Raw genomic sequence first — 109,448 nt, forward strand, 5'->3', positions numbered from 1 at the left:
AGGGAGTACCTTGCTGACCGTACCAACATCCTCCGTGATTCCTCTGTGCCTTATACAACCCCTGGCAAAAAATTATGGAATCACCGGGCTCGGAGGATGTTCATTCAGTTGTTTAATGTTGTTGAAAAAAAGCAGATCACAGACATGGCACAAAACTAAAGTCATTTCAAATGGCAACTTTAGGGCTTTAAGAAACACTAAAAGAAATCAAGATTAAAAATGTGGTACTCAGAAAGGGTAATTTTTTTTCAAGCACAGGGAAAAATGATGGAATCATGAAAAACAAACACACAAAAGAACACTCCAATACATCACTAGTATTTTGTTGCACCACCTCTGGCTTTAATAACAGCTTGCAGTCTCTGAGGCATGGTCTTAATGAGTGACAAACAGTACTCTTCATCAGTCTAGCTCCAACTTTCTCTGATTGCTGTTGCCAGATCAGCTTTGCAGGTTGGAGCCTTGTCATGGACCATTTTCTTCAACTTCCACCAAAGATTTTCAATTGGATTGAGATCCGGACTATTTGCAGGCCAAGACATTGATCTTATGTGTCTTCTTTCAAGGAATGTTTTCACAGTTTTTGCTCTATGGCAGGATGCATCATCTTGAAAAATGATGTCGTCGTCATCCCCGAACATCTTTTCAATTGATGGGTTAAGAAAACTGTCCAAAATATCAATGTAAACTTGGCCATTTATTGAAGATGTAATGACAGCCATCTCCCCAGTGCCTTTACCTGACATGCAGCCCCATATCATCAATGACTGTGGAAATTTGCATGTTCTCTTCATGCAGTCATCTTTATAAATCTCATTGGAACGGTACCAAACAAAAGTTCCAGCATCATCACCTTGCCCAATGCAGATTCGCGATTGATCACTGAATATGACATTCATCCAGTCATCCACAGTCCACGATTGCTTTTCCTTAGCCCATTGTAACCTTGTTTTTTTTTCTGTTTAGGTGTTAATGATGGCTTTTGTTTAGCTTTTCTGTATGTAAATCCCAATTCCTTTAGGCAGTTTCTTACAGTTCGGTCACAGACATTGACTCCAGTTTCCTCCCATTCGTTCCTCATTTGTTTTGTTGTGCATTTCCTGTTTTGGAGACATATTGCTTTAAGTTTCCGGTCTTGACGCTTTGAAGTCTTCCTTGGTCTACCAGTATGCCTTTAACAATCTTCCCATGTTGTTTGTATTTGGTCCAGATTTTAGACACAGCTGACTGTGAACAACCAACATCTTTTGCAACATTGCGTGATGATTTAAGAGTTTGATAATTATCTCCTTTGTTTCAATTGACATCTCTCGTGTTGGAGCCATGATTCATGTCAATCCACTTGGTGCAACAGCTCTTCAAGGTGTGATCACTACTTTTTAGATGCAGACTAATGAGCAGATCTAATTTGATGCAGGTGTTAGTTTTGGTAATGAAAATTTACAGGGTGATTCCAGAATTTTTTCCCTGCTTGGTCTGAAAAAATTTACCCTTACTGAGTACCACATTTTTAATCTTGATTTCTTTTAGTGTTTCTTAAAGCCCTAAAGTTGCCATTTTGAAATGACTTTAGTGTTGTGCCATGTCTGTGATCTGCTTTTTTTCAACAACATTAAACAACTGAATGAACATCCTCCAAGCCCGGTGATTCCATAATTTTTGCCAGGGGTTGTAATTATTGGGTATCCAAGCTGGATATGTGGCATGAACTGGCTCTCTACGCCTTGGAGGTCCTGGCCTGCCCTGCCCTAGCGTTTTGTCAGAGCAGGTTTTTAGTGACGTTGGTGGAATTATAACTGATAGGCGCATCCGCCTGTCAACTGAAAATGCTGACAGGCTGACTCTTATAAAAATGAACAAGGGCTGGATTGGGCCAGACTTCTCAACACCACCGAATGATAGCAGCGTAACATAAACTCAAATACAGTGTCTTTTCTTTGGAAGGTCTAACTCTATTCCCATGCACCTCTGTCTTCACACCCAGACATGGGTATACACTTCCTGATTTTGTCTATTTGCTCTTGTCCTCCTCCTTCTCCGCATCCTTCACCACCATATCACCACCATATGTACCATATCAACATATCTACGTCTCTTGCGAGGGGCATTGGAGTTCCTCCAAATTTTTGGCAGTCGTTGCTTCACTGCATAGGCAAACAGTATAGGAGACGCACTTCCTAATGATGGGAACATTGTTTTCAGGAGGCCCTGCGACCTCGACGTCTCTTGCAAGGGGCATTGGCGTTCCTCCAAATTTTTGGCAGCCGTTGCTTCACTGCATAGGGAAACAGTATGGGAGACCCTCTCCTTTCTAATGGGAATATGTCGTTACTGAGGCCCACCTCTATGTGTCTTTAAATTGTTAGTGGGGTTTTTCATAAATTTTGGCAGCCTTTGGACTCACTGCATACCCTATAACTGTATAACAGACCCTCTCCTTTCAAATGAGAACATGTCATATTCGTTACTGTGGACTAGCTGTATATGTCTTTTTAAATTGCTAGTGGATTTTTCCTAAATTTTGGCCGCCGTTGGACTCCCTGCATACCCTATAACTGCATAGCAGACCCTCTCCTTTATAATGGGAACATGTCGTTACTGTTGCCCAGCTCTGTGTCTTTAAATTGTTAGTGGGGTTTTTCCCAAATTTTGGCAGCCCTTGCAGTTACAGCATGGGTATTACCACTATAGGAGACCCGCTCCTTTATAATGGGAACATTTTTTTTTTAGTGAGACCCTCCTCTGTCTCTTCAAAGGGGTATTGGGTTGTGTCCAAATATTTGGCAGCCCTTGCAGTCACTGCATACGCAATAACAGTATAGGAGACCCACTCGTTAATAATGGGAACAACAAAGCATAGCTGACTGCTGGCCCTTTAAGAATAGTAAGGGCCGTCTGATGGCCCTATAAAAATAGTCTTTGTGACTTTCAGAGTCCCTCCATCATAAATGAAACAGGATGTGTCTGATGATGTGTCACACACCACATGGCCAGATAAGGTTGTAAAATGTTAAAATGACATTTCCTGGTGAATGCATTTGTCTTCGTTGAAAGCAATGCAAAAGTGCATCAAAATTGCTATGTGTGAACATAGCCCAAGGTGTGGAGGAGCATTTTTGATTATTTATTTTGTCTTATATATAAGTCATTACCCTGGAAACGATGTTCCTTAACATAATTCCCTGGAAAATCCATTTTGGTTTCGTTTTTGTATTGTTTTATTGTGAGTCCGTAAAAGTGGCGTAATACCTCTGACAACGTTGTTGACAACAGTGACCTGGGAGTCAGAAATGCTTCCAGGGGTCTTCCCGATGCTGTTCCCATGTCATTTGAGCACTGTTCCCATTGATTTGGGCAATTTTTAGGCCCTCTACAGACAGCCGGGGAAGCTGCCGGAAAAATACTCGAGTTTCCCATAGACTTACATTGGGCTCGTTACTGGGACCGAGCACTCGAGCATTCCAATTTGCTCCTCTCGAACAACGAGTACCCCGAGCATTTTAGTACTCGCTCATCACTACATTTCATCAGTTAGGAAAAAATGTTTTATATAACATTCCTTCCCCTAAAAATTCTAATTATATTTTAAGGCACTGTTAACACTGCCTCTGGGGTTCAGTTTGTATCCCTTAAAAATGTGATCCAGACGGAACCCCCGATAAATCATAGAATGCAATTAACAAACCAAGTTCAAAAGAAGTCCGTTGATGTTTTTTTTTTCTCTCCAGTTCTTCTGGCAATGTTCATCTTTTCAGACTAGCACAAAACGAAGTCTAACATTTATGCCCATCTACAGTGATGGACATTACCACAGTAAAATCACAAATTACGTTCATTTGAACATAGGCATAGACCGTAATGAACAATGTATAGGATTTCCATCTGTATCATGTTTTTGTGATGCATACTGAACAACCAGGAAGAGCTAGATATGAAAGGGCGATAGCTGTGGGCGAGCTGCTGCTTCTCCACACCCTGGCACCCCACAAATAAACAGTGTCCCAGTCCATATATAGTCTGCTATGAAGATTGCTTTGCACTGACTTGTAGGCCAGAGGCCTCCGCTGCATCCATTAGGTCCAGGATCAGCCACACACACATCAGGGGACACCCGGTTCGTTATCACAAGTTCAACTTTACTGGACAGTTCAGATACAACAGTCTTTAACACGCAGTTTCGGGTACAGCACCCTCCAGTTTCATTAACACAGTACATTTGAAGCCTCTGCTTACGTTCAGCTGTGACTATCCCTACACTTGATCCTCCTGTCGTCCCCAGGGATTTCCCAAGCGGCCCCACAGCACTCCCACAATCCGCTACATTTCCCTCATGCGATTCCCTATACAGCTTCCCAGTGACTAGTTCGGTCCGTAGGCCCTGGATGTTACAGGAATGTCAGCAGGAGATTCGGTACGACCTCATGTTGTCAGAATGCTACGTGCTCCACGTGCCTCCATCCCATTGCAAATTCAATCTGAACTTGACGCGAACCTGAAATACTAACAGTCTGACTAAAACCAGGAAGTAATTCCCTTTTTTACTAGCCCTAGACCCCTCATAGTTTGGGCTATACCAAATATTAACTTGTCTCTTTATTCGGTCTGCCCCAGCAGTGTGCTGGGCAACTTAACCTTTCACCTACTTTCCACCATCACTACTTAACTACAGTCACTCTCTTCTAACAGTATGCACCAAGCATATTACACTTACAATGCCTATCACACTCTATCATATGTCCTCATTAGTGATGAGTGAGCACTAAAATGCTCGTTGCTCGGGTTGAGTAAATTGTAATGATCGGGTGCTCGACCCAAGCAACGAGCCCAATGTAAGTCAATGGGAAACTCGAGCATTTTTCAAAAACCCCCTCGCCCCACCCGAGGTTTGGAGGGGGCCTAAAAATAAGGCCAATCGATGGAGACCATGCTCAAACGATATGGGAACAGCATGGGGAAGACGCCTGGAAGCATCTCTGACTCCCAAATCACTGCTGTGAACAATGTTGTCAGAGTATTACGCCACTTTTACGGACTCACAATAAAACCTACAAAAAACGATGCCAAAATGGATTTTTTTGGAAAAAATGTTAAGGAACATTCTTTCCAGGCTAATGACTTGTATATAAGGCAAAATAAATAACCAAAAACAAAAATGCTCCTCCACATCTTGGGCTATGCGACAACGGAGAAAAATACATTCACCAGTAAATTTAATTTTAACATTTTACTATCTTATCCGGCCATGTGGTGTGTGAGACATGATCAGACACATCCTATTTAATTTATGAAGGAGGAACTATGGAAGTCACAAAACCTATTTTTACAAGGCCATCAGATGGCCCTTACTAGTGTTAGAGGACCAGCAGTCATCCCTTACTATTGTTAGATGGCCATCAGCCGGCTATGCTTTGTTGTTCCTATTATTAAGGAGTCGGTCTCTTATACTGGTAATGCCCATGCACAAAGTGCATGGGCTGAAAAACATTTACCCCTGGGGGGGTATACATGAACATACTGTATAACATACAGAATGTTAGAGGTAGGCCTCGAAAAATATTTCCTACAGGCATCATAAGCACCCTTAAAAAAAAATTGTGGGTGTTGCATGATGGTCACCCTGTTGATATGATGGTGGTGGAGGAGAAGGAGGAGAAGGAGGAGGGTGACATAAAATAGACCAAATCAGGAAGCGTACACCCATGTCTGGGTGTGAAGAGGTGCATGGGAATAGGCCCCCACCCCAAAACCACCCACTGCATTTGACTTTATGTTCCACTGCTATCATCTGGTGGTGTTGGTGTTGCAAAAGCGCCTATCAGTTAGAATACCCCCAGCGGCACTAAAAACCCGCTCTGACAAAACACTAGCAGCAGGACAGGCCAGGATCTCCAAGGCGTAGAGAGCCAGATCATGCCACGTGTCCAGCTTGGATACCCAATAGTTATAAGGCACAGAGGAATCATGGAGGACGTTGGTACGGTCGGCATGGAGGCTGAAGAGGAGTAGGAGGTGCAGGAGCTGTAGAATGTGGGGGCAACCCTGATTGACCCAGGGCCCGCAATCCTCGCCATCTGGGGGTCGTGTTCCATCCCAGGGTCCGACTGGGTCCCGGCTTCCACTACATTAACCCAGTATGCCATCAGTGAGATGTACCGTCCCTGGCCACTAGCACTTGTCCACATGTCCAGCGCTGGACTGGGATGTCTGGGGCCTACCCACCCACCCTTCAGCTATTTGCAAATACCTGTTAGCCGTTATACCCATTATATTGGCGGCTCCTGCACATCACTGTGCGCTCACCAGAACTGCGATGTACAATTACTGTAGTTTGCATTAAAGGGTTTTTATTGGTGAAAACAAGTTATCAGCGATGCACAGGTTGGGAAGGTGATCACTTATTTATTGGTGGAATCCGCACTGTCAGAAGATTGTGGCACTTTGAGTATTTGGTGAGATTTTTACCTCAGTATTTGTAAGACAAAACCAGGAGTGGAGCAATCAGAGGTAACGTTTTATGCATTTCTCACCCACTCCTGGTTTTGTCTTATAAATACAGAGGTGAAAATCTCACCAAATGCCAACTTGCTTTCTCTGGTGAACCTCTGTAATTGCATCTCTGCTGCTGTGTAATAGTCACAGGACAGGGAGGGGTTAAACATCCAAGTATTTAATATCTATTGGAAATAAAGAGGTTTCCCCTTATTGATATCAGATAAAACAAATGACCAACCACAATCCACTCTACCAAGACCAATATTACCAGATAGAAGACAGAAATACCACCACACTGTGACCATATCACATATTACCACCACATAGTGCCCAAATAATGCCACATACAAGGGACAAATATCGTCATGTCATGACCAAAGCACATAATGCCACCACATAGTGACAAATAATACTAAAATAATAAAAATGTAAAAAAGCTCTGTATAATGGGTCAGTGTACAGGTTATACAGTGATCACCAGTGACATTATACACAGGAGCTCTGTATATAGTGTACAGGTTATACAGTCATCACCAGTGACATTATACACAGAAGCTCTATATATAGTGTCAGTGTACAGGTAATGCAATGATCACCATTGATATTATACACAGGAGCTCTGTATATAGTGTCAGTGTACAGGTAATGCAATGATCACCATTGATATTATACACAGGAGCTCTGTATATAGTGTCAGTGTGTGTGTGTGTATAGGTAATACACATACTCACAAGTTCTTTATCTGCCGCAGACCGATATATCCCATCTTCTATGCAGGACTTATCTCTGCGGAAAATAACATAGTTAGCTATAACTGATCACTTCCAGAGCACAATCTACACTTTTCCCAAGACTTCTACACTACATGAAATGACAAAAAAGCAACATAGTGCCACACTACACAGTAACAGTGCTCCAGTGTCATTCTGTACCTGCTCATCTGTCAGCAGACATATTTGTCTGATGGCAAAGATGTAGCAGAGCTGAAGACAGAAGACCCATGGATTACGTCGGAGCGATGATTTTTTTTTTTTTTATTAAAGATGGAGTCCCTTAGGATACGTTCCAACGCGGCGTAATAGCCGCATAGTCCTGCTTTTATGCGGTGCTTTAGAGCGCTCGCGTGAAAGCAGTGCCAAAGAAAGCTGGAAACACCTTCCAGCAAAAGCTATGGCTTTTGCTGAAGGGCGTTCAGACGCCGCGTTTTGCCACGTATTTTTGAACGGGCACTTTCATTGCAAACGCGGCCGCTCAAAAAGAATTGACATGCCAATTCTTGGCGTTTTTTTCGGCACGCTTTCTCAATAGGCTACATGTTAACATGGCCTCGGGAAAAGCGCGCTGAGTAAAGCGCAACGTCGGCATGCAGTAGCGATTTTTTTGCGCGCAAAAAAGCGCCACTGCCAAATACACGGCCAAAAGCGCCGCGTATGAACGTAGCCGAAATGTGTTTTGTGTTTTATTTTTAATTTAAAAAAAAATTCTGTGTTTTTTTTCTGTTTACTTGAAATTCATGGTGACAATGTCTAATTTGGTGTGACACCATGAATTTCGGGCTTAGTACCAGCTGATAATGCAAAGCTGGCCTAGTACTAACCCTATTATTACCCAGGGTGCCACTCACCACCAGGGCCGCTGGAATAGCCAGGTAAAGCACCTGGAAATGGTGCTAGGATGAATGCGCCATTTTCAGGGGTGGCTGCGATTTTCAGCGTGGGGGGCCAAGAACACTTGGGCCTTACCATGCTGAGAATCCCAGCCCCCAGCTGCCTTGTTTTATCTGGCTGGCAATCAACATATGGCAGAAGCACACGCCTTTTTCTAAAAAAAATAATAATATTTTAAATAAGTTTAAAACAAATATTAGGCTTCTCTGTCTTTTGATCGCCAGCCAAGGTAAAGCCAGGCAGCTGGAGGAGGCAGCCCGTAGCGGTCTGCTTTATCTGCGCTGAGAATCGAAAATTCTGCGGAGCGCTATGTCATTTTTTTTTATTTTTTATTTATTTTCACACTTATGTGTGACAGGCCCAACAGCCAATCACAGACGCTGACACAGAGAATGGGTGTCTGTGATTGGCTGCTTGAGTAGCCTGAAAGCAGCCCATACATTGTACCACACTAGAATGTACAGTCATGGCCAAAAGTATTGAGAATGAGACAAATAGTAATTTTTCCAAAGTTTACTGCTTCATTTTTTGTAATGGCAATTTGCATATACTCCTGAATGTCAAAGAGTGATCAGCTTAACAGCAATTACTGTACTTGCAAAGTCAATATTTGCCCAGAAAATGAACTTTAACCCCCAAAGCACATTTCAACATCATTGCAGTCCTGCCTTAAAAGGAGCAGCTAACATCGTTTTAGTGATTGATCCATTAACACAGGTGTGGGTGTTGATGAGGACAGGGCTGGCGATCAATCAGTCATGATTAAGTAAGAATGACATCACTGGACACTTTAAAAGGAGGCTGGTTCTTGGTATCATTGTTTCTCTTCAGTTAACCATGGTTATCTCTAAAGAAACACGTGCAGCAATCATTGCACTGCACAAAAATGGCCTAACAGGGAAGAGTATCGCAGCTACAAAGATTGCACCTCAGTCAACAATCTATCGCATCATCAAGAACTTCAAGGAGAGAGCTTCCATTGTTGTCAAAAAGGCTCCAGGGCGCCCAAGAAAGACCAGCAAGCGCCAAGACCGTATCTTAAAACTGTTTCAGCTGCGGGATCGGACTACCAGCAGTGCCGAGCTTGCTCAGGAATGGCAGCAGGCTGGTGTGAGTGCTTCTGCACACACTGTGAGGCGGAGACTCTTTGAGCAAGGGCTGGTTTCAAGGAGGGCAGCAAAGAAGCCACTTCTCTCCAGAAAAAACATCAGGGACCGACTGATATTCTTCAAAAGGCACAGGGAGTGGACTGCTGAGGACTGGGGCAAAGTCATTTTCTCTGATGAATCCCCTTTTCGATTGTTTGGGACATCTGGAAAACAGCTTATTCGGAGAAGAAGAGGTGAGCGCTACTACCAGTCTTGTCTCATGCCAACTGTAAAGCATCCTGAAACCATTTGTAATGCACACGCCCGGGCTGAGCGGCGTGTGCGTGTGCATGTAGTGATTCCACTGTGCCATGAACCGGAGAGTGCCTGGAGGGGCGTAACTAAGTATCTGCCCGATCCGACCAAGGTCGCACGACAGCATACGACGCCAGTGCACCAGGGAGGAACCGAGCAGAGGGACCAGGGTCTACTCCAGGTCAGACTCCGGACACGGCTGTTGACCCACACCGGGGAATACAGGAACAGGCAGACTAGAGCGCAGGCTGGGTAGGGTCCAGTACAGACTGGGAGACAAATTCGAAACCGCAGACGCGGTGGACAGGGCAGAGCAAAGCGAAACCGCAGACGCGGTGGACAGGGCAGAGCAAAGCGAAACCGCAGACGCGGTGGACAGGGCAGAGCAAAGCGAAACCGCAGACGCGGTGGACAGGGCAGAGCAAAGCGAAACCGCAGACGTGGAGGGGACAGGGCTCTGTTCACACAGAACAGACTGGAAGGGAAAGGCAGAACCAGATACACACAGGATACTTACAATGAAGTAAAGAGTGGACTCCAAACTCACAAACGGGAGTACAAAGACAACGAGTAGGAGATAGGTACGGGATCAGATTCTGCAAGTAAAGGGAAGGTACGGACATAGAGAAAAACAGATAACAGGCTAGAAGAGTATACAAACAAGAGCAGGCAAGATACAGGAACGGGTCTAGGTATGCGGCCCCTAGAAGGCGGAAAGAGCAGGCTAGGAGCGTGTTCACACTGGCCTGGAAATACAGCCTCCAGGATAGGCAGAAGACAACAGGCTAGAGAGCGTGTTCAGACTGCAGGTTAGAGTACACAGGTAGGACACAGTACAGACACGGGAACAGATACTGCAAGACAGGTAACATACACAGGACCTGGCATGTCAGAGACAAAAAGCCAACTGACAGAGCAAGATGCTCAGGCATTGGTTAATTGGAGCAGCTGATTTAAATACCAGGTGACAGACAGCAATAGGCTGAGGACGCACAAGGGGTGTGCCTGCAGCAGGTACAAAAAGCAGGAAGTGATCGGGCGCCGCCCTTAAGCAGCAGAAACAGAGACAAGCAAACAGCATGGAGGGAAGCCAGAGAGACATTCTGAATTGGAGATCAAGTGCGCTCTCTTGCACAGTGGGAGATGGACCACTATGCAAGGACGCCGCCAGGTATGTTACACCATTCATGTGTGGGGTTGCTTCTCAGCCAAGGGAATCGGCTCACTCACAGTCTTGCCTAAAAACACAGCCATGAATAAAGAATGGTACCAGAATGTCCTCCAAGAGCAACTTCTCCCAACCGTCCAAGAGCAGTTTGGCGCCCAACAATGCCTTTTCCAGCATGATGGAGCACCTTGCCATAAAGCAAAGGTGATAACTAAATGGCTCATGGAACAAAACATAGAGATTTTGGGTCCATGGCCTGGAAACTCCCCAGATCTTAATCCCATTGAGAACTTGTGGTCAATCATCAAGAGACGGGTGGACAAACAAAAACCAACAAATTCTGGCAAAATGCAAGCATTGATTATGCAAGAATGGACTGCTATCAGTCAGGATTTGGTCCAAAAGTTGATTGAGAGCATGCCAGGGAGAATTACAGAGGTCTTGAAGAAGGGGCAACACTGCAAATATTGACTTGCTGCATTAACTCATTCTAACTGTCAATATAACCTATTGGTACTCATAATATGATTGCAATTATATTTCTGTATGTGATATAAACATCAGACAAACACTAATAAAAACCAGAGGCAAGCAGATCATGTGAAAATATAATGTTGGTGTCATTCTCAAAACTTTTGGCCATGACTGTATGGGCTGATTGTAGATTACTCGAACAGCCAATCACAGACGCCCATCCTCTTTGACAGCATCTGTGATTGGCTGTTGGGTCTGTGACATATAGAAGTTTTTAAAAATGATTTATTTTCACACATGACGTAGCGCTCTGCAGAATTTTTGATTCTCAGCGCAGATAAAGCAGACAGCTACGGGCTGCCACCTCCAGCTGCCTGGCTTTATCTTGACTGGCGATCAAAGGTCAGGAAAGGCCAATGTTTTCTTTTTAATTATTTAAAAAAATAATAATAAAAAAAAATGCGTGGGCTCCCGCCATATTTTGATTGCCAGCCAGATGAAACCAGGCAGCTGGGGGCTGGGATTCTCAGCATGGTAAGGCCCAAGCATTCTGGGCCCCCCATGCTTAAAATGGCAGCCCACAGCCACCCCTGGAATTGGCGCATTCATCGTAGCGCTATTTCCAGGCGCTTTATCCGGTTCTTCCAGAGGCCCTGGTGGGGGTGGCACGCTGGGTAATAATGGGGTTAGTACCAGCTTTGTATTATCAGCTGCTACTAAGCCTGAAATTCATGGCGTCACGCCAAACTAGACATGGCCACCATGAATTTCTAGTAAACAGAAGAAAAAAAAAACAACACAGAAATTTTTTTTTAATAAAAATAAAACACAAAATACATTTAGGGACTCCATCTTTAATAAAAAAAAAATAAAAATCCCCGCTCCGACGTAATCCACAGGTCTTCTGTCTTCAGCTCTGCTACATCTTTGCCATCAGACAAATATGTCGGCCAGAAGTCTTCTAGTATTGCTTCATACTAAGGCCTATGATGCCCTGTGGGAGCTCCCTGAGGAGGTGAGATCCTCACTTGGCAGTAGTAGAAGCAGCATCTCCATAGTGTGGCATTCACATCACACTACATGCTGCACTACAAGACTCCCAGCCAGCAGCAGGACAGATGAGTGGAGCACTGTCACGTGACCCCCGGCGGCTGCCAGCTTTTTCTTCTGCTGCTTCGGAGTTCACTGCCTGTAACTCACCTTCGATCAGCTGTTCAGCAGCAACTGCAGCGGCCGCAGATTCCTATTGTTGGGGACTCTGTGGTTAGGCCGGTCCAGCTTGAGCCCAAAATTTCCCTCCCGGACAGGTTTTCAGGAGGTAGAGACAATTTTTTTTGTGTTTAAAGAAACTTGTAAATTTTACTTTAAGCTTTGACCCTACTCCTCTGGAGATGAGGAACAGCGAGTGGGGATTGTGATCTCACTGTTACAAGGGGATCCTCAATCCTGGGCTTTCTCTTTGCCACAGGGCTCTGCTTGCCTTCAATCGGTTGAAGGATTTTTCGGGGCTCTGGCCCTCCTCTATGATGGTCCTAACCGAATCTCCTTGGCTAAATCCAGGCTGTGTCGCCTTCCATCATATTTTTCCCATCAGTGTTCTTGTGCGCAGGTGCCGGGAAGTCACTGTGTCCCCGGCACCTGCGCACAAGGTCACTACTGTGAAAAATATAGCTGGAAGAAAAAAGTGCGCCTTGCGGTGTAGATGATTTGCGCATGCACAGGATCTGGAAGATGAGACTGCACATCACAGGGCACTGTGACATGCAGTGGAGGGGGGGACATTGAAATGAGCAAAGTAGGAGGGGATTTCTTCCCATCCCCAGCTGGCAAGAATGAGAAAACGGACTGAATAAAGACATTTCAAAGCAACCAGACCTCTAATATGGGGCATACAGGTATGTCTAGATTTACATTTCTATCACCTGTATGCCGATATTAGTAGGTCAGATAAGTGCCAGGGGGTGACAGATTCCCTTTAACGAGATTGTCTGGGCAAAAGATGTTAATGTGTCTAGATTTTGTACAAATAAGAAATTAAATCATATTCACCTTCTGCCAGCCTCCAGGATTCAGGACAGATTGATCTGTGGTCTGCGCCAGCATCAATGTTGTCATGGTTTTACCAGACACAAGACCACTGCAGCTTGTGATAGGTGGCAGCGGTGAGGTGACTTGAACTGTATGCATCACAAGCTGCAGCAGTTGTGTGTCTGGTAAAACGGTGGCATCATTGATGGTGGCGCATAGGGCGGCCTGCGATGGATCCAGGAGGGGGACAGCAGGTAAGCATAATTTATTTTGTAATTTTTACAGAATCTAGCCACCAGGTAATGAGCACCTTTTGTCCGGACGACCCTGTTAATAAAGTAGAAATACATCTCTAGTATGACATTTTCTAATGCTTCTGTTTAAAATGGCTGCAGATCACTGGCCTCAAGGTCTTTGAGCTGAATACCGCTGACAAGCTGCAAAAAATGCAAGGCCATTTGCAGCCCACGTGAATAGAAGCATCAGAGACCTGGCACTGGAGCTGCCGCCAGCTTCAAGGGAGAATATACTGTATATTGCTGCGTGTGTGCATCATTTTCATTATTTTGGACAACCCCGTTAATTTTTTTTTTCTGTACATTGTATTTTTAGGGTTATAAGACACAATTTTTAGCAAGAAAAAAATATTGTTTAAAAGTCTGGGTCTTATGGTTCCTGATCAAGGGGACCCAACATTGCCAACCCCCCTTGTTCATTTCCTTAATGATTGGGCAGAGCTCATGAAGTGTTCTGCCTGATCACTTAGAGTACTTTCCAAATGTTCATATTTGCATAATTCTCTTCTGCCTGGCACTGATCTGTATGATCAGTATAGGGCAGCAGGAGAAGCTGAACTCCATATGTACAACATACAGGGCCGGCTCCAGGTTTTTCTGGGCCCCGGGCGAAAGAGTCTCAGTGGGCCCCTTTAACACATACCACGATTCATGATGCAGAGATACAGCGGAGAAATATATATATATATATATATATATATATATATATATATATATATATATATATATATATATATATATATATATATATATATATATATATATAGTACAATGCAAAGATTTCACTTCTTACATTACATGAGTGATATCTATTGTAAATTCCACAATAGCTCAGAAACCGGTGAATCGCTCCATACAGGATACTGGTCCCCTTATAAAGCTCCATACAGGATACTGGCCCCCATATAACGCTCCATACAGGATACTGGTCCCCTTATAAAACTCCATACAGGATACTGGCCCCCATATAACGCTCCATACAGGATACCGGTCCCCTTATAACGCTCCATACAGGATACCGGTCCCCTTATAACTCTCCATACAGGATACTGGCCCCCATATAATGCTGCATGCAGGCTGTTACCCCCCACATAATGCCCCATACAGGCTGTCCCCCCCTTATAATGCTCCATGCAGGCTGTTACCCCCCACATAATGCCCCATACAGGCCCCCCCCCCTTTTAATGCTCCATGCAGGCTGTTACCCCCCACAGGCTGTTACCCCCCACATAATGCCCCATACAGGCCCCCCCCCTTTTAATGCTCCATGCAGGCTGTTACCCCCCACATAATGCCCCATACAGGCCCCCCCCTTTTAATGCTCCATGCAGGCTGTTACCCCCCACATAATGCCCCATACAGGCTGCCCCCCCTTATAATGCTCCATGCAGGCTGTTCCCCCCCCACATAATGCACTATGCAGGCTGCCCCCCCTTTATAATGCCCCATGCAGGATGTCGTCCCCCCCTTTATAATGCCCCATGCAGGATGCCCCCCCCTTCTCTTTATAATGCCCCATGCAGGCTGTTCCCCCCCCCCCTCCTCTATATAATGCCCCATGCAGGATGTCCCCCCCCTTTATAATGCCCCATGCAGGATGCCCCCCCCTTCTCTTTATAATGCCCCATGCAGGATGCCCCCCCCTCTATATAATGCCCCATGCAGGATGTCCCCCCCCCTCTATATAATGCCCCATGCAGGATGTCCCCCCCCTCTATATAATGCCCCATGCAGGCTGTCCCCCCCCCTCTATATAATGCCCCATGCAGGCTGTCCCCCCCCCTCTATATAATGCCCCATGCAGGCTGTCCCCCCCTCTATATAATGCCCCATGCAGGCTGCCCCCCCCTCTATATAATGCCCCATGCAGGATGCCCCCCCCCTCTATATAATGCCCCATGCAGGATGTCCCCCCCCCCCCCCCTCTTTATAATGCCCCATGCCTCCATACATTAAAAAAAAAAAAATCAAATACTCACCTCCCTTCTCCTCACCTGCTGCCGCTGCCCGCTGCTCAGCTCCGAACTCCAGCGTTGTCGGCGTCTTCCCGTTCAGCGCTCCCTGTGACGGCTCAGGGGAGGGCGCGGTGAAAAGACGTCACCGCGCCCTCTGACCTGAGACGTCACAGGGAGCGCAGAGCAGGAAGACAGCGGATCTGCGGAGGCACGGGGAGAGGTAAGTATCGGGCTGCCGGGGCCCTGAGCAAGCGGCGGAGAAGGGCGGGCGCTGACACCGCTCTCCTCCGCCCATAGCCCAGCGGGGTGCGCGACCGCCAGTGGGCCCCTCTGCCTGCTCAGGGCCCCGGCATTTGCCCGGGTGCGCCGGGTGCTGACACCGGCCCTGACAACATACCTACCTTTCCATCATGGAGGGTGCATATAGCCGCAAATGAATCTTCTATTTCCTTCCCCACAACGATCTGTATGAGCAGAAGTGGCAGCTTAAAGTGATGTGTACTTTGCGTTCCACTTCCAGGTCATTGTTATCTGGTATGGCTAAGTTGGAGTCTGAGAATCAATGTCACTTGTGGGTCCTATGTACCCCAGTCAGACAATGAATACAGTGGTGGATCAGAGCTGCCGGACCCTTTCTGAACCATCCAGCTTGTCCGTCTGAGTCTCCTGCTGTATGGAGCCTCAGTCCACAAGCTGCACAGAGCAGAGCAGCACAAGGGGGGCCATCATACTCTGGTTGGGACCATTGTGGGAGCGTTCATACTGTGTGTGTGTGGGGAGGAATTGTACTGGTGGGGCCATTATACTGTGAGAGGTGATATGGGGGTCTCATATTGTGTGGACGTATTTACTTGTGGGGACATCATACTGTTTTGGGGACACTGGGGTCATCATACTGTGTGTGTATGGAGGGGTATCATGCAATGTGTTACATGCATTTTTGGAAGCATCATACTCTGTGGAGCCATAAAAGGAATATTGTAGTGGGTGAGAATAGTAAGTGGCTTAAATAGGACCAAAATTACTCTATATGTGCCATAATACATGTCCCTTTCCGTTTTTTTTAATTTATGAGGCATGTCATTCTGTGACTCCTCCTATGCGCCGTGATCCCGCTTACACCACCAAGAGGGAAGGGGGGGCCCAATTAGGACTTTTGATATGGGGCACCATGGTTTCTATGTACGCTGCTGCCTGAAGGCATTACAGTGCTTTCTGGGCTTTAATAATTTTTGCTGGAAATGTATCCAAAATTATTCGTTAATTGTGAAACCCCTCACTGACATCACGAGAGGGGTCAGATTTCTCTAAATGGTTGAATTCTGCTCAGCAGGCTTTCTCCTCTTTAAAGAGATGTTTTGCCACAGCACCTATACTTAGTCAACCCGATGTTTCTCAACCTTTTATCGTAGAAGTTGATGCGTCAAAGGTGGGAGCTGGGGATGTGTTGACTCGGGGTCCGTCCCCTGGGAAATATGGCGTCCATGAGCTTTCTTTTCCAAAAGGTTGTCTTTGACCAAGAGAAATTATGACGTGGGTAATAGGGAGCTTTTGGCGATTAAATTGGCTTTCGAGGAATGGTGACATTGGAGGGGGCAGTCCATCCTTTTACTGTTATCACGGACCATAAGAACCTGTCGTATATTCAGTCTGCTAAACGTCTCAACCCTAGACAGGCTAGATGGTCTCTGTTTTTTACTAGGTTCAATTTTGTTGTCACTTTCCATCCAGGGGTTAAAAACATCAAGGCTGATGCTTTTATCAAAGAGCTTCCCTGGTGGTAGTGACCATGAGAACCCTGCCCCTATTTTGCAGAAGGGGGTAGTCATTTCGGCCTTGTGCCCTGACCTAGAGAGGGAGTTGTTGGAGGCTCAGGGGGACGCCCCTGCCTCCTGCCCTTCGGGAGGTTATTTGTACCATCTAATCTGCGGCGTAAAGTAATTAGGGAACATCACAACTCTGTGCTTGCTGGACATCCAGGTAGTAAGTCAACTGCTGACCTCCTTTCTTGTCGTTTTTGGTGGCCGGGGTTGCATCAGGATGTGGTTGAACATGTGACTGCAGTATTTGCACGCGTTCTAAAGTATCGCATACCCGTCTGTCTGGTTCTCTTCTGCCACTGCCTATTCCTAGCAGACCATGGACATACTTGTCCATGGATTTTATTACTGGCCTACCGGTATCTGCAGGCAAGACTGTGGTTCTGGTGGTTGTAGATAGGTTCAGTAAGATGGTACATTTCATTGCATTACCGGCACTTCCGAATGCCAAGACTTTTGCTCAGGTATTCATTAATGAGATTGTGAAGCTTCACTGGATTCCTTCCGATGTGGTGTCAGACCGGGGGACCCAGTTCATTTCTAAAATTCTGGAAAGCTTTCTGTACTCGACTGCGGGTGCAGTTGTCTTTTTCTTCTGCCTTCCATCCTCAGTCAAATTGACAGACAGAGCGCATAAATCAGAATTTGGAGACTTACCTCAGGTGTTTTGTCTCAGAGAACTAGGAGGATTGGGCATCTTACTTACCTACCGTTGGCCGAGTTTGCTATAAACAATCATCGTCAAGAGTCTATTGACAGGTCACCTTTCTTTGGTGCATACGGTTTTCATCCACAGTTTGGTGCCTTTAGTGGTGGAGGGGCTTCGGGAGTTTCTGAGGAGGAGCGTTTTGCTTCATCGCTCTCTTCTGTGTGGCGGGGGGTCAGAGTAATTTGAAAATCACGGGAGACAGATACAAACTTATGGCTGACAGGAAATGCTCGCCAGGTCTGGACTGAAGTGTGAATGATTTTGTGTGGTTGTCTACCAGGAATATCGTTGAAGGTTCCTTCCTGGAAGCTGGGACCTAGATTTATTGGTCCCTATAAAATAACCACCGTCATTAACCCAGCAGCATTTCGTCTGGAGTTACTTCAGGCTCTTAGGATCCACAATGTGTTTCACAGGTCTCTGCTCAAGAAGTATGTGGTACCTCTTGAATCTTCCCCCTTACTGCTGCCCCCAATCATGGTCGATGGAAATTTAGAGTTCCAAATTTCGAAGATTGTGGATTCTCGTCTTCAGCGTCGTTCCCTTCAGTACTTGGTGAACTGGAGGGGTTATGGTCCAGAGGAAAGGGTATGTGTTTCAGCATCGGAGGTGAATGCCACTAGGTTGGTTCGTTCATTCCATGCCTCTCATCCAGAGAAACCTGGTCCTGAGTGTTCAGAGACGACTCGTAGAAGGCGGGGTACTGTCACAGGTGTGTCAGATTTGACAGACAATCATACTGGGTCCGGCTGTAGAAAGTCGCTGCGTTTGGCCTTGCAAACATCTTCCTGATCCTTTCATGATCCCTCTCTCTTTAGGACCCAGCGGTAATCCTCGCCTCGCTTGGGGATTATACCTTTAGGACCCAGCGGTGATCCTCACCTTTAGCTGCTATTAGCACTTCCTTGCTGTATCCTTAATTACACTCAGTTTCTCCAGAGAGTTGCTGGTGATAGTGTTCTGATTCTATTCAGGCCTGAAATTCTAGTTGTCGGCTAAAATTTTCTTGGAGTTCCTTTGTGGATTGTTGCCGTTTTCTCTCTGGTGTCATCTTGAAGCTAAGTGTATTCCCTTGTTTATTTCCCTTGTGTGTACTTTAGTTTGCAGTGGTCCTGACTAGTGCTCACCCCTCCCCCTCTCTACCTAGGGCCTAGCTTTAGGGTCAGCTAGGGCCAGGATTCCTGCTCGGCAATAGGTGCAGAACCTATATAGGGTCCATATGGGAGTCAGGGTTTGTTGTTTGAGCTGTTTAGTGGTCTCCACTCCCCCTTTCCCTACTTGTAGGGCAACCTTCCCTTTTCCTGTCGTTATATGCTGGGTTATCCCCATACCCGCATGATAGTATCCTATACTTTCTCTATATCTTATACACTAATAGGCCCACCACTGCCTATCTGCCCTAATGTTCCTATCAATCACTAACTAAGCATTAAACTGTGTAATATACTGTCCCTATCCCTAAGCTGAGTCTACCAGGTTACCTTAGGCATTACCAATACAGTACCCATACAGGAACATTTCACATCATACAATATGCACCAAAACCCAAGTCAATATTCTCACTTGCCTTCAGGGGCAGGTATATGACAGTCCCTGTCACACCCTTACAGATACACTGGATAAATGCAGTTTGAACAGCCTATAAAATACAGGTAATGAAAAAACAAAGGGAAAGGGAAAACGTATGTCAGCTCACCATGTAATAGCCAGACTCATCCAGTCCCAACGAAGTCTTGCAGCGGAGACGCCCAGGTCATGGGCTACCAAGGTTCAAGTAATGAGAAAGCAAGCAAAGATGTCTCCAGCAGGACCAGGGTTGTATATATCTTGTTAAAACTTCACTTTTAATTTCAAATTGTAAAAGCCAAGGATGAGTTACAAAATGAGCAATATCGCGGCTCTTAGGTACAGCACATTCCAACGCGTTTCGGCTAGACATTATTCCATGAATAAGGTTTAGCCGAAACGCGTTGGAATGTGCTGTACCTAAGAGCCGCTATATTGCTCATTTTGTAACTCATCCTTGGCTTTTACAATTTGAAATTAAAAGTGAAGTTTTAACAAAGTATATACAACCCTGGTCCTGCTGGAGACATCTTTGCTTGCTTTCTCATAAAATACAGGTAGTGATGATGCAGGATTAAAAGGGAAAACAAACCTATATGTCTTCGAAGTGTGGAAAGAAACAGGAGTGCCTAGAAATTCAAAGAAAACACAGGGCGACCATACAAAGACCATGCAAATATTGTCCTTGGATAAATTTGAATTCAGGACCTCAAGTCTTCAAAAGACCACCATTTTGAGAGGACCACCATTCTTCCTACCTTCCTGTGGCAGATTTTACTTCCACCGTATATTGTGTATGTTGCCAACAGTCTGATGTTTCACTGTATATAACAACCCTAAGGCTACGGCCCCACTATCAGTATTTGGTCAGTATTTATTCTCAGAAGTGGATGCCAAACCCAGGTGAGGAACAATCAAAGAAAAGGTATAATAGAAACAAGTCACCAATTCTGCATTTATCACCCACTCCTGGTTTTGGCTTCCACTCCTGAGAAAAAATACTGACCGAATACTGATAGTGGGGCAGTGGCCTTAGTTGTATATATAGAACATGTCACGAAGTTGGTAATAATTTTCTGTCGCTTTCTAAACCCTGTCATGATGCAATGCAATTCTGACATTGTTTTTTGGGAATTGTTTTTATGGTGTACAGTCATGGCCAAAAGTATTGAGAATGAGACAAATAGTAATTTTTCCAAAGTTTACTGCTTCATTTTTTGTAATGGCAATTTGCATATACTCCTGAATGTCAAAGAGTGATCAGCTTAACAGCAATTACTGTACTTGCAAAGTCAATATTTGCCCAGAAAATGAACTTTAACCCCCAAAGCACATTTCAACATCATTGCAGTTGTAACATACCTGGCGGCGTCCTTGCATGGTGGTCCATCTCCCACTGTGCAAGAGCGCGCACTTGATCTCCAGTCCAGAATGTCTCTCTGGCTTCCCTCCATGCTGTCTGTTTGTGTCTGTTTCTGCTGCTTAAGGGCGGCGCCCGATCACTTCCTGCTTTTTGTACCTGCTGTGGGTCACACCCCTTGTGCGTCCTCAGCCTATTGCTGTCTGTCACCTGGTATATAGCTCAGCTGCTCCCATCTATCCCTGCCTGAGCATAGTGTTTCATTCAGTGTGTGCTTTCACTCTGAAGGTGCCAGGTCCCGTTCTTTGTCTCCTGCCTTGCGGTATCAGTTCCCGTGTCTGAACTGAGTCCTGTCTATGTCTCCTGCCTTGCGGTATCAGTTCCCGTGTCTGAACTGAGTCCTGTCTGTGTACTCTTGCCTGCTGCCTTTCCTGGAGGCTGTATTTCCAGGCCTGTCTGAACACGCTCCTAGCCTGTTCCTCCCGCCTTCTAGGGGCCGATTACCTAGATCCGTTCCTGTATCTTGTCTGTCCTGTCTGAACACGCTCCTTGCCTGTTCGTCCCGCCTCTCTGGGGGCCGTATTCCCAGACCCGCTCCTGTGTCCCGCTGCAGTGTCGGTCTCGTCCGTACACTTCCAGTCTGTACTCTCTCCTATCTTTCATCTGTCTTTTCTCTATGTCCGTTCCTTTCCTTTTTCTGCAGAGTCTGAACTCGTACCTAACTCCTGCCTGTTGTCTCTGTACTCCCGTTTGTGAGTTTGTGGTCCACTCGCTACTTCACTGCAAGTACCCTGTGGGTGTCTGGCTCTGCCTTTCCCTTCCTGTCTGTTCCGTGTGAACAGAGCCCTGTCCCCCCTACTCAGCCTTGCCTGCTCTGACTCCTTTGCTCACTGCTCCGGCGGTTCTAGCCTGCTCTGACTCCTTTGCTCACCGCTCCGGCGGTTCTAGCCTGCTCTGACTCCTTTGCTTACCGCTCCGGCGGTTCTAGTCTGCTCTGACTCCTTTGCTTACCGCTCCGGCGGTTCTAGTCTGCTCTGACTCCTTTGCTTACCGCTCCGGCGGTTCTAGTCTGCTCTGACTCCTTTGCTTACCGCTCCGGCGGTTCTAGTCTGCTCTGACTCCTTTGCTTACCGCTCCGGCGGTTCTAGTCTGCTCTGACTCCTTTGCTTACCGCTCCGGCGGTTCTAGTCTGCTCTGACTCCTTTGCTTACCGCTCCGGCGGTTCTAGCCTGCTCTGACTCCTTTGCTCGCTGCTCCGGCAGCCTTGCTCCGCTCTGACCCTTTTGCTCGCTGCTCCGGCAGTCTTGCTCCACTCTTGCTCACCGCTCCAGGCGGCCTCGTCCTGCTTTACTCTTGCTCACTGCTCCGGCAGTCTCGCTCAGCTCTGATCCTTTGTTCACCGCTCCTGGCGGCCTTGTCCTGCTCTACTCTTGCTCACCGCTCCAGGCGGCCTTGTCCTGCCCTGTTCTCGCTCACCTCTCTGGGCGGCCTCACTCTGCTGTGTTTGTCCGCCACATCTGTGGTTCTGTTCCTGAGTCCCAGTGTGTACTGGGTCCTATCCCGCCAGTGTCCCTACCTGCTAGTGCCTCCCTGTCTGCACTCTAGCTGTGCTTGCCTGTACCCCTCTGCCTGTATTGTTCCTGAGTCCCAGTGTGTACTGGGTCCTATCCCGCCTGTGTTCCTACCTGCTAGTGCCTCCCTGTCTGCACTCTAGCTGTGCTTGCCTGTACCCCCCTGCCTGCATACCCGCCTGCCTGCATACCAGTCGTGCCTGCCTATACCCACCAGTCTGTGTGCCAGCCGACCAGTCTGTTCCTGTATTCCCCTGTGTGGGTCAACCCCCGTGTCCGGAGTTTGACCTGGAGTAGCACCTGGTCCCTCTGCCCGGTTTCTCCCTGGTGCACTGGCGTCGTATGCCGTCGTGCCACCTTGGTCGGATCGGCCAGATACTTAGTCACGCCCCTCCAGGCACTCTTCGGTCCATGGTCCAGTGGAACCACAACACCCGCACACGCCAGTCAGCCCAGGCGTGTGCATTACAGCAGTCCTGCCTTAAAAGGAGCAGCTAACATCGTTTTAGTGATTGATCCATTAACACAGGTGTGGGTGTTGATGAGGACAGGGCTGGCGATCAATCAGTCATGATTAAGTAAGAATGACATCACTGGACACTTTAAAAGGAGGCTGGTTCTTGGTATCATTGTTTCTCTTTATCTCTAAAGAAACACGTGCAGCCATCATTGCACTGCACAAAAATGGCCTAACAGGGAAGAGTATCGCAGCTACAAAGATTGCACCTCAGTCAACAATCTATCGCATCATCAAGAACTTCAAGGAGAGAGCTTCCATTGTTGTCAAAAAGGCTCCAGGGCGCCCAAGAAAGACCAGCAAGCGCCAGGACCGTATCTTAAAACTGTTTCAGCTGCGGGATCGGACTACCAGCAGTGCCGAGCTTGCTCAGGAATGGCAGCAGGCTGGTGTGAGTGCTTCTGCACGCACTGTGAGGCGGAGACTCTTTGAGCAAGGGCTGGTTTCAAGGAGGGCAGCAAAGAAGCCACTTCTCTCCAGAAAAAAACATCAGGGACCGACTGATATTCTGCAAAAGGTACAGGGAGTGGACTGCTGAGCACTGGGGCAAAGTCATTTTCTCTGATGAATCCCCTTTTCGATTGTTTGGGACATCTGGAAAACAGCTTATTCGGAGAAGAAGAGGTGAGCGCTACCACCAGTCTTGTCTCATGCCAACTGTAAAGCATCCTGAAACCATTCATGTGTGGGGTTGCTTCTCAGCCAAGGGAATCGGCTCACTCACAGTCTTGCCTAAAAACACAGCCATGAATAAAGAATGGTACCAGAATGTCCTCCAAGAGCAACTTCTCCCAACCGTCCAAGAGCAGTTTGGCGCCCAACAATGCCTTTTCCAGCATGATGGAGCACCTTGCCATAAAGCAAAGGTGATAACTAAATGGCTCATGGAACAAAACATAGAGATTTTGGGTCCATGGCCTGGAAACTCCCCAGATCTTAATCCCATTGAGAACTTGTGGTCAATCATCAAGAGACGGGTGGACAAACAAAAACCAACAAATTCTGGCAAAATGCAAGCATTGATTATGCAAGAATGGACTGCTATCAGTCAGGATTTGGTCCAAAAGTTGATTGAGAGCATGCCAGGGAGAATTACAGAGGTCTTGAAGAAGAAGGGGCAACACTGCAAATATTGACTTGCTGCATTAACTCATTCTAACTGTCAATATAACCTATTGGTACTCATAATATGATTGCAATTATATTTCTGTATGTGATATAAACATCAGACAAACACTAATAAAAACCAGAGGCCAGCAGATCATGTGAAAATATAATTTTGGTGTCATTCTCAAAACTTTTGGCCATGACTGTACGTTTTGAGGTAAAAATGACCTCGCATATGATTCTGCCTATTCGTTCCATTACGGTGATACCGACTCGGACTTTTCTCAATGTGACGATACCACGTATGTGTATTTTTTTTTTTTTTAAGGGGGGGGGGGAAGGGTGATTTGATCTTTTGTTATTTATTATTTTTTTCATATTAAACGTTTGTTTTTTTTCTTTTACTTTTCACTGTACCTGTTAGTCCCCTTAGGGGACTTGAACATGCGATCATATGATTCCTAGTGCTATGTAGAGCAATACCACAGTATGCATTTAGTAAAATTCAGTCTCCTATTCCCTCAGCCTGTGGCTGAGCTTCAAAGAGGGATTAAAAAAAAATCTGGTGAATGACGGGGCTATAGCTCCTTGGTTCTGCTGATCCAAGTGGTTCCCGAAGTCAGATGCTACATAACAGTCAACCCTAAGCATATCCGTATATGTCTATTAGTGAAAGATGAAGAAATTATTACATCCAGCCAGAGTCCAATGTAAGTGTATGGATCCAGAACAGCACAGCGTCGCACACTGCATAGTGGCTACACCCAGATACTGCAGCTCAGATGCTGTTCGCTGGACTGAGTACCTTAGCTCAGCTACTATTCACAACATACAAAGACATTTTAGATGTGGCAACAATGTAGGAAAGGCCCTTCCCTACTCCAGCATCACTGTGCCCCTGTAGACAAAGGCTGAGCAATTAAAACATGGATTGATGTGTAGAAAATAATGTGTCCTGAAAGAGCCCTGTCCAACATCGGTGTCTGACGTTACAAATGCTATTGTGGATGAATTCCTACAGGCACTCCAAAATCTGGTGGAAAGTCACAATCAACAGGAGCTATAATGTGAAATATCTTCTGTTATGTTTGTTTCATCTACAAATGAGCTCATTCAGTGGCTTTCACCTGTCTTTATTGTTGGATTTGGATGTTTTGTGCGGCAAGTAGCCAATCTTGCTTTATGACGGTGCAGATGTCAGGTCGATCATTAGGGTTGTACTGCAGGATTTCTTTGATCAAACTTTTGCATTTTTCTTCCACTTCTACAGCTCTGGGAAACACAACTTCTGTCTGTTGAATTTTTGACAGTGTATTCAAGTTTGTCTGATTAAATGGCAGTATTCCTGTCACCATTACGTAGAGGATCACTCCCAGGCTCCAAATGTCAGACTTTCTTGGTTCATAGGGTACACCTTGCTGCACCTACAAAAAAAAAAAAAAAAAAAATACCCTTCTTTCTTTACTCCAACATGGAAATATTTACTCTATCTACTTGCATTCATCATCCTCACAGGGGATCACGACAATTTCTTGTCAGTGCAGTAATTAGCCAATAATTTTTACCATAAGAGTTTTAGTGGCTGCTAGTTTTGGAATACTAAACACAAGGATTATAATTTACTAATCTGATTCAAATGCTGCGGTCATTTAGAAAAACTAAACGTGCCACAGATTTTCATCAGTTGAAAGATATCCGAGGTGAAAGCAGCATTAGCTTAATTTGCTAATGCCGGACTAGCCTTTCAAGCCCCTTGCACATGATGTGCCCCCTTGGGCCGTGGGGTACTCGGTAGCCGGGCCGGTCCTTTTTGGGGTAGTCACGGTGGCAGTGACCTGGTCCGTGGCCCAGCGTGGTCAATAAAGAACAGTCAAATAACACAATAAAGAAAAGGGGATAATGTTCGTGGCACCACCCGTGGTATGCGGCTATAGGTGACCGCCGCTGCTGTTCAGATCCACTGGGGCTGTTGGTGACGCAGTAGAGATGGTTCGGCTCTCCACGGGTAGAGCTAGGCCCCAGGGCAGTTAAATAAATAATTTGAGAGGTTGGGGTTGTGCAAGGCAGGCGACGCAGCAATTAACTGAAGGACACAGTGGGGTGCAGTCTTCAAGTGTTTACTCAGTTATTAAGATGCTCCGGGTTGCAACTGCCAGATTATAACTGCCCACGTCGTCCTGTTTCCTCTGGGGAAGTGATCCAGCCAACTATCAGATAACTTGGGTGCACTTGAATGGGACCCCTTTTGTTTGGTGTACCTTCCCGGGTCATCTCTCTGTGCTTGCTCTCGCCCTCCTGCCCTACACCTCACACACAGTGTCCCGAGCCAGTGGCCGCGGGCCTTGTTGGGCGACGTCCTGCCTGTCCCCTTTGTCCTATAAGGCCACCTTTTCAGAGAATGTGTGTGGATTTTGGCTACGGCACATGAAGATACCGCAAACTCCAGTTTGCTAGCTGAGTCTTGCAATCCTCCACTAGTCTGGGGCTGGTCCCCTACTGCAGCCTGATCCCTTCACGGTCAGCGTGAACTCGGGCGCACGGGTGGACTCCGCACTTCCCGTGCCCCTAGGATCCTCTATCTCTCTGGAGCCCTCCTCACTGCTCTGGTCTTCTCTCCTCACTCTCCTACTGGGCCTCTCTGACTGGGCCCCTCTCCTCCACGGTCCTCACTCACTGAACTCCTGCTCCAAGGACTGGAACTAGGAATGGCCCCTTCTAGATGTTTCTACCCTTCTTTTATAGTCTTCCTTCAGTGCTCCCCTAAACTACTTCCTCCACCCACTTCCTCTACTTAGTTCCACCTTCCAAACAGGGACCGGGTCTGTGCTCTCCCTCAGGAGCTATCTGGACCCTCCCTAATGGAGTGGTGTAGTGTTGGATTTGAGTGTGTGGGTCTCATGTAGTGCTCCCTCCTTACCTGAGAGGGGGGTACCACACCTCTGGCTGAGATGCAGTACCTCTGTGGCAACTGGACCCGCAGGGGCGCCACATACACTCTTATTGTGACATAGTGTTACTTAATGTCAGTGTGCACATGTACGGAAAGCGATCAGGAACGGAGTCTGCTCAATACAGGGCAGATTACGGCTGTTACACAGCCAGCATCTGCCTACAAGTGTACCATCTGGAGCTAGCTTGTGTTGGGGTGCTTTCACACTGCATTTTGGCACCCGTTCGTTGGTCCCGTCGGGATTTACATCTGAACCCTCCCAAAACGGAATTTGATTGTATGTGCTGATGAGGCCATAGACTATAATGGTATCGACAGAGTGAAAATCGTGCATCATTTACGGCGGACACTCAGACAACCATTATAGTCTATGGCCCCCTTGGTGCATACACTTGAATCCCGTTTTGAGCGGGGGGCAGCGCTGATTGGGCACCGGGCTCACATGTCACAACAAACGCAAGAGAGCCCAAGGACCGCGTGTTCCAACAGCACTGTTTGCTAGGCTATCTTTGCATGTGTCACAGCTGTCAAACAGCCGTGACACTAGCAGGTGCGGTGACAATGAATGAAACCCCGAGCACGCCAAAATACTCAGAAAGCACCCGAGCGTGCTCACCGAAAGAGTTAATGAGGCATAGTCGCTCATCACTAATACCAGTGATCAGAGTAATAAAAGTTCCATGAAGGGACTAAGTAAAATAAGAAAAAAAAAAAGGTTTAAAAAAATTGTAAAAATATATATTTAAAAAAAAAAAATCACAAAGTCAAGAATAAAAAAAAAATATACCAATAAATATGTATATTTATATTAAAACAAAAAAAGTACACATTTGGTATCGCCACATCCAGAACGACCTGATCTATAAAACTGTCACACTAGTTAACCCTTTCAGTTAAAGTAAAAAAAAAACATGGCAAAAACATATGATCTTTCATCATAACCCCAAACAATAAGTGGAATGTAAATAAAAATGGTATAGCTGAAAACATCTTGTTTCGCAAAAACAAGCAGCCACACACCTCTGTCAGTGGAGAAATAAAAAAACTATATCTCTCAGAATATAGCAATGAAAAACTTTTTTTTTTTCTAAGAAAAAATTTATTGCGTAAAAGCGGCAAAAAAAAATTATATAAATGTATCGCTGTAATCATACTGACCCGAAGAACAATGCTGTCTTATCACTTTTACCACAGGGAGGATGGCATAGCCCCCCTATAAAAAACAATTCCTAAATTCATTGAGGGGTGTAGTTTGTAAAGTGGGGTCACTTATGGGGGGGTTCTGCCAATGTGACATGGCACCATCAAACCATTCAAGCAAAATCAGGTCTCCAATATGGTGCTCCTTCCCTTCTGAGTTTTGCACTGTATTCTTCTACCACATATGGGGTATTGGCATACTCAGGAGAAATTGCACAACAAATTGTACTGTTCATTTTCTCCTTTTGGAAATTAAAAACAACATTTTTAGTGGAAAAAATGTAATTTTCCATTGACTCATTATTATTATTTATTTATATTGCGCCATTGATTCCATGGTGCTGTACATAAGGAGTAGTTACATACCAAATACAGATATCACTTACAGTAAATGAACTAACAATGATAGACTGGTACAGAGGGAAGAGGACCCTGCCCTTGCGGGCTTACATTCTACAGTAATGGGGAAGGAGACAGTAAGTTGGGGGGTTGCAGTAGCTCCGGTGTTGTTGACGTGGCAGCAGGCAAGGTCATGGCAGACTGTAAGCTTGTTTGAAGAGATGGGTTTTCAGGTTCTGTCTGAAGGGTCCAAATGTGGCGGATAATCGGACGTGTTGAGGCACAGAATTCCATAGGATGGGGGATATTTGGGAGAAAGGCGACTGGGCGAGGAACGAATAAGTGTGGAGGAGAGAAGGAGCTCTTGGGAGGACCGGAGATTACGTAAGGGAATGTATCGGGAGATTAGTTCAGAGATGTATGTAGGAAAGAGGTTATGAATGGCTTTGTAGGTCAGTGTTAGTAGTTTGAACTGGATACGCTGGGCAATTGGGAGCCAGTGAAGGGATTTGCAAAGGGGGATAGCAGAGGAGTAGCGAGGAGAGATGAACTAGTCGCACAGCAGAGTTAAGGATTGACTGGAGGGGTGCGGGAGTGTTAGCAGGTAGGCCACAGAGGAGGATGTTGTAGTAGTCGAGGCGGGAGATGAGGACATGCACAAGCAGTTTAGTAGATTCAGGGCTGAGGAAAGCACGGATTCTGGAAATATTTTTGAGCAGGAGGCGACAGGAGGTGGCGAGAGCTTGGATGTAGGGTTTGAAGGACAGGGCAGAGTCAAGGGTTACTCCGAGGCAGCGGATTTCCGGTACAGGGGAAAGTGTGATGCCGTTTATTGTGATAGAAAGGTCAGGTGGGGAAAATATCGAGATGGGGGAAAGATGAGGAGTTCAGTTTTGTCCACATTGAGCTTGAGGAAGCGGGAGGAGAAGAAGGAGGATATGGCTGCCAGAGAGGTAGATCTGGGTGTCATCAGCGTACAGATGGTACTGGAAGCCGTGGGATTTTATGAGCTGTCCCAGGCCAAGGGTATAGATTGAGAAGAGTAGGGGTCCTAAGACAGAGCCTTGAGGGACTCTAACAGAGAGAGGGCGGGATGAGGAGGTAGTGTGGGAGTGGGAGATGCTAAATGTGCGGTTAGAAAGGTATGAGGAGATCCAGGATAGGGCAAGGTTTTTGACGCCAAAGGAAGAGAGGATCTATATTAGGAGGCAGGGGTCAACTGTGTCGAAAACAGAGGACAGGTCAAGAAAAAGGAGTACAGAGAATTCTCTGTTAGCTTTGGCTGTAAGTAAGTCATTGATGATTTTGGTAAGGGCAGGTTCAGTGGAATGGTGGGGGCGGAAGCCGGATTGTCGGTTGTCGAAAAGAGAGTTAGATGAGAGGTGAGAGGAAAGTTCAGCGTGAACGTGTTGCTCAAGGAGTTTGGAGGCAAATGGGAGCAGCGATATGGGGCGGTAGCTGGACAAGGCGGTTGGGTCGAGGGATGGCTTTTTGAGGATGGGCGTGATTGTAGCATGTTTGAAGGCAGCAGGGAAGGTACCAGAAGTTAGTGATAGGTTGAAGAGATGGGTTAGGGATGGGATGAGTGTGGGGGTGAGGTTGGGGAGGAGGTGGGATGAGGTCAAGTGCACAAGTGGTGAGGTGTGATTTGGAGAAGAGACAAGTAAGGTCTCCTTTCGTGATGTTGGGAAGGGAGGTTATGGGGAAAGGGCAATGGTCTGGAAAACAAAGGGGTTGTGATGGTTGGGCAGTAAAGACTTGGCTTGTTTGCCACACACTTCAAAAACAAGATTGACCAAACTCATCAGCAGAGATGATGGAGGACGGAGGGGGCAGTGGAGGGCGGAGGAGAAATTTAAAAGTGTTGAATAGCTGTTTGGGGTTGTAGGATAAGGAAGATATGAGGGTTGTGAAGTAGGCCTATTTAGCAGAGGTGAGGGCTGATTTGAATGCGAGTGTTTCTTGTTTCAATGTAGTGAAGTCATCTTGAGAATGTGTTTTCTTCCAACGCCACTCTGCAACATAAGAGGGGCGACTGAGTCAATAGCTGATGCAAGAGTAGCATTGTATAAAGCAGTGGCGCTGTCTGTGTCGTGGAGTGAAGATATGGATGTCAGTGGTAGAATAGAGTCAGAGAGTGTGGGAGTGTCTAGATGTGCAAGGTTTCTGCGGGGGTGTGCTAGTTGCTGGACATGGGTGACAGGTGAGGAGGACAGGGATGAGAACGTGAGTAGATGGTGGTCAGATAGGGGAAGGGGGGAGGTTGTGAGGTTAGATAGGGAGCAGAGTCGGGTGAAGATGAGGTCTAGTGAGTGTCCGTCTATGTGGGCGGCTGAGGAGGACCACTGAGTAAGTCCAAAGGATGAAGTAAGCGAAAGGAGTTTGGATGCTGCTGGCTGGTGAGTGTCAGTGGGGATGTTTAAATCACCCATGATGATTGTGGGAATGTCAGCGGAGAGAAAGTAAAGAAGCCAGGTGGAGAATTGGTCAATAAAGGCAGTGACCGGACCTGGAGGACAGTATATGACAGCCACTTGGAGGTTGGAGGGAGAGTAGATGCGGACAGAGTGGACTTCAAAAGAAGGGAGAATAAGGGAGGGGTAGAGGTGGGATAGGGCTAAAGGTGCAGTTGGTAGAAAGGAGAAGACCCACTCCTCCACCATGTCTGTTACCAGAGTCAGGAGTGTGGGTGAAGTGGAGGCCACCGTAACACAGCGCAGCAGGGGAGGCAGTGTCGGAGGGTGTCAGCCATGTCTCTGTGATGCCCAGGATGGAGAGATTGTGAGAGGTAAAGAGGTTGTGGACAAAATGGAGCTTGTTATAGACAGAGTGGGCATTCCAGAGTGCTCCAGAGAGAGGGAGCAGGGGGGTGGGCGTCAGGGGCTCAGGTTTTACGTAGGAGAGGTATAGTTATACAATTATGTGAATCGCCTGATGGTTAAAAATGCTCCCTACTCCTGTAGATGAATTCCTCAAGAGGTGTAGTTTCCAAAATGGGGTCACTTGTGAGGGGTTTCTGCTGTTTTGGCACATCAGGGGCTCTGAAAATATGACATGGCATCTGCAATCAACTGTATTCCAGCCAAAAATAGCACTCCAAAATTCAGATGGCGTTCCTTCCCTTCCAAGCCCTGCCGTGTGCCCAAACAGTAGTTTTGCACCACATATGGGTTATCTGTGTGCTCAGGAGAAATTGCACAACAAATTGTATGGTTCATTTTCTTCTGTTATCCTTGTGAAAATGAAAAATGTAGGGCAAAAGAAACATTTTTGTAGGAAAAATTAAAATGTTAATTTTTTCCTTGCACGTTGATTTAATTACTGTGAAGCACCCAAAGAGTTAATAAACTTCTTGAATGTGGTTTTGAGCATTTTGAGGGTGCAGTTTTTAAAATGGTGTCACTTTTGGGTATTTTCTATAATATAAACCTGTCAAAACCACTGTGATGTGGTGCCTAAAAAAAAAAAATTGGTTTTCTAAATTTTGTTGGAAAAATGGAAAATTGCTGATAAACTTTTAGCCCTTCGAACTTCCTAACAAAAAAAATATTTTTAAAAATTATGAAGATGTAAAGTAGACGTGGTAAATGTTACTATCTATTTTGTGTGGTATAAATATCTGGTTTAAGAGCATAAAAATTCAAAGTTTGAAAATTGTGCAATTTTCACATCTTTTGTCAAATTTTTAATATTTTCATAAATAAACATAAATCATATCAACCAAAATGTACCACTTTCATGAAGTACAAAATGTCATAAAAAACAATTTCAGAACCGCTGGGATACGTTGAAGCGTTCCAGAGTTATTGCCACATAAAGTGACATTGGTCAGAATTGTAAAATTTGGCCTGGTCAGGCTTGGAGGTGAATGACTTACAACCATGGACAGGTGTTCAGTGTACCCTTGGCGTGGGCAAACATTTAAGTGCATCTTCTCAAGTACTTGTTTTCCATCTATCTCTGCCTCTATAAAGCCAGAACCGTCAATCAAAGAAGAGGGTGGGGGTGGAGGTGGAGATAGAGGGAAAACATGCAGGTGGGAAAGTGCAATTAGATGTTTTGACATGCCAAGATGCACCGAGAGCCTGTACTTTGTTTGAACAGTCATTCTTTGCTGACATAGTCCCTTTAAAAATCTTCTCGCCTGATGAAGGAGCAAAATGCTTTGCTGTTTTAGACAAGCCAACAATCTTGCACTCCCATAGTCCTCCATTCAATATTATTGTCACAACAATTTAAAAAAAAAAAACCCACAATACTCACCTCTCCTCCTTATTCCCCGCTGCTCCGTTCTCTGCAGCGAGCGCTCCTCCTCCACTGTATGGAGGACTATGGAGAGTGCAGTATACTGCATGGAGGACTATGGAGAGTGCAGTATACTGTATGGAGGACTATGGGGTGTGCAGTGTACTGTATGGAGTACTATGGGGAGTGCAGTATACTGTGTGGAGGACTATGGGGAGGTCAGCATACAGTAGTCCTCCAAAATACAATACTCACCTCTTCTCCTTTTTACCCCTGTCTCTGCAGCGAGCGCTCTGAAGCGCCACATACCTCAGTGCAGCGGGCGCCATGTAGTGACGTCATCGGGCCCACTGCGCTGAGAAGTCAGAGGAAGAATGATGGAGAAGGAAGCATCAGCTGACGCTCCCTCCTCCATCATTACTTTCAACTGTATCGGCATCCAGGATGCCGATACAGTTGAACGTGCGATGACGGTTGGGTGGGAAGCCGGATGCTGCCACCGGGCCCCTGTGACTCATGGGCCCCATAACTCCTGCGTGGCTTGCCACCATTTTCGGTACCCCACTGTGGAGGACTATGGGTAATGAAGTATACTGTGTGGAGTACTATACTACACTGTGTTCCAAATTATTATGCAAATAATATTTTCTCAAATTTTCCCAAATTACCTATATGAATTGCAGTCATTGTAATTTTCCAGTCAAATAACTATGAGTACAATTGAAAGGTTTTTGTACAAACTGCCTATGATAACAGTATATTTTTTAAAAAATAAAAAACTCAAACTGCACTCAAAATGCATGTTCCAAATTATTATGCACAGCAGAGTTTTCAACCTTTTCATTTTAATAAAGAACAAAAAAATTGTCATTTTTGAAATTATAAGCATTAGCAGGTTATTACAAACTGAAATCAAACCGTTTTCACCTCAAAACTTTATTCTAGGTGATGTTACATTTGCACATAGGACCCCTTGTTCGAAAGGAGCTTCTGAACTCTCTCGTCCATTGAATTTGTCAGGTTTTGGATGGTTTCTGCTTCAATTGTTTTGCATGAGGACAGAATACCCTCCCAGAGCTGTTGCTTATATGTGAACTGCCTCCCGCCATCATAGACACTCCTTTTGATGATGCTCCAGAGGTTCTCAATGGGGTTGAGGTCAGGGGAGCATGGGTGCCACACCATAAGTTTGTCCCCTTTTATGCCCATAGCAGCCAGAGATGCAGATGTGTTATGTGCAGCATGAGACGGGGCATTATCTACTTGGTCAGGCCAAGTAGATACTTAGTCACGCCCCTCTGGCTCCTCCTTGCACCGCAGCACAGAGGTTCCACCACCCGGATCCGTAACAGTACTGTGAAAGAATTCATTGAGGAGGTATCCTATAGTGTTTGTGGGACACTTTTGTTGGCATCATATTTCATGGGTGCAATAAAAGAGGAATCTAGGGCTTCAATAGGTGGAAAATTACTTTGTAAAGGTTGCAAAGTTGTGAGATGTGCTCTTCTGTGACCCCGCTGAATATTATTACTTTTTTTGGGGGGGGGGCGGGCAATTAGAACTTCTGCTATGGGACCCCGTGATTTCTATGTTTTCCCCTGGATGACAGGCTATGATTTCACCCATAGACAGCAAAGCACAGCACAGACAAGGGAATGCCTGTTCTTCATTCACTTTTTTAGCTCATGTAGACAAGCGGCAGCAGCATAGAAGACATTATACAGCAGAGCTGAGCTGTCTTGATCTGACTCAAACTTTGAGGTGAGATAAAATGCTTGTTTGAGAGCTCTGCACAATGTTTTTCTGCCTGCCTGTCTGTTCTCTTCCCTGCTCCTAACTCCTCCCCACCCTTCCCCTCTCCACAGAGTGTAATTGGCTATGTCACATGCCACTTGTCTGTTTCCTCTAAGCAAGACGGACTTGAGCTGCTTTTTTCTCAGTGGATGACAAATTCAGAATGCATGAGAGAATGAAGAAGTGTCTGATGAATGGGGAAAGAAAATGATTTCTTTGATAACATACATTACTGCATTTCTGTAACTGTGCCTGTTTATTCAAAGTTTGTTGACAGTACAATTTGGTTTTAAATGCACATGTTTGTAGGCAGGTATGTTACACACAAGAAAAATGAAAGGTTTGAAATGTGTTTCTATGTCTGCATTGATATGTTTTTAATGCCTAAGAAATAACAGAAGTGTTACCAAAGTGTTGGATCATGTGGATTAATTCCTAAGAACACCGCCAGTTTCCTTTGCACTCGGATAAATGAGTGATTATCATGACCAGTAAGAAAGCATCTGTTAACAAGATATGCAACTTTTTGTATATTCTTAATATCCGTTGGCCCGCATACACATTACACTAATGTAGTTCAAACCTGCCGATAATCGACGGATTCAGCTGATACTGTTTATGTGGGTCGCCTCCAGATGACGTCAGGAGAAATAAGTACCGGCGTGTCTGATGATCCTTTAGAGATGTCTGGCAGCGAATTGCACAGGAGCACTTTGCAAACAAGTGTTCCTGTGTATGGGAGCGTATAGCTCGCTCCCAGCCAAAAGATCTGCTAAACCACCATTTGGCTGACAACTATCTAAAGTGTATTAGGGGAAGGGCTTAAAAGGAATCTGTTACCAGGTTTTGGTACCTTATCTGATAGCAGCATGATGTAAGGGCAGAGATCCTGATTTCACTTACTTTAATGTGTGCTGCAGTTTTGATAAAAATCAGTTTTATGTGCTGAAGCTCTTCCAGGTCTCTGAATGCTGAGCTCTGAATAACCTCACCCACACCACTGATTGGCAACTTTCTACCAATCAGTGGCAGGGTGTGGTTATACTACCTGGAAGCAGATTAACTTGTCCTCTAGTGATAAACTGCTGATAAAACAATGTTTTTCTCAAAACTACAGTAAGTGACACATTTCTGGAATAAGGGTCTCTGCCCCTACACCATGCTGCTCTCATATTAGATGGCAAAAACCTAATGACAGATTCCCTTTTAAGTTCTAGGTAGATAGAATAGAACCTTATCTATTGCTAAACATCAGGGCTTGGACAACATATCTATAAAAGATAAAACACTACTTGCATACTGACTCACCTCAGGAGAAGCATATGCTGGAGATCCACAGTAAGTGGTACACAAATTGGAGCTATTTGTGAACCTGGTTCCGAAGCTGAAGTCTGTGATCTTTGCATTGTGATCTGATGTGATAAGTACATTTTCACACTTCAGATCGCGGTGTGCCACATGATGCTTATGCAGATACTGGACGGCTTTGGTGATCTGCTTAAAAAGGCTTCTGGCCTTTTCAGCTGGTAGCCATCCTGTACTCTGCACTAACGCCAGGAGGTCTGTGAGACACAATTCCATTACTATAAACTGTAGGCCATTATTTATCTCAATAAACTCAAAAGAAGTTATGACATTAGGATGTCGAACCCTCCTCAAAATGTCCAACTCGCGGGGGAGATATTTCATGGTATACTCAGCTGGGGCTTTTGTCTTGTCGATCACTTTAATGGCCACTCTGCACTGGTGTTTCCTAGATGTGGCCATTTTCACCTTTGAAAAGGCTCCTTCACCAATGGTACATAATGTATTGTATCCCAGCTTCTCTAGCAGACGATCAGCAATGGACATGATGGCAGAAAGAGACCAGCCTTCAGACTTGATGGACACTGTGGGAACCTTTTTAGATTTTATTCCCCCCAAAGTGCAATGATAGAAATGGAAGCTTCCCCACTGATAGTGATTTCACGCTAGACGAGTCATAATGGGCCTATCTATGACCTGTATTTGGTTGCCATAGTTACAAGTATAACTGGCATTGGAATGTGCCCAGCTTTTAATGCCTAGACGTAGGACTGTTTCATAGTAAGGCCACGTTCACACATTCAGTATTTGGTCAGTTTTTTACCTCAGTATTTGTTCCACTCCTGGTTTTGACTTACAGTCAGAGGTAAAGTATAATAGAAACACGTCACCACTTCTGGATTTATCACCCACTCCTGGTTCTGGCTTACAAATACTGATGTAAAATACTGACCAGATACTGAGTGTGTGAACGTGGCCTAATAGTGACTGATGGCACAATACTTAAATAGAGACACAGTGCCTGGTTAAAGCATAAAAGGATAGCCGTACCTGTGATTGGTCTGACCTGCACATAGTAATGGCGCATGATAGTAAAAAAATACTAACAATTATTATCAGTGAAGAACCACTTTCAAGCGTCTGAGAGTAAGAGGGAAGACATATTGAGGAAGCCGCGCTCTAAATATTTTACAATAGACTGATCTAAAAATGTTCTTTCCTTGCCATCTGTCAGTGGCTGCTTTCTTGTCCTGAAGGAGTGATTACATGTTCGGGTATGTGCATACGACGTCTCAGGCGGGTCCGCTCCCAAACTCATCTGAAAAAGCTAGAACTGTAGAAAAGACATGGACTGCACATCCAAAAATCATACATTAATCTAATGCCGCCAGGGAAAAATGTACAGAACTGCCATAACATTCTGATCAGACCGTATGAAGCCCACTGCCCCGTCATGACGAACCTCTCAGTGGGTCCTAACTTTTTCTAACCTTGACAATGCTCCAGCATGGAGGGCGGCCTGGTCCCTCACAGCACCCATGCTACTAGACTGAGTCACCATGACTCCAGGCTACACCGCCCCATAGACACAAAACCACTGCAACAATGGCCTCCACACAGCACCAACACCAAGTGAAGGAGCGAAGACTCACCTTCCACAAGCTCTCAGGCCTCATTCACACGTCCGGGTTTCCAGTACGTATGGCATGTTTTTTTTCACAGATACCACACGTACCCATTATAACCTATGCTGCTATGCACCGGTTTGTGATTTTACATGGGCCAAGTGTCCATGCAAAACACGGAGACATGTCTGTTTTTTTTCCAGAAGGGCCAAGAAAAGTCTATGGCTCCACGCAAAACATATACAGCACAGGGATGGCATCAGTGTGCCGTACGTGTTTATCATTGTAACATATAGGAGAAGCTTTGTAATTTCTTTCCTTATCCATACCGGTAAAAACGGGCACACGGACCATACACTGATGGTAACGTTTTTCACATACGTTTAAACATGGAAGTGTGAAGGAGGCCTCAAACTGTGAGCTGAGAGCAAAAATAGGTGGAACCCCTCGTCCAGTCTCCAGCTAAGGCCACGTTCACACATTGAGTATTTGGTGAGTTTTTTACCTCAGTATTTGTAAGCCAAAACCAGGAGTGGGTGATAAATGCAGAATTGGTGACTTGTTTCTATTATACTTTTCCTCTGATTGTTCCTCACCTGGTTTCAACTTATAAATACTGATGTAAAATACTGACCAAATACTGAACGTGGCCTTGCTATAATATGCCAGTGGGAAGAGTGCTGGGACAAGTAAAAAAAAAAGAGGGGACAGAGCATGCAATATGCTGAACTGTAGAAAGATGTGGACCGGACATCCAAACATCATACGATCATCTAATGCGTAGGGAGAAATCCACATCACTGAACATGAGGTCACTCTGACTTCCCGACGCCTGCACACAAGGTCCCTGCTCTACAACGATACATAGACGGCAGGAAGAAGAGTGCCTTGCGGAAAAAAGTGAAGTGCGCAGGCGCGGGATCAGGGCACTGTGACATGCAGGGGAGCGGGGAAACATTATAATTAAAACAGTAGGCGGGATTTCTTGCGGGCCGCGGGACGGGAACACAGCATCACCCAGAAGGAATAAAAAGCAATTTCACACCAACAAGACCTCTAATATGAGGACATACAGGCAGGTATAGATTTACTTTTCTATCACCTGTATGGCCATATTAGAGGTCTGATATCTCCAAAGGGGTGACAGATTCCCTTTAACCATTTCCAGTTTGCAAAGAAGGCAACCTGTTAAAAGAAGTGAGCTGCCCTATGCTGCACTGAAGACACCCTATACTTGACAATGTAAGTCAACAGGCAGGCTCAGATGACATCCAGACATCTTTTTGAGTGCTTTTTCACTGTTTTTCCTTGTGGAATGGAGTAAAATTTTTTAAAACAACAAGAAACACCAGTAAAAGAAAATGCAAAAAAAAAAAAAAAAAAACTGCACTGTCAAAAATGTGGAGTAAAAACACCTGGGAAATGTAAAGAAAAAATTCTGAAGAAAAGACCCTTCAGTAAAAAATAACGCCGGGCTATCCTGAACCTTCTTTCTCTTGGAAAAACTCGGCAGGTTCGCCAGTCTGGAAAAGACAACGTGTGCACATACAATTAAAGGGCCTGTCCAAGACCTAAAACTTGATATGGCAAGAGGTGGCAGGTTTATAAAAACTGAAATAAAATGGTCTTCATTGTCCATAGCAACCAATCACTGTGCAGCTTACATTTTCCAGGAGCACAGTCCACAATGAAAGCTGTGGTGGGATTGGTTGCACTTGCTATAAGTAAAGGCAGTTTTACTTTCTCGCCACTTGATGACTCTGTGACTTTGCATGGCACTGACGGTCCCTATATTTTAGCACCAGCAGACGAGGCAGAAGTTTCTCAGTTAAAACCTCCACATGTGCGCCACCTTTCTGAGTGCACGAATTGATAAGAGTGCTGCGCCCTCTGGTGGTCACGTGTGGAACACACGTCTGTTTCTAGGACGCTTAGCACTGTGCCACACAAAAGATGGCGGTTACGTACGGACGCTCTTTCCTTATGTACGTAATCGTCAGCGTAAGGTTTCCTACCCAGGCTTCGGTCCGCGGTTGGGGAAGATGGCGGCGTCCAAGGTGAAGCAGGACATGCCCCCTCCCGGGGGTTACGGTCCGGTGGATTATAAGAGGAACCTTCCCCGTCGTGGTTTCAGCGGTGGGTGTCTGGGGATAGAGAGCGGGGTTATGCTGCCATGCTGGAGCGCGGGCGACAGAAATGCTTTCGCCATGGAAAGTATCTGCTAGTGAGTAATATGTCATTCCCGTCCATGACAGTGAGCACAAAGGGGACCCCCTAGTCCTGCTGGAATGAGAGAGGAGGGCTCTATAAGACCCCATAGTCCTGCTGGAATGAGAGAGGAGGGCTCTATAAGACCCCGTAGTCCTGCTGGAATGAGAGAGGGGGGCTCTATAAGACCCCATAGTCCTGCTGGAATGAGAGGGGGGCTCTATAAGACCCCATAGTCCTGCTGGAATGAGAGAGGAGGGCTCTATAAGACCCCGTAGTCCTGCTGGAATGAGAGAGGGGGGCTCTATAAGACCCCATAGTCCTGCTGGAATGAGAGGGGGGCTCTATAAGACCCCATAGTCCTGCTGGAATGAGAGGGGGGCTCTATAAGACCCCATAGTCCTGCTGGAATGAGAGGGGGGCTCTATAAGACCCCGTAGTCCTGCTGGAATGAGAGAGGGGGGCTCTATAAGACCCCGTAGTCCTGCTGGAATGAGAGAGGGGGGCTCTATAAGACCCCATAGTCCTGCTGGAATGAGAGGGGGGCCCTATAAGACCCCATAGTCCTGCTGGAATGAGAGGGGGGCCCTATAAACCCCATAGTCCTGCTGGAATGAGAGGGGGGCTCTATAAGACCCCATAGTCCTGCTGGAATGAGAGGGGGGCTCTATAAGACCCCATAGTCCTGCTGGAATGAGAGGGGGGCTCTATAAGACCCCATAGTCCTGCTGGAATGAGAGGGGGGCTCTATAAGACCCCATAGTCCTGCTGGAATGAGAGGGGGGCTCTATAAGACCCCATAGTCCTGCTGGAATGAGAGGGGGGCTCTATAAGACCCCATAGTCCTGCTGGAATGAGAGGGGGGCTCTATAAGACCCCATAGTCCTGCTGGAATGAGAGGGGGGCTCTATAAGACCCCATAGTCCTGCTGGAATGAGAGGGGGGCTCTATAAGACCCCATAGTCCTGCTGGAATGAGAGAGGGGGCTCTATAAGACCCCATAGTCCTGCTGGAATGAGAGGGGGGCTCTATAAGACCCCATAGTCCTGCTGGAATGAGAGGGGGGCTCTATAAGACCCCATAGTCCTGCTGGAATGAGAGAGGGGGGCTCTATAAGACCCCGTAGTCCTGCTGGAATGAGAGAGGGGGGCTCTATAAGACCCCATAGTCCTGCTGGAATGAGAGGGGGGCCCTATAAGACCCCATAGTCCTGCTGGAATGAGAGGGGGGCCCTATAAACCCCATAGTCCTGCTGGAATGAGAGGGGGGCTCTATAAGACCCCATAGTCCTGCTGGAATGAGAGGGGGGCTCTATAAGACCCCATAGTCCTGCTGGAATGAGAGGGGGGCTCTATAAGACCCCATAGTCCTGCTGGAATGAGAGGGGGGCTCTATAAGACCCCATAGTCCTGCTGGAATGAGAGGGGGGCTCTATAAGACCCCGTAGTCCTGCTGGAATGAGAGGGGGGTGGGCTCTATAAGACCCCGTAGTCCTGCTGGAATGAGAGGGGGGGGGGGGCTCTATAAGACCCTGTAGTCCTGCTGGAATGAGAGGGGGGGGGGCTCTATAAGACCCTGTAGTCCTGCTGGAATGAGAGGGGGGGGGCTCTATAAGACCCCATAGTCCTGCTGGAATGAGAGGGGGGGGGCTCTATAAGACCCCATAGTCCTGCTGGAATGAGAGGGGGGCTCTATAAGACCCCATAGTCCTGCTGGAATGAGAGGGGGGCTCTATAAGACCCCATAGTCCTGCTGGAATGAGAGGGGGGCTCTATAAGACCCCATAGTCCTGCTGGAATGAGAGGGGGGCTCTATAAGACCCCATAGTCCTGCTGGAATGAGAGGGGGGGGGGGCGGCTCTATAAGACCCCATAGTCCTGCTGGAATGAGAGGGGGGGGGGGCGGCTCTATAAGACCCCATAGTCCTGCTGGAATGAGAGGGGGGAGGGCGGCTCTATAAGACCCCATAGTCCTGCTGGAATGAGAGGGGGGAGGGCTCTATAAGACCCCATAGTCCTGCTGGAATGAGAGGGGGGCTCTATAAGACCCCATAGTCCTGCTGGAATGAGAGGGGGGCTCTATAAGACCCCATAGTCCTGCTGGAATGAGAGGGGGGGGGGGCGGCTCTATAAGACCCCATAGTCCTGCTGGAATGAGAGGGGGGGGGGGCGGCTCTATAAGACCCCATAGTCCTGCTGGAATGAGAGGGGGGAGGGCTCTATAAGACCCCATAGTCCTGCTGGAATGAGAGGGGGGTGGGCTCTATAAGACCCCGTAGTCCTGCTGGAATGAGAGGGGGGGGGGGCTCTATAAGACCCCATAGTCCTGCTGGAATGAGAGGGGGGTGGGCTCTATAAGACCCCCATAGTCCTGCCGGAATGAGAGGGGGGTGGGCTCTATAAGACCCCCATAGTCCTGCCGGAATGAGAGGGGGGTGGGCTCTATAAGACCCCCATAGTCCTGCTGGAATGAGAGGGGGGGCTCTATGGGAGTCTGAGTGCTGTTGTAGTTTAGGGTGGTTCTACAGAGTCCAAGTGTCACTGTAATTGGGATTTAGGGGACAATTACAGTGGAGCTCGGACTCCCTCCAATTACATTAGCGACATTTGGACACCCGTAGAGCGTCCCTTCCCAATTACAGCGGCACTCGATGGTGATAGGCTTTATGAGAGTCCAAATGCTGGTGTAATAGGAGTGGGGGTAAGGGGCTCTATAGACTGTATGTGTGTAAAATATATGTGCAAAAGTTCTAGGCAGTTGTAAGAATACTTTCAAGAATTGAAGTGTTACAAATTTATTTTTATCAACTACAAAAATGCAAACTAAGTGATATATTTGGTGTGACCACACTTTGCCTTCAAAACAGCATCAATTCTTCTAGGTACACTTGCACATAGTTTTTGAGGGAATTCGGCAGGGAGGTTATTCTAAATATCTTGGAAAACTAACCACAGATCTGTAGATGTACAGTAGGCTTGTACAAATCCTTCTGTCTTGTCATGTAATCTCACACATACTCGATGATGAGATCAGAGCTCTGTAGGGACCATATCATCACTTATATGACTCCATGCTTGTTCTTTACAGTGAAGATAATTCCTAATGATGATATGTTTGGGATCATTGTCCTATTACTGAAAATCTGGAGCTACTTAGATGCCTCCCTAATATTACATTATAGATAAATATCTGCATGTATTTCTCAGCATTGAGGACACCATTAATCCTGATCAAATCCTCAACTCCATTTACTAAAATGCAGCCCCAAACCTTGCAAGGAACCTCCACCATGCTTTACTGATGCCTGCAGACACTCATTATTGTACCACTCTCCAGTCCTTCAGTGAACAAACTGCCTTTTGCCCTTTTCCAAATCTGTCCCAGTTCTTATGTTTTCGTGCATGGTTGAGTCACTTGGCCTTGTTACTGTGTGTAAGGTATGGTTTTTGGACAAACTTCTTTCATGGAGACTATTTCTGGCCAGACTTTTTCAAACAGTAGATGATTGTAGATGGGTCCCACTTGTTGCTGCCAGTTTTGAGCTGATGGCACTGCTGGACATCTTCCAATTTTGAAGGGAAGTAAGCATGGTGTCTTTCATCTGCTGCACTATTTCCTTGGCCGACTACTGCATTTACTGTTCTCAATGTTGCCCATTTCTTGTTGTTTCTTCAATAGAGCTTGAACAGCACATCTTGAAACCCCACTCTGCTCATTCTTGCTATGGTGTATGACCTGTGCCATATAACTGACTTTCCCAACCTCACCTTTATGGCAGAGTTTCTGTTCCTCACCCAGTTTTACGCCTCCTACACAGCTGTTTCAGTTAATGACTGTGTTACAGCCTGCATATGAAAATAGTGATCATTATCCCCTGTTAGATGTATGAGTAACCAATTATACCAGACTATATTCCTACAAAATCCCTGACTATGAACAAGTGTACCTAGAAGAATTGAAGCTTTTATGAAGGCTAATGGTGGTCACACCAAATAGTGATTTGATATTTCTATTTTGTTCATTCACTTTGCATTAGCTTAACTAATAAAATTAAACTATTAACATTTCTGTTTTTAAAGCATTCTTACTTTGCAGCACTTTTACAAACTTGCCTAAAACTTTCTCACAGCATTGTGTTCGTGTGTGATTATTTATATATACGGTACATACACACACATATACTTCTGACCAGCTTCCTCTGTGTATAACTATATGGAGAAGCTGAAGAGATTGGTGTATAGACTTACATGGTATACATTTCTTTGCACGAGTTCTCTGTATTTGAAAGGGCTGTGGAGTCGGAATAAAATGGACCGACTCTGACTACTGAAATATATAATAAATTGGGTATAGTAATTCAATGCAGTTTGTGGGGAATATTTTTCCATAAGAATTTGGGAAAGTTATGAAATGTCCTATAAATGTCTGTCCTATTCCTGATCTGAGGGTCTAGACTTTTAGCTGAGATGAATCTGTGCTACAGTAAATTTATCACTTACACATGAGCCATGTATGAGGGAGTCGGAGCCATGTATGAGGGAGTCGGAGTCATGGAAATTGAGGAGTCGGAGGTTTGGCTTACCGACCCCACAGCCCTGTTTGAAAGCACAGACTGCTGCACGTTCCTATACATTTTAACAATCCATATACCTGCACATGCCTTCCAGACGGAGGCCAAAAGAAAGAACACGCTTTTGTCCCCAGTTTGGAGAATGGGGGGCCTATGGTGACATTGCTGTGTACTTTGAGAAGAGTTCCCAACATACATTGTAGGCTAAGTGTGCACCAAGCCTAACTTGTATTTTCTTCACTGACATCCCAGCTTGTTCTGAGTAGAAGTCAAGTGGTGATCCTAATCGGTGATTGACAGCTATCTGCGTCCACATTTATGCTGTTACCGGTCAGTCACTGATTTGGGCCACTCAATTGACTTCTAAGCCCAAAATGAGCAGGGATGTTGATGAATGAAATACCAGTTGGCATTATTTTTTTTTCCCATGAATGCATATAGCAATGTGCTTAGCTTATCCTACTCTATAAAACGGTACCCATAGATTGCACAGCATTTCCAAAGTGACTGGTTCCCAATAATAAGAAACTGTGGTAATGAAAGTGACTTTTCTTTTCCTTTGTTACAGGCTACACCATGTTTGCTGTAGGGATCGGTGCGATGCTGTTTGGTTACTGGAGAATTGGCATGTGGAACAGAGAGAGAAGGTGTCATGATGTTGTGAAGGAAAAAAACCATTGCCACGTTTCTAAAATTCTGATCTATTTAAAATATGGAATTCATTAACCTGATCAGTGAGCACCGTTAGAGAAAAAAATCAAAATGCCATAATTGTATTGTTTTGGTCCTCATCTCATTAAAAAAATAAACGCAACCAAAGCATCATATGTACGTGAAATTGGCATCAATAAAAATGTCAGCTTGCTGCACAGAAAGCAAGCCCTCATTCAACACTATCAACAGAACAATTAAAATGTCACAGCTCTCAGAAAATGGGCTGACGCAAAGAAAAAACTTTTTATTTTTTTTCATCCATGCATATTTATTACTGTAATTGGATGGCTGTGGTGGACAATCATATTTCTAGGTCATTTTTACATCACAATGAACTTTTTAAAATCAAACCCCTCCCTCCCTAAAACAGCAAAAATATTTTTTTTGCCATTTCATCCCAGTTGGAATTTAGTTTCCATTTTTCAGTCTATTATATGGAAAAATGGATTGTGACATTCAAAACTACAACTTGTTTCACGGAAAAACCTAATACATATGTCATATATACATCTGTTGATGGAGAAATAAAAATTGTATATCTCTTGGAAGAGGGGGACCAAAAAATCGAGTGTACATTTAATACGAACAACACTATTTGTTTGCCTGTAGCTCTATAATGTTGAATGTTTGAGAATTTCCAGTGTGTTTACTTACATTTCACATCTTCAAAGAATAGTGGTGGCACATACTAAATATAATGTTTTCATGGTCCCCATTGTTTTACAGACGGCTACTTATTGAAGACTTAGAGACCCGTTTGGCATTGCTACCACTCCTCCAGGCAGAGTCAGATCGAAGGTAACAAGATTATATTTCCTTCAATTTCTTATACAATTCTGCCAGTCCACCTGTGTGATCTGGTTGTTCTGGAGTTTGCTAAAACATGTTCAGTTTGTGCTTCCTGTTTATTATGTGTAAAATACACACTTTCAACTGATGCAGAGACTAAAGTAGTTTGCTGATGGAATACACAAAGCAGCTGCCTATAGAGATTTGTCACAGTGACACTGCGGATGAGACCCATTCTGAACTTTTAAATAAAGGAGTACGATTTATGGTGCTTTTGCGCTCTGGTATCTCCAACTACAGTTGCCCTAATACCGGTCTGTGTAATATTGGTATACAGGCTAATGTATCGTTCTGAACAAAAGTTTTGAGACTGACCTGAGTTTTGGTTTTCACAAAGATTGCTGCTTCAGTATTTTTAGATCTTTTAGTTAGATGTTTCTAAGATACAGTACTGCGACAGGTGTGGAATGAAAGCTGGAAAGTAAGAGCGCGTTCAAAAATAGAAGTGTTAATAGTCTGTTTTTATCAATTAAAATGTAAAGTGGATGGACTAAAGAGAAATCTAAATCAAATCAATATCTGGTGTGACCACCCTTTTGCATTCATAACCGCATCAGTTCTAGGTATACATATTTTATGAAGGAATTTTGCAGGGAAACATCATAGACAATCAATAATGTTTGCGATAAGGGCTCTCTGGTGGCCATATCGTAATTTCCAGGACTCATTGTTCTTTTACGTTGAAGATAACTCTTAATGGCATTGGCTGTAATTTTGTGGTCATTATTTTGCTGCAGAATAAATTCGGAGTCAGACACCTCCCTGATGGTATTGCATGAGGTATAAGTATTTTCCCCTCACCCATGACAGCACACCTTGAGAGACAGGGATCTGCCCCACCAAGGACAGGAAACCGTCTGAAATAAAAGGGAGGTACCTCTCCCTCGCTTCAGTTGGTTTCCTGTCCTTGATGGGAACCTGTCTGAAGAAAGGTGTCCATACTTACCTGGGCCTGTTCTGGTGTGGAAGAGCGGGCACCAGCCTGTGCACCGGGTTCCAGAAGCGCCGTCCACGGTTCCCTGCAGCCGTGTCCGAGCATGCGCAGGCGGTTAGGAGGGCTCCGGCTCCCCGCAGACCGCTGCGCTGTCCTCTCCCTGCTGCAGGCTCCTGGCTGGTCGCACGCCGGGAGCAGCGTCTTCCGGGTGTGACGCGCCTGACGGCGCGGTGCATGCTGGGAGAGGCGTGCCCGATGACGTCGGAGGGCGGCACCCGGATCCAAGATGGCGGCGCCCTGCAAGCGCTTGCCGGCCGGCTTTTTTCAAACATCGGCCGGTGGGTGCCAGGAGGGGGGAGGACACAAGAACCGGAGGAGATTCCGATGTGCCCTATTTAAGGTGGGGGGGGGGGTTGTCCTGGTCAAACGCTGCCTATACTCTTGTGGTGTAGCAGCTATGGCAGACCAGGACAGCCAGGAGCAGCAGCAGCTGACCCCTCCATCTCATCAACGCCAGCGGAAGAAGCAGTCGGACACCTCACACGGACGGCCGCTCCATCAACCGCAGCGGCAGCAGGAGAAGTAAGGTGTCAGACGCTTCAGGGCCATCCAGAAGGGATTCATCTTATGTCCCGCCACAGCCTCCAAATCGGGTACCCTTTTGTGACTTCAGGGGTGAGTGATCTTCGGGAATGTCACTTAATAGTAATGGAAAGTTATGTGCTTCATTCCTTAGGAACCTAAGAAGAGTAGCGCCAAACCGAAGCACAGGGTTTGCGCCTTATGCCAAGTCCCCCTTTCCATAGATTGGCAGAAACAGCTTTGTGCTAGCTGTATTAACCAAACCATAGCGGAGAGCACCCCGGATTTTGCTTCTAATTTGAGGTCCGTAATCCGTTCAGAGGCTCAGGATTCCCTGAAATGCTTACTAAAGGGGAAAAAGAGAACCCATAAAGATATCTCCTCCGACTATGATTTATCCTCCCAGTCAGAGGATCTTTGCCTCAGTGATTCCGCATCCTCCTCTTCATCAGACAGTGGTAGGCCCTGTTTCACTATTGAGGATACTGACAAGTTGATCAGAGCGGTCAGATCTACCATGGGGTTGAGGGAGGAAAAGGCAGCCAGGTCCCTGGAAGACATTATGTTCGCAGGCCTGGAGGAAAAAAAGAGACGCTCCTTTCCAGTGAATCCTGAAATTCAGACCCTTATAGACCGGGAATGGAGAAAGCCGGAGAAATCAGGAGTGTTGCCCTCATCCTCTAAAAGGAGGTACCCCTTCGAGGATAGTGTCTCTGGGTCCTGGGACAAAATTCCTAAAGTTGACGGGTCTGTCGCCCGATCATCCAAAAGATCGTCCCTACCCCTGGAAGATTCGGGCAGTCTAAAGGATCCTTCCTGCGTCACACCTGGGAAGCAGCGGCAGGGGGCCTGAAGCCAGCGGTAGCAGGCACTTGTGTCGCTATGTCACTTATGGTGTGGCTTCAGCAATTAGGAGACCAGCTCAAGGATAAAAAGATATCCAGAGATGAAATCCTCTCCAATCTGCCTTTGCTACAAGCAGCATCTGCTTTTCTGTGTAGCGCCGGCGTCCCTGCCCTCTGCTAGGCAGGGACGCTGTTCCCCTCACCTCTCTGCTCCGTGCCCGGTGTCCTCCTCCCGCTTTGCTGGCAGCGCGCGCTCCTTCCCGGCTACTGTGCTTAGGGCGCTCTCCCTCCCTCTTAAAGGGGCCGCGCGCGCCGTCCTAAGGAGTCCCCGGCCAATGGCCGGAGGACTTCACCATATATAAGGCACCTCCTCCAAAATGGAGGTGCCCGAGCAATGTTGTTGCACTGTTCACTACTCTGCTTCAGCCCTCAGGTCCCGTTGCCAGTTACCTGCCAGATTCCTGCCAGCTTGCTGTCTTATTCCTGCCTGATATTCTGCTACCTGCCTGCTAGCCTGAGGTCCGACGGTCTGTCTTACAACTCCTGTCAGTCTGTCTAAGGACCAGCTTGCCCGCTCACCTGGGAGCGCACATCAGCTACCTGCCTGCTTGCCTGAGGTCCGACGGTCTGCCTTCCAACTCCTGTCAGTCTGTCTATGGACCAGCTTGCCCGCTCACCTGGGAGCGCACATCTGCTACCTGCCTGCTAGCCTACCTGGAGGCTCCGCCGTCACGTACTGTGACCACCTGCCTGTCCAGTGACTCCTGCCCGCTCACCTGGGAGCGCTCATCTGCTGCCTGTCTGCTAGCCTACCTGGAGGCTCTGCCGTCACGTGCTGTGACCACCCGCCTGTCCAGAGACTTCTGCCCGCTCACCTGGGAGCGCTCATCTGCCGCCTGTCTGTTGGTCTTCCTGGAGGCTCCGCCGTCACATGCTGTGACCACCCGTTTATCCAGAGACTCTCGCCTGCTCACCTGGGAGCTCACGTCTACCATCAGCCGCCACAGGTTGTACCAACCCTTTACCCAGAGACTGCCCCGGTCACTTGCCGTGACCATCTGCCCGTTCATCCAGAGACTGCCCCGGTCACTTGCCGTGACCATCTGCCCGTTCATCCAGAGACTGCCCCGGTCACTTGCCGTGACCATCTGCCCGTTCATCCAGAGACTGCCCCGGTCACTTGCCGTGACCATCTGCCCGTTCATCCAGAGACTGCCCCGGTCACTTGCCGTGACCATCTGCCCGTTCATCCAGAGACTGCCCCGGTCACTTGCCGTGACCATCTGCCCGTTCATCCAGAGACTGCCCCGGTCACTTGCCGTGACCATCTGCCCGTTCATCCAGAGACTGCCCCGGTCACTTGCCGTGACCATCTGCCCGTTCATCCAGAGACTGCCCCGGTCACTTGCCGTGACCATCTGCCCGTTCATCCAGAGACTGCCCCGGTCACTTGCCGTGACCATCTGCCCGTTCATCCAGAGACTGCCCCGGTCACTTGCCGTGACCATCTGCCCGTTCATCCAGAGACTGCCCCGGTCACTTGCCGTGACCATCTGCCCGTTCATCCAGAGACTGCCCCGGTCACTTGCCGTGACCATCTGCCCGTTCATCCAGAGACTGCCCCGGTCACTTGCCGTGACCATCTGCCCGTTCATCCAGAGACTGCCCCGGTCACTTGCCGTGACCATCTGCCCGTTCATCCAGAGACTGCCCCGGTCACTTGCCGTGACCATCTGCCCGTTCATCCAGAGACTGCCCCGGTCACTTGCCGTGACCATCTGCCCGTTCATCCAGAGACTGCCCCGGTCACTTGCCGTGACCATCTGCCCGTTCATCCAGAGACTGCCCCGGTCACTTGCCGTGACCATCTGCCCGTTCATCCAGAGACTGCCCCGGTCACTTGCCGTGACCATCTGCCCGTTCATCCAGAGACTGCCCCGGTCACTTGCCGTGACCATCTGCCCGTTCATCCAGAGACTGCCCCGGTCACTTGCCGTGACCATCTGCCCGTTCATCCAGAGACTGCCCCGGTCACTTGCCGTGACCATCTGCCCGTTCATCCAGAGACTGCCCCGGTCACTTGCCGTGACCATCTGCCCGTTCATCCAGAGACTGCCCCGGTCACTTGCCGTGACCATCTGCCCGTTCATCCAGAGACTGCCCCGGTCACTTGCCGTGACCATCTGCCCGTTCATCCAGAGACTGCCCCGGTCACTTGCCGTGACCATCTGCCCGTTCATCCAGAGACTGCCCCGGTCACTTGCCGTGACCATCTGCCCGTTCATCCAGAGACTGCCCCGGTCACTTGCCGTGACCATCTGCCCGTTCATCCAGAGACTGCCCCGGTCACTTGCCGTGACCATCTGCCCGTTCATCCAGAGACTGCCCCGGTCACTTGCCGTGACCATCTGCCCGTTCATCCAGAGACTGCCCCGGTCACTTGCCGTGACCATCTGCCCGTTCATCCAGAGACTGCCCCGGTCACTTGCCGTGACCATCTGCCCGTTCATCCAGAGACTGCCCCGGTCACTTGCCGTGACCATCTGCCCGTTCATCCAGAGACTGCCCCGGTCACTTGCCGTGACCATCTGCCCGTTCATCCAGAGACTGCCCCGGTCACTTGCCGTGACCATCTGCCCGTTCATCCAGAGACTGCCCCGGTCACTTGCCGTGACCATCTGCCCGTTCATCCAGAGACTGCCCCGGTCACTTGCCGTGACCATCTGCCCGTTCATCCAGAGACTGCCCCGGTCACTTGCCGTGACCATCTGCCCGTTCATCCAGAGACTGCCCCGGTCACTTGCCGTGACCATCTGCCCGTTCATCCAGAGACTGCCCCGGTCACTTGCCGTGACCATCTGCCCGTTCATCCAGAGACTGCCCCGGTCACTTGCCGTGACCATCTGCCCGTTCATCCAGAGACTGCCCCGGTCACTTGCCGTGACCATCTGCCCGTTCATCCAGAGACTGCCCCGGTCACTTGCCGTGACCATCTGCCCGTTCATCCAGAGACTGCCCCGGTCACTTGCCGTGACCATCTGCCCGTTCATCCAGAGACTGCCCCGGTCACTTGCCGTGACCATCTGCCCGTTCATCCAGAGACTGCCCCGGTCACTTGCCGTGACCATCTGCCCGTTCATCCAGAGACTGCCCCGGTCACTTGCCGTGACCATCTGCCCGTTCATCCAGAGACTGCCCCGGTCACTTGCCGTGACCATCTGCCCGTTCATCCAGAGACTGCCCCGGTCACTTGCCGTGACCATCTGCCCGTTCATCCAGAGACTGCCCCGGTCACCTGCTGTGACTGCCTGCCTGGTCGCCACCCGCTCCCTTACAAGGACCGCCCCCTTGTATAGTAGCTCAGAGGTTCCGCTTCCCAGACCCGTTACATTCTGGCTGACTCCTCAGCGCGGATTCAGTTAAACTTGCTGCCAAGTCTGCAAATTTGTCTAATGCTGCCAGACGAGCCCTGTGGCTCAAGGGTTGCCGAGGAGACCTACAATCTAAACATAAGATATGTTCCCTTCCTTGTGATGGTAAACTCTTGTTTGGCCAAAAACTGGACGACCTTTTGGAGAAGGCTGGCGACAGAAAGAGAGGTTTCTCAGGGTTCACGGGGGGGACACAAAAAGGTCCTATTTTCAGAGGAAGAGATTTAACCGGGGTCGCCCTCCGGGAGAAAGGAAAATATGGGAGCCCAGATCTAAAAAGGACTCTGGTTACATGTTTGGAGGACCATCCTCCAGTACCAAAAAATCTCCCCAATGATGCGAGGCTAGAGGTCGGGGAAAGGCTTTCCCATTTTATCCCAGCTTGGGAAGCCATCACTTCAAATCCCTGGGTGTTGAATATCATAAAGAACGGCCTAAAGATACGCTTCAGTCAGGTCCCTCACCAAACCTTCATGATCCCCTCCAGGAGGAAGTCCAGGGAGGAGCAGATGGCCCTAGAATCGGAAGTGTTAGACTTAGTCAACAAGCAGGTCCTTCACGAAGTTCCAGATTCACAATGGGGATGGGGATTTTATTCCCCCTTGTTCGTGATAAAAAAAACCAAATGGGTCCTTAAGGACCATTATCAACCTCAAAAGTCTAAATCAGCTGCTAAACAACCAGACTTTCAAGATGGAATCAGTGAACTCTGCAGTAAAACTCCTACACCACAATTGTTTCATGGCAGTTATCGACCTAAAAGATCCCTACTATCACGTCCCAATCCATCCAGAATACCGGAAGTACCTAAGGGTAGCCCTGTTCATCCAAGGGGAATTGAGACATTTCCAATTTACTGCACTACCTTTTGGACTCTCGATAGCACCGAGAGTGTTTACAAAGGTTATAGCGGAGGTGACCGCTTTTCTCCGAATCAAAAACGTGGTGATTGTTCCCTATCTGGACGACTTTCTGATAATAGGGAAATCAGAGGACCACTGTTCCTCTCAACTTTTAGAGGTCAGGACAGCTTTACATCAGCTAGGGTGGTTGATAAATATTCAAAAATCAAAACTATCCCCCTCAAGGACTCAGATCTTTCTGGGCTCGACCCTAGATTCCCAACTCCAATCCTGTTTCCTCCCGGAAGACAAGGTTTGCAAAATCAGCCTGGTCTCAAGGGCCATAAAGTCTCCCGTGATGTCCTTGAGAGAAGCAATGTCCCTACTAGGCTCCATGACTTCCTGTCTGCCGGCAGTCAAATGGGCCCAGAGTCATATGAGGCTTCTTCAGTGGGAGGTCCTGTCAGCACAAAAATCCTTCAACAGACATTTAGAAAAAAGACTATCTTTCTTTGGAGACAGTAAACTCCCTCTCCTGGTGGACAAACAGGGAGAATCTGACCTCAGGCTTACAGTGGTCCAGACCAGTCGAACATACAATTACAACTGATGCAAGTGGCTCTGGCTGGAGGGGTCATCTAGCAGATCTCTCAGTTCAGGGGCTCTGGCTACGTCATGAAATAGAAGCGTCATCGAACCTAAAGGAGCTTTTGGCAGTGGAGAAATCCCTGCTAGGCTTCCTTCCCCCACATACAGGGTCGCCATGTCCAGATCAGGTCTGACAATCGGACGATAGTGGCTTATATAAATCACCAGGGAGGAACAAGATCTCTCTCCCTTATGGTAGTGGCAAACAGAATCCTGTATCTAGCAGAACAGCATCTCCCATCCCTCAGTGCTCTTTACATCCGGGGTGTAGAAAATTCAAGGGAAGATTTCCTCAGTCTCCACACTTTAAGACAAGGAGAGTGGGCTCTAAACCCGATAGTCTTCCAACAAATTATCCAGCTATGGGGGTCATCGGACATAGATTTGTTCGCCACCAGGGCGAACAGGAAGGTGGAGAGATTCTGTTAACTAAATCCAACAGAGAATCCCTATTCTGTGGACACTCTCCAGATACCCTGGAAGTTCGGGAAGGCCTACGCGTTTCCACCGATAGTAATGATCCCGGCAGTTGTGAGGAAAATTCAGGAGGAGGGGGCGAGGAAAATTCTAATAGCCCCATTTGGCCAAAAAGACCCTGGTTCTCCCTGCTTCGCCTAATGTCGATCTCGGATCCCTGGGTCCTGCCAGACAGGCCAGACCTTCTCATCCAGGGGCCAATATTCCATGCACAAGCCAAAGGTTTCCATCTGGTGGCTTGGAATTTGAGAGGTTGTTACTGAGCAATAGGGGGTTTTCACCAGGCCTAGTTTCTATCCTATTGGGTAGTAGGAAGCCCATAACAACTAAGATTTATTCCAGGATCTGGGGAAAATTCCTGGATTTTATAGACTCCCCATTGTCGGATAAACCTCCAGTTAAAGAAGTCCTAGAATTTTTACAAAAGGGACGTGACCTGGGATTAGCTACGGGAACACTTAAAGTTCAGGTGTCCGCCCTAGGGGCGCTCTATAATTGTAACCTGGTGGGGAATAGATGGGTCTCTAGATTCATTTAAATCCTGTTCCAGAGCTAAGCCAGTTCGGGCTCTCAGAGTTCCTCCCTGGGACCTGAATTTGGTTTTAAACGCACTCTCTGGTGACCCATTTGAACCCCTGCACGTTATCTCTCCAAAGTTCCTCACCCTCAAAACCATTCTCTTAGTGGCCCTAACGTCGGCCCGTAGGGTGAGTGACCTGCAGGCCCTTTCTGTTGATCCCCCCCCATACACCCAAATTCATGAGGACCGGGTCGTCCTGTGTACAGATCCGGCATACCTTCCGAAAGTAGTATCCAGATTCCACTGTAATCAGGAGATTGTACTTCCCTCTTTCTGCAGTAACCCTAAAAAACCCCGGGGGGGGGGGGGCGCGCATTACTACAGTACATAGACATCTCTTCGTCTTCCCCTTCCCCTTTTTCTTCTTCGTTTTTCTTCTTTTGTTTTTCTTCTTTTGTTTTTCTTCTTTTGTTTTTCTTCTTTTGTTTTTCTTCTTTTGTTTTTCTTCTTTTGTTTTTCTTCTTCGCCTTATTGGGGGACAGGAACACAGAGGTTAAAAGCCCCTTCCCACCGTCAATCCCCAGTGTTTTCCTGTCCCCATTGGGGCTTGGAGAGGTCCTGCAGTGCTGTTGGGGCGGCAGGGCAGCATTGTGTTAAATATACTTGCCGGGCAGCGGTCTGTCGGGGTGCTCCCTCCTCCCTCCATGCTGCTCCCGTTGGAACCGTCCTTGCTTCCTTCGCCCCATAGAGGGTAAAGCTAGTCGGGTAATTCATGCCGGAGGCCTGTTCCAGCTCTCCGGCATCTCCATCTTCCTGGGTGGTCTAGGCGCGCGCATCGGAAGTGACGTCATCACAGGTCCTTGTCACTTCCGGACTATGCGTTCCACGCTGGAACGCATGACGTTTGAGTGCATCCCAGAGCCGGCAAAGGCTAATATCGATCCGGATTGGCCCTCAAGTGACCGGAATGGGGAGAGGACTGAGGTTCCTTGCTGGGGGCATGTTTTTTTTCACATAAAAACCCGCCTGAAAACACCAAAGGTAAGGCTATCTCCACCATGGAAGGTGACAGATCCAGTATCCCTGCAGAGCCCAGCACGCCCCTGGCTACAGTGAGTAGTACCAGGTTGGGTCACTAAAGGGGTTATCTCAGCCTCTCTTTTAGATGACACTAGGTTTCCTCTCCTTCTAGTTACATGGCTATCCCTTCTCTTCCCCTCTCTTAGGAAGACAAGGCCCCCGCTTCTAAGAAGGATAAAGACCAGCCCCGTAGATGTGGCATCTGTGCTAAAAAATTTTCCTCATCCTATAAGAAGTTGTGCTGACCCTGTACGGATAAAATAATTAAAGAAGAAAACCCCTCGCTAATCGAGGAGCTTAGATCACTTGTTAAACAAGAGGTCCAGGTAGTTAGACAGAAGGTCCAAGCAACTATTGCTGCCCTACCTGTTTATGCCTCATCTAGGCCCTCTCCACCTAAGAGGAAGATTCAAGAGTTAGATTCGGATGTGGTCTCTTGATGCTAGTAGCTCTGCCTCTGATGATTTTGATGAAATGGCATCCTTAGGGCCTGCCAAAAAGGTAGAAACTGGAAGATATTAGAGGAATTACTGAACTCCGTTAGAGGCACTATGGGGCTGGAGAAAGTTGAGGTCCCCTGTTCCGTTCAGGATGAGATGTTTAGGGGCCTTAGATCAAAAAAGCAGACTGGTTTTCCAGTTCATGAGGTTATTTAGAGATCTCATCCGACAGGAATGGGAAACCCCGGAAAACCGTCTCACCACCCCTTCGGAATTAAAGCATAGATTTCCGCTGGAAGGTGAAGAATTTGAGTGGGACATTCCTAAGGTGGACATCCAGGTGGCAAGGGTAGTGAGGAAAACCTCACTTGCCTTTTGAGGACTCATCCCAATTGAAGGACCCATGGGACCGGAAAATGGAAAGCGTCCTTAAAAAATCATGGGAAACCTCTTCTGCCTCCCTTAAGGTCAACATCTCATCAACTTGTGTGGCCAGATCCCTCTTCAAGTAGCTGGCCCAATTGGAGGAACATCTGTCTCAGGGCACGTCCAGGGCAGACATCCATTCCCCTCCTTCAAAAAGCTACGGGCTTCTTGGCAGACCCCTCAGCTGAGTCAGTCCGGATCGTGGCCAGAGCAACTGTTTTATCCAATACTGCTTGCCGTGTGCTGTGGCTCAAAACATGGGGTGGGGATGTCACCTCTAAGGTTAAACTCTGCTCCATTCCCTTTCAAGGGAAATATGTATTCGGGCCAGCCCTGGATGATATCCTGGAAAAGTCCTCGGACAGGAAGATAACACTTCCTGAATAGAGACAAACTAAGAAACGTTCCTTTCGACCTTCCCAGAATCACCCCTCACAGTATAAGAAAAAGGGAAAATCTGGGCGCTGGAGCTATCCTAAAGGTGGCAAGGACCGTAACATCCTTGTACCCCAACAACAACAACAGCAGCAGGACAAGCAATGACTTGGTCCGTGTAGGGGGACATCTCTCGGATTTCTTTCCCCAGTGGCAGGCAATATCTTTCTGACAGTGGATCCTCAATACCATCGAAGAGGGTCTTCTATTGGAGTTCGAGACTCGTCCTCCTCAGGTTCTGAGGGTCATGTCCCTTCCTTCTCAGGGAGCTCGGGAACTGTTATCAGTCTGTTTATAAGACCTTCGGAATTCCGGAGTAGTATCTCCAGTCCCCCCTAGCTGGGAAGGGATGGATCACTACTCAAAAATATTCCTAATACGGAAACCGTCGGGGACCCCACGCATCATAATCAACCTAAAGTCCCTGAACCATCACATCAAATACAGACGGTTCAAGATAGAGTCTATAAGATCAATTATTCCCTTAATAGGGAAAGACTACGTCATGGCAACCATAGACTTAAAAGATGCATACTACCATGTGCCAATTCATCCGTCCCACAGGAAGTTCCTGCGCTTTGCAATCTCCGGGGACAACATAACAAAACACTACCAGTACAATGTACTACCATTCGGCATCTCTTCAGCATCCCGGGTGTTTACGAAGATTATGGCAGAAGTCATTTCACTCATCAAAAAACAAGGTGTCTGCATAATTCCATACCTGGACGACATGTTGATTGTTGCCCCTTCGGTGGTGACCCTCAATCTTCATGTTTCCATAACCTTAGAAACTCTTCGCTCATTAGGCTGGATTCCGAACCGCAAAAAATCGGAACTCCTTCCTTCGTCAAGGAGGAAATTCCATGGTGTCCTGCTGGACTCCAACAAACAAACGTCCTTTCTTCTGTTGGATCATCAAACAGCTCTCAGAACCAAGGTCTCAATTTTCAGACACCAGGAGAACCCAACATTGAGCTCGGCAATGTCTGTATTGGGGTCAATGACTGCTTGTATCCAGTCGGTATCATGGGCCCAGGCGCACTCAAGGCTTCTCCAGGATCATATCCTAAGATCTTGGCACAGACAGCGAGACTCACTGAACAAACAGACCTGGACCCCCGGCCGGATAAAAACTTCTCCTCTTTCTTGGTGGCTAAGCTCCCGAAATCTTCAGAGGGGGGATTTCTTGGACCCAGGACCCTCTAATCACGGTGACTACCGATACCAGTATATGAGGCTGGGGAGCCATGGTGACCCAGACTCCTTTTCCAGGCAGATGGGGTCCCGAGATAAGTGCCAGGTCCTCCAACTTCAGGGAGCTAAAGGCAGTAGAAAAACCGCTCAGAGCGGCAAAAGACCTAATCCGACGTACTCACATCAAGGTACTCTCGGTCAATGTGACTACAGTTGCCTTCCTTCGTCATCAAGGTGGTACGAAGGTAGACAGCCTGAAACAGATCGCAGTTCGAATATTTTTATGGGCAGAACAACATCTATCGCTTTCAGCAATTCACCTGAAGGGCTCAAACATTCAAGCAGACTTTCTAAGCAGGAAAGACATCTAGCCAGGAGGATGAAACCTGAATCCTCAAATATTCCAGTCGCTAGTAGCAAAATGGAGTCTCCCTGACGTAGATCTTTGCCAGTCGCCTAAACGCAAAAGTGAAGCCTACATCAACCAACAGATGGAACCACCGATTACATTGTTACCTTGAAGGCACATTCTACGAGAATCTACATCAACTTCCTGGGCCGAAAGAGCGGGCGCATCTTCAGAGCAGATCTGCAGGGCAGCTACATGGTCTTCCCTTCACACATTTTCCAAGCATTATAGATTAGACTTATCATCCAGTAGGGATTTAGCATTTGGTAGGAAAGTCCTACAAGCTATTGTCCCTCCCTAATAAAATATAGTTGGTATTCCTCCAATGCTGTCGTGGAAGGCGTATTGAAAAATAGAAGTAGTCCTTAACGGTAATTCGGTTTCTAGAAGCCTTCCACAACAGCACGAATTTCTCTCCCTATGGATTCCATACAACTGTCAGGTAACCATTTTTCCAGGTGATCTTGTTAAACACTGGGGATTGACGGTGGGAAGGGGCTTTTAACCTCTGTGTTCCTGTCCCCCAATAGGGCGAGGACAACATCCTCCAATGCTGTCGTGGAAGGCTTCTAGAAACCAAATTACCGGTAAGGACTAATTCTATTTTTTTTTTTTCACTTTTGCTAGGATGTTACTGAAGCAGCAAACTTTGTGAAACGTTTTGTTTTGTTTGTCAGATTCCAAACTTTTGGCCACAACTGTACTGATGTATTAATAAATATAACATGATAGAATATATTGTGAAATTTTGCTCTAGGGAGCTCTTCCCTAATATAGCTGGTTCCAACAATCAGGTTGACAAGAATCTACTAACCTGAAAGTTGTGCTACATATAACACAACTGTATATAGTGAGTGGGCTTGGCAATTTAGGATATCCTGTTAACAATACCAATATCCTTGGACTGGGCCTTTTTTACAGGAATAGCTGCTGCCACGTACGATAACTTATCCGTGTAAAACTGCATCTCTGAGAAACAATAAAATGAAAATGCCTTGAAACCTGGGCCTGATGAATGTAGTTCCAGAGAAACTCCCTCCCAGTGTTCTTTGATAGGAAAGAAAAAAAAACGCAATCTGTTAGTGTGTTTCAATCCCAATCTGGGATCTTTGTCACGCATGGCTGGCATGCAAAATTCATCCTGTATAAGATTAAATCGAAAGGAAAGAAGGCAAATATTGAAAATTATTATTATTTTTGCTTCTTAAATATTTAACAATCTTTAGTATTCACGACTTCACAACCTTGGATGTATATTTGTATCCCTGCCTTTGATGTGGGCTCTGGATTTAACACGCCGGCCGGAAGTGCGTCATTCATCCCTCCCATAGGCGCTCCTGTCATGCGATCGTGGGATGCCAATGTCATGACCCCTGGAGGTTTGCTGATAACCCCCGTGCTTGGCATTGCAATCCTCCTATGAACGACAGTCAATGGCCGGCCTTCATATGAGATCATGATTTCTGCTATGATCGCAGCTTCAAGTCTCCTAAGAGGACTGTGAAAAGTAAAAAAAAAAACAAAAAAAACCCCCACAGGTTCAAATCTCGCTCTTTTGCCACATTAAAAATAAATTTAAAAAATAAACATTTCGTATTGCTGTGTTCATAAAAGTCTGATCTAGGTAAACTGTGTAACGATAAAAAAAAATCCACACACCAGAATTACATTTTTTTTTTTTGGCTGCTGCAACATTTCAATTAAATTCAATAAGTGGCAATCGTATCACTAAAAACTTTGGTTCAGGGCGCAAAAATAATCCCTCACACATTCTGATATCCTGAAAAATGAAAACGCAACGGGTCTTGGAAAATATTGATATAACCGAAATGTATTTTTTCTTACAAATTTCTGTTTTTATTTTTCACCGCATAAATAAATAAATAATAATAAAAAAAAAAAAACTTTACTTGTACTGACCTGGGTAATCCTATTGCCTGGTCAGATTTACCATGTAATGAACATGGTAAATTAAAAACCCAAAAAACAATTGTGCAATTGCAATTTTTTTATGCAATTTCAACTCACTTGAAATTATTTTTCCTGCTTTCCAGTGCATCACATGATAAAACCAATAGTCTAATTCAAAAGTACAACTCGTCCTGCAAAAAACAAGTCCTCGTACTGTTATGGGGACGGAAAAGTAAAAAAGTTATGGGATGAGGTGGGGGGAAACGATAGTGCAAAAAAACGGAAAATCGCAAGGGCATGAAGGTGCTAAGATACTATTCAACTAACTGGGCACAAAAAGGGGCAAAGCCTCATTAGATATAAACCCCTCTCTAACAGGCCAAGAAAACACAACCTTTAATCTAATTTCACGATAAACATTTACACATTTATTTTAATGCGGTAATAGATGAAAAAGTCCCCATGTCTGCAAGTGTTACTTTATATTCTATTTAATTTTTATTTACAAACTGCTTAAACCTGTATATTAGGAGATAGGACTTTGGGGTTCCCTCAGTACATGATTGATACCCATAGTTTGTGTATGTAAAAGGTATGAGACACACAGCATATGTTTCACCAATTCATCTGCGTCGACATGAGATTGGACATTGCACGCGGCAGATACTGGTTATATTACATAGCCAGCATCTGACACATCTACGATTATATTATAGATCTGATGTACTGAGTCTGCTCCACGGTGAACCTTGGTATAGTGGGCTATTAGATTTGTACTTGGGTTGCTGATTTTCCACGACTGACCGACAACTAGCTTATAGTATAGGTTTATTATAGTCTTATATCACTGAACTACACAGCACAACATACAGCAAATACAAAATAAATAACAATACTATGGCAATAGTCCCTCACAAAGATCATACTAACAGCTCGATGATGTATCTAGGATTGCGCATGTGATTCCAACATGAAAACACCACCAGCCCTGGTTTATTAAAGCCTTGTAACTAATGCTGCTTTTATGTAGCGGCCTGAGACAAGTATGATTAAAATGAACCAGTGTTTTGTGATTGCCTTCTCCCCAGATTAAAATTGCCATCCTGTCTGTAAAGCTTATAATAACCAATCTATACAGCATAGTTTTATTTACCTGTTTAATCTTTTAAAAGGACATTACGTGTTTTGCGAGAGAACCTGGAGCAAGAGGCCATTATTATGAAGGATGTCCCAGACTGGAAGGTAAGAACATCCCATATTTCCTTAAATGTTTGTGTGATTAAAATAAAGTCAAAGAATTAGATCAGTGTTTTCATAATCCAATCTGCAATGAACCTGAACTTATCATGTATTGAGTTCCCCTGATATTATACTGGTTAGTTTTGCTAAATCAGGAGACAGCATGTGTTACCCTTTGTCAGGTGCCCGACTGTAACATATGCCTATGGGGCTGCAATCTTGGGTCGAGAGACGTGCAGTCAGTCCATGCATTAAGGACCGTATGAAGACCATAAAATATAGCGTATGACCTGTATAAGGTTAAAGGGAATCTGTCTGCAGGTTTTTGCTATGTAATCTAAGGATAGCAGGAGAGATCGGCTGAAACACAGAATTCGGGGACATGTCACTTGTCAAGGTACCTTCTGTTGTTTACCAACTGTGAAAGATTTATCACTAAGAGATTAACATTGCCAGACGTCTAGCAACGCCCCCTCCTGTGATAAGCTGCTCACTGTCTATAAACTTTGTATATACAGAACCTGGAGTGGGCGGGGGCAGCTTTCTCAGCTCTGCTTCATTGTAAATCTTAAAACTGATTGTCAGAACGGCTGCACCCAGTAATCTAAGTGACACGTTGATGGATTCCACTTCTCTTTGCCTGCGTTACGGTGCTCTCAGATGAGGTAGCAAAAACCTGCTGACAGATTCCCTTCAGAATAGCATTGAGTTCAGTGTCACTGGCTTCGTGTTCGCGTCCACACAGCGTGCCTGCTATTGACATGCAATAGTCTGGTCTGTAGATCGGACCAAACTAGAGCATGCTATGATTTATTTATTTTTCCCACGCTAACCTGAGGTTGTGTGTATATGTATGTATATAAATAATATATGTGTGTTATGAATTTCTGTTCTTTATGCACAGCTAAATAACTTTACCAATCTGCATCAAATTTGGCACATGGGTAAATCTGACACTTCAGCAGGGTTTACAGAGTTTCAGCACTCTAGGACCTTCTGTTCTTGACATAGTTGTAAAGAAAAATTGAAATTGTTTTGGGAGGCGTGAAACTTCTGTGCGTAACAGCTCATATACACTGCTCAAAAAAATAAAGGGAACACTCAAATAACACATCCTAGATCTGAATGAATGAAATATTCTCATTGAATACGTTGTTCTGTACAAAGTTGAATGTGCTGACAACAAAATCACACAAAAATCATCAATGGAAATCAAATTTATTAACCAATGGAGGCCTGGATTTGGAGTCACCCCCAAGATTAAAGTGGAAAAACACACATTGTGTGTGGCCTCCACATGGCTGTATGACCTCCCTACAATGCCTGGGCATGCTCCTGATGAGGTTGCGGATGGTCTCCTGTGGGATCTCCTCCCAGACCTGTGCTAAAGCATCCGCCAACTCCTGGACAGTCTGTGGTGCAACGTGACGTTGGTGGATGGAGCGAGACATGATATCCCAGATGTGCTCAATCGGATTCAGGTCTGGGGAACGGGCAGGCCAGTCCATAGCTTCAATTCCTTCATCTTCCAGGAACTGCTGACACACTCCAGCCACATGAGGTCTTGCATTGTCCTGCATTAGGAGGAACCCAGGGCCAACCGCACCAGCAATATGGTCTCACAAGGGGTCTGAGGATCTCATCTCGGTACCTAATGGCAGTCAGGCAACTCTGGTGAGCACATGGAAGGCTGTGCGGCTCTCCAAAGAAATGCCACGCACACCATTACTGACCCACTGCCAAACCGGTCATGCTGAAGGATGTTGCAGGCAGCAGATCGCTCTCCACGGCGTCTCCAGACTCTGTCACGTCTGTCACATGTGCTTAGTGTCAACCTGCTTTCATCTGTGAAGAGTACAGGGCGCCAGTGGCGACTTTGCCAATCCTGGTGTTCTGTGGAAAAAGCCAAGCGTCCTGCACGGTGTTGGGCTGTGAGCACAACCCCCATCCGTGGACGTCGGGCCCTCATACCACCCTCATGGAGTCGGTTTCTAACCGTTTGTGCAGACACATGCACATTTGTGGCCTGCTGGAGGTCATTTTGCAGGGCTCTGGCAGTACTCCTCCTGTTCCTCCTTGCACAAAGGCGGAGATATCGGTCATGCTGCTGGGTTGTTGCCCTCCTACGGCCCCCTCCACGTCTCCTGGTGTACTGGCCTGTCTCCTGGTAGCGCCTTCAGCCTCTGGACACTACGCTGACAGACACCGCAAACCACCTTGCCACAGCTCGCATTGATGTGCCATCCTGGATGAGCTGCACTACCTGAACAACTTCTGTGGGTTGTAGAGTCCATCTCATGCTACCATGAGTGTGAAAGCACAACCAACATTCAAAAGTGACCAAAACATCAGCCAGAAAGCATTGGTACTGAGATGTGGTCTGTGGTCCCCACCTGCAGAACCACTCCTTTATTGAGGGTGTCTTGATAATTGCCATTAATTTCCATCTATTGTGTATTCCATTTGCACAACAGCATGTGAAATTGATTGTCAATCAGTGTTGCTTCATAACTGGACAGTTTGATTTCACAGAAGTTTGATTTACTTGGAGTTATATTCTGTTGTTTAAGTGTTCCCTTTATTTTTTTGAGCAGTGTACTTTTGCTTCATATCAGTAGCAAACAAACACAGTTTTTAGCCACACACAGACATTTAAAGCATACCTGTCAGCAGGATTGTGCTTGGTAAACCATATATGCTGTCAGGTGGGCGCCGTTACACTGAGTAAAATGATACCTTTAATGATGAAATCCATCCTGTGATTCTTTTATAATCTTTGTAATTTCTGACATATTGAGATGCTTGTACTTCGGGGTGGCCTTTGGGGAGGGGCTTTATCTGGTGCTCTCCTTATGTATTCCTTTCTCTGCCTTCTGACAGATCACTGTGCTTTCAGTGACCTGGCTACTATTTTAAATGCTGCCATTGTAATTGCCGAGAGATGCTACTGCGCATGCGCGGCACGTGGTGCCATATTGCTGGAAGGAAAAGAAATTTGCCTGCAGCAATATGGCGCTACTGCGCATGCACGAGGGCCATTTTGCTGCATGTAAATTTCAGGTTTGGAACTCAATTACACAGGCAGTATTTAAAATAGTAGGCAGGTCACTGAAAGCACAGTGACCTGTCAGAAGCTATACATATGAATACATAAGCAGAGCACCAGATAAATCCCCTCCCCAAAGGCCGCCCCAAAACACGAGCATATCTTAAAGATTATAAAGGAACCACAGGACTGATTTCATCAACAAAGGTATCATTTTACTCAGTGTAACTGCGCCCACCTGAGAGTGTATGTGGTTTACTAAGCACAAACTTGCTGACAGGTGCGCCTTAAAGGGTTTCTCCAAGAAATGTAATAAAATAAATTAAATACACACAAATATTAAACATTTTTCTTAATACCATTTTATATAGCAAAAAAAGGTATGCTTTATGTAGTGCACTGTCAAGATTTTAAAGGGAACCCGTCATGTCATATCTACTATCTACACTGCCCCTATTGCGTTGTTTGTGATGCAATGTTCATCACTAACCAGCTTTTTTTCATTAAAATTAGTGGTGTTATAATGAACCTATAACATTTTATGTACTTATATCCTGCCTGCTCGTTTTCAGTCATAGGGGTGATCCTCGTATTCAGTCATGGGCGGGCGCAGCATTCAGTGCTGGCGCCGCCCACGTATTTGAATTTTGCTCCGAGCGAGTGCTGATATTAGTGGCGCTCATGCGCAGTTTTTCAAGGCCAGCCTTGGGTCCCTGCGCGTGCGCAGTGAGGCTGTGTCGTTCGCAGCTTCACTGCACATGCACTATGACTTGCTGCTCCCTTCACGTGCGCGGTGAGGCTGTCTAGTTCGCAGCTTCACTGCACATACACTGTGACGAGCGGCTCCCAGTGAAGTTCCCAGCTTCACTGTGTGTGGCTGGAGCCACTCGTCACAGCGCATGTACAATGAAGCTGGGAACTACACAGCCTCACTGCGTGGGGAGCGGCGGGTCATAGTGCATGTGCACTATGGTCTGCCATTCAGTTGCTCAGGGCATTGTTGTATTTCACACCTCCCTGGGCCACAGGTATTGTTCAATCTCACATGTAGCTCAGCCAATGTTTACACCATGCACATCACTAATTTCATTAACCACTTCGCGCCACAGCCTGTTTTTGCTTTCGTGACCGGGCCAATTTTTACAATTCTGACCACCGGCACTTTATGAGGTAATTACTCTGGAACGCTTCAACGGATTCCCCTGATTCTGAGATTTTTTTTCGTGACATATTGTACTTCATGATTTTGGTAAAATTTCTTCGATATCACTTGCGTTTATTTGTGAAAAAATTTGGCGAAAATTTAGAAAATTTTGCAATTTTCAAACTTTGAATTTTCATGCCCTTAAATCAGAGAGATATGTCACACAAGAGAGTTAATAAATAACATTTCCCACATGTCTACTTTATATCAGCACAATTTTGGAACCAAAATGTTTTTTTGTTAGGAAGCTATAAGGGTTAAAAGTTGACAAGCAATTTCTAATTTTTCCAACAAAATTTACAAAACCATTTTTTTAGGGACCACATCATATTTGAAGTCACTTTGATGACTGAAAATACCCAAAAGTGACACCATTCTAAATACTGCACCCCTCAAGGTGCTCAAAACCACATTCAAGAAGTTTATTAACCCTTCAGATGTTTCACGGGAATTTTTGGAATGTGGAAGAAAACAATGAACATTTAACTTTTTTTCTCTAAAATGTTAAAAAAAATTTATTTTCACAAGGGTAACAGGAAAAAATGGACTACACAATTTGTAGTGCAATTTCTCATGAGCGTGCTGATACCCCTTATGTAGGGAAAAACCACTGTTTGGGCGCACGGCAGGGTTTGGAAGGGAAGGAACGCCATTTGACTTTTTGAATGTAAAATTTGTTTGAATAATTAGTGGACGCCATGTTGCATTTGGGGAGCCCCTAATGTGCCTAAACAGTGGAAACCCCCCACAAGTGACACCATTTTGGAAACTAGACCCCTTAGGGAACTTATCTAGATGTGTGGTGAGCAACTTGCACCCCCAGGTGCCTCACAGAAGTTTATAATATTGAGCCGTAAAAATAAAATTTTCACATATTTCCCACAAAAAAATGTTTTTCATTCCCTAATTTTGCATTATCATAAGGATATCAGGAGAAATTGCACCATGAAATTTGTTGTGCAATTTCTCCTGAGTACGCCGATACCCCATATGTGGGGGAAAACCACTGCTTTGGTGTACGGCAGGGTTTGGAAGAGAATGGAGCGCTATGTTGGCTGGGATAGGTGGCAGACACCATGTCACATTTGAAAAGTCGCTGACATGCTGAAACAGCAGAAACCCCCACAAGTGACCCCATTTTGTAAATTACACCGCTCAAGGAATTTCATCTAGGGAAGTAGTGAGTATTTTTTTAATTTATACCATTGGGCAGTGAAAAAAGCATAATTATATTTTTACCACAAAAAAATGTTTTACCCTCAGATTTTACATTTTCACACAGGGCAATGGGTAAAAATGGTGCCGAAATGTGTCACACAATTTCTTCTAAAAGTGGCAATACCCCATATGTGGCTGTATCGTACCGCTCAGCCATACAGCGAGATCTGGGGGGACGGAGCGCTATTTGACAATTGGAGAACAAATTATTGTAGAATAGGCATTTGGATTTGGGAGCACAAAATTTTCTGAATTTCTTTTGGGGGGCAAGGGCCATTTCGCTTTTCCAGAGCCTTTCTGCTACCAGTAACTTGGAAGTCCCTTATATTCTTAACAAATGACGGACCTGAGTGGGGACTAGCTTTTTTTGAGGACTGAGTTGAAGCTTTTATTGGGAACATTTTACGTAACATTTATCCGGCGCTCTATGCTGAGCACTTACATCGGGGTTTCCATCTAAATTTCCAAGTGATGTAATTCAGATGAAAACCCTGCGGGATCCATTCACTGTAATGAGGCAGCAGAGTTACTCTGGACTCCGTCTGGCCTCTGTTTAGCGGTGTCCTTTTTAGAAAAATAAAAATTAATGTCCCATATAGGGACTAAGTAAAAATGTAAAAAAAAAAGTCTAAAAAATGTTTTCAAACTTAAAAAAAAATCACAAAATAAATAAAATATTAAACCAATAAATCCGTATATTTATACAAAAAAAGTAGAAAACCTGCCAGTCTTTTGACATAATAGATAGTATGAACTTTAGCAATACAGACAATAATGAATCCACGAAACACAACTAAGGTATTTGCATATGTAGTCAGTCATAGAAATCAGACCGTATGTAAATCTAAACAATAAAGTGCTAAAAGTGTAAGGTGCTAATATATGCAAAATGGAAAGAGATCTATCAGATCCCTAACATGAGAGCCCCAAAGTAGAAATATCAAATGGTATGCCCTGCAAATACAGACTAAGATACCAAAAATATCACATGTAAATAAGGGACCACATGCTGTGCTCCATTAATGTGAATAGCTGACAATGGCGCACATAATTAAACAGCTAACTGAAACCTACAGGGCCCCGTATGAAAAAGTGATTACCCCCCCCCCCCTTCCTTAAAACACAAATTAACTGTGGTTTCACATCTTTGGGAAGCTGAGTTCAATTTCCCTAACCACACACAGGCCTGATTACTGCCACACCTGTTCTCAATCAAGAAATCACTTAAATAGGACCTGCCTGACAAAGTCAAGTAGACTAAAAGATCCACAAAAAGCTAGACATCATGTTGCGAACCAAAGAAATTCAGGAAGAAATGAGAAACAAAGTAATTGAGATCTATCAGTCTGGAAAAGGTTATAAAGCCATTTCTAAAGCTTTGGGACTCCAGCGAACCACAGTGAGAGCCATCATCCACAAATGGCGAAAACATGGAACCGTGCTGAACCTTCCCAGGAGTGGCCGACCAAAATTACCCCAAGAACGCTACGACGAGTCATCCAAGAGGTCACAAAAGACTCCACAACAACATCCAAAGAACTGCAGGCATCAGTTAAGGTCGGTGTTCATGAATCCACCATAAGAAAGAGACTGGGCAAAAATGGCATGCATAGCAAAGTTACACGACACAAACAACTGCTGAGCAAAAAAGAACATAAAGGCTCGTCTGTTTTGTCAGAAAACATCTTGATGATCGCCAAGACTTTTGGGCGAACACTCTGTGGACTGACGAGGCAAAAGTTGAATTTTTTGGAAGGGGTATGTTCCATTACTTCTGGTGTAGAAGGAACACAGCATTTCAGAAAAGGAGCAACATACCAACAGTAAAATGTGGTGGTAGTGTGATGGTCTGGGGCTGTTTTGCTGCTTCAGGACCTGGAAGACTTGCTGTGGTAAATGGAACTATGAATTCTGCTGTCTACCAAAAAATCCTGAAGGAAAATGTCCTGCCATCTGTTCGTGACTTCAAGCTGAAGCGCACTTGTGTTTTGGATCATTGTCCTGCTGCATAACCCACCAGCAAGTCCACCTCTGAATGGCTTAAGAAAAACAAAATTAAGACTTTGGAGTGGCCTAGTCAAAGTCCTGACCTTAATTTAATTTGAGATGCTGCAGCATGACCTTAAAAAGGCGGTTCATGCTCGGAAACCCTCCAATGTGGCTGAATTACAACAATTTTGCATAGAGGAGTGGGCAAAAATTCCTCCAGAGCGTTGGAAAAGACTCATTGCCAGTTATCGCAACCTCTTGACTGCTGTTGTTGCTGCTAAGGGTGGCCCAACCAGTTATTAGGTTTAGGGGGCAATCACTTTTTCACACACAGCCCTGTGTAGGTTTGGATTTCTTTTTCTCTTAATAAAGACCTTCATTTTAAAACTGCATTTTGTGTTATATTTGTCTAATATTTACATTTTGTTTTGTGATCTGAAACATTTGACAAACATTCAAAAGAATACTCCCCACTCTATATCACTTACATCTATGTATCTGTATATAAGATTGTTTTATTAGTTAGAAAACCAGCTTGAAATGACATTGTGATGAACCTGTAGCCGCCATCTTGGTAATGATAAATCATATCCAGGGATGGCCACACTTCAGCAGCCCCCACCCTTGGGACCTTCTGTTAAAACGTCAACTAGATAGTTTCCCCCCATCCAGGCTCCTGTAAGATAAGAAGCCTACTTAACACTTGAATGCTAGGAGCTTCAAAGACTTCGAGAGGAAACACAGCCAGCAGGGGGGGGTGCTTCGTCTATCTGTACCTGACCATTTGTCCCATAGGACTAGTTTCTTTGTCTGTCACAAGCATGGAGGCATAAGATATAGAAACATGAATAGTACACGCATGTTGCGTGGGATGGGCCAATAAAAAAATATCACGGCGTCCCGGAGCCATTGCGCACACAAGCCTCCGCGGTAGACGTTTGTACGTGCTCTGGAAGCCAAGATATAGCGCGGAGCCATTCCTGAGGACCGTATGGTATCATAATTGATATCAAAAGGTCGGTTACGGCGGCCCGAATCCATGGGAACCCCTGGGGGTATCATGAGACCATCCCAGAAGAAGTTATTGGGTTCCATAGAATTTGGGCTTCTGATCGAAGTTAGACCTGAGGGTGGAGACTGAGCCAGCTGACCTCACCAGCAGTGGGCGGGACGGGGCAGGTAAGATAGCAGGACAGACAAGAGACAAGTCAGTTTTTGACCCAAGAGTGGTGTGCTGAACATCTGAGCACCAGCTGAGGCCACCAAGGGGAGGAGCAGTTTGACCATGCGGTGGTAGGCCTCAGCCTGTAACAAAGAACCGTGCCTGCGACCGCAGAATCCTCTCCCTGCGTCACAAGAAAATCAAGAAACCGGTAACTGATATGCTGTGGTGATTCTGTGTGTTGTATTCCATTGTTGTATAGTTTAGCCTGACCTTATACCTGTGTATATTTAGTTGTATATCGTGTATCTAGTGTATTATTATAATCAATTACCTCAAGTAATTGTGGGCCTGCCTTTTATTCTGCATAACGAACGCACGTCCGTGTGAGCTCGGCTCAAGCCAAAAACGCTACCCAGGGTTGGTTCCTGACCCGATATAGGCCCATTCACGGACTGGGCGTATATCTAAAATAGGGACTGGTGGCAGCATACCAACTGGGGATTGGGGAAGGCTGGTAGTGACGGTCGGAGGTTCAGATATATATATTCCTGGCGCGGCCAAGGAAGATATATATACCGCCCTCACTACAGAGGGCCCCGATACCCAGTAGGTTACAGGACAGTCTCCCTGGCGACCGCTTATCCTAGGTGCAGTTCCTTGACTGACCTGAGGCTAAGAGGGCGCTAGCGAGTTGTGCTGTATAGTGACGTTACGGTTTAGTGACGTTGAAGGGATAACACACTACCGTGTTCCCTGCGCTGGTTGCAGCTTCCTGGCACTACTTTCTCTAGGTGCAGTACCTTGACTGACCTGAGAGGTAAGGGGGCGCCAGAGAGCTGCACCCACCGGCCGGCTTTCATCACATTGGTGGCAGAGCGGTGGGATTGCAGAATAATAGTGTTGTGGGACCCCTACTCCCAGGCACTAAAGACTGCCAGTGGTAACTTCCACTGCTGGAGTCTTAAGGTCAGCCCAACATTAGACGGTCAGGCTAAAAGTATAACAAGGTGTGTGCAAACTCAGGGTTGCAGCGGTGTCGGTTACCAAGATGGCAGACGGCACCAGGAGCAAGACCCTGCAGGAGGCTAATGCTACGGTCCGTGTGGCAGGAGGGGAGGACATTGTTACTCATGGCGAGGAGGAGTCCAGCCCGGGCACCTCAGGGAGCCAGTCCCCAGTATACGGTCCCGCAGTGGGCTGCCCACCACCTACCCAGCCCAGCCTGTCCAGATCACAAGCCCTTTTACAAGCGGCTATGGCAAGTCTCCAGTCTCATGGCGATGCCGTCTACAAAACCCTCCTGGCAGCATCAGAGAAGGCAGCGGAGGAGGAGCGCGAAGCTGCGGAGCGCCGGGAGGCTGCGGAGCGTGAAGCTGCAGAGCGTGCAGAGCGAGCTGCGGAGCGCCAGCACCAACTGGACCTGGCCCAGCGGGGGCTTCCGCTAGAGCAACCAACCCATCAGGAGACCAAGTCGTCCAAAGTCCGAGCTGAGGACTTCCCTCTACTGGAGAAGGATGGGGACCTGGACTCCTTTCTGGTGGCATTTGAACGGACCTGTCTTCAGCACCATCTGGCCCGGGATCAGTGGGCCAGATACCTGACCCCCCGTTTGAGGGGTAAGTCCCTGGATGCCTTGGGGGACTTACCTGCCGGGGAGGTACAGAACTACGACTGCATCAAGCGGGCCCTGATCCGGCAGTACAACCTCACTCCCGAGTCGTACCGCCAGAAGTTCCGGAGCCTGCTGCGTGGCCCCAAGGACACCTGGACCGATCATATGCGGGCGCTGTTGAGAGCCGCAGAGCACTGGACCTCGGGTCTAGCGCTTACTACCCGCCAGGAGGTCCAGGAACTGTTCGTCACGGAGCAGTTCTTGTGGAACTGCCCAGAGGACCTCCGACAGTTCCTCCGTGACCGAAAACCAACAGGGGCTTCTGCTACAGCCGCCCTGGCAGACGAGTATGCCAATAACAGGGCGCCTGAGCTGAAGAAGTCTGCCAGCAGCACCTGGAGAGGGGGTAAGCCCAGTCATGCCCCTGTTTCCCCGGCCCCTAGAACACAAGGGGTGTATCCCCCTGTTGCCCTCTCCAGGCAAGGACCAGACGTAAGACGTTGTCATCTATGCAACAAACCAGGACACTTTAGGGCTGAGTGTCCCCAGCGCCAAAAGACCCCATCCCAGTCCCAGAGAGCGCCCAATGTTTTGTGTGTGGGAGGGGGTGGTGGTAGGTCCCTGGACAACATCCAACCCGTCACCATAGGCCGTTCTGCGGTCATGGGACTGCGGGACACGGGCGCTGAACGAACACTGGTACGGCCTGAGGTGGTGTCCCCCCAGGACTTGGTACCAGGAAAGACTCTTTCCGTCTCCGGGGTTGGAGGCGTGGAGCCGGCACTTCCCGTTGCCATGGTGTATTTGGACTGGGGTGCCGGAAGGGGGATGCGGGAGGTGGGAGTAACGCCAAATATTCCCGCAAATGTTTTATTAGGGACCGACTTGGGGCGTCTAGTATCGCAGTATGTACCCTCTGAACCCCCAAGTTCGGCCCCCCAAGAGTGTATTGATTTGTCTGCTGCTAATGCCAACCATGTTGTATGTAGTGTGTGTCCTGCTGAGGAGGAGGGAGTGAAACCTGAGGGTAACACCTGCACAGACACAACACAAACAGGGTTAGTGAAAGCAGGTGGGGAGTGTGGGGATGCCCGCAGAGGTGCTCAGCCGGCGTGCCGTGACCTCTTGTCCTCCGGTGAGGGAGGGGGCGGGCAGGATTCTGTAGAGGGAAGCTCAGGGATGGAGAGGGGGGCAGCTACCGGCAGTGTAGGGCTCCCAGGGGTATCCAGGCTGCTGAGTATAGGCCCACTGCAGGGGGAGGAACAGGCCATGGGAGGTGGGGGTGTCCCAAGAGAGGAGCCGCCAGGTAAGACCCCAGGGCAGGAGTTCCCCACATCCGAGATGTCCAAAGGCCTAGGAAGCCTGCCTGATCGGGCGGCTTGGTCAGAAACAGAGGGGAAGCAGGCACTACCCACGGTCACAGCGGTCATAGCCGCTGTCACCAGGAGTGGGAGCGCCGGAGCCCAAGGAGCCTTGCAGAGGTCCGACGGCTTCCCCACTTCTGACCAAGTGTCTGCCGGGTCAGACAGCGGCCAGGTGACATGCCCGGAGGGGCTGACAGAGGATGTGGCAGTTTCGTCGATTCTGGCCACATCAAGTCAGGAATTTCAGGCTGCGTTGGAAGCAGACGACAGCCTGAAAGCTCTCAAGGAACAGGCGGCACAGCCTCCCATGGAGTCAGACTGCGAGCGGGTGGTCTGGGACCAGGGACGGCTGTACCGGGTAACGGTCCAGCAGGGTTCACCGGAGGCGTGGCCCAGGGACCGACAGTTAGTGGTACCCTATCCGTTCAGGGCGGAATTGTTGCGGATCGCACACGAGATTCCGATGGCCGGACACCTAGGGATCGCTAAAACCAAGGCCAGGATAGCTCAGCATTTCTACTGGCCTGGGATGGGAGCCGCGGTGGGTGCCTACTGCCGTTCGTGTGACACCTGTCAGAGGGTGGGGAAGGCGGGGCCGCGCCCCAAAGCCCCACTGGTAACTCTGCCAATCATCGAAGAGCCTTTCTCGAGGGTTGCTGTGGATCTTATTGGACCTCTGTCCACTCCCAGCCACTCCGGGAAATGCTTCATACTCACGGTAGTGGACTATGCCACCCGGTACCCGGAAGCGGTAGCTTTGTCGTCCATTCGGGCCGACAAGGTGGCTACCGCCTTACTGGAGATCTTCTCCAGAGTGGGTTTCCCCCAAGAAATGCTCACCGACCGAGGGACCCAGTTCATGTCGCGGCTGATGGAGTCCCTCTGTAAGCAAATGCAGGTGCAACATCTGGTGGCCAGCCCGTATCACCCACAGACTAATGGCCTGTGTGAGCGGTTCAATGGCACCTTAAAGCAGATGCTTAAGATGTTGGTCGACTCCCACGGGAGAGACTGGGAGCGGTACCTCCCACACCTCCTATTTGCTTACCGGGAGGTTCCGCAGGCCTCAACGGGGTTCTCCCCCTTTGAGCTCCTGTACGGGCGACGGGTACGGGGCCCCCTGGCTCTGGTGAAGGAAGCATGGGAAGGGGATTTGGCCACCCCCGAGGTGTCGGTCATCGAGTATGTCGTGCGCCACCGGGACAGGATGATGGCCTTGGCAAAGCTGGTGCAGGACAATATGGCCCAGGCCCAGGCCGACCAGAAGCGGTGGTACGACCAGAATGCTTGTGAGAGGACCTACCAGGTGGGTCAAAAGGTGTGGGTACTGGTCCCCGTACCACAGAACAAGCTTCAGGCAGCCTGGGAAGGTCCCTACTTCGTGCACCAGAAACTCAATGCCGTCACCTATCTGGTCACCCTGGATCACGCCCGTGGAAGGAGGAAGGCCTTCCACGTGAACATGATGAAGGCTCATCATGAGCGGGAAGCGACTGCCCACCCAGTGTGCAACCTTCCCGAGGAAGGAGAGGTAGAAACCCTCCTGGATCTGCTCACCCAAGCCAAGGCGGGTGGGTCCATCGAGGATGTGGGGGTTGGCCACCAGCTCACGGAGGACCAACGGTCCCAGCTGGGGACCACCCTGCACCCCTTCCGGGGGCTGTTCAGCAGCCTGCCCGGAAGGACTGAGATGGCTGTCCACGACGTGGACACTGGCGATCACCCGCCGATCCGGCGTTCAGCATATCGGGTCTCTTTCGAGGTGCAGGGAAACATGCGCCAAGAGATAGACGAGATGCTGAAGCTGGGGGTGATCCAGGCATCCAGCAGCGCGTGGGCCTCGCCTGTAGTCCTCGTACCAAAGAAGGACCGAACTACACGGTTCTGCGTGGACTACCGGGGGCTCAACGCTGTAACGGCCACCGATGCGTTCCCCATACCACGCATCGATGACCTGCTCGATCGGATGGCCGGGGCTAAGTACCTGACCATCATGGATCTGAGCCGGGGGTACTGGCAGATTCCTCTGACCCCCGCGGCAAGGGAACGCTCTGCCTTTATCACCCCTTTTGGACTGTACGAGTCCACAGTGATGCCATTCGGCATGAAGAATGCCCCTGCCACTTTTCAGCGGATGGTCAATACGCTGCTTGAGGGACTTGAAGGGTACGCGGCTGCGTACTTGGACGATATTGCAGTCTTCAGTCCCACTTGGGAGGATCACCTAGAGCACCTGCGGCAGGTGCTCGGTCGGATCCACCGGGCAGGCTTGACCATCAAGCCAGAAAAGTGCCAGCTGGGCATGAGTGAGGTCCTCTACCTGGGTCACCGGGTAGGCGGGGGGGTTCTGAAGCCAGAACCGGGGAAAGTGGATGCCATCGCATCCTGGCCCACTCCTAGGACCAAAAAGCAGGTGATGTCCTTCTTGGGGACCGCCGGGTACTATAGGAGGTTCGTCCCACACTATAGCACCCTGGCCAAGCCCCTGACGGACCTCACCAAGAAGAAGCTGCCCGTCGCAGTCGACTGGACAGTCGCCTGCGAGACAGCTTTCGGGGCACTCAAGGCCGCCCTAAGTAGCTCCCCTGTACTGCAAGCTGCCGACTTCGACCGGCCGTTTGTGGTACAGACCGACGCCAGTGACTTTGGCCTCGGTGCTGTGCTAAGTCAGGTCAACACGACAGGCCAGGAACATCCTGTCTTGTACCTGAGCAGGAAGCTACTGCCCCGGGAGGTGGCTTACTCCACGGTGGAAAAAGAATGCCTGGCAATTGTATGGGCCCTGCAGCGTCTGCAGCCCTACTTGTACGGGAGCCATTTCACCGTGGAGACGGACCACAACCCCCTCAGCTGGTTACACACGGTCTCTGGGTCGAATGGCAGGTTGCTACGCTGGAGCCTCGCTCTCCAGCAGTACCACTTCTCCATTCGCCACAGAAGAGGCCGTGACCACGGTAACGCTGACGGGTTATCCCGGCAAGGGGAGGGTGCAGAAGGACGCACGGGGGAACACAGGAATGTGCTACCCCCTCGCGCCCTCGTATAGGGGGAGGTGTGATGAACCTGTAGCCGCCATCTTGGTAATGATAAATCATATCCAGGGATGGCCACACTTCAGCAGCCCCCACCCTTGGGACCTTCTGTTAAAACGTCAACTAGATAGTTTCCCCCCATCCAGGCTCCTGTAAGATAAGAAGCCTACTTAACACTTGAATGCTAGGAGCTTCAAAGACTTCGAGAGGAAACACAGCCAGCAGGGGGGGGTGCTTCGTCTATCTGTACCTGACCATTTGTCCCATAGGACTAGTTTCTTTGTCTGTCACAAGCATGGAGGCATAAGATATAGAAACATGAATAGTACACGCATGTTGCGTGGGATGGGCCAATAAAAAAATATCACGGCGTCCCGGAGCCATTGCGCACACAAGCCTCCGCGGTAGACGTTTGTACGTGCTCTGGAAGCCAAGATATAGCGCGGAGCCATTCCTGAGGACCGTATGGTATCATAATTGATATCAAAAGGTCGGTTACGGCGGCCCGAATCCATGGGAACCCCTGGGGGTATCATGAGACCATCCCAGAAGAAGTTATTGGGTTCCATAGAATTTGGGCTTCTGATCGAAGTTAGACCTGAGGGTGGAGACTGAGCCAGCTGACCTCACCAGCAGTGGGCGGGACGGGGCAGGTAAGATAGCAGGACAGACAAGAGACAAGTCAGTTTTTGACCCAAGAGTGGTGTGCTGAACATCTGAGCACCAGCTGAGGCCACCAAGGGGAGGAGCAGTTTGACCATGCGGTGGTAGGCCTCAGCCTGTAACAAAGAACCGTGCCTGCGACCGCAGAATCCTCTCCCTGCGTCACAAGAAAATCAAGAAACCGGTAACTGATATGCTGTGGTGATTCTGTGTGTTGTATTCCATTGTTGTATAGTTTAGCCTGACCTTATACCTGTGTATATTTAGTTGTATATCGTGTATCTAGTGTATTATTATAATCAATTACCTCAAGTAATTGTGGGCCTGCCTTTTATTCTGCATAACGAACGCACGTCCGTGTGAGCTCGGCTCAAGCCAAAAACGCTACCCAGGGTTGGTTCCTGACCCGATATAGGCCCATTCACGGACTGGGCGTATATCTAAAATAGGGACTGGTGGCAGCATACCAACTGGGGATTGGGGAAGGCTGGTAGTGACGGTCGGAGGTTCAGATATATATATTCCTGGCGCGGCCAAGGAAGATATATATACCGCCCTCACTACAGAGGGCCCCGATACCCAGTAGGTTACAGGACAGTCTCCCTGGCGACCGCTTATCCTAGGTGCAGTTCCTTGACTGACCTGAGGCTAAGAGGGCGCTAGCGAGTTGTGCTGTATAGTGACGTTACGGTTTAGTGACGTTGAAGGGATAACACACTACCGTGTTCCCTGCGCTGGTTGCAGCTTCCTGGCACTACTTTCTCTAGGTGCAGTACCTTGACTGACCTGAGAGGTAAGGGGGCGCCAGAGAGCTGCACCCACCGGCCGGCTTTCATCACAGACATACAGTAATTATCTATGTAAAAGATATTAAGCTGGGAGGTGGCTTTTAATCTTACTCTAGACACTCAGGCTAAGTGCCCACGATGCAGAAATGCTGCATATTTTTTCCGCATCTCCCTGGCAGGAAAAAACGCATGCAGATTGTACATGCGTTTTTCCTGCCAGGTAGAAGCGTTTGTGAAGCGTCTTTGCATGCATTTCTGCATGCGGATTATCAAGCGCTTGTCCAAGCGATTTTAGCGTCACTTGGAAAAGTGCTTGACAACTTGGTCACACTATATAAATCCATGCAACCGGCATGGATTTATATAGTGTGACCAAGTAATAGTTAAAAAAAAAAAAGAATAAAAAATGGCAAAAAATTAAAGATTATACTTGCCTTCCGATGGCCCCCGGTGTTTTCTCTGCTCTGTCCGGTCTGTTGTATGGGTCGCGGTGGTGTGAAAGGACAACAGACTGGACGGAGCAGAGAAAACACCGGGGGCCATCGGAATGTAAGTATAATCTTTATTTTAAATTCTTTTTTTAACAGGTTCTATGGTTACCAGAGTCTGGAGAAGTCTGACATAGAATCGCCTAATATCCGTATGTGCAAATGTGCCCACGCGGATATTATGCGTTTCAATGCAAGTCAATGGCGGCAATTACGCTGCGTGTCCGCAAAATTAATGAACATTCTGCGTATTTTTCCGCAATGATAACCCGCAGCGGAAATTTCCACAGCATGTGCACAGCACATGCGGATTATCATTGGGGACCATGGGGCACGCATTACCAAGCGTTTTTTAAGCGTTTTCGCTGCAGAAATTCCACGGCAAAAATACTTGAAAAGCGCATAGTGGCCACGCAGCCTCAGACTCATCATGTAGGTCCTCTGTTTCTCTCCCCGCACTATGCAAAATAGAGGGACTTGCTATCTCTCAGGTTGGTGGACCTGTGGAGGGTGGTCTACTAAAGAGTCAGGGATTATAGTTATCACTCAGTGGCACATAATAGCTATTCTAGACTAGATAATTTATTTACTTCACATGACTTGCTGGATAATATCCCTGGTTTCTCACTTGATAGTAGCCCTGGTTGTTTGACTAGGGAGATCTTAGAGCCGTTCAGAACCTACTATGCCAGTTTATATAATTTACTCCCTTCAAACTGTCAAAGTACATCCACATTCCAACACAACATTAAGATAAGATAAGATAAGATATACTTTATTTATCCCGGAGGAAATTGCGGTATCACAGCAGCAGAACACAGATCTCGTACATGACACATATGATAACATAACATTTGGAATACTTTAGACATTGCTTTTCAGACATTTGTTAAACACCCCCATAGCTGTTGGAACAAACGATCTCCTGTATTTTTCCTTTTTACACCTTAGTTGTATTAGGCGATTGCTGAATGTGGTCTTCTGTTTCGCAAACAGTTCATAAAGCGGGTGTGTGTTGTTGCCCATTATAGCTCTGCACTTCTTCTTAATCCTATCCTCTACCACCTCTTCAAAAGTCCCAAGCTGTAGGCCCACCGTCACCATTATAGAGTATCTAAATGAATATTTCCCTGACTCAATCTCGAAAGAGGTGGCGTCGTCCATAGAACAACATTTTTCAGAACTATATTTGAAGGAGGCTATTTAGAACCTAAGAGTTGGTAAACTCCCGGGCCCAGATGGGTTTACCCCTAGATTCTGTAAAACATGCGCTCACCTTTGCTCCTCTTTGATGTTAAAATCCTTTAATTCCTTTTTTAATTCATGCCATTTTCCAACCATGGCTATGCCGGCCCATATTACTGTGCTTCCAAAGGCTTGGAAGGACCCTTCAATGTGTCCCAATTTCCGTCCCATATCCTTAACAAATGTGGATATCAAATTATATACTAAAATTATAGTCTTGAGGCTTCATCCTAACATGCCTAACCTAAATCATAGGGAACAGGCAGGCTTTCTCCCTGGCTGGGAGGCTCGGGAAAATACCATCAAAACCACATCTTTGGTGCAGGGCTGTGGAGTCGGTATAAAATGGACAGACTCCGACTCCTAAAATATATAATAAATTGGGTAAAGTAGTTCAATGCAGTTTGTGGCGAATATTTTTGCATAAGAATTTGGGAGTGTTATGAAATGTCCTATTCCTGATCTAAGGGTCTAGAGCAGGGGTCCTCAAACTACGGCCCGCGGGCCACATGCGGCCCGCGGAGGACTTTTATCCGGCCCGCCGGGCTATGGGTGGAGGAGAGGAGAGTGGTGTCAGCGCCCGCCCTTCTCCCCCGCTTGCTCAGGGCCCCGGCAGGCCAATACTTACCTCTCCCCGTGCCTCCGCAGATCCGCTGTCTTCCTGCTCTGCGCTTCCTGTGACGTCTCAGGTCAGAGGACGCGGTGACGTCTTTACACCGCGCTCTCCCGAGTGCCGTCACAGGCAGCTTAGAGCGGGACGACGACGCCGCCGCGACGCTGGAGTCCAGACCAGAGTAGAGCAGCGGCAGCAAGTGAGAAGTGAGGTGAGTATTGGATTTTTTTTTTTTTTTTAATGTATGGAGGCATAGGTCATTATATGGGGGGGGTGACATCCTGCATGGGGCATGATATGGGGGGTGACATGCTGCATGGGGCATTATATGGGGGGGTGACATGCTGCATGGGGCATTATATGGGGGGGTGACATGCTGCATGGGGCATTATATGGGGGGGTGACATGCTGCATGGGGTATTATATGGGGGGTGGCATCCAGCATGGGGCATTATAAGGGGGGGGGGGGGGACAGCCTGCATGGGGTATTATATGGGGGGTGGCATCCAGCATGGGGCATTATAAGGGGGGAACAGCCTGCATGGGGCATTATAAGGGGGAAACAGCCTGCCTATTGGGAACATTTACCTGCCCATTGAGGACCTATGCTGCCTATTGGGGACATTTACCTGCCTATTGGGGACATTTACCTACCTATTGAAATACCGGTTGATTTAACTTTACTTGTTTTTCATTTTAAATATTGTATTTGTTCCTGTATTGTTTTTTTTACTACAAAATAATATATGTGCAGTGTGCATAGGAATTTGTTCATAGTTTTTTTTAAAAACTATATTCCGGCCCTCCAATGGTCTGAGGGACCGTGAACTGGCCCCCTGTTTAAAAAGTTTGAGGACCCCTGGTCTAGACTTTTAGCTGAGATGAATCTGTGCTACAGTAAATTTATCACGTAAACATGAGCCATGTATGAGGGAGTCGGTGGCATGGAAATTTGAGGAGTCTGAGTCGGAGGTTTGGCTTGCCGACTCCTCAGCCCTGCTTTGGTGTATAGGACTCGGTTGAGCAAGATTCCATTGTTCCTGTTGTCAGTAGATGCCGGAAAGACCTTCGACGGGGTACATTGCGGCTTTTTAGAGGCTGCACTAAAGTCTATTGACCTAAAACAGCAGATGAGAAACTGGATTATGGCTCCATATCATAATCCATTGGCACGGGTGGGGACAAATGGGCAATTGTCTGTTCCCTTCCATATAAAAAATGGGACCAGGCAAGGATGTCCATTGACTCCTTAATTAAATATACTAGTGATGGGGTCGCTGGAAAAATCCGTCGGTCAGGGGGATTCAAATAAGTAAAAAGGAACATAAGCTTGGCTTCTTTGCGGATGACCATTTAATGTATGTGATCTCACCCAAAATCAGGCTCCCTTCTATACTGAAAGAGTTTAATACATTCGGTAGACTAAGTAACTTCAAAGTGTGTCTCCAAAAATCAGAGATGCTAAAGATTACACTACCCACAAGCAAGGTGAGCTCACTTAAATCCGCCTTCCCCTTTTACGTGGGCAAACAATATATTAAATACTTAGGAATCCACTCCCTTGCTGACCCACAGCAAATTTTTGATCTGAACTACCCCTCACTCAGACAATCTATAGAAAAAGACCCGAAGTCTTGGAATAATCTCCTACTGTCCTAGTTTGGGAGAATTGGCGTGCTCAAAATGGATATCCTGCCCAAGATATACTTATTTCAGACCATCCCCTGGAGCATTGATGGGCTCTTCTTTGCTAAATTACATAAAATAAGAAATTTTGTATGGCACAATGGAAGATCTCGCTTGAGTTATATATGGTATACTATACGCAAGGAAGCTGGGGGCACAGGACTACCTAATCTGAGGGCTTACCTTGCAGCAACCATTGGAAACTGCATGCTAGATTTATTTAATAAAAGATAGTCTAAACTATGGGTAGAAATTGAACATAAGCTCTTCGCAATGCTCTATCAAGGGAACTTTGGGTTACCTCTAAATGTTAACCTAGGGAAGATTAATGTCCCCCTATGCTGCTCAAAATAGCTAGTGCTTGGAGGGTGTTTGCCAGGCACATTCGTATGGCCAATATACCAGGACTGCTTAGTCCCTTGGCAAATAATCCCCAGTTTCCCGTTTACTCGCAGGATCTCACTCATGGGGTGCTTCCCTTATCGCAGGGGGCTATACAACTGGTTAGAGATGTAATTGATCAATCGGGAATTTAAAACCCTCTAGGCCATATTAGGAGATGGGAGGAGGGCACCAGGACACTGACTGCAATATTTTCAACTTCATAGCTATGTTAGCTCCCTGACTCCTGGGTCTGAACTGGCCCCATTTTCTTACCTCCTTTGAACTATTTTGTTTCATGGGAGAGGCACCAACCCATTCTATTTCTCTGATATATAATATAGTAGTGCCGGGAGAGACTGGGGACAAGACTTTGAACTTTATTGACCAATGGCATAAGGAGCTGGGAGCATTATTCCAATTGAGAGATGGACAAACTCCTTCGTACTCACTCATAAACTGTGTCTTGTAGATTACGGGAACTGAATTATAAGATCTTGGCCCGGTGGTACAGAACACCTGTTAAATTACATTGGATTTAGTCCGAGGAGTCGGATGTCTGTTGGAGGTGTTCCTGTGCTCCCAAGTCATTGTTGCGTATCTGGTGGAGCTGTCAGTGAATCAAACCACTCTGGAGTGACGTATTCTCCCTCTACAATCGCCTACACAATTCCCAAATTGAGATTGCTCTGTTATCTATGTCTATTTCTAAAAATAAGAAGGACCTTTTTGCCATACTTTGTATTGGCCGCTCGACAAATTAAACCACGGCCGTGGAGATCTTCTCTCTCGCCAAAAAGAATAAACTGGGTGGAGGCAGTAAATGCGCTCCAGTGAGTGGAAGAGCTCGGGGCTTTTGATAAAAGGTCGGATTTAATGTAGTTTGCTATATGGTACCCTTGGAGTCAGTTCAAAGAATCTAACAACCTTCAGACATGGTTGATACAAGGCGATTTGATTCAATAGTTTCATAATAAAGGTTTATTTAGACTATTGAAATGTGAAAATCTGTGACATATTAACCGTTTTCCACTTCTTTTCCCCTTCTCTTCTTTCGTTCTTGTCAAGAAGTATTAAATGATTCGTGACGGCTCTGTCATTTTTGCTGTTTAAATGCTGTTTTTTCCCTTTGGGCATTCTGGGGTTAATGTCAGTCTTCGGGGCCTAGCTTGATATGTTGATTGTTCAGCTGATGTGGGTGGGACCTCTTGCTCCACCTTATAAAAAGTCTCATGCCCCTTCAGCTGATGTTGGTGTTCAGTTCATTCTGCCTAACCTGGAGTGAGTAGAAGGAGTCTGTTGTCTGGAGTAGTTGGAGGTTTATCTTGGGATTGCTGCTTGCTGTTTGGCTGAGTGTTTTCCTACTCTCTATCCCATTTAGTTTTCCTATCTACTCTTTCCCTGTGTTTTCCTTTGTGGCTGAGAGTGCATTTTTTGGTGATCTTGCTATTTCTGTTTACCCTGTCTAGTCGCAGTATCATTCTATTTGTACTGCCTCCACCCTGGGGTAGAGGGGGTCACTGGCAGGGCCTGCGCAGGAGATAGGGAGATGCTGGAGGCTCAGGCCTCTTCACCATCAGAGGTACCCCTAAAATAAGGTACAGTCAGGGCCCCCCTAGTGTGGCAGGGACAGGTCCGGGTCCCAATTCTCAGCCATTTCCCGTTTTCGCCACTTACTGCATGACAGATCTCCTTAATACACTTGTGTTGGAAAAACAAGGTCATTGACATATATATCATAATAGGTTAATATGTTACTGTGTAAATCTATCACTATTTTGAACGTGCGTCGAAATCTTCCCAGCCCTATATTCATGTTAAGACTTTGTTTAATTGTAGTTTTAATTGTTATGTTTATATTTGTTAATAAAAATATATTGAACCTTAAAGGATGACGTTAAAAATGCATTGCATACACATGTCATACAGATGATAGGTGAGAAAAAAAAACGCATGACATTCGCCAACTTTTCTGGCTGAGAATCTGAGGTTTTTATATATGCAGATGTGAGCAAACCCTTACTGACACATCTGCAGGTTCCTCTCCGCTTCAACATCCATCTCACAGGCAGACAGGGTTGCAATATTGTTGTAATACAGCAGAACTCAAGAGAGCTTGCAAACACATTTTTTTCAGATGACAGAGTTCAGTGCTCTTGTTCTGTGTTAGTTACTTGTCTCACACTGGTATCTCCCTCTTCATGTAAAATAAGCTCTGGAGGCAGTCATCTTCCAGGCAACATCCACCCCAGAGCCTGGAAGATGTCATTTACATAGAAGAGAAATGTAAATTTCTCTGGAATAAGACTTCAGATACTTTCATATTTTATTCAGCTTCCTATGACCTACATGCCCATATAGATGGCTTGGGAGGGTTGAACCTCCTGACAGATTCCCTTTAAGGAGTAAAGTGTTCATATTCCTTTTAAAATAATAAAAAAAAAAAGTTCATAAGAATTTTTTCCCCTATATTATGCTAATTTTGTTTTTAATATTGTTGCAGTGTTTGTCATCCTCGTCATACTTGTAGATTTAACGTAATGTGTGTTTTTTTTTTATTTCCAGGTTGGAGAATCTACATTTCACACAGACCGCTGGGTGACTCCTACACTAAATGAACTTTACAACCTCCGTCCTCAGAAGGAGTTGAATAAGGCAGCGTATGATTTTCACTGGCATGTTTGAGCCGTATCTGGAATATGTATTTAAAAATAAAACCTTTAAACTGTCTTTGTCTTGCGATTTAAATGAAAAAAATCTCTTTCCAAATATATAATCAGTTTAACCTGTTCCCGACAGATGACTGTAAATGGCATTTGCTGGGCATTGTGCAGCGTCAACGTTTCTCTACGGTCAGCAATCTTGCAGAGCTCAGGACCCCCAGTGTCCTGCAAGTACTGGGATTCTGGTGCAGAACAATAGCTCTGACCGACGACATTATCGGGACCAGATTGTCTCAGATCCCGATGTTATCACTGTCTTATCTTTTAGATGCCACGGTTATTGATGAGCGCAAGTGCTCGTTACTCGAGCACCCGTGATACTTAGTGCATACCTGAGCACCCTAAGCAAACTCAAGTGACATGTTTGTATCTGCGTGTGTTGCAGCTTTTAGACAGCCACAAAATCTGCACGGATTGCCTGACAGACACAGGCAATTTCCACATGTTTTGTGGCTCTCTAACCACTGCGAAACATGTGGCCGTGGGGATGCGGACTTGTCACTCGAGCACCAGCGGTACTCAGTGCATACCTAAGTAAACTCTAGTAACGAGCCCTTGCACGCCTCACTAGCCTCGATCAATAGCTAGAAGATTGTGAGAGGGAGTGGACTTCCAAATTCTGGCACCCCGCAACATTATCATGGGGAAGCCAAGGGTTGTCATGGCAGACTAGGCCAGAAGCAGGGTCTAACAGATGATCTGTCAGTGTAAAGCTGACATGTCTCCGGCATTGCAGTACATGTGTATTGCAATGCATGAGACCAGTGATCAGAGAAATAAAAGTTGAAGTCCCATAGAGGGATTAAGTAACAAAAAAGTTTAAAAATCTGAAAAAAATAAATAAATCAAAGCACAAATTAAAAAATCATAGAATCGTCGAATGTTAGAGTTGCAAGGGACCTCAAGGGTCATCGTGTCCAACCCCCTGCTCAAAGCAGGATTCATTAAACCATCTCAGACGGATATCTGTCCAGCCTCTGTTGGAAGACTTCCATTGAAGGAGAGCTCCCCACCTCTTGTAGCAGCCTGTTCCACTCGTTGATAACACTCCCTGTCAAAACCTTTTTTTCTAATATCTAATCTGTATCTTCTCCCTTTTCAGTTTCATTCGATTGCTTATCGTGTTTACATGTGCAAATGAGGATAAGGCTGATCCCTCTACACTGTGACAGCCCCATATTTGTAGACAGCAATTAAGTCTCCTCTTAGCCTTTTTTGCAAGCTAAACATTCCCAGATCCTTCAACTGTTCCTTGTAGAACATACAGGTGCATCTCACTAAATAGAATATCAAAAAATTTATTTATTTCAGTTCTTCACTACAAAAAGTGTAACTCATATATTATATAGAGTCATTACAAACAGAGTGATCTATTTCAAGTGTTTGTCTGTTAATGTTGATGATTATGACTTGCAGCCAATGAAAACACAAGTCATATTATCTCATAAATTAGAATACTTTATAACAACAGCTTGATGATTTTAAAATCCGAAATGTTGGCCTACTGAAATGTATGTTCAGTAAATGCCCTCAATACTTGGTCGGGGCTCCTTTTACATCAATTACTGCATCAATACAGCGTGGCATGGAGGCGATCAGCCTGTGGCACTGCTCAGGTGTTATAGAAGCCCAGGTTGCTTTGATAGCAGCCTTCAGCTCGTCTGCGTTGTTGGGTCTGGTGTCTCTCATCTTCCTCTTGACATTACCCCATAGATTCTCTATGGGGTTAAGGTCAGGCGAGTTTGCTGACCAATCAAGCACAGTGATACTGTTTGTAAACCAGGTATTGGTACTTTTGGCAGTGTGGACAGGTGCCAAGTCCTGCTGGAGAATGAAATTTCCATCTCCAAAAAGCTTGTCGGCAGAGGGAAGCATAAAGTGCTCTAAAATTTCCTGGTAGACTGCTGCGCTGACTTTGGTCTAGATAAAACACAGTGGACCTACACCAGCAGATGACATGGCTCCCCAAACCATCACTGATTGTGGAAACTTCGCACTAGACCTCAAGCAGCTTGGATTGTGACCTCTCCACTCTTCCTCCAGACTCTGGGACCTTGTGGAGTGTGTCAGTGACTGCTTTCTGGACATCTGTCAAGTCAGCAGTCTTCCCCATGATTGTGGAGCCTACTGAAACAGACTAAGGGACATTTTTAAACTCTTAGGAAGCCTTTGCATGTGTTTTTTTGTTAATAATTTTAATTTACTGAGATTTACTCACTTTTATATAGCGCCATTGATTCCACAATGCTTTACAGACATTATCGGCACTGTCCTCATAATCTAAATTCCCTATCAGTATGTGAGATAATGTTAATGATTATGGCTTACAGCCAATGAAAACACAAAATACATTAACAGAAATAAACACTTGAAATAGATCACTCTGTTTGTAGTGACTCTATATAATGAGTTTCACTACTTTTTTTTATTTTTTTTTTATTGAAGAGCTGAAATTAACTTTTTGATGATATTCTAATTTAGTGACATGCACCTGTAGTTTGCAGTCTGCTCACCATGCTGGTAGCTCTTCTCTGAACTTACTCCAGTTTTTCAATGTCTTCTTTTAATTTTGGTGCCCAGAACTAGACACAGTATTCCAAATGAGGTCTGACCAAGTAGGAGTAGAGGGTATTTATTATACCAATAAATACGTATATATGTAAAAACAAAAAAAAAAAATGCAAATTTTATATCGCTGTGTCCAAAATGATCTGATCTATAAAACTGTCATGCCAGAGGCGTATCTAGAGTTTTGGTTCAGAGGGGGAAAAATTTCTGCGTGGGCCCCTAACCAGGTAACCCTGACTACAACTATGGTGGCGCACCCAGATAGTGGATGTAGGAGAACCTCAGCAGATGACCGGATGTTACTAAAAAAAAAATCTCTATACAAAGACCAACACTGATATAACTGCTATATGGTCACCATATAGTGGTAGATACCTGTCCTGTAGAACACTAAAGAGATTACAGTACAGTTATATATAGTAACTTACAGGTGATGTTCTTTCTGATGAAATCATTCACTTTTCCTGTATTTTCCATCTGGCCCAGACCAACACGACAACTTCTCCATCCAGGACTTGTCTACAGAGATTACCACACAGACACATTTGACTCCTTGCATTTCAGGCACCATCCCCATCTATTCCCAACCTTCACTAACTCCTCATCCTACTGATACCCCAGTACGGAACTGCTGCTGCTGTGTCCCTATTACTGCACCTGCTGTGTGGTACTGTGTGCCCTCTAATTGGTAAAACAGACCTATAGACTATAGAAATGCCCTAGAAAACAAAGCCCACATTTTGCCCCCTAGAAAGTAATAATGCCCTCTGTTTGCCCCTTTGACAGTCACAATAACCTGAGTTTCCCTATAACGATAAGTGCCCACTTAACATTTAATAATGTCCTGAGTCTCCCCCTATGTACAGCTCCCCTCTACACAGTATGATTCTCTCCTATACATAGTATAATGCCCCCTCACTGTATAGTACCCCCCACACAGTATACTGACATCTTAGTAGCCTCCAGACTGATGGCTCCCACACTATACAAAGACCCTACAATGTGTCTGCGTCAGGGGACTGATGGGAGAGGGAGCGTCGAGCTCCCTCTCTCATCATTGAACTTGCGGTGACGGGCGGGGGGGCCCGATGCTGGCACCTGGGGCCCCCCTCCTGCTCAAGGGCCCCATAGCGGCCGCCTGGCAGTGCAGGGACATCGAGTCTCCCTGCTCTGCTCCAGTGTGTAACTGTATCAGAGTGCTGCGCATGCCCACACAGTTGCACTAGCGTAGATCCAGGTGGGCCCCTGAGAGTGTGGGGCCTGGGGCCACAGCCCCCTCTGCACCCCCGGTAGTCACGCTACTGTGTCACGCTAGTTAACCTCTTCAGTGAACACCATAAAAAAATAAACGTGGCAAAAATAATGCGCTTTTTCATACCGACAAAAAAAGTGGAACAAAACGCAATCAAAAAGTCGAATGTAAATAAAAATGGTATCTCTGAAAACGTCATCTTGTCCTGCTAAAAAGCAAGCTGCCATAGAGCTCCTTAAGCTCTCCGTATATAGCAATACAAAAACAATTATTTTCTATAAAAACTTTTTATGTAAAAGCAGTACGGACCCGAAGAATAAAGTGGTCTTCTCACTTATTCCTGAATTGCTGTTTTTTGTTCAATCTGCCTACCAAAAATCGGAATAGGAAAAAATGTTAGGTGCCTGAAAATGGTACTAATAAAAAACATTAAGCCCTCACATAACTGTCAGCAGTAATATACAAAAAAAAATATAGCTCTCAAAATATGGCAATGCAAAACTTTTTTTTTTTATTTGTATAAAAAGCATTTCTTTAGTGTGATAGCCACCCAACCTAAAAAAAAAAAAAACTATACAAGTCTGGTATTGCTGTAATTGCAGCACCCCAAAGAATAAAGCAGTCTAATTGTTTATACCACACGAGGAACAGCGTAAAAAAATAAAACCAATTCTTGACCTGCTGATAATTTGTTCATTCTGCCTCCCAAAGGCTCACCTTTAACCTGCGCTCTACACTCAGTACTTATACCAGGGTTACCGCACGGCACAGCCCAGCATCGCACGGGCTTGCGGCGCTCTGTTAATGAAAGCAGTGCAGGAGAAAGCGCTCGATTCTGGGCTGTGATGTGTGATGAATCTCCACCCACAGCCCAATCACTTAGGAGTCCAGAAGTTGACCTGACCTCACCGGACATCAGAGGCAGCTGCAGCCGGGGGACACAAGATGGGGATGAGCGGACAATGATAGCGCCGCTCACAGGCACATTTGGAAACGCAAAGTATTTGAAAAAAAGCATTATTTCTAAGGTTTAAATCGATCTGTCCACTACACATTGAGGTGGACAACCTCTTTAAAAAAAGGGGAAAAACCACCCCCTCCCAAAAGATGATGTGGGCGTCCCTCCCTATTCTTAACCCCTTCACGACCTTGGACGTATCCAGATCGGTAAGTACACACCAACCTTGGACATATGGATACGTCCAGGTGATTTTGCGCGCACAGGAGCTGTGCGCATGCGATCGCAACCAGGTGTTCAGCATTTCTCACAGCTGATACCCGGGTCAGTGCCCACACCGCTCACTGCACCTTAACCCCCTAAATGCTGCAATCAGTAGCCTCTTCTGCCCTACGGCGCCCCCACAACATCATCGCGAAGGCCCTATCGTTGCCATGGTGACCCGATGTCATGACATCCGGGTCACCAGGCACTAGCAAGTTAGTTAGATTATGCGCAGTGCATGATCTAACTAACTTGTGTCTGCAGCTCTGACAGTTTATGCTCTTGTATTGCTATGCTTTATAACTGCAATCAGACCGTAAAAGTGAAAGTCCCATAGTGGAACAAAGTAAAAAAAAAAAAAAAAAGTTGTAAACATATTTTTAAAAATCCAAAATAATAATAAGGTCTGGATTTGGAAAGATGCTCAAAACCAAAGTGGAAAATCAAATTACAGGCTGATCAATCTTCAGTGGAAATTCCTCAAGACAAGGAAATGATGCTCAGTAGTGTGTATGGCCTCCATGTGCCTGTATGACCTCCCTACAACGACTGGGCATGCTCCTGATTAGGCGGCGGATATTCTCCTGAGGTATCTCCTCCCAGACCTAGATTAAACCATCAGTCAACTCCTGGACAATCTGTAGTGCAACGTGGCGTTGGTGGATGGAACGAGATATGATGTCCCAGATGTTCTCGATTGGATTCAGGTCTTGGTAACGGCCAGGCCTGTACAAAGCCTCAATGCCTTCATCATGCAGGAACTGCTGACGCTTCAGCCACATGTGGCCTAGCATTGTCATGCAACATAAGGAACCCAGGGCCCACTGCACCTGCATATGGTCTCACAATGGGTCTGAGGATCTCAACCCGGTACCTAACGGCAGTCAGGGTACCTCTGGCTAGCACATGGAGGGCTGTATGGCCCTCCAAAGAAATGCCACCCCACACCATTACTGCCCCAGTGCCAATCCGGTCATGCTAGAGGATGTTGCAGGCAGCAAAATGATCTCCACGGCATCTCCAGACTGTCTCATGTGCTCGTTGTGAACCTGCTCTCATCCGTGAAGAGCAAAGGGGGCCAATGTTGAATCTACCAATCTTGGTGTTCTCTGACAAATGCCAATCACTGTGCACGGTATTGGGCTGTAAGCACAACAACCACTTGTGGACATCGGGCCCTCATACCACCCTCATGGAGTTTATTTCTGACAGTTTGAGCAGACACATGGATGTTAGTGGTCTGCTGGAGGTTATTTTGCAGGGCTCTGGCACTGCTCCTCCTTGCACAAATGAGGTAGCGGTCCTGCTGCTGAGGTGTTGCCCTCCTAAGGCCCCCTCCGCGTTTCCTAGTGTACTGGCCTGTCTCCTGGTATCTGCTCCATGCTCTGGACAATGTGCTGACAGGCACAGCTACCCTTCTTGCCACAGCTCGCAGTGATGTGCCATCCTGGATGAGCTGCACTACCTGTGCAACTTCTGTGGGTTGTACTGTAGACATCGCTTCATGCTACTGTACCTCTAGGGGTGAGAGCAATGGCAAAATGCAAAAGTCACCATAACAAGAGCCAAAAAGGATGAGACAAGAGAAATGGTCTGTGGTCACCACCCGCAGAACCGCTTCTTTATAGGGGTTGTCTTGCTAATTGCCTATAATCTCTACCGGTTGTCTGTTCCATTTGCACAACAGCAGGAGAAATTGATTCACAATCAGTGTTGCTTCATAACTGGACAGGTAGATTTCACAGAAGTGTGATTGACGTTGAGTTACATTATGCTGTTTAACCCCTTCATGACTGGAGCATTTTCCGTTTTTGCGTTTTCATTTTTTGCTCCCCTTGTTCCCAGAGCCATAACTTTTTTATTTTTCTGTCAATATGGCCATGTGAGGGCTTATTTTTTGCTGGACGAGTTGAAGCATGAAGCACCAGCTGGGCACTACAATGTACTGAGCACTACAATGGCAGTTTGCAATTTTCACTCACTAACATCTACTGCTGCTTGTTTCTGGAAAACACCCATAGAGTCAAAATCATCAGTATACCTGTAGATAAAGTCCCAAAGGGGTATAATTTCCAAAATGTGGTCACTTGATGGGGGATTCAGCTCTTCTAGCACTTAGGGGCTTTGTATATGGAGTCCACAAACTATTCTAGGAAAATCTGTGTTCCAGGAGGCAAATAGCGCTCTGTCCCTACCGAGTCTCACCGTATGGCTAAGCAGTACTGTACAACCACATATGGGATATTTCTACATTCAGCAGAAATTGTAGGACAAATTTTGGTGCCATTTTTACCAATTTCCCTGTGTGAAAATGTGAAATCTGTGGCTAAAACAAAATTTTTGTGGTAATAATTTAATTAGTTTTTTCTTCAATGACCGAATGATATAAGGTTTTGTGACACACATGTGGTGTCAATATGATCACTGCACCCATAGATGAATTCATTGGGAGGTGTAGTTTGTAAAATGGGGTCACTTATGGGGGGAGGGGTTTCTGCTGTTCTGGCACCTTAGGGGCTCTCCTAGTGGGTCTTGGCACCAGCAAACCATAATAGTAAAATCTGCACTATAATATGGCGCTCCTTCCCTTCTGAGCTTTGCACTATGCCTGAAAAGTATTTCCCGATTCATGTACGGTATTGGCGCACTCAGGACAATTTTTTACAACAAACTGAGGTCCATTTTTTCCTACTAGCCCTTAGAAAAACTAAAAACCTGGGTCTAGAACAATATTTTAGTGGTAAAAATGTTATTCTTTTTTCACTGCCCAATGGTATAAAATCCTGTGATGCATATGTGGTGTCAATGTGCTCACTGCACCCCTACATGAATTAATTGAGGTGGGGGTGTAGTTTGTAAAATGAGGTCACTTATGGGGGGTTTCTGCTGTCCTGGCACCTTCAGGGGCTCTGCCAATGTGACATGGCACCCTCAAACCAGTCCATCAAAATCTAAATCCCAATAAGGCGCTTCATCCCTTCTGAGCTTTGCACTGTGCCTCAAAAGTAGTTTTTGACCATATATGGGGTATCGGTGTACTCAGGAGAAATTGCACAGCAAGTATGGGGGTCCATTTTCTCCTGCAATCCTTGTGAAAATTGGGAAATTTGAGGCTAAAACAACATTTTTGTGGAAAAAGTGTAATTCTGTATTTTCATGGCTCAACGTTATAAATTTCTGTGAAGCACCTGGGGGTTCAAGGTGCTCACCGCACATCTAGACAAGTTCCTTGAGGGGTCTTGTTTCCAAAATGGGGTCACTTGTCGGGTGTTTCCACTGTTTAGGTACCACAAGGGTTCTCCAAATGCAATATGACGTCCGCTAATGATTCCAGCCAAATTTGGGTTCAGAAAGTCAAGCGGTGCTCCTTCCCTTCTGAGCCCTGCCGTGTGCCCAAACAGGAGTGTTACCTCACATATGGGGTATTGGCGCACTCAAGAGAAATTGCACAACAAATTTTAGGGTCCAGTTTTTCCTGTTACCCTTGTGAAAATATAAAAATTTGGGTCTAAAGTAAAATTTTTGTGAAAAAAAGTTAAATGTTCCAATTTTATACGCAAATGTGTGTGAACCTAAGGCTTCCATACACAGAAGCACTAGTTTTGTCCTTTTTTCAAGTCAAGTGTTATTTTTTTTTTCTGTGTAATTATGCCATAAAAAAAATATATATATGTTTTGTAATGGTCAGCACAGACTTCAGTTGTAGCCTAGGTGAATACAGGAGAGGTCATTAGGTATGTTTGGGCATAGCATAGCTTTGTGTCTGTAAACTCAGAATAGATTATCTTAAAAAAAAATCTGTTTCCTTTCTACGGCCCCTAAAATAATTTTGGTGACCATGAACATTCACTGAGTGCACAGTGTACAAGTTTACAAAAAAAGAAACTTTCTAAATATTAAATAGATTTACAATGTACACTGCTCAAAAAAATAAAGGGGACACTGAAATAACACATCCTAGATCTGAATGAATGAAATATTCTCTTTGAATACGTTGTTCTGTACAAAGTTGAGTGTGCTGACAACAAAAATCACCCAAAAATCATCAATAGAAATCAAATTTATTAACCAATGGAGGCCTGGATTTGGAGTCACCCCCAAGATTAAAGTGGAAAAACACACTACAGGCTGATCCAACTTTGGTATAATGTCCTTAAAACAAGTCAAAATGAGGCTCAGTATTGTGTGTGGCCTCCACGTGCCTGTATGACCTCCCTACAATGCCTGGGCATGCTCGTGATGAGGTTGCGGATGGTCTCCTGTGGGATCTCCTCCCAGACCTGGACTAAAGCATCCGCCAACTCCTGGACAGTCTGTGGTGCAACGTGACGGTGGAAGGAGCGAGACATGATGTCCCAGATGTGCTCAATCGGATTCAGGTCTGGGGCACGGGCAGGCCAGTCCATAGCTTCAATGCCTTCATCTTGCAGGAACTGCTGACACACTCCAGCCATATGAGGTCTGGCATTGTCCTGCATTAGGAGGAACCCAGGGCCAACCGCACCAGCATATGGTCTCACAAGGGGTCTGAGGATCTCATCTCGGTACCTAATGGCAGTCAGGCTACCTCTGGCGAGCACATAGAGGGCTGTGCGGCCCTCCAAAGAAATGCCACCCCACACCATTACTGACCCACTGCCAAACCGGTCATGCTGAAGGATGTTGCAGGCAGCAGATCGCTCTCCACGGCATCTCCAGACTCTGTCACGTCTGTCACATGTGCTCAGTGTGAACCTGCTTTCATCTGTGAAGAGCACAGGACGCCAGTGGCGACTTTGCCAATCCTGGTGTTCTGTGGCAAATGCCAAGCATCCTACGGCCCCCTCTACGTCTCCTGGTTTACTGGCCTGTCTCCTGGTAGCGCCTCCAGCCTCTGGACACTACGCTGACAGACACAGCAAACCTTCTTGCCACAGCTCGCATTGATGTGCCATCCTGGATGAGCTGCACTACCTGAGCAACTTCTGTGGGTTGTAGAGTCCGTCTCATGCTACCACGAGTGTGAAAGCACAACCAACATTCAAAAGTGACCAAAACATCAGCCAGAAAGCATTGGTACTGAGATGTGGTCTGTGGTCCCCACCTGCAGAACCACTCCTTTATTGAGTGTGTCTTGATAATTGCCAATAATTTCCATCTATTGTCTATTCCATTTGCACAACAGCATGTGAAATTGATTGTCAATCAGAGTTGCTTCCTAAGTGAACAGTTTCATTTCACAGAAGTTTGATTTACTTGGGAGTTTAAGTGTTCCCTTTATTTTTTTGAGCAGTGTATATCACAGTGCGGAGTTCACTGGACAATCACAAACATGGCTCCAGAACAGAATTTAGTAAATAGTTAAATTATCCAGTCTGGGCAAACCCTGTTATTTAAGACTCATTGGGAGAGATGTGTCAAAACTGATGTAAAGGCAGTTGTGTATTGAAAACAATTTTCCAGCATTTATTTTTAACCCCTTCCCGATATTTTTTAATCTGACAGCAGGGCACCGTGACTCTTAGAACCGGCTGCAACTATGTAGGTACCGCCCCCTGCAACTACGATCGCTGTAATTGGCTGTTCAATTCTGAACAGCCAATCACAGCGATTTCAGTGTTTCAGGCAGTGAAATTGTCTGAAACACTGATGTCCAGCCTATGTTCGGTGCTGTAACAGCACCGATCATAGGCTGGAGCCTAGCAAAGCTGGCATCACCAGGGCCAGCTCTGAGTGCACAGATGTGATCTGACCTCAGTATGACTGCACTGCACTCCCTCATTCTAGCTTCAGATGTGTGCGGTCATACTGCTCTTCTGCCCCGCTGTGCTGGGCCTTGTGATGCCAGAGACTTTTTGAAGCCTGTGTCATCATCGCTGATGTTGCTGCTGCTGTAGAAGAAAGAAGACGTTCCTGATCCTTCCCTGATCCGTTCCTGATCCCTGATCTTTCCTAATCCACCCCAATTCCCCTTTTCCCCCTTTTTTGACCCTCTTTCCCTAACCCCCACCATTCTTCTGCTGCCGAGCGTTGATCAGTACTTGATTGCTGATCAGTACTCGATTGCTCGATTTTTGGCAGTTTTTTTCTTTTTCGGGCATCCTGCATCCACTGAGCGCTGATCAGTTATGCAAATCATTGACCCACACTCGTGCTTGCTGTTTTCCGGGACTTTTTTTGGTCCTTATCCCCTCCTTCCTTTGCACCACCTCCGTGCGTGTATACCGCAGCCGGCGATATCCCTGTCTATTCCCACCTAATCACCCCCCCATTTGCACCCCCTCTGTGCGTGTGTCCTACATCCGCTGATGATCAGACGCGCATCACTGATTGGTACCTGTGAAGGGAAGGAAACTCTGATTCAACCCCCTGAATGCCCACTGTCCTGGGAGCGAGTGGGAAAATTGTGTGGGAATTAGTGCATCCACTGCTGGATCAAGGTTATCACCTCTACATAGATAACTTTCAGCAGCAGAAGGGAAGGAAGGGAGACACAGATTCTCTACTTCGTGGGTAGGCGGTGCCCCATAGGATAGTCACCTCAGATTGGAAAAAGACGACCGGCCCCTCCAGTATATAGGCTCCTCCTACTCCCATGTTCATCAGTCTTTTTATCTGAGGTCTCAGAGGATAGTCGCTGCTTCGGCAGCTCCTCAGAAGAGTTGTTATTTTATATCCAGCGAGTCCTGGACCCCCCGTGGTCTAGAGGTCTCTGGGGGTCTCGGCGCTGCTGAGACCCCTGACCCTCCCCTGGCAGCTCTGTGTACCCCTTGAGGAGGTTCCCACTTATGCCTGTCGGCCCCGGGGGATACAGGGCGCTCCCCGGCGGAGGCGCACACCACACATCTGAGAGGGTCCCTGCGTGCTCCGCCATAGGGGGGAGCAAAGGGCCATGGCGCCACACATCCCTGAGGATCCCTGTGGCGTTCAGCCAGGTAAGTGCTCTTTGGTCTAAAGAGTATCTTTGACGGCTACGGCAAGTGTACTGCCTGTGTGTTTCTTGTCTATTTCAGACGCTGCCTTGTCTGGGGAGCAGAGACGGAGGCCAGTAATTTTTATTTTTTATTTGCGCATGCTTTTTCGTTTTTGCTTCCTGCCTTCATTGAGGCAGGAAGCTCCCTGTATTGGCGCGCGTTTTCTTGGACCAAGTCTTCCCTGCTTCCTGTTAAAGGGAGAGCCAATCTTCAGGATCCTTTGGACAGAAGATCGGAGTCAGCGGCGAAATCCATCTATGAAGCCGCGGGTCATGGTTTCCGAGCGGCCTTGGGGGCCATGTGGGCCGGTGAGGCTTCTCTGCGGTGGTTGGATCAGCTGCGTGCGGCGTGGCAGGATGGGACTTCGCGTTCAGAAGTGGAAAAGCTTTTTCAGCGAATGGAAGAAGCTATGTGTTATGGCAGAGATGCAGTACTGGACACTGCTTCAATTCTGTCCAGGGCTCAGGCTTCGGCAGTCACGATTAGAAGAGCTCTGTGGCTTAAACAGTGGACCGGGGATGCAGTATCCAAACAGGGATTGCTTAGTCTGGCATATAAGGGCGGTCAGCTCTTTGGTTCAGATCTTTCGGAACTAATTGCCAAAGCTAAAGCTAAGGATGTTACTCTGCCTGGGAAAAAGGCAGTGGCATCCACAGCCAGCAGGACAGGGCCCGGCACAGGTCTTCGGTCCTTTCGGGCCAGAGGACGATTCAGTCAGCCTTCTTGGAGATTGGGTCGTCCCTCATCCTCCGGCAGATCCGCCCAGAAATCTTGTACTCCTTGGAAGCAACGGTCCCGTCAGGACAGACGGGAGGTTGATAAAAAGTCCGCTAAGGCTGACTGACGCCAGGGATCCCCCCGAGGGCTCTCAGGTGGGAGGTCGTCTGCTACAATTCGGGTCGATCTGGGCATCCCACATAGCAGACGCCTGGGTGACACGGGTTATGTCGGCAGGCTATTTCATAGAGTTTCATTCGCTGCCTCCAGACAGGTTTCGTCTGACGGGCATTCCGTCCGTGCCAAGACTGGCTGCCGCACTGTTTCAGGAGGTCGACTCTCTCCTACAGCAGGGTGTGGTGGTTCAGGTTCCTCCAGAAGACCAGGGAAAGGGTTTTTATTCCAACCTTTTTGTGGTCCCCAAAAAGGAGGACAAGTTTCGTCCGGTGCTGGATCTCAGGGATTTGAATATTTACATCCGGACACGGAAGTTCCGCATGGAGTCTCTCCGATCGGTGATAGCGACCCTGTCGCAGTACGATTTCTTGGTGTCCATAGACATCTGCGACGCCTATTTGCATATCCCTATCGGCAGGGCTCACCAGCGTTTCTTGCGTTTCGCTATAGGTCAAACCCATTACCAGTTTGTGGCCCTGCCTTTCGGGTTGGCCTCAGCTCCCAGGGTTTTTACAAAAATTCTGGCTCCTTTCATGGCGCTTCTTCGAAGACAGGGGGTTACGATCCTCCCCTACCTGGACGACCTGTTCATAGTGTCACCCACAGCGGAGGAGGCAATAGCGGCTCGCGATCTCTCCCTTCAGTACCTGATGGACTTCGGGTGGCTGATCAATTGGAAGAAATCGTCATTGGAGCCAGCACAGTCCATTCTTTTCCTGGGGATGCAGTTCGATACTGTTCGGGCAGTTGTGTCCCTGCCTCCTGTCAAACATGCATGCGCCTTCTGGGTCAAATGGTGGCAACTATGGAAGCAGTACCATTTGCACAATTTCATTCCCGGGATCTCCAGAGCCTTATTCTGACCCATTGGGATCGATCGCTAACTTCTCTGGATCGTTCGGTCATTATCTCCCGCAGGGTGCGAGAATCTCTTGGATGGTGGTTACGTCCGGAGACTCTATCCGTGGGGAAATCCTTCCTTCCTCCGAGATGGTCGGTGGTGACAACCGATGCCAGCCGGACAGGCTGGGGGGGAGTTTGGAACAACCTCTGGATTCAGGGAGTCTGGTCACCAAAGGAGTCGTCTCTCCCGATCAACATTTTGGAGTTGAGAGCAATATTTCTCTGCCTCCAACATTGGGCGGTCTTATTGAGCGGTCTACCGGTCCGGATCCAGTCGGACAACGCTACGGCTGTCGCGTACATCAACCACCAAGGCGGGACGAGGAGTTCCAGTCTCATGTCGGAGGTCTCTCGGATCCTGGTCTGGGCCGAGTCCAAAGTTCCAGCAATCTCTGCAATTCACATTCCAGGGGTGTTGAATATCTCGGCGGACTTCCTCAGTCGCGAGCAAGTGGACCCTGGGGAATGGAGTCTCCATCCAGAAGTGTTTTCTCTGCTGTGTTCCCGTTGGGGGACTCCTCAGGTGGACTTGATGGCATCCAGGCTGAACGCCAAGGTTCCGACGTTCATGTCCAGGTACAGGGACCCGGAGGCAGTGGATGCTCTAGTGGCCCCGTGGGGTCAGTTCAAGCTGATCTATGCGTTTCCGCCGATATCCTTACTACCTCTGGTGATCCGACGGATCAAACTCGAAAGGGTATCAATAATTCTGATAGCACCAGACTGGCTGCGGAGGACATGGTATTCGATGCTGGTGTCTCTTCAGGCGGCACCTCCGTTTCCGCTGCCCCTTCGCCCGGACTTGCTCACTCAGGGGCCCATTCATCATCCGGACCTGAGGTCCCTTCGTTTGACGGCGTGGCTCTTGAGACCGAGATCTTGACCCGTCGCGGGTTTTCGCCCGAGTTCATTGCTACCTTGCGGGCGGCCCGGAGTCCAGCTACGTCCAGGATTTATCACAGAACTTGGGAGTCTTTCTATTCATGGTGTTCTGGATCCTCAAGAAACCCAAGGGTTTTTTCCATCCCCAACTTCTTGGCCTTTCTGCAATCTAGTCTGGCCAGGGGTTTGGCAGTTAGTACTGTGTGGAGACAGGTATCTGCTCTTTCCGCACTTTTTAGGAAGGCTATTGCCTCTCGTAGGGATGTGCGCTCTTTTTTTCGCGGAGTCGCACGTCAGTTTCCGCCACGGAGGGCAGTTGTGGCTCCATGGTGGCTTAATCTAGTCCTGGAAGCCCTTCAGCATAGGCCTTTTGAGCCTATGGATTCTGCTAAACTTTCACTACTTTCTTGGAAGGTGGCCTTCTTTGTGGCAGTCACCTCTTTGAGAAGGGTATCGGAATTGGCAGCACTTTCTTGCTCACCTCCTTTTCTGGAATTTTTTCCGGATCGCGTGGTGCTTCGTACTCGTGAAGATTTTTTGCCTAAGGTAGTGTCACAATTCCACATTAATCAGGACATTGTGTTGCCTTCTCTTTGTCCAGGACCTAAGAATCCAAGGGAGCGGGCCTTGCACTCGTTGGACTTAGTGCGGGCATTGAAGTTCTATCATATGATCACCCAAGGTTTTCGGAAGTCAGACTCTCTTTTTATAATTCCGGCAGGTCGTCGGCGTGGTCAACGTGCTTCCAAAGACACGATAGCTCGGTGGATCTGTTCAGCTATCTTGGAAGCGTACCGGCTCAAGGGCGAGCCTTGTCCGGTTAAAGTTAAAGCTCATTCCACGAGAGCCATTGGCTCATCGTGGGCTTTTCGTCAGGGGGCCTCGGCAGCGCAGCTCTGCCGGGCGGCCACCTGGCGCTCCGTTCACACCTTTACTAAGTTTATAAGGTGGACGTAAGTGCTTCAGCCGATGCGGCCCTGGGACGCAGGGTCCTGCAGGCGGCTGTAATTTAAGTTATCCCTTTACTTAGTTTTCCGTTATTTTAGCGCGGTTTGCGCTCTTGCCTAAGTTTTAGGGTATGGAAGCTTCTGCCTCTATTTCCCACCCTTAAGTAGGTACTGCTTTAGGACGTCCCACGAAGTAGAGAATCTGTGTCTCCCTTCCTTCCCTTCTGCTGCTGAAAGCCGGATTTTGGTAAGAACTTACCTGTAAAATCCTTTTCAGCGAAGGAAGGAAGGGAGACACAGCACCCTCCCAGGGCAGAAGTGTTTTTTGTGTTTCTAGATGCAGCGCGTCTCCTTCCTGATGTCGATCTTCTGGACTGGGTTTAGCGCTCTACGGCTCTCCTTTCAGTTTCGCCAGCTCTACACAGTTGTCAGGTCCAATGGGGTATGCCTAAGACTGTGTGTTTCTATTACATAACCTGTTTTCTCTCATTTCTGAAATTTCAGAAGGGAATATGTTGTTCTGCTGGTTGGTCTGCTCTTCCTTAGCTTGTGTACGGACTGATGAACATGGGAGTAGGAGGAGCCTATATACTGGAGGGGCCGGTCGTCTTTTTCCAATCTGAGGTGACTTTCCTATGGGGCTCCGCCTACCCACGAAGTAGAGAATCTGTGTCTCCCTTCCTTCCTTCACTGAAAAGGATTTTACAGGTAAGTTCTTACCAAAATCCGGCTTTTATATTAGCATCCCTCTATTCAAGTCCCTCTCTGTGTGAGCTACCGCAGCATGCGGTACTGTCCCCAAAAATCAGAGAGGCATCCCTAGCATGCTAATTGGGTAGCTGATCAGAAAGGGTGAGCGCAAAACCCAACATAGCAACAACATGCTGGTGGTCAAGTACAAGGACAAGAGGGATCTCTTTTTCTTGACCACCATACATGGTGATGGTAGCATCCCCACTGCTGTACGAGGTTCCTCTACACTAGACCAAACCAGACTGTGTCCTAGGGTACAACAAGAACATCGGGGAGTTGATCTCTCTGATCAAGTCCTCCAGTCATACAGTGCCATGAGAAAAGCCAAGGTGTGGTAAAAGAAGCTGGCAGTGCACATCGTACACATGGCAATGTATAACTCTTTTGTGCTATCACAATGTGCAGGCCAGACCGGGACTTTTCTTCAGTTCCAGGAGGCCCTAATATTTGGCACTCAGGAAGGAGCGGGCCCCAGTACGTCCGGAACTGAAGGAAGGTGCCTGTGTTGTACCAGGGCAACATTTCCCCGGTGAGGTCCCTCAAACTGCAAAAAGAGGAAGGTCACAAAAAAGGTGCAAAGTGTGTTACAGAAGGGGGATACAAAAGGACACCATTTATCAACATGACACCTGCCCTGACAAACCTCGTGTGTGTATGAAAGACTGTTTCAGAGTTTACCACTCATACATGGACTAATAAATTTATTTCTGACTTACACAACTCACATATGCCAACCTGATGCACTCTACACAACTCTCGAAAGCCAACCAGATGCACTCTGCACAGCTCACGTATGCCAACCTAATTCACTCTACACAAGCCTCATAAGCCAACCGGATGCACACTACACAACTCGCGTATGCCAACCTGATGCACGCTACACAACTCACGCATGCCACCACATTAAAACATTCACATATCAGGAAAACACAAGATCAATTCCAATGTAGGGTCACTAGTGGAGGGTTTTCACTGTTTACGAACATCAGGGGCTCTCCAAACGCAACATGACACCGCAGACTATTCCATCAAAGTCTGCGTTTCAAATGTCACTCCTTCCTTTCCAAGCCAAAACAGTAGCTTTCCACCCACGTATGGGGTATCAGCGTACTCAGGAGAAATTGCACAACAATCCAATTTCTCCTGTTAAGCTTGTGAAAATAAAACATTTGGGGCTTGTCATAGAGAATATGAAAATATTAATATCTCTGAAACCCCTCTGCCTCTCCCTCCTTCCCTCTGTCATTTGCAATCTGAGCTGACACTTAGATGTAGGATCATACAATAGAATAGAAGTAGGAAATGAAATAGTGAACCAGCTTAATTAACATGTGAGAGCTGACAGTCTAGTGAATTACACAGTTTAACAGATAGGACAGGTGACTGAATGAGGATGTGTATTGCGTATAGACAGAAAGTACAAATAGAATAGATAGGAAAAGGCTTGTTAAGGATAGGAAAAGGCTTGTTAAGGATCAAAGGGAATATCTCACACTCTATAGAATTAGCCATTGTCCTTCACAGGTGCACATTACTTTCATCCACACATATTTGCAAGACGCTGAGGCACCGACAGAAAAGTATGAATATTGGAATTTCTATAAATACAATATTAATGACACATATATTTTTGGTGCCGTGGCTAACCAGAGAAAAAGATACATATTTTTTCATATCTGTGGCACCTGTGTATAAGTCACAAATCAATAGTGGAAAGATAACTGGCAACAGCTATGACATGTTTGGTCTCTAAGTAAAGATAAAATCCTGATGGAAAATATGACTGTGAAGACCCGGGGTCTTCTGTGGGCGTAACACTACTCAGATAACACGGTGAGGGTAAAACAGCATGGCAATACTTTATTGAACCACAAAGTGGACAGTAAACACACAGAGCAGTCCCAGCAAATACCCAAGATGGTACAACATTACACAGTCTCACCCTTCCTTCTCCGCCCACCTGGGATAGAACAGCTGTGACTTTGGAGACTTCCAGGGCTGCCTACCTCAACCAGTGGCCCACTGTTTCTGGCGGGCCACCACAGAGATGAGGTAGCGGTACACTGTGTGCAGAATTATTAGGCAAGTTGTATTTTAGAGGATTATTTTTATTATTGATCAACAACTATGTTCTCAATCAACCCAAAAGACTCATAAATATCCAAGCTTAATATTTTTGGAAGTTGGAGTGTTTTGTTTTTAGATTTGGCTATCTTAGGAGGATACCTGTTTGTGCAGGTAACTATTACTGTGCAGAACTATTAGGCAACTTAATAAAAACCAAATATAATCCCATCTCACTTGTTTATTTTCACCAGGTAAACCAATATCAGTGCACAAAATTTAGAAATAAACATTTCTGACTTGCAAAAACAATAACCAAAAAAATTAGTGATCAATATAGCCACCTTTCTTTATGATGACACTCAACAGCCTTCCATCCATAGATTCTGTCAGTTGCTTGATTTGTTTTCGATCAACATTGCGTGCAGCAGCCACCACAGCCTCCCAGACACTGTACTGTTTTCCCTCCCTGTAGATCTCACATTTTATGATGGACCACAGGTTCTCTATGGGGTTCAGATCAGGTGAACAAGGGGGGCCATGTCATTATTTTTTCTTCTTTTAGACCTTTACTGGCCAGCCACGCTGTGGAGTAGTTGGATGCATGTGATGGAGCACTGCCCTGCATGAAAATCATGTTTTTCTTGAACGATACCGACTTCTTCCTGTACCACTGCTTGAAGAAGTTATCTTACAGAAACTGGCAGTAGGTCTGGGAGTTGAGCCTCGCTCTATCCTCAACCCGAAAAGGTCCCACAAGTTCATCTTTGATGATACCAGCCCATACCAGTACCCCACCTCCACCTTGCTGGCGTCTGAGTCGGAGTGGAGCTCTCTGCCCTTTACTGATCCAGCCTCTGGTCCATCCATCTGGCCCATCAAGAGTCACTCTCATTTCATCAGTCCATAAAACCTTTGAAAAATCAGTCTTAAGATATTTCTTGGCCCATTCTTGACCTTTTATCTTTTGTTTCTTGTTCAAAGGTGGTCGTTTTTCAGCCTTCCTTACCTTGGCCATGTCCCTGAGTATCGCACACCTTGTGCTTTTTGATACTCCAGTAACGTTGCAGCTCTGAAATATGGCATAACTGGTGGCGAATGGCATCTTGGCAGCTTCACACTTGATTTTCCTCAGCCTTTTTTGGCCAACACGCTTCTTGCGACCTTGTTGGCTATTTGCCATGAAACGCTTGATTGTTCGGTGATCACGCTTCAAAAGTTTGGAAATTTCAAGACTGCTGCATCCCTCTGCAAGACATCTCACAATTTTGGACTTTTCAGAGCCAGTAAAATCTCTCTTCTGACCCATTTTGCCAATGGAAAGGAAGTTGCCTATTAATTAAGCACACCTTATATAGGGTGTTGATGTCATTAGTCAACACCCCTCCTCATTACAAAGATGCACATCACCAGATTTACTTAATTGGTAGTTGTCTCTCAAGCCTATGCAGCTTGGAGTAGGACAAAAAATATCATGTGATCAAAATACTCATTTGCCTAATAATTCTGCACACAGTGTAAGCTTAGGAAGCTAGCAATCCATCGAGGTCCAAGGCCAGGAGACCCGAGGATCCCACCCTGGCCTCTCCGAGAGTTTCCATGGTGCCAGATGACCGGTGGGTCCCAATCTGGCTTTTCCGAATGTCTTCGAGGGTTGCAGGCGATCAGTGGGTCCCTATTGACAACCCCAAACAACATATCCATGGGGCCAGGTGATGTCTTCATCCTCTTCTTGTCTCCCCAAATTGCATCTATGGTCTCTCTGATGGTCAAAGGGAGCAGATCTGAATCTTTCCAGTCAGGGCCGGTACCGTTAGGCTAGAATCATATAGAATGCAAATCTGTGTCTCTTTGGGTAATGCAATGCAATCCATCTGCTGTCCTGAAAGATGTCTCTCATTCTCCTTGTAAACTCTTTCTCCAATCTCTGTTTCAAGTCTGCCTGTTACAGAAACACATGTCCCTTCTGCTTCTCTGGGTTCAGCCTCCTGAATGGCAGAACTGCTTTTACCCTCTCCCCCCCAAAGCTAAGTGTGCATTAGTGGAGGTATCTTTCTCAGGTGGACCATATCACCTGGGTCTACATGTGAAACTCCCTGTGGTGAAGGCTCCGCCGGATCCCCTTTCAACACTTACACAATGGGTTTAGATGATTTTTGAACAATAGTTAGAGGCTCCTGAGACACTAATGAGATTAGTGGAATGCTGGACACTTTACAAGTTAAATTAGTGTACATAAACTGATCAGCAAGCAGAACATTAATAAAACACAATCAGCAATCTCTAATAAAACACAATAAGGTATTTTTCTTGGATTAACAAATGTAATCATCTGGCTAATTAAGATTTTAAGTTGTATCGGCACAATGCCGTCAATCTCCAACTTCTGCAATCATCTGGAGAGGAGGCATTGCATAAGTTGGGGATTTCATAAAATCATGATGGGTTGAGACCAGCCCGCAACCCTGCTTAGGTGAGGTCATCACAGGGGAGTGTGTGGGTGGGACTCATGGGCTGATAATGGATCCAGCCAAATTATTTTCTGTGTTCCTGTAGAGAGATACAGTAGGGGAAATAAATATTTGATCCTTTGCTGTTTTTGTAAGTTTGCAGTCTATAATATGAACAGACTATAATTTTAAGCATAGGTTAATTTTAACATTGAGAGATAGAATATCCCCAAAAAAATCAAGAAAATCACATTGTATAAATTAGATACATTTTTTGCAGTGAGAAATAAGTATTTGATTCCTCTGGCAAACAACACTTAATACTTGGTGGCAAAACCCTTGTTGGCAAGCACAGCAGTCAGACATTTTTTGTAGTTGATGATGAGGTTTGCGCACATGTCAGGATTTTGATCCACTCCTCTTTGCAGATCATCTTCTAAATCATTCAAATTTTGAGGCTGTCGCTCAGCAACTCAGAGCTTCAACTCCCTCCATAAGTTTTCTATGGGATTAAGGTCAGGAGACTGGCTAGGCCACTCCATGACCTTACTGTGCTTCTCTTTGAGCCACTCCTTTGCTTCCATGGTTGTATGTTTTGGGTCATTGTCTTGCTGGAAGACCCAGCCACGACCCATCTTCAATGCTCTTACTGAAGGAAGGAGGTTGTTGGCCAAAATCTCGCGATACATGACCCCATCCATCTTCCCTTCAGTACGGTGCAGTCGTCATGTCCCCTTTGCAGAAAAGCACCCCCAAAGTATAATGTTTCCCCCACCATGCTTCATGGTTGGGACGATGTTCTTAGGGTTGTACTCATCCTTCTTCTTCCTCCAAACACCGCGAGTTGAGTTAATGACAAAGAGCTCAATTTTTGTCTCATCTGACCACAACACCTTCTTCCAATAACTCACAGAATCATCCAGGTGTTCATTGGCAAATTTCAGAGGGGCCTGCACATGTGCCTTCTTGAGCAGGGGGACATTGCGGGCACTGCAGGATTTTAAACCTTTAAGGCGTAATGTGTTACCAATGGTTTTCTTGGTGACTGAAAAAACCCAGCTGCCTTGAGATCATTAACAAGTTCCCCCCGTGTAGTTTTAGGCTGATCTCTCACCTTCCTCATGATCAAGGATACCCCACAAGGTGAGATTTTGCATGGTGCCCCAGATCGATGTCGATTTACAGTCATTTTGTATTTCTTAGATTTTCTTACTATTGCACCAACAGTTGTCTCCTTCTCATCCAGTGTCTTACTTATGGTTTTGTAGTCCATTCCAGCTTTGTGCAGGTCTATGATCTTGTCCCTGACATCCTTAGAAAACTCTTTGGTCTTGCCCATGTTGTAGAGGTTAGAGTCTGACTGATTAATTGAGTCTATGGACAGGAGTCTTTTATACAGGTGACTATATAAGACAGCTGTCTTTAATGCAGATAGCGAGTTGATTAGGAGCGTCTAACTGTTCTGTAGGAGCCAGAACTCATAATTGTCTGTAGGGGATCAAATACTTATTTCTCACTGCAAAATGCAAAAAAAATGTATCTAATTCATACAATGTGATTTTCTTGATTTTTTTTTGGATATTCTATCTCTCAATGTTAAAATTAACCTACCCTTAAAATTATAGACTGTTCATGTCTTTGTCAATCGGCAAACTTACAAAAACAGTAAGGGATCAAATACTTATTTTCCCCACTGTACATATCCGTGTATGTATGCATAAATCCAGTTTACTGAACAGCAAAGCGCTCTCCTTCAGCTAAACTGAATCGTCTCTGACATCGGTGTAGTAAGTTTTCTTGTTAATCCCTTTTATTTTCTGTAACTGTATATACTGTATTGTTTTGCCCACTTTGTAAAATCTTTTGTATATTTTTCATATTTTGCATTAAATCTAAAATTTAATAGTTCTATTCCATTTGTTCTGTAATCATTGTAATCGTGGCTCGCCTCAAAGCCATACATTACCTATAAGACATCAAATTGGCCTGTATTTAAAAACAGATTGGTGGTGGCAGCGAGTAGTCTGGGGTTATCGTGAAATTTGCAGTGATTGTATCGGAGGTATATACCGTATTTTTCAGACTATAAGACGCACCTAGGTTTTAGAGGAGGAAAATAAAAAAAATGTAAGCAAAAAATGTGGTCATGATGCACTTTTAAGGGGGAGGGGGTCTTCTGCTGACACTGGTATAGGGGTAATGTCCCCCAATTCTGACAATATCCCCCATCCTGGTATATATGCCCCCCCCCTTCCTTTTATACGTGGTCCCCATCCCCATCCTGGTATGCCTGGCATCCCTCCATCCTGGTATGCATGGAACCCCTCCATCCTGGTATGCATGGCTCCCCTCATCCTTATCCTAGTATGCATGGCACTCCTCATCCCTGTCCTGGTATGCATGGCACCCCTCATCTCTGTCCTGGTATGCATGGCACCCCTCAACCCTGTCCTGGTATGCATGGCACCCCTCATCCCTATCCTGGTATGCATGGCACCCCTAACCCCTATCCTGGTATGCATGGCACCCCTAATCCCTATCCTGGTATGCATGGCACAGCAATCCCCATCCTGGTATGCATGGCACAGCAATACCCATCCTGGTATGCATGGCACCCCTCATCCCCATCCTGGTATGCATGGCACCCCTCATCCCTGTCCTAGTATGCATGGCACCCCTCATCCCTGTCCTAGTATGCATGGCACCCCTCATCCCTGTCCTGGTATGCATAGCACCCCTCATCCCTGTCCTGGTATGCATGGCACCCCTCATCCTTGTCCTGGTATGCATGGCACCCCTCATCCCTGTCCTGGTATGTATGGCCCCCTCATCCTTATCCTAGTATGCATGGTCCCCCTAATCCCCATCATGCTGAACATAAAAAAAATAAACACTCCTACTCACCTTTCTTCTCTCTTCCAGCGCTGCGTCCTGTCTGCCTGCACTGATCTCTCCATGTGAGCCGCGCATGACGTCACTGCCGGAAGTCACTGCTCCCCACGCCAGGACTGTGTGCGCGGGGAGCAGTGACTTCACTCTCCTTCATAGCCGGCACACAGCGTAGCCGCGCTGAAGCTCCCGCTGCTGCCGAGTATCTCGTGTGCCCGCTTATTAAAGGGCATGAATATTCACCCCCTTCCCCACGCCCATGGGTGTGGAGAGAAGTTGAATATTCATGCCCTTTAACAGCGGGCACAGGCGATTCCGGCAGCAGCAGGAGCCACAGCACGGCTACACTGTGTGCCGCTATTAAGGAGCATGAATATTCAGTGCTCCCCGCGCCCCATGGGCGTGGGGAGCAGTGAATATTCATTTTCTTTAGCAGCGGGGACAGTATAGGCTGCAGCGGGCGACTGCTGCCTCCTCTGCCCCGCTCCTCCACCGCTACACCTCCCCCCACACCCCACATATATATATACACCCCCCCAACATTCGGACTATAAGACGCACCCCCCATTTTCCTCCAAAATTTTCGAGGAAAAAAGTGCGTCTTATAGTCCAAAAAATACGGTACATATATTCCAGGTCTTGGAATCCGTTTTCCGATAACCGGCCAGTTAGTGCAAACAGCCCGCTGACCCTTATGTAAATTGTCGGGAAATCATGTAATTGTCCAGACGATAAGGGGCAGCAGAGAGCTGTTCATTCCAAAGATCACAGCGGGTGGTTCTGTGTGACTCCCGGCCTGTGATCTCTGTGATAATGGGATCTGATTCCTGACAGGGCTAAAAGAACATTTTTGTTGAAAAAATGTCATTTTTTTATTTTCATGGCTCAATGTTATAAATTTCTGTGAAGCACCTGGGGGTTCAAGGTGCTCACCACACTACCAAATAAATTCCTTGGGGGGTCTACTTTCCAAAATGGAGTCACTTGTGGGGGGTTTCCACTGTTTAGGCACATCAGGGGCTCTCCAAAAGTGACATGGCGTCTATTCTCGATTTCAGCCAATTTTGCGCTCAAAAAGTCAAACGGTGCTCCTTCCTTTCCAAGTC

General features: G+C 46.7%; 2 protein-coding genes across 2 annotated transcripts; one reads left to right on the plus strand and one right to left on the minus strand.

Annotated features, from left to right (window-relative positions):
- Positions 1 to 25,266: 25,266 nt before the first annotated feature.
- Positions 25,267 to 36,512, minus strand: TSSK6 (testis specific serine kinase 6). Its single transcript, XM_073663170.1, has 2 exons — positions 35,970 to 36,512; positions 25,267 to 25,557 (listed from the first exon to the last, which is right to left on the minus strand). The coding sequence occupies exons 1-2, from the start codon at positions 36,510 to 36,512 to the stop codon at positions 25,267 to 25,269; spliced, it is 834 nt and encodes a 277-aa protein (XP_073519271.1).
- A 3,058-nt stretch (positions 36,513 to 39,570) lies between these two features.
- On the plus strand, positions 39,571 to 84,572 carry NDUFA13 (NADH:ubiquinone oxidoreductase subunit A13). The gene is made up of 5 exons (XM_073651606.1): positions 39,571 to 39,727; positions 44,938 to 45,016; positions 45,810 to 45,881; positions 61,282 to 61,351; positions 84,408 to 84,572. The coding sequence occupies exons 1-5, from the start codon at positions 39,634 to 39,636 to the stop codon at positions 84,525 to 84,527; spliced, it is 435 nt and encodes a 144-aa protein (XP_073507707.1). The 5' UTR covers positions 39,571 to 39,633; the 3' UTR covers positions 84,528 to 84,572.
- The last annotated feature ends 24,876 nt before the right edge of the window (positions 84,573 to 109,448 follow it).

This window comes from Phyllobates terribilis, unplaced genomic scaffold, assembly GCF_046119375.1.
Source record: "Phyllobates terribilis strain yellow unplaced genomic scaffold, ASM4611937v1 Scaffold_1__5_contigs__length_1240528914, whole genome shotgun sequence".
Lineage (NCBI taxonomy): Eukaryota > Metazoa > Chordata > Amphibia > Anura > Dendrobatidae > Phyllobates > Phyllobates terribilis.

Excerpts from the sequence above, each read along its gene's own strand:
- NDUFA13 (XM_073651606.1), top strand. The coding sequence starts at position 39,634 with ATGGCGGCGTCCAAGGTGAAGCAGGACATGCCCCCTCCCGGGGGTTAC. Across the intron at positions 45,017-45,809 it reads ATGTGGAACAGAGAGAGAAG|ACGGCTACTTATTGAAGACT; the intron begins GTGTCATGATGT and ends ATTGTTTTACAG. Across the intron at positions 45,882-61,281 it reads CAGGCAGAGTCAGATCGAAG|GACATTACGTGTTTTGCGAG; the intron begins GTAACAAGATTA and ends ATCTTTTAAAAG.
- TSSK6 (XM_073663170.1), bottom strand. The coding sequence starts at position 36,512 with ATGTCCATTGCTGATCGTCTGCTAGAGAAGCTGGGATACAATACATTA. Across the intron at positions 25,558-35,969 it reads CAGCATATGCTTCTCCTGAG|GTGCAGCAAGGTGTACCCTA; the intron begins GTGAGTCAGTAT and ends TTTTTTTTGTAG.